We start from the raw sequence: 141648 nt of genomic DNA, 5'->3' as shown, positions 1-141648 counted from the left end.
GGGCTGCTTTTGCGACCTCCGACCCATTTGAAGTTCTTGCTGGCTGTCCTCGAAGTCTTTATTCTTGTCCTTGTTCTTTGATCTTGAAGCTTAACGCAGTTTCAATCGCATGTGGTCAGTTTCAGCATTGTTCCCATTTAGCTTACAGGGGAACATCTAGTCATAAGAGCAAAGAACTGCAAAACTTAGGAGTACCTACCTCTGCTAGTTAATTGCTCGGCTATACTTTTGTCTGTTGTTTCAGTTGTAGCGTTAGTATAAGATTTCTAACCATTATTTACCAAATCTCACTTTTACAGTCACCTAGCAGCAAACCACGGCTGGTACAAAGTATTAAAACCACCCAAATATTTCGACGTGCCATACAGAACGTATGGAAATGTGCTATCAGAGGTGTCCGAGGGGCAGGGGGAGCGCCGGGGGGCGCCCCGAGCCCCGGAGCAGACTCGCTGGCAGGACTCGATAGGCGCGCGACTGACTGAATAGACGCTGGCCGGCCGGCCCCTTTGCCCTCCGGGCTGCATTTGCGCTCCCTCTGCACGGGGCGAGGGGCTGTGAGGGAGCCCGGGGGAGGAGGAGGAGGTGAGGCGCTGGGGGGGGTCGGGCCGTGCCCCCCCTGTTCCTGCTGGGCTCCAGCTGTTGCAAATGTTCTGGTAAAGAAATCAACATTTAATCACATAGAAGAGTTAGGTTTGATTAAGAAGTAAAACTGTGAAGCGTAACGTATAGGATTGTTAAGTTTGAAACGTAGCCATAGAAACTTTAGGAGCTGTGTTATGCGTGACGCTAGGAACCGTAATATTGTTAAAGTCTGAAACAGCTAACCCTAGAAACCTCACCAGGAAGTTACTGGTTTTCCTACGTTCTGTTTCAGGAAACTAAGGAAACCGTCGTGGACACCAGTTTGCTGCTTGGAAACCCCCTTACCCTTCCCATCTCAATTTGAGTATCGACGATGCCAGTCAGCAGAGCCAAGCGTCACTGACCAATGATTGTTTTAAAATAAGAATATTGATAAGGTTATAGAATCACAGGACCGATCGTTACAACGGTTAAATTTAAGAACGAGCATAGTATGCGTTTTTACGGAAGGAGCTTAGGTAACAATGACCTGACGGGAAAAGCCTGTAAAAACTGATGGATTTTGATACTAAGTGGGACACGCCTTTGGAGGAGCGATCCCCCGTGTCCCCAGCGCTGTGATAAACAAAGCGCCTGCTTCTTAACTTCACGTTGGCGTTAAGGAGTTTTATTCTGGATTTCGGTAACGGTTTTGGCGACCCAGATGGGACCTTGCGAGTGAGACTGGACGGGATGGCGTGTCGATCGAGCTCCGGCCGGCACCGAGGTATTCTCGGGGAGAACCGTCACCCTCGACACGCAAAGCTCCTCGCAGCGTTCCCTGGAAAAAAGGTAAGGCGCTGCTTCTTTGGAATTTGTTTGGAAAGCCTGCCCGTGAGGCGCGGCGAAAGCTTCCCAGGGTTGGGGCTTGGAGGGTAGCCGTCTGCACTGGAAGCCTAGGCGTCTGCCCGTAAGTCATAAGCGAAAGCTATTGCTGGGTTGGACTTTGTGTATTATTTGGGACAGCTGTCGTTTGCATTTGTTTGGTATTTGGTATTTGAATGTATATAAGTATAATGGCATTAGCAAAATTGTTTAAGAATAAGAGTGCAGGAAATAGAACTGCTGATGAAAAGTTACCAGAAACGTCACCGCTGGGATGTTTATTGGCACGTTGGGGTGAACTGCAGGAAAAATGGTAAACAAACAGAACTTTGAGTTACAATACTATATTGCAATTCCTGTTGTTTTGTAGGAGAGAGAGTAAATGGAATAAAGTGCCATATGTAGATTTGTTCTTTTTAAGTGAACGTATCGGACGGGGACCGGAGGGGAGTCTCCCAGCAGAACCTCTGGTTACAGCTAAACTGGGAGAACAGAAAATTGAATTTGAGTTGACACTAGAGTCACCTTTTCAGTTTTAAATACCTCAGAGGGAGAGTTAAGTTTTGAAGAAATTGGTTGTGTTGGTGCAACAAGCGAACGAGAAACTAGACCCTTCTTTAAATCTTTAACAATGAAATTAGGAAAGCAATGGGTCACTCGGCAGTTTTTGTATGTGCCAAATTCTCCTAAACTCCTGTTAAGGAGAGGTCTATTTGAGAACTTAGAGGCAGAAATTAAATTTAAAAATGGAGAGCTTAAAATTTTAATTCCAGAAACTAAACGTATCGAAGCAGCGGCTTTGTTGTTAACAGGATGTTTACCGAAAGCAGAAGATTATACCGGTCCAAGTGTAATGCTGTCATTCCAGTCGTCTGGACTGGGAACTTCCCGGTAAATCCAAAAAGCAGAACCTGTGAGAGTTGATTTAAAGCCAGGATCGAATCCGGTAAGAATGAAACAATACCCCCTAAAACCGGAAAGTCGGAAAGAGTTAGTAATGGTAATACAAAAATTTTTAAGATACAAATTGTTAATAGAATGTGAATCCAGATATAACACCCCGATCTTGCCTGTTAAAAGGCTGATGAAAAAGATGATAGATTAGTTCAAGACCTCCTCAGAGCAATAAATCAAATAGTACAAGGTATTCATCCGGTCGTAGCAAATCCTTATACTTTGTTAACAGCCCTAACGGAGAAATGAGAATGGTTCACAGTGTTGGACCGAAAAGATGCCTTTTTCTGTATTCCCTTGGATCCCAATAGTCAAGAGGTTTTTGCTTTGGAATGGGAAAATCCTGAGACTGGGAGAAAAACACGATATACGTGGACAGTCTTGCCTCAAGGCTTTAAGAATAGTCTTACCATTTTTGGAAATCAGTTGGCACGAGAATTAGAGATTTGGAAGAAAGAAAATAATCAAGAAATCTTGCTGAAATATATGGACGATCTGTTAATGGTAGCTGAGACGGAAGAACAATGCACAAAGTTAACTCTTAACTTTTTGAACTTTTTGGGAATCAGTAGATATCGAGTGTCAAAAGAAAAAAACCCAAATAACCCAGAAAGAAGAAACTTAAAGTTGAGTTTTAAAATCCTAAAAGGACAGAGACAATTGGGAACTGAGAGAAAAGAGGCAATGTGTCGTCTCCCCGAACCTAAGACTAAAAAAAATGAATGACAAGCATTTCCGGGAATGGTCGAGTGGTGTCACCTGTAGATTATAAATTGTGGCTTGCTGGCCTGACCTTTATAGGAGCAGCTCAAAACCTCAAACGACGGATTGGACCGATGCCGAGAAAGCTACCTTCCACGAATTGAAACAGGCTGTAACAGGGGTGCCAGCCCTAGCGTCCGCCAGATCTCACAAGAGACACTTGAACTTTTTGCTCGTGAAAGAAGAGGTAGAGCTCTGGGTATCCTGGCCCAATATTTAGGGCCAAGTGGGCGAGCTGTGGCCTACTTCTCGAAGCGATTGGATAACGTGAGTCTGGGATGCTCTGGTCGTCCGAGAGCCGTCGCTGCAACTGTGCTACTGATCCAGGAAGCTCGTAAGTTCGCCTGAGCAGAAAGGATTACTGTACGTTTCCCATATGATAACTGTTGTGCTAAAACGGAAAGGGGGGCACTGGTTATCCCCTAGCAGAATGCTGAAATACCAAGTGGTGTTGTTGCTGGAACAAGATGATGTTTACCTAAAAACTACTACCGCCGTTAACCCCGTTGCGTTTTCAACAACTGACCGAGTTAAAGGAGAACTGGAACGTGACTGCTTGCAGGCAATCGAAAGAGTTTACTCCAGCTGACTGGATCTCTGAGATGTGCCACTAGAAGAAACAGATTGGGAACTATATGCCGACGGAAGCGGTTCCATCTGTGAAGGAAAACGTTTTATCGAGATAGACAATAACTACTGAGGAGGTACTTGCGTTGCCAACTTTGCCTTCGACGATCTCTGCCCAAAAGGCTGAATTGATAGCTCTTACTCGCTCTGGAACTAAGTCAAGGAAAGCGAGTCAACACTTGGACAGACTCAAAGTATGCTTTTGGAGTGGTACGTGCGCATGGAGCGACACGGGGAGAAAGAGGACTGTTATCTGCACCAGGCACCGCCGTTCAGCACGCACAACAAATACTGAAATTGTTAGAAAGCATTCAAAAACCAACAGCAGTCACGATGATGCACTGTAAAGCACATCCGTTAGGTAAGACCGGTCCTAACGCAGGTAACCGACTGGCTGATAAAGCTGCTGAAGAGGCTGCAGAAAAAGGCATCCTAGCACTAGTTCCAGAGAAAGGTATAAAATTGCCTAAAGAAACTCCAAATTATAATGAAAAAGATGAAGAATTAATTATTAGATTGCAGGCTAACAAAATGAAACAGGATAGGCTGTAACACCGACAGGTCGAATAATAGTCCCACCCACAATAATAAGAGAAATTGCCCCATTGAACATCACAGAGTATACTGGGAAACAGAAAGCGAAATATGACAAAGATTGTTTAAACAATTATAAGTGGACGTGAAATGTATATGTAAATTTATCCCCGAACCAGTAATAAGATCATCTTTGGGATTATTAAATAAGGAAATTTTTTAGAAGAAGAATATTAGCAAATTGATTTTATAGAATTGCCTTGAAAATAAGGATATGTCCTAGTTTTAGTTGATATCTTTACTGGGCGGCCCAAGGCTTTCCCTTGTCGCACCAACAAAGCAAGGGAAGTAGTCAAAGTCTTGCTCAAAGAGATAATACCAAAATATGGGGTGCCTGTAAGAATGTCATCTGACAATGGCCCTCATTTTATAGCAAAGATTATGAGACAAGTTGAGCCATGTATTATCTATGGATTGAGACTATCACACCCCACATAGACCACAAGCAAGTGTGTGGGCAGAGAGAGAGAATGAACTATATCCTTAAGCAACTGTCGAGTAAAATTTGTCAGGAAACCTCACTCCTCACATGGGTTAAAGCGTTACCCGTGGCTCTATTAAGAATCGAAGTATAGCCAGAAGAGAAAGAAAAGTCAAGTCTTTAGGAAATGTTGTACGAAAGACCATATCAAGAGTCCTGTGTTCTGAGTATCTCAAGTGCCTTTGGAGATATGTTTTTAAAAGGTGTTATGATTTCTTTAAGCAATTCTTTTCAAGAACTTTGTCAGTATGTCTCCACAGCTGGACCCTTAGAACTGGACGTAGCAGCGCATCCCTTCCGACCAGGAGACTGAATATATATAAAATCACCGAGAAGTGGAAAGGACCGTATCGAGTCATTTTAACAACACTTGTAGCAGTAAAGGTCTGGGAGAAGAACCTTGGCTTCATTATTCGAGAATAAAGAAAGCACCCAACAAGAAACTGGAAGTCTAAAGAAACTGTCCCTTTAAAACGGAAAATCTATAAGTAAGTTTCACGTTATCTATTTGGGAAAACAGTTGTGTAAAATTTATAATGTTGGGGTTGCTATTAGGAATATTGTCGAGGGCAATAATCTTTTTGTGTGTTTAGAGGGTGTATGTGGTTTTTTTTGAGGGGTTCTAAACATGAGATAAACAAAATGAAACAATTATTGTTTGAGCTATTCATCTTGGTATTAACCGGTTTTGTAATTTGAATTAAAAAAAATAATCTAGTTTTGTAACTGATTCAAAGTTTTGTAAAGACACAGAATTTAACCTCGGTAACAGCCTGCCTTTCCGATTCCAAAGTCAGATGAAAATCTAGTTCCGTGGAGAATACTGACATTGAATTTAACCAAAACTTGAGAAAAGAGGTAGAACAATGAGAATCATTTTAAATCAGATTAAATTGGATGGATTTAAAAGGCAATTATTTTTTTTAAATTTGAAAGAAGGAATTATAGCGTTGTGAATTATAACGTTACCAAACCATCCACCTCACGGACAAAAGAATTAATTTACTCGCCCTTCGGGAGAAACTTGTACAAGCACCCCTCGGGGCTGTCAGCTGCCAAAACCGTAGAGACAAGTGCAAAAAGGAACTTGGGATCATGTTTAAAATATAAAACGATGTTTAGAACTTACTGGAGTTCCAGGATCCTTGTTAGAGCCACCCAGAGTCAGGACCATCTGTGGAAATTCAGACCGGTTTAGACAACCAGAGAAGCATCACACATCCTAAACAGAGCTGTATGAAAGTTTGTACTTGCAGCTAGCTGCTCTGACCCCAAACTCCCAAGACCTTCTCTAGTAGCTAAAGCTCTAAGATGGGGGTGTATTTGTAGAAAGGATAATAATACTTCACATGATCTTTGGTCCCCTCTTAATAACGGGAAAAATTTAGCTTGGAGTTGACGGCATTAAAGGACAGGTGAAAAGTTCAGGCTTAACTGCTTGGGTGACTAGTGATGCTATATGATCCACTCACCTCTTCATGAAGGAGAAAAGCAAATCGTGGTCTTGAGACTTAATAACTCTATCCTCTCTCTGGAAGAAATCTCCCTTGTGGCCTCGCTCGCGGGTGGACCTGGGGAAATCGAAAAGATGATACCTGGCAATCGCCAAGTCTTAGAACTAAAATCAGACGGGTAATAAAATCTGTATTTTGACCCCAGTTAACACCTCTTCCACATCAGATGACTCTTGACATCTGTCACTCAGTCAAGGCAGTGCCTGCTGCTTCACTTCACCTTGGTGGTGAGGGGTTTGGTTGCGGGTTTCGGTACCACAGCTGCGGGCCGGGGCTGGAGGAGCCGCAGGTGCGGGCAGTGAGAGGCTGATGGCGACGCCCCCTCCCTGGCAAGGGGAGGGGCTGCCGGGGGAGGGGCCGCCGGGAGCCCAGGCAGGAGCGGAGCTGAGCAGTGACCGGGCTGCGGCTGCCCCGAGGGAGAAGGTGAGCGGGGCCGGTCACCCCTCGGTACCGGCGAACGTCGGAGGCGGGGGTGGCCCGGGGGAGGTGGGGGCCGCCTGTGCCGAGGCCGGGGGGGAGCCCTGGGGGCTCACAGGGCGGCTGAGAGAACGTGCGCGCGGGGGTGGGGGGGCGGGGCGCTGTCAGGGCGGCTGAGAGAACGTGCGCGCGGGGGTGGGGGGGGGGGGCGCTGACAGGGCGGCTGAGAGAACGGGCGCGCGGGGGTGGGGGGGGGCGCTGACAGGGCGGCTGAGAGAACGGGCGCGCGGGGGTGGGGGGGGGGGCTGACAGGGCGGCTGAGAGAACGGGCGCGCGGGGGGGCTCACCGGGCCCCGTGGCGGGGCTGCGCAGTCGGCCGGCGGGTCCCGGGGAAAGCCCCGAGGAGGACGGCGGGGTCCATGTTGCACGCACGGAGCGGCAGCGGGGCCGCGCCGTGCCGGAGCTACCCGGAGCGGCGCTGGGGGCTCGGCGGGAACTGCTGCTGCGCCGGCGTGGGGAGGTGGGGGGGAACGGAAGCGGCGTCCCCTCGGCGTCAGGCAGCGGGGCAGGCTGCCTCCCGGGGCATGCCGGGAGCTGTAGTTTTCGCGGACTCGGCAGCCGGGCAGCAGCGCGGCTCTCGGGGGCGGCGTAGTCCGACCAGGTCAGACTCAGGAGCGTCGCCGGTTTCGCGTGGTTTTCCGCGGGCTTCCCGCTGCGCCCGCTCCCCGACCAGCCGTGCGGATGCGCCTCCTGGGCGCATGCGCCGTGCTTCGCGTTGGGGCAGCCCGGCGTTCGCTCACCGGCGCAGGCGCCGTCCCCGTCCCCGTCCCCGTCCCCTGAGGTTTGTGATCTTGGGAAGCCCATGTCCTGGATAGCTGGGGTTGTGGCTTGCAAGCCTGTGACTCCCACCAAGTTCCCAACAAATTCAAACGTAGAAATTGTGCATCAGCCCTCCTCGCCCCCTCCGAGCCGGTCTGTTCTCTGTGGTCACCATTAGTAGCCTCGGTTTCCCACCTGTGGTTCTCCACAAACCCAGAGCCTCGCAGCTCCATGCTGAAGGGAGTGGGGAGCTACACACGGAGAAGGCAGAGGCCCGAGTTTGTCTTTTGGGGATGAGAAGTGGGGAGGAACTGCCATAAATGGGACGCATCCCTGCTTGAGGCATGGCTGTTTCAGCTGTGCACATGGAAAATCCTCAGATACGTTGCATCTAGCCCTCCTTTCCATTGACCCCGGGAGAACTGGCCTCCTGTGTCCCCCAAGTCCATTTACTTCCTGCTGCGGTGAAGTGGCTATTTTTCTTCTTTTCTCTGAGGATTTTGTGGATCTGGGCGTGGGAAGGAGTGCCTTAATGCTGGCTTTCTCAGCCTACTTCTGGGAAGCCAGGCATATCTGCAGATTAGAGCCGGGGGAGTGGCCCAGACGCCTTTTATTCCTCGGAGGGCAGTGGATTTGGGGAGTTAGAGCAAGGCATGCCTGGATGTTGGTCTCCCTGAGGGGGAGGGGGTTTACAGCCAGATGACTGAAAAGCCTCCCCCAGTCACTTCTGGGGAAAGAGTTGCGGGGTGGCTTTTAATGTACCCACGGTATCGATGTGGCAGGTGAGCATACACCCCCCTCTTGGCTGGGGGATCTTATGTGGACGCCTGCTGAGCCAGGGCTGGAAGCCCCTCTGCACACCCTGGAGGAGCTGGGTGCAGACTGGGGACGTGAGGGCAGTCGTGACATGGACACGGAGCGGCAGAGAGTCCTGCTCTTTCAGCAGTTAACGGTGCTACCGCGTGGTCAAAACCTCAAGTGCACCCGTCCAACCGTGCATTCTCTTTCCTGGGGTTTGTTTATGGGACAAATAAACTGCCCAGCACTAGATGAGAAGGTTGTCTGCGCTCCACCTCAAATCAGGTGCATCACCTCTCCGTCAGGAAAGAAGTATGGGGGTGGGCATAAAAGGAACAGTAACTCCAACGTCGGGACTCTTTTTGGCTCTGGGCACAGAGCAGGTAACCACAGCGATACAGAGAGGGAAGGAGGTGCCGATGGGTTTGTACCTTGGACTTAAACTGTAGAGGATGATCTGTTCAGGACATCCATGTCATAGAGTAGCTGTTGCATGATTTATACTTGTAATCCAGTTCCTACTTGATAGCCTTAACTTTGCGTGGATTGCGTACTGAACTTTGCAGTAGTTTGTTTGTTTTTACATTTCCTTAAGGTCTAGGCAAAGGTTTAGAAAGTTAGCAGACTTAAGGATAAGTATTTATTACTTTGTCCTGCCACGTTGCCATTTGAAACCTGTTCTGAGTGTTGGTGGTATTCAAGAAATTGGCCGAGATTTCGAGGGTGAATCTGTATCTTTAGGTGTACTGAGCAGAAAAGTACAATGGATCTTTTTAGTTGCCAGATAGCTTTTTTTATCCAGGCGGTCAATTTGTCAAGATCAGGCTGCAGTGTCCAGGGGGCCGGGGAGGGAAGGTTGGTGTTCAAGCTTCTCATTCCTATCAGCGGTGACTCCGCTTGCACCACTAAGTGGTGCTGTGTACATACGCTTAATTAAATTGGCAGCGGCCTGTGCCTGCCTGCTTGTGCAGTTCGGAGTGGTCATTTTAGAGAAAATGTTCTTTTGGCTGCATTTGTTCTCCTGTGATACAAAAACTTGACAGCGATTGGGGGCAACTACTACTTTAGGAGGATTTCTATAAAGTAAGAAATTGCTGGTTTTATTTTGTCATGATGGGCAAAACAATAACTGATTCAAAATCACGTCCACTGCAGCTTATGCTTCCGTAACACACCACTCAACTGATTTCTATGCGTAAATGTCTTCGGAGAGGAATCACAGGTGCCTGCTGTGACTATAGGGACAAGCAGTATGGGCTCACAGGAACAGAACATGCTTTGCCTTCCCATCACCAGAAGAAAGAAAGAAAGAAAGAGGTGAAGAAGGGTGCTCAGGAGCAAGAGGCTGCAAGGAAGTTGCTGTACATGATCCTTTTGCCTTGCTTTATCTGACAGAAAAGCTGCCTTCTGCTAGTTGGGTCTTGGCTTGAAAGACAAGGGGAGAGAGACTCCCCCCCCTCTCCCAGGGAGGGTGCTACTTTTGACTGGCTTGTTCTGACTATGTGATCTGCAATTACAATATTTAGATTGCGTGCTGACAGTCTATACCACTGACTCCCTGAATGGTTTTTCCTTTCTGTCCCCGCTTCCTTCTCCAGCTTTTTTCAATATATCAATTTAAAAAAAAAAAATTAATAAAAATTTATCCTTACATGACCATCATGCGTTGGCTTTGGCCCCAAACACTTTATTTCCTAGAAATAAGTTGAGTCTTTTCATCAGAATATGTAAAAGATTTCTGGCCACTGTAGTACTATTGTATTGTTTGTTTTTTTAAATAAGATTCTGTCCAGGTTCCAGCACGTGCACTAAATTTCTACTGCAGTAGAAGAGAGTCTTAAGCTGAAGAGAGATTTCATGCTTGGGAGAGAAAAAGAGCAGATCTTGACTCAAAGGTAACTTTTCCAAGGGAAAGGTAAACTGTTTTGATTCTTTGGGGATTTTTATTCTGATAGCACAAGCATCTTGTTCTCTCAGGATTTTGTTATCTCTGGGACAAAAAACCTTGGTGTTATGTCACTTCCTCCTTCCCTGGTTGTGTTTTTTTCACTCCTTTCAGAGGAAGTGCTAATACTGTTATAATTTAGGAAGACATTTTTAACTTATGACTCGGAGGTCTGCAGACATCACTGTAAAGACAGTTTCTGTGCATCCAAATGCTGTTAATCCCTTCAAATACGAAATGAAAGATGTGTAACTTGGAGCTGAGAGGTCAGATTATTCCAGATGGGTCTGGTTTACTTTGCATTCAGTGTTCCTGTAGCCTGTTGCTTTGGAAGGTGCAGGTAATAAGCTTTTCAATTGAATAAATGAGCGGTAGTGGTTTTTTGTTTTCCTCCCCTAGAAATGTAGTGCTTGATCAGACTGCACTGACCTGTAGAAGTTGTGGGCACTGTGGTGTTCTCCAGAATGCTACTTGGGCTGCCACTACAAGTAGGTCATTTAAAATAGTAACCTTAGACCTTAAAAACACATAAAAACTTAATGATGCTTAAAGTATAGAGCAGAGTAGTCACCAGGTTAAAATAACTTCATGCTTATGACATGCACAGCGATGGTTCCTTTCAGGTTTTTTGGTGTTGTTTTGTTTTTTTTTTTTTTTTTCTTCTTCTTTAAGATGGCACTGGTTGCAGTGATCTTCAGTTTTACGACACAGCTAACTGTCTTAGTATGGATATGGTTCCTTTCTGCCTACTATTTCCGTTTACTGGCAGACATAGGTAAGATAGCTCTTTGGAGTTGTGGAGTGCGCGTGTGTGTATAGATATATGTGTGTGTGTGTGTGTGTGTGTGTGAATGTGTATGAAAATAAGAAGACCTAAAGTCCCCTCCCCACATCATTAGTTTTTGCTGACCTGTATTTCAGTGTTACCAAGATTTTAAAGTGACCCAAGTATTGCTGTTGCAAATGTTTCCATGTTTGTCTAACTATTGTGATGACATAAATAAAAAGAAGAAAATCAAAACACTAAATGTTTTATTACTTGCCCTATAACTATATAGGTGTTCCCTGTCTAATATCGATTTCTTTTTTCAGGATTCACTGTATTTATTTTTTTTTTTACCCCATGAAACGGAAAGAGATTTCTGGCTTACTGTTGGCTTTTGATAGACGTTTTATCCTTGGGGAATTGCCCACCAATTAATTCATAGAGTTTGGAATTTAACTGAAGGACATTTTGCATGCCCGTGTTCAAATAGCGATGCTAACAAGCCACCGTACGGTTCATGTTGATAGCTTTATGGATACTTAAAGGTAGGCAATAGTCTTATTTTTTAATAATGCTTAACCTTTTTCTCTTTGGCAAGAACAAGCAAGTCTGCCTGGTTTTGTAGGACTTGCAGCTTTTCCTTAACATCAGACTTTAAAAAGGGGAGGACCAGTAGTATCAGGTACGCAGTTAGGATGGCGATTTTTAAAATACTAAGCTGCGTAACAGTCTCGGGAAGAACATGCGTGACTGGGCGTGAGAGTCTGTGCTACAGCATTACTAACCTTTGCTAAAAAAAGTTTTGAAGAATGAAGCATTTGCTTTATGAACGGTACTTGGGGACGAATTCTGATGCTGCTAAAGTTTATTGAAAAATAGGCACTGATTTCAGTGATGATGCAGGTGTGGTTTCTGTTCATGCCTTAAATCTGAAAAGAAGAGAAGAGAAACCTCCATTTGAAGGAGGATTTTGTATGAAGGGTAATCAAACCAGTAACCTGCTTTAAGAACGACTTTAACATAGTTGGAGCATCGGTTAAAGGCGAATAAGTCAAGTTTATCATATCCTCCTACATAAGCTGTGACTATTGAATACAGTCAGCAGTCCACCTCAGAACTTGTTGGTGTGCAGCTGAAACGTGTTAAGTTGTAAGACTTCACAGCCACGAGCTGATGGGCCACAGTTCTCTCCGAGCATGAAGCGCTGTAAGTTTTAGTTTCTTGCACAGCAGTGACTCTTTTCAACATTAGTAACTATACAACAGGGTAAAAGGCAAATTTAGTGAAGAATAATGTGTCGTTCTCAGAGTAGCTGTTTGTATTTCACCATGATGCTATAGCAGTTGTGTTGGCCCGTGTCTTAGAATTCGGTTAATCCTCTCCTGAACTCATGTAAACTTTTGGCTTCAACTGCATCACTGGCAATATGTTTCACAATAGAATAATTATTTCCTTTAAAAAAAAAACGGGGGTGGGGGGATAAGAAGAAGGGGTGGAGGAAGCGGCGATAAAAAAATCTGTTGTCTGCCAGTGCTGTGGGCTGCTCACTCATTTTTCTGTAGAACTTCTGGGCTTTGTTGTTGTTGTTGTTGTTGTTCTTCTACCTTAATGCTAATAGGCATTTCTACCTTTTCTACCTTGTTTTTCAACCTAATGCTAATAGGCATTAGCCTATCCTCTGCACCTTTGGTCATTTCCTGAAGTTTGTCTGTAGTTTCCAACATTAGTAGGTAAATGTATCTATTTTACTTTACAGAGTTTTGATAGTTTTTTAAATTATACAAGAAATTTAAGTCTTGGAACAAATGTCTTTGCTTATTGATTTTTTGTGAGTAGCTGCAAAAATCTTATGTATTAGTTGCCCCTTTTAAAATTAAAATAAAAATGAATGCTATGCAAGAAATAGGTTGCAAGTAACTGTTAGGGTCTTACTACTGCTCGCTGTTGAGAGATCGTGGGAAGTGCAGAGAATTTGTGTTAAAAGTGACGGGCATTTTTCAAGATAGTTTTCCAGGTCTGAGGCGTGCTGAAATATCTCTTTCCTGTGATAGTGTGTTTAGTTTCATTGACTTCAGCGGAACACACAGAATACATTGACTTAAACTAGCTGAGAATCTGATGATAAGGTTTTATACTCTACCTAACATAGTGTTGTGATGACCTGTTCTCTGAACTCAAAATTATGTTTGATGATCGTAACAGGAGGCCGGATCTTTGATCTGGAAATTATGCTGGTAGCGACGTTACAGAATCCAGGCTTGTGACTTCACTGGTTTCTTGCAGCCCCTCAAGTTCGTGAAGGACAATAAAGACCCATTCTCTTTTGTTCTTGTGCTATGATCAGGGATGGAAGTATGACATTGTCAGTTGTAAGAAGTGGCTTAACTGCTGTTGGAGTCTGCTTTTATGCCTGAAAAACCTGTTGATTTGCATGGGTTTGCACAGCTTATGCTAATGATGTGGCTGGAATGGATGTGTAGTCTGCAAGGGCTGTATATGGTCCTGGTTTATAGCTGGGTGGGAGGGATTGGTTCAAGTTACTTCTGATTTGCCCTATTTAATATCTTTGTTTCCTAATGGCAACTGGCAACACACAATGCGTATGGGTTTCAAGGCCCTGTGGAAGAGAGAAGGTAGTTTGCCAGTGTTCTTACTGCTGTTGCAGACGTCGTTTCAGTGGATTGAAAGTGGCACATTCCAAGTACCTTTTCCTACCATTGCTGCGTTTTGTTTTTTTTAATCCAGAAGAATGTTTCTGTACTTCCCTTCCCTTCCCTATAGGTGCATGTTGATTTACATTGCATGCTATTGCAGCGTTCTTAGTCTACCAGTTACAGATTACTCCTTTCAGTTCTTGTGCATTTCTGAATGTGTATCTACCTGTACACCTACTAAACTCACATTTCTTCAGACATGATATGCAACTGCTACGGAAGTCAGCTATTGTGCTAGTTATGGTGTTTGCCCCGTCAGTTGTTTTACTATCTAATAAGTACCTGATGACAGAGAAGGGGAGTGTCAGAAAATAGACCAGTCAGGTCAGGCTTTATGTTAGAAATGGTTTTCATAAGATTTAAGAGAACGCAGTTTTGGAATAAGGATTTACATACAGCTCCCGGTGTTCTGTTGGGGTGACGGTTTTGCAAGAAGCTGAGGTGTTTAGCTTTCAAAAGCTGTTTATGTAAATTGGCTTACCTATGAGTACTCTCCTTCACCTGTGTAACGAAGAAATAAATGTGCATCTCTAGACATGTGCATATGCAGATAGAATTGTAAGTGCAGAGCTGGGGATGATGCTTGTGTTTGAGGGTAGAAATACGGAGAGGGACAGCAGTGGGGAAAGAAGAACCTTTGAAGATAGCCTAGTGTTGCTCTCATTCTAGAGGTGAATGATCAACTTTCTGTACCATTCTTGACAAATGCTTGCCTAATTTATTCTTAAACATTTCCTGTAATTATTACTACTGTTGCAAAGATTGCCACATACCCTAAGTTTTTCAGGTTGTAATTTAAGCCCCATGATTCCGTGTAACTGTGTGCAGTGGATGCACACAAAAGTTCTTCCTTATAGCTACCTTTTAGAGTTTAAACATTGTTCTTTCTCTTCAGTATTGCCCTTTCCAGGTTAAGCGGCTGTTTTTCAATTTATGCTTTGAAGTCAGACTCCTGTACATCGTTGAGCACCCTCTTGGATTTGCTGTAGACCCTCGCCAGTTATACTACACCCTTCTTGAAAAGCAGTACATCATCTGGAGGGTTCAGCAGCTAATCCGTGCAAATGTAGCGCTGCAGAAATAATGCTTGGACGTACTAACTCCAGTGTGATGTGTGAGGAGGAATCACTGGGCCTTTTGATTAGCAAGAAACGGTACGTAAAAACTAGGTGACAGAAATAGGACACGAAGCTGGCATCCTGGTCTTCAAGCTTACAGTGCAGCTCCGTGGGCTTTGGCTGACTAAAGAAGAGCATGAGGCACGGGAGGGAACTGCTGCTGGATCTTAGTGAAAGGATGGTAAGTCATTTGGAGAGAGGTTTTCAAAGCCAGGAATTCAAGTCGGGTGCCCAATTCCAGATTGCCTGTGACCTCACTGTGTACTTCCCTCGCTTGTCTAACTTTGTGTTGTATATTGTCTAGCAGCTTTTCTTTCAAAGTTAACAAAGCTACACTTGTGTGATAGGTGATGTAATGATCTCATAATAATAGGCAAAATCCAAGTCACAGAAAATGCCAGCATTTGAAAGAGAGCCCTGATAAATTGCTAGTGCCTTATACCACTGCCACTTACCAGGCCTTCCATGTTAGAGCTGTCTTAATCATTGATGCTGTTTGCTCAGACTTGGAGCTGTAATATCTGCTTCTTGTTTCAGGGTTTATTATGAAGTTGCTGATGGCACTGCCTTAGCCCTTTGGCTAAGAAGAATAGCAAATAATTTGTGGATTATCCGTAGAAGCAGCAGCCAAACAGCATTCTCTTCCAATCAATAGGGAAGAAAGCTGCTGCACCGGTTTGTCTGGGTTCCCTCGTACCAAAGGTCTTTCTCGCATTTATTGATCCTTTTTGCAACTTGTTCAGGGTCAGCTGATGACCGGAGCGAACTGTCAGGTCTTTGAAAAGTGCTTGTAACTGTGAAAAGAGGTTTGTTGACTTCCTCACGTGATAAGTAGACATTGAAGAAATTGCATGTTCCTCATCTCTTAAGTCAGAGACCGGAATTGGATAGATGCTGTGTTACTAGAAAATAAAATACAACTGGGCCCCTTGAGACAGAAATGTCTTGATGAAATCGTGTTATATTATCACAGGGACATAGTGATTGTTTTCTCAACTAACAAACAGATCCTAGGCAAAAAGAATGTTTGTTCCAGGTAATTCTGGTCAGTCTCCCAAGGCAGTGGATCTGCTTTGCAAATGAGAAAAAGTGGACCTAAATACTATTTTTGTTCCCCAGTTGAAAATGGGCACAGCAGAGCCTCTATAGTTTTCAAATCGGTAGCAGCTCCTTCGCCTGCTTGTTAGCAGACAGAGCAGAATCTGTACTTTCTCCTGTATGGCTCTTGAAAGAAACTTGGTTGAACTCCTTTGCTTGGTGGAAAAAAAAGTGGGATGTTGGATCAAGTGCAACAGTAGCAAATACTGACCTTCCTGAAACTATTTAGAGTTTTCATGTGTTGATACTCTTAGAAAAAAACAAAACTTGAAAAAAAATCCTATAAGGATTAAGCTATAAGATAGTTTTCAGGGGAAGAAAAGAAAAAAAAAAGAAGAAAAAAAAAGGAAAACTAAATGGAAGATAGTTTTAGAGAAAGTAACTTTCATAGCACTTGGAGGTAACATAGCTGTCTGTAAACAGGATGTTTAAGGAAAAGATACTCGGTCTCTTTATGATTCTTTCTGTGGCCTTCTAACTGAAAAGTCTGACTGTGTGAACCCTGGTTATCTGTGTTACGGAAAACTGATGTGCTTTGCAAGCTGAGATTCTTCTGCAACAGAGCAAAGTAGGAGAGACATGGTCTTGTGGTTTGGGTTACTATCATGTAATTTAGACTGTGTAACAGCCAAATCTTTTTGTGATTTAAAAACTTCATTTAACTGCATAAAGGATGAATGTGCCCCGTGAAGAGTTTCTTGTGTTCGTGCACATTGCCAGTGATTTACCGCTGAGAGAAGTCCTAGCAATTGTAAACAACTAGATAATTCATCAGAACATCACACATAAATATATCTCCAGTAATTTTTATATCACAGCTAGTCTAATGCATTAACTTTTTATCTGTGGAGCTCTTCCGTAATAATCTACTTCTCATTTTATGGGATAGACAATGAAAGAATTTCTTGAAATATCTAGAAGACAACATTGGATGACAAAAGGGGAGAGACAGAATGGGTTTTGAGGTGTCGATGCAGTATTACAGATTGTGTTGCCATTCATAGAGGAGAAGACTACTTTGGTTATGATACCAAAAGATTTCTCTTCCACATCTGTAAGCTACACTCATTATTTTACGCTTAGAAGCTTAAAAGATCCCGAGAAGGTAATTTCAACCTCTTAATAAAGGCTACATGGCTAACATGATATTATTCACTTTGTGTGATTTAGGTTAACACATATCGTTCTCGGTGAAAACTGTTGAATTGAGAGTGTTATTTTCACATATCCTGGATATCAGAAATTAGAAGACTACGTAAATTGTCAGACGTTTCAGTTTGCAAGTCTACTGAAGCTTTTAAATGCCTGATTAATGTTTAAGCGCAGAAGAAACCCTACTACCGAATTCAGGTGGGACCGTATTTCTGTGAAGCAGCACGTCTGGTTTTAGTACCCCCCCGTGCACCTTTGTACCCTCACCTACCCTCCCCACTAGGTCCGTGTCTCCGCCATGCACACCCCCGCGAGTTGTTTCCCACTGCACCCCCTGCTCTCCTATCTCCTGCCCTGCCTCCCTCCTTTCCTTCCTCCATATTCCACACCACCACCCCCCCATCATCCATCAGGCTCCAGACCCCTGGTGTGCTGCCTGCACCCTGTTCTCTGTCATTTGTTCTTCTTCTTTTCCTTACAAGTTGTTGTTGTTTCTTTTTCATGATGATTAAACTGTTTTTGTTTCAAGCCACGAGTTTTCTCACTTTTGCCCTTCCGCTTGTCTCCCCGTCCCGCTGGGGGCGGGGGAGCGAGTGAGCGGTCGTGTGGGCCTTCGTTGCCGGCTGGCGTTAAACCAGGACACGAGGTGAGTTGCAAACCCTGCCTGGCTAATGCTGGAGGCTCTCTGTGTTCCTCCTGCCATCTCGACGGGCCGTCCTTGTTCTTCATCGCCGCTTTATAGCGAGCGCCTCTCGCTCTGTAAGCGGCAGTACTGGGGCCGTGTTGCAGGCGGCAAAGGGCAACTGTGACGCTTGCTGGCAGGAGCGGCAAGGAGTGCGGAGCCACGCTCCTGTAGGGAGCAAAGATGGAACCTCGAGGGCTCTGTGGTCCTCTGCTGAGGACATCTAATATCCCGACAGGCCTCTTTGCTTTCCCTGCTTCACGTCTGATTACGTTGAACGCCGGAGGGCAGGGCGGTAAGTAACACCGTGCAGCGTCTTTTCGATAAGAGATGAGCCCCGCGCAAGAAGCCTTGCGTGCGTGCAGGATTAGGAGAGCCGCGTTCTGATAGCACGGAGGTGCCCACCCCGACCGAGCCCCAGGGTCGCCGGGGTATCGCTCGCTTGCAGGTGGGCCGCTCGCATCTGGTGCGCTGGGTCGCGGCCTTTCCTGCCGAACAGAGCCGCCCCTCCGGCACGAAGCAGCTTTGGGTCTCCTGTGGCCTGCCTTCAGGCTGTCACCTGAACCAGGCGTTATTTTTTGTTGTAAATCTCTCGCCAGCGTCTGCTGCCCGGCTGCTGTCGCTCCTGCAACCCTGATGCCCCATGCAGAGGGATACAGCAGTCCCTGGGGCTTGCTCCAGGGGACACCCCCCCCCCCCATTTGCAGGTTCCCTGTGCTGCTTCTCCTCTCTAGCTAACGGGGTGGGGGGGCAGGGACAGAAGCGGCCGCCCGAATTGTCTGTTCCTTGCACTTGACTGCTGTAAACGCTCCAGCCGCTCGGGTGCTTTCTGGAAGGGAGGCGATGAAGAGGAGTGCCCGGGCTGCGAGTGGGGAGAGGGCAGGGCGACGTCAGCCCTGTGCCCCCAGCAAGGAGTTGCCGCCTGCGGCTGGTCTCTACTGGGCTGAGCTGTCAGTCGTCCCTCACGCAGCTGACGCTCAGAAGAGGATCGTTGCGGGGATGCGGATTCTGCTGCCCGGGGAGCGAAGGTGGGAACTGGCGTTGGGGAGGCGCGCATGCGCGGTGGCGTGAGTCGGTGGGCTCCTGCTGGTGCGCATGCGCATTGGCACATAGACGTTGCTAGCCGCTGTTGCCTGGCAACTGAAGCGCAGCTGGGCAGCCGCGCATGCGCGCTGCGCCCTGTGCGGCGCGCTTGCTGCTGCCTAGCAACCAGGACGCGTTACGGCCGCCTGGCATCCGCGCATGCGCCCAGTGTCGTTTACGGCGTCGCCGCTGTTGCCAGGCAACCAAATCGCGACACGACGCCTCGGCAAACGCGCATGCGCGGAGGCGCGGTTTACGGCTCTCTGCCTGTTGCCTGGCTACCAAACCACGGTACAGCAGCTTGGGAGCCGCGCATGCGCGGTGGCGGCCCCTTGCGCCAGCGCTCTTTCGCCACCTAAGGACCAAAGTCCGGTACTGCAGCTGGGGTGCCGCGCATGCGCGCTGCCGCGTTCTGCCAAGCCCTCGCCGCTGCCACCCCGCGGCCAATGTTCGGTACTGCAGCTCGGAGGCTGCGAGTGCGCGGGGCTGCCCCGGTCCTGCACGTGCCGTCCGACGGTACCGGCAGTGCGGCCCCGGGGGGAAGTGCCGCCGCGCTCGTTGCTTCCTCCCTCCCGGTAAGGAAACGCCGCTGCCGCCCCGCGGGCGAGCGCCGGGACCGCGGGTGAGGCGAGCGATCCCCTCCGGCGGGGGCGGCGGCGGCCGCGGCGGCGGGTGCCTCCTGCCCGCTGGCCGCCCGGGGCCGGCGGGACGGGAAGCTGCGAAGCGGCCGCCGCGGCAGGCTCCCGGTCCGCCGGAGGCGAGCCGGGCCAGGGCAGCGCCGGGCAGGTCCCCGAGAGCCGACAGAAGGGAAGAGGGGACGGAGGCGGGCACCCCCCAGGCGCGGCCAGCGGGCGCCTCCCCGAGTCGCCGGAGCTCCCCCGCCGCCTTTCCCCAGCCCCGCTCGGCCCCTGCGGCTGCCCCCAGCTGCAGCCCCTCCCCTGAAGCCTGTGCTGCAGCCGCAGGCAGCCCCCGAGCCCTGTCGTGAGGGCGGCAAGCTGGCCCTCCGGTGTTCTCGAGTCTCCCTTAACGCGGGTGCCGTTAGCAGCGGCGCGGGGAAGGAGCGGCGTCCGTCCGCGGAAGCCCCTGCGGACGGAGGGGCTCCGGCCAGGGTGGAGCTGCGGTAATAACGGTCGCTGCTGCCTCTTTCCCTCTGCCAGAGGCCACGCCGTGAGCGGGGTTGTCCGTTCGTCCCCGGGGATGCCGCTGACTGCAGCAGCCTCAGGCTCGCGTGGCCTGTCTCTGCCCGGCCTCCCTCTCCTCACGGCACGGGAGCGCAGAGGGACAGGCGGAGCACTTACTGGCTGTGGACGGGAGCTGCTGAAGCTGGAGAGGCCACAGAAAGGTAAAAAAGAAGAAACGGAAGGCCATCTGGCTGGCAGCTGCCTCCCGCTGCAGGCCAGAGGGACCCTGCCTCTGTGGGTGTGGGAGGATCCCTCCTCGTAGTCCACAGCAGGTCAGACCGCCAGGGTCTGTATGCGTGACCAGCAGCGCGGTACAGCCACGTAGTGAGCGAGCGAGCGAGCGAGGCTACGTGTCTAGGAGGCCTCATCTCGCAAGAGCTGCGAGGGGCTCGCGTGTTCCGTTATGCGGAGGACAGCCAAGCGACTGGAGTTACAGAAGAGGAAGGGAGGAGAGAAGGAGAAAGAAGCGGCTGAACTGGCAAAGTCTCTTGGCAGCGCCAAGAACGAGAGCTGTGGTGAGCCCCGGGCCCTCGGGGCCCCGTCTCCCCTCTTCGGTGTTGCGGTCCCTCCCTGCCCCCTCCGTCCCCTGGTCCCCTCTCTTTCCCACACCCCTGCTTTTTTTTTTTTTTTCCTTTTTTTTTTTTTTTTTTTCCTTTCCTCCCTTGTACCTCTGATACTGAAAAGCCGGTCGACGAAACTCCCTAAGACTCGTTTTGGAGTTTTAGAAAGCAGGCGTTCTTCACTGCAGCGCCGGATGCACGGGGGATAGTTCCACCTAGTGTGCGTGCCACAGCTTTAGCACAAACAGGTTATATAGAATAACTAATTGCTTATTAATCAGATGAGTATACATATACATAAAAACGACGGCAACCGATTATCATAGCGCTGCCTACATCCGATCACGTGCAAGGAAGGATCCATTTGAGACGAAGGGCTGCTTTTGCGACCTCCGACCCATTTGAAGTTCTTGCTGGCTGTCCTCGAAGTCTTTATTCTTGTCCTTGTTCTTTGATCTTGAAGCTTAACGCAGTTTCAATCGCATGTGGTCAGTTTCAGCATTGTTCCCATTTAGCTTACAGGGGAACATCTAGTCATAAGAGCAAAGAACTGCAAAACTTAGGAGTACCTACCTCTGCTAGTTAATTGCTCGGCTATACTTTTGTCTGTCGTTTCAGTTGTAGCGTTAGTATAAGATTTCTAACCATTATTTACCAAATCTCACTTTTACAGTCACCTAGCAGCAAACCACAGCTGGTACAAAGTATTAAAACCACCCAAATATTTCGACGTGCCATACAGAACGTATGGAAATGTGCTATCAGAGGTGTCCGAGGGGCAGGGGGAGCGCCGGGGGGCGCCCCGAGCCCCGGAGCAGACTCGCTGGCAGGACTCGATAGGCGCGCGACTGACTGAATAGACGCTGGCCGGCCGGCCCCTTTGCCCTCCGGGCTGCATTTGCGCTCCCTCTGCACGGGGCGAGGGGCTGTGAGGGAGCCCAGGGGAGGAGGAGGAGGTGCGGCGCTGGGGGGGGTCGGGCCGTGCCCCCCCTGTTCCTGCTGGGCTCCAGCTGTTGCAAATGTTCTGGTAAAGAAATCAACATTTAATCACATAGAAGAGTTAGGTTTGATTAAGAAGTAAAACTGTGAAGCGTAACGTATAGGATTGTTAAGTTTGAAACGTAGCCATAGAAACTTTAGGAGCTGTGTTATGCGTGACGCTAGGAACCGTAATATTGTTAAAGTCTGAAACAGCTAACCCTAGAAACCTCACCAGGAAGTTACTGGTTTTCCTACGTTCTGTTTCAGGAAACTAAGGAAACCGTCGTGGACACCAGTTTGCTGCTTGGAAACCCCCTTACCCTTCCCATCTCGATTTGAGTATCGACGATGCCAGTCAGCAGAGCCAAGCGTCACTGACCAATGATTGTTTTAAAATAAGAATATTGATAAGGTTATAGAATCACAGGACCGATCGTTACAACGGTTAAATTTAAGAACGAGCATAGTATGCGTTTTTACGGAAGGAGCTTAGGTAACAATGACCTGACGGGAAAAGCCTGTAAAAACTGATGGATTTTGATACTAAGTGGGACACGCCTTTGGAGGAGCGATCCCCCGTGTCCCCAGCGCTGTGATAAACAAAGCGCCTGCTTCTTAACTTCACGTTGGCGTTAAGGAGTTTTATTCTGGATTTCGGTAACGGTTTTGGCGACCCAGATGGGACCTTGCGAGTGAGACTGGACGGGATGGCGTGTCGATCGAGCTCCGGCCGGCACCGAGGTATTCTCGGGGAGAACCGTCACCCTCGACACGCAAAGCTCCTCGCAGCGTTCCCTGGAAAAAAGGTAAGGCGCTGCTTCTTTGGAATTTGTTTGGAAAGCCTGCCCGTGAGGCGCGGCGAAAGCTTCCCAGGGTTGGGGCTTGGAGGGTAGCCGTCTGCACTGGAAGCCTAGGCGTCTGCCCGTAAGTCATAAGCGAAAGCTATTGCTGGGTTGGACTTTGTGTATTATTTGGGACAGCTGTCGTTTGCATTTGTTTGGTATTTGGTATTTGAATGTATATAAGTATAATGGCATTAGCAAAATTGTTTAAGAATAAGAGTGCAGGAAATAGAACTGCTGATGAAAAGTTACCAGAAACGTCACCGCTGGGATGTTTATTGGCACGTTGGGGTGAACTGCAGGAAAAATGGTAAACAAACAGAACTTTGAGTTACAATACTATATTGCAATTCCTGTTGTTTTGTAGGAGAGAGAGTAAATGGAATAAAGTGCCATATGTAGATTTGTTCTTTTTAAGTGAACGTATCGGACGGGGACCGGAGGGGAGTCTCCCAGCAGAACCTCTGGTTACAGCTAAACTGGGAGAACAGAAAATTGAATTTGAGTTGACACTAGAGTCACCTTTTCAGTTTTAAATACCTCAGAGGGAGAGTTAAGTTTTGAAGAAATTGGTTGTGTTGGTGCAACAAGCGAACGAGAAACTAGACCCTTCTTTAAATCTTTAACAATGAAATTAGGAAAGCAATGGGTCACTCGGCAGTTTTTGTATGTGCCAAATTCTCCTAAACTCCTGTTAAGGAGAGGTCTATTTGAGAACTTAGAGGCAGAAATTAAATTTAAAAATGGAGAGCTTAAAATTTTAATTCCAGAAACTAAACGTATCGAAGCAGCGGCTTTGTTGTTAACAGGATGTTTACCGAAAGCAGAAGATTATACCGGTCCAAGTGTAATGCTGTCATTCCAGTCGTCTGGACTGGGAACTTCCCGGTAAATCCAAAAAGCAGAACCTGTGAGAGTTGATTTAAAGCCAGGATCGAATCCGGTAAGAATGAAACAATACCCCCTAAAACCGGAAAGTCGGAAAGAGTTAGTAATGGTAATACAAAAATTTTTAAGATACAAATTGTTAATAGAATGTGAATCCAGATATAACACCCCGATCTTGCCTGTTAAAAGGCTGATGAAAAAGATGATAGATTAGTTCAAGACCTCCTCAGAGCAATAAATCAAATAGTACAAGGTATTCATCCGGTCGTAGCAAATCCTTATACTTTGTTAACAGCCCTAACGGAGAAATGAGAATGGTTCACAGTGTTGGACCGAAAAGATGCCTTTTTCTGTATTCCCTTGGATCCCAATAGTCAAGAGGTTTTTGCTTTGGAATGGGAAAATCCTGAGACTGGGAGAAAAACACGATATACGTGGACAGTCTTGCCTCAAGGCTTTAAGAATAGTCTTACCATTTTTGGAAATCAGTTGGCACGAGAATTAGAGATTTGGAAGAAAGAAAATAATCAAGAAATCTTGCTGAAATATATGGACGATCTGTTAATGGTAGCTGAGACGGAAGAACAATGCACAAAGTTAACTCTTAACTTTTTGAACTTTTTGGGAATCAGTAGATATCGAGTGTCAAAAGAAAAAAACCCAAATAACCCAGAAAGAAGAAACTTAAAGTTGAGTTTTAAAATCCTAAAAGGACAGAGACAATTGGGAACTGAGAGAAAAGAGGCAATGTGTCGTCTCCCCGAACCTAAGACTAAAAAAAATGAATGACAAGCATTTCCGGGAATGGTCGAGTGGTGTCACCTGTAGATTATAAATTGTGGCTTGCTGGCCTGACCTTTACAGGAGCAGCTCAAAACCTCAAACGACGGATTGGACCGATGCCGAGAAAGCTACCTTCCACGAATTGAAACAGGCTGTAACAGGGGTGCCAGCCCTAGCGTCCGCCAGATCTCACAAGAGACACTTGAACTTTTTGCTCGTGAAAGAAGAGGTAGAGCTCTGGGTATCCTGGCCCAATATTTAGGGCCAAGTGGGCGAGCTGTGGCCTACTTCTCGAAGCGATTGGATAACGTGAGTCTGGGATGCTCTGGTCGTCTGAGAGCCGTCGCTGCAACTGTGCTACTGATCCAGGAAGCTCGTAAGTTCGCCTGAGCAGAAAGGATTACTGTACGTTTCCCATATGATAACTGTTGTGCTAAAACGGAAAGGGGGGCACTGGTTATCCCCTAGCAGAATGCTGAAATACCAAGTGGTGTTGTTGCTGGAACAAGATGATGTTTACCTAAAAACTACTACCGCCGTTAACCCCGTTGCGTTTTCAACAACTGACCGAGTTAAAGGAGAACTGGAACGTGACTGCTTGCAGGCAATCGAAAGAGTTTACTCCAGCTGACTGGATCTCTGAGATGTGCCACTAGAAGAAACAGATTGGGAACTATATGCCGACGGAAGCGGTTCCATCTGTGAAGGAAAACGTTTTATCGAGATAGACAATAACTACTGAGGAGGTACTTGCGTTGCCAACTTTGCCTTCGACGATCTCTGCCCAAAAGGCTGAATTGATAGCTCTTACTCGCTCTGGAACTAAGTCAAGGAAAGCGAGTCAACACTTGGACAGACTCAAAGTATGCTTTTGGAGTGGTACGTGCGCATGGAGCGACACGGGGAGAAAGAGGACTGTTATCTGCACCAGGCACCGCCGTTCAGCACGCACAACAAATACTGAAATTGTTAGAAAGCATTCAAAAACCAACAGCAGTCACGATGATGCACTGTAAAGCACATCCGTTAGGTAAGACCGGTCCTAACGCAGGTAACCGACTGGCTGATAAAGCTGCTGAAGAGGCTGCAGAAAAAGGCATCCTAGCACTAGTTCCAGAGAAAGGTATAAAATTGCCTAAAGAAACTCCAAATTATAATGAAAAAGATGAAGAATTAATTATTAGATTGCAGGCTAACAAAATGAAACAGGATAGGCTGTAACACCGACAGGTCGAATAATAGTCCCACCCACAATAATAAGAGAAATTGCCCCATTGAACATCACAGAGTATACTGGGAAACAGAAAGCGAAATATGACAAAGATTGTTTAAACAATTATAAGTGGACGTGAAATGTATATGTAAATTTATCCCCGAACCAGTAATAAGATCATCTTTGGGATTATTAAATAAGGAAATTTTTTAGAAGAAGAATATTAGCAAATTGATTTTATAGAATTGCCTTGAAAATAAGGATATGTCCTAGTTTTAGTTGATATCTTTACTGGGTGGCCCAAGGCTTTCCCTTGTCGCACCAACAAAGCAAGGGAAGTAGTCAAAGTCTTGCTCAAAGAGATAATACCAAAATATGGGGTGCCTGTAAGAATGTCATCTGACAATGGCCCTCATTTTATAGCAAAGATTATGAGACAAGTTGAGCCATGTATTATCTATGGATTGAGACTATCACACCCCACATAGACCACAAGCAAGTGTGTGGGCAGAGAGAGAGAATGAACTATATCCTTAAGCAACTGTCGAGTAAAATTTGTCAGGAAACCTCACTCCTCACATGGGTTAAAGCGTTACCCGTGGCTCTATTAAGAATCGAAGTATAGCCAGAAGAGAAAGAAAAGTCAAGTCTTTAGGAAATGTTGTACGAAAGACCATATCAAGAGTCCTGTGTTCTGAGTATCACGAGTGCCTTTGGAGATATGTTTTTAAAAGGTGTTATGATTTCTTTAAGCAATTCTTTTCAAGAACTTTGTCAGTATGTCTCCACAGCTGGACCCTTAGAACTGGACGTAGCAGCGCATCCCTTCCGACCAGGAGACTGAATATATATAAAATCACCGAGAAGTGGAAAGGACCGTATCGAGTCATTTTAACAACACTTGTAGCAGTAAAGGTCTGGGAGAAGAACCTTGGCTTCATTATTCGAGAATAAAGAAAGCACCCAACAAGAAACTGGAAGTCTAAAGAAACTGTCCCTTTAAAACGGAAAATCTATAAGTAAGTTTCACGTTATCTATTTGGGAAAACAGTTGTGTAAAATTTATAATGTTGGGGTTGCTATTAGGAATATTGTCGAGGGCAATAATCTTTTTGTGTGTTTAGAGGGTGTATGTGGTTTTTTTTGAGGGGTTCTAAACATGAGATAAACAAAATGAAACAATTATTGTTTGAGCTATTCATCTTGGTATTAACCGGTTTTGTAATTTGAATTAAAAAAAATAATCTAGTTTTGTAACTGATTCAAAGTTTTGTAAAGACACAGAATTTAACCTCGGTAACAGCCTGCCTTTCCGATTCCAAAGTCAGATGAAAATCTAGTTCCGTGGAGAATACTGACATTGAATTTAACCAAAACTTGAGAAAAGAGGTAGAACAATGAGAATCATTTTAAATCAGATTAAATTGGATGGATTTAAAAGGCAATTATTTTTTTTAAATTTGAAAGAAGGAATTATAGCGTTGTGAATTATAACGTTACCAAACCATCCACCTCACGGACAAAAGAATTAATTTACTCGCCCTTCGGGAGAAACTTGTACAAGCACCCCTCGGGGCTGTCAGCTGCCAAAACCGTAGAGACAAGTGCAAAAAGGAACTTGGGATCATGTTTAAAATATAAAACGATGTTTAGAACTTACTGGAGTTCCAGGATCCTTGTTAGAGCCACCCAGAGTCAGGACCATCTGTGGAAATTCAGACCGGTTTAGACAACCAGAGAAGCATCACACATCCTAAACAGAGCTGTATGAAAGTTTGTACTTGCAGCTAGCTCCTCTGACCCCAAACTCCCAAGACCTTCTCTAGTAGCTAAAGCTCTAAGATGGGGGTGTATTTGTAGAAAGGATAATAATACTTCACATGATCTTTGGTCCCCTCTTAATAACGGGAAAAATTTAGCTTGGAGTTGACGGCATTAAAGGACAGGTGAAAAGTTCAGGCTTAACTGCTTGGGTGACTAGTGATGCTATATGATCCACTCACCTCTTCATGAAGGAGAAAAGCAAATCGTGGTCTTGAGACTTAATAACTCTATCCTCTCTCTGGAAGAAATCTCCCTTGTGGCCTCGCTCGCGGGTGGACCTGGGGAAATCGAAAAGATGATACCTGGCAATCGCCAAGTCTTAGAACTAAAATCAGACGGGTAATAAAATCTGTATTTTGACCCCAGTTAACACCTCTTCCACATCAGATGACTCTTGACATCTGTCACTCAGTCAAGGCAGTGCCTGCTGCTTCACTTCACCTTGGTGGTGAGGGGTTTGGTTGCGGGTTTCGGTACCACAGCTGCGGGCCGGGGCTGGAGGAGCCGCAGGTGCGGGCAGTGAGAGGCTGATGGCGACGCCCCCTCCCTGGCAAGGGGAGGGGCCGCCGGGAGCCCAGGCAGGAGCGGAGCTGAGCAGTGACCGGGCTGCGGCTGCCCCGAGGGAGAAGGTGAGCGGGGCCGGTCACCCCTCGGTACCGGCGAACGTCGGAGGCGGGGGTGGCCCGGGGGAGGTGGGGGCCGCCTGTGCCGAGGCCGGGGGGGAGCCCTGGGGGCTCACAGGGCGGCTGAGAGAACGTGCGCGCGGGGGTGGGGGGCGGGGCGCTGTCAGGGCGGCTGAGAGAACGTGCGCGCGGGGGTGGGGGGTGGGGGCGCTGACAGGGCGGCTGAGAGAACGTGCGCGCGGGGGTGGGGGGTGGGGGCGCTGACAGGGCGGCTGAGAGAACGGGCGCGCGGGGTTGGTGGGGGGGGCGCTGACAGGGCGGCTGAGAGAACGGGGCGCGCGGGGGTGGGGGGGGCGCTGACAGGGCGGCTGAGAGAACGGGCGCGCGGGGGTGGGGGGGGTGCTGACAGGGCGGCTGAGAGAACGGGCGCGCGGGGGTGGGGGGGGGCGCTGACAGGGCGGCTGAGAGAACGGGCGCGCGGGGGGGCTCACCGGGCCCCGTGGCGGGGCTGCGCAGTCGGCCGGCGGGTCCCGGGGAAAGCCCCGAGGAGGACGGCGGGGTCCATGTTGCACGCACGGAGCGGCAGCGGGGCCGCGCCGTGCCGGAGCTACCCGGAGCGGCGCTGGGGGCTCGGCGGGAACTGCTGCTGCGCCGGCGTGGGGAGGTGGGGGGGAACGGAAGCGGCGTCCCCTCGGCGTCAGGCAGCGGGGCAGGCTGCCTCCCGGGGCATGCCGGGAGCTGTAGTTTTCGCGGACTCGGCAGCCGGGCAGCAGCGCGGCTCTCGGGGGCGGCGTAGTCGACCAGGTCAGACTCAGGAGCGTCGCCGGTTTCGCGTGGTTTTCCGCGGGCTTCCCGCTGCGCCCGCTCCCCGACCAGCCGTGCGGATGCGCCTCCTGGGCGCATGCGCCGTGCTTCGCGTTGGGGCAGCCCGGCGTTCGCTCACCGGCGCAGGCGCCGTCCCCGTCCCCGTCCCCGTCCCCTGAGGTTTGTGATCTTGGGAAGCCCATGTCCTGGATAGCTGGGGTTGTGGCTTGCAAGCCTGTGACTCCCACCAAGTTCCCAACAAATTCAAACGTAGAAATTGTGCATCAGCCCTCCTCGCCCCCTCCGAGCCGGTCTGTTCTCTGTGGTCACCATTAGTAGCCTCGGTTTCCCACCTGTGGTTCTCCACAAACCCAGAGCCTCGCAGCTCCATGCTGAAGGGAGTGGGGAGCTACACACGGAGAAGGCAGAGGCCCGAGTTTGTCTTTTGGGGATGAGAAGTGGGGAGGAACTGCCATAAATGGGACGCATCCCTGCTTGAGGCATGGCTGTTTCAGCTCTGCACATGGAAAATCCTCAGATACGTTGCATCTAGCCCTCCTTTCCATTGACCCCGGGAGAACTGGCCTCCTGTGTCCCCCAAGTCCATTTACTTCCTGCTGCGGTGAAGTGGCTATTTTTCTTCTTTTCTCTGAGGATTTTGTGGATCTGGGCGTGGGAAGGAGTGCCTTAATGCTGGCTTTCTCAGCCTACTTCTGGGAAGCCAGGCATATCTGCAGATTAGAGCCGGGGGAGTGGCCCAGACGCCTTTTATTCCTCGGAGGGCAGTGGATTTGGGGAGTTAGAGCAAGGCATGCCTGGATGTTGGTCTCCCTGAGGGGGAGGGGGTTTACAGCCAGATGACTGAAAAGCCTCCCCCAGTCACTTCTGGGGAAAGAGTTGCGGGGTGGCTTTTAATGTACCCACGGTATCGATGTGGCAGGTGAGCATACACCCCCCTCTTGGCTGGGGGATCTTATGTGGACGCCTGCTGAGCCAGGGCTGGAAGCCCCTCTGCACACCCTGGAGGAGCTGGGTGCAGACTGGGGACGTGAGGGCAGTCGTGACATGGACACGGAGCGGCAGAGAGTCCTGCTCTTTCAGCAGTTAACGGTGCTACCGCGTGGTCAAAACCTCAAGTGCACCCGTCCAACCGTGCATTCTCTTTCCTGGGGTTTGTTTATGGGACAAATAAACTGCCCAGCACTAGATGAGAAGGTTGTCTGCGCTCCACCTCAAATCAGGTGCATCACCTCTCCGTCAGGAAAGAAGTATGGGGGTGGGCATAAAAGGAACAGTAACTCCAACGTCGGGACTCTTTTTGGCTCTGGGCACAGAGCAGGTAACCACAGCGATACAGAGAGGGAAGGAGGTGCCGATGGGTTTGTACCTTGGACTTAAACTGTAGAGGATGATCTGTTCAGGACATCCATGTCATAGAGTAGCTGTTGCATGATTTATACTTGTAATCCAGTTCCTACTTGATAGCCTTAACTTTGCGTGGATTGCGTACTGAACTTTGCAGTAGTTTGTTTGTTTTTACATTTCCTTAAGGTCTAGGCAAAGGTTTAGAAAGTTAGCAGACTTAAGGATAAGTATTTATTACTTTGTCCTGCCACGTTGCCATTTGAAACCTGTTCTGAGTGTTGGTGGTATTCAAGAAATTGGCCGAGATTTCGAGGGTGAATCTGTATCTTTAGGTGTACTGAGCAGAAAAGTACAATGGATCTTTTTAGTTGCCAGATAGCTTTTTTTATCCAGGCGGTCAATTTGTCAAGATCAGGCTGCAGTGTCCAGGGGGCCGGGGAGGGAAGGTTGGTGTTCAAGCTTCTCATTCCTATCAGCGGTGACTCCGCTTGCACCACTAAGTGGTGCTGTGTACATACGCTTAATTAAATTGGCAGCGGCCTGTGCCTGCCTGCTTGTGCAGTTCGGAGTGGTCATTTTAGAGAAAATGTTCTTTTGGCTGCATTTGTTCTCCTGTGATACAAAAACTTGACAGCGACTGGGGGCAACTACTACTTTAGGAGGATTTCTATAAAGTAAGAAATTGCTGGTTTTATTTTGTCATGATGGGCAAAACAATAACTGATTCAAAATCACGTCCACTGCAGCTTATGCTTCCGTAACACACCACTCAACTGATTTCTATGCGTAAATGTCTTCGGAGAGGAATCACAGGTGCCTGCTGTGACTATAGGGACAAGCAGTATGGGCTCACAGGAACAGAACATGCTTTGCCTTCCCATCACCAGAAGAAAGAAAGAAAGAAAGAGGTGAAGAAGGGTGCTCAGGAGCAAGAGGCTGCAAGGAAGTTGCTGTACATGATCCTTTTGCCTTGCTTTATCTGACAGAAAAGCTGCCTTCTGCTAGTTGGGTCTTGGCTTGAAAGACAAGGGGAGAGAGACTCCCACCCCTCTCCCAGGGAGGGTGCTACTTTTGACTGGCTTGTTCTGACTATGTGATCTGCAATTACAATATTTAGATTGCGTGCTGACAGTCTATACCACTGACTCCCTGAATGGTTTTTCCTTTCTGTCCCCGCTTCCTTCTCCAGCTTTTTTCAATATATCAATTTAAAAAAAAAAAAAAATTAATAAAAATTTAACCTTACATGACCATCATGCGTTGGCTTTGGCCCCAAACACTTTATTTCCTAGAAATAAGTTGAGTCTTTTCATCAGAATATGTAAAAGATTTCTGGCCACTGTAGTACTATTGTATTGTTTGTTTTTTTAAATAAGATTCTGTCCAGGTTCCAGCACGTGCACTAAATTTCTACTGCAGTAGAAGAGAGTCTTAAGCTGAAGAGAGATTTCATGCTTGGGAGAGAAAAAGAGCAGATCTTGACTCAAAGGTAACTTTTCCAAGGGAAAGGTAAACTGTTTTGATTCTTTGGGGATTTTTATTCTGATAGCACAAGCATCTTGTTCTCTCAGGATTTTGTTATCTCTGGGACAAAAAACCTTGGTGTTGTGTCACTTCCTCCTTCCCTGGTTGTGTTTTTTTCACTCCTTTCAGAGGAAGTGCTAATACTGTTATAATTTAGGAAGACATTTTTAACTTATGACTCGGAGGTCTGCAGACATCACTGTAAAGACAGTTTCTGTGCATCCAAATGCTGTTAATCCCTTCAAATACAAAATGAAAGATGTGTAACTTGGAGCTGAGAGGTCAGATTATTCCAGATGGGTCTGGTTTACTTTGCATTCAGTGTTCCTGTAGCCTGTTGCTTTGGAAGGTGCAGGTAATAAGCTTTCCAATTGAATAAATGAGCGGTAGTGGTTTTTTGTTTTCCTCCCCTAGAAATGTAGTGCTTGATCAGACTGCACTGACCTGTAGAAGTTGTGGGCACTGTGGTGTTCTCCAGAATGCTACTTGGGCTGCCACTACAAGTAGGTCATTTAAAATAGTAACCTTAGACCTTAAAAACACATAAAAACTTAATGATGCTTAAAGTATAGGGCAGAGTAGTCACCAGGTTAAAATAACTTCATGCTTATGACATGCACAGCGATGGTTCCTTTCAGGTTTTTTGGTGTTGGTTTTTTTTTTTTTTTTTTTTTTCTTCTTCTTTAAGATGGCACTGGTTGCAGTGATCTTCAGTTTTACGACACAGCTAACTGTCTTAGTATGGATATGGTTCCTTTCTGCCTACTATTTCCGTTTACTGGCAGACATAGTTAAGATAGCTCTTTGGAGTTGTGGAGTGCGCGTGTGTGTATAGATATATGTGTGTGTGTGTGTGTGAATGTGTATGAAAATAAGAAGACCTAAAGTCCCCTCCCCACATCATTAGCTTTTGCTGACCTGTATTTCAGTGTTACCAAGATTCTAAAGTGACCCAAGTATTGCTGTTGCAAATGTTTCCATGTTTGTCTAACTATTGTGGTGACATAAATAAAAAGAAGAAAATCAAAACACTAAATGTTTTATTACTTGCCCTATAACTATATAGGCGTTCCCTGTCTAATATCGATTTCTTTTTTCAGGATTCACTGTATTTATTTTTTTTTTTTTACCCTATGAAACGGAAAGAGATTTCTGGCTTACTGTTGGCTTTTGATAGACGTTTTATCCTTGGGGAATTGCCCACCAATTAATTCATAGAGTTTGGAATTTAAGTGAAGGACATTTTGCATGCCCGTGTACAAGTATTGGTGCTAACAAGCCACCATACGGTTCATGTTGATAGCTTTATGGATACTTAAAGGTAGGCAATAGTCTTATTTTTTAATAATGCTTAACCTTTTTCTCTTTGGCAAGAACAAGCAAGTCTGCCTGGTTTTGTAGGACTTGCAGCTTTTCCTTAACATCAGACTTTAAAAAGGGGAGAACCAGTAGTATCAGGTATGCAGTTAGGATGGTGATTTTTAAAATACTAAGCTGCGTAACAGTCTCGGGAAGAACATGTGTGAATGGGCGTGAGAGTCTGTGGTACAGCGTTACTAACCTTTGCTGAAAAAAGTTTTGAAGAATGAAGCATTTGCTTTATGAACGGTACTTGAGGACGAATTCTGATGCTGCTAAAGTTTATTGAAAAATAGGCACTGATTTCAGTGATGATGCAGGTGTGGTTTCTGTTCATGCCTTAAATCTGAAAAGAAGAGAAGAGAAACCTCCATTTGAAGGAGGATTTTGTATGAAGGGTAATCAAACCAGTAACCTGCTTTAAGAACGACTTTAACATAGTTGGAGCATCGGTTAAAGGCGAATAAGTAAGGTTTATCATATCCTCCTACCTAAGCTGTGACTATTGAATACAGTCAGCAGTCCACCTCAGAACTTGTTGGTGTGCAGCTGCAACGTGTTAAGTTGTAAGGCTTCACAGCCGCGAGCTGATGGGCCACAGTTCTCTCCCAGCATGAAGCGCTGTAAGTTTTAGTTTCTTGCACAGCAGTGACTCTTTTCAACATTAGTAACTATACAACAGGGTAAAAGGCAAAGGCAAATTTAGTGAATAATAATGTGTCGTTCTCAGAGTAGCTGTTTGCATTTCACCGTGATGCAGATGCTTTTTATAGCAGTTGTGTTGGCACATGTCTTAGAATTCGGTTAATCCTCTCCTGAACTCATGTAAACTTTTGGCTTCAACTGCATCACTGACAATATGTTTCACAATAGAATAATTATTTCCCTTAAAAAAAAAAAAAGGGGGGGGGGGGGGGGGAATAGGAAGAAGGGGTGGAGGAAGTGGGTATAAAAAAAATCTGTTGTCTGCCAGTGCTGTGGGCTGCTCACTCATTTTTCTGTAGAACTCCTGGGTTGTTTTTTTTTGTTGTTGTTATTTTTCTACCTTAGCCTATTAGCCTATCCTCTGCACCTTTGGTCATTTCCTGAAGTTTGTCTGTAGTTTCCTACATGAGTAGGTAAATGTATCTATTTTACTTTACAGAGCTTTGATAGTTTTTTTTAAATTGTACAAGTAATTTAAATCTTGGAACAAATGTCTTTGCTTATTGATTTTTGTGAGTAGCTGCAAAAATCTTATGTATTAGTTGCCCCTTTTAAAATTAAAATAAAAATGAATGCTATGCAAGAAATAGGTTGCAAGTAACTGTTAGGGTCTTACTACTGCTCGCTGTTGAGAGATCGTGGGAAGTGCAGAGAATTTGTGTTAAAAGTTACGGGCATTTTTCAAGATAGTTTTCCAGGTCTGAGGCGTGCTGAAATACCTCTTTCCTGTGATAGTGTGTTTAGTTTCATTGACTTCAGCAGAACACACAGAATACATTGACTTAAACTAGCTGAGAATCTGATGATAAGGTTTTATACTCTACCTAACATAGTGTTGTGATGACCTGTCCTCCGAACTCAAAATTATGTTTGATGATCTTAACAGGAGGCCGGATCTTTGATCTGGAAATTATGCTGGTAGCGACGTTACAGAATCCAGGCTTGTGACTTCACTGGTTTCTTGCAGCCCCTCAAGTTCATGAAGGACAATAAAGACCCATTCTCTTTTGTTCTTGTGCTATGATCAGGGATGGAAGTATGACATTGTCAGTTGTAAGAAGTGGCTTAACTGCTGTTGGAGTCTGCTTTTATGCCTGAAAAACCTGTTGATTTGCATGGGTTTGCACAGCTTATGCTAATGATGTGGCTGGAATGGGACAGGGTCTTGTGTAGTCTGCAAGGGGCTGTATATGGTCCTGGTTTATAGCTGGGTGGGAGGGATTGGTTCAAGTTACTTCTGATTTGCCCTATTTAATATCTTAAACAGGAGTGAACAGGGTGATTGGAACGGTTTCATTTTTACAAGAGGACATTTATAAATCAGTTTTTATCCTGTGTTAGAATTAAGATGTGTATTTACTGGAGACAAGGAGTCTAGCCTGAACACTGAAACACCTCCGTTTTGGGCACACTATTGGAACTTTTTTAAAATTTTCAAATCATAACAGTCTGTCAGTTTATGCTTGTTGAGTCTGAGACATTACATGATGCCCTTTGAACAGGTAAATATTGCTAGTACTTGATACTTGGTTTGTAGACTATACCTTTTGTATGCTCTGAAATCACATGTAAATAACTTCTGTTGTTTCCCTTTCATTTATAGAAGCTCTGTTCATCAAACCATATAAGCACATACCTAAATTCAGTGTTAAACTTCCTGAATTGCTCTAAACTATTGTGTTGCTGTAAACTGTTTTGGCTGATAAACCTAAGCGGTCAGCTTGGTATTCCTACGTGTATATGTGATTAAGATGCAATAGCTCGGAACAAGTTACCAGGCAACTGCATGCTCCAGCTGCATAGGAGGCACAAAGCAGCTGGCCCGTTCCTTGTAATCAGTGGGAAAGTACAGATTCTCCTGTGACCTCGGTCACTCTTGTCTAACATATTAGATAAGAGTATTTTGATACTCCTCTCGCAGTGGGAGAAACACTGCTTGTGTCTGTGCAGTGTGTGAAAATCACTTTACCAAGATGCTTTTATTTTTAAGCCCTTGGGGGGGGAAAAACCTCAAAACAAAGCGGAATTTAAAAACTTTTTTAATCCAAGGCAAACGTCAGGATTCTCATTCTTACAAAGTATTTTACAATTGTGTAACCTTGTAGACTGTACGGAGAATGAGGATCTTGCATGTGACATACTCAAAAGTTTCATTTTTGGTGTTCTACACGCTTCTACTGATCACAGTGCCTTTGTTTCCTAACAGCAACTGGCAACAGACAATGCGTATGGGTTTCAAGGCCCTGTGGAACAGAGAAGGTAGTTTGCCAGTGTTCTTACTGCTGTTGCAGACATTGTTTCAGTGGACTGAAAGTGGCACGTTCCAAGTACCTTTTCCTACCATTGCTGCGGGGTTTTTTTGGTTTTTTTTTTAAATCCAGAAGAATGTTTCTGTACTTCCCTTCCCTTCCCTATAGGTGCATGTTGATTTACATTGCGTGCTATTGCAGCGTTCTTAGTCTACCGGTTACAGATTACTCCTTTCAGTTCTTGTGCATTTCTGAATGTGTATCTACCTGTACACCTACTAAACTCACATTTCTTCAGACATGATACGCAACTGCTACGGAAGTCAGCTATTGTGCTAGTTATGGTGTTTGCCCCGTCAGTTGTTTTACTGTCTAATGAGTACCTGATGACAGAGAAGGGGAGTGTCAGAAAATAGACCAGTCAGGTCAGGCTTTATGTTAGAAATGGTTTTCATAAGATTTAAGAGAACGCAGTTTTGGCATAAGGATTTACATACCGCTCCCGGTGTTCTGTTGGGCTGACGTTTTGCAAGAAGCTGAGGTGTTTAACTTTCAGAAGCTGTTTATGTAAATTGCCTTACCTATGAGTACTCTCCTTCACCTGTGTAACGAAGAAATAAATGTGCATCTCTAGACATGTGCATATGCAGATATAATTGTAAGTGCAGAGCTGAGGATGATGCTTGTGTTTGAGGGTAGAAATACGGAGAGGGACAGCAGTGGGGAAAGAAGAACTTTTAAAGATAGTCTAGTGTTGCTCTCATTCTAGAGGTGAATGATCAACTTTCTGTACCATTCTTGACAAATGCTTGCCTAATTTATTCTTAAACATTTCCTGTAATTGTTACTACTGTTGCAAAGATTGCCACATACCCTAAGTTTTTCAGGTTGTAATTTAAGCCCCATGATTCCGTGTAACTGTGTGCAGTGGATGCACACAAAAGTTCTTCCTTACAGCTACCTTTTAGAGTTTAAACATTGTTATTTCTCTTCAGTATTGCCCTTTCTAGGTTAAGCGGCTGTTTTTCAATTTATGCTTTGAAGTCAGACTCCTGTACATCGTTGAGCACCCTCTTGGACTTACTGTAGACCCTCGCCAGTTATACTACACCCTTCTTGAAAAGCAGTACATCATCTGGAGGGTTCAGCAGCTAATCCGTGCAAATGTAGCGCGGCAGAAATAATGCTTGGACGTACTAACTCCAGTGTGATGTGTGAGGAGGAATCACTGGGCCTTTTGATTAGCAAGAAACGGTACGTAAAAACTAGGTGACAGAAATAGGACACGAAGCTGGCATCCTCGTCTTCAAGCTTACAGTGCAGCTCCGTGGGCTTTGGCTGACTAAAGAGGAGCATGAGGCACAGGAGGGAACTGCTGCTGGATCTTAGTGAAAGGATGGTAAGTCATTTGGAGAGAGGTTTTCAAAGCCGGGAATTCAAGTCGGGTGCCCGATTCCAGATTGCCTGTGAAATCCCTGTGTACTTCCCTCGCTTGTCTAACTTTGTGTTGTATATTGTCTAGCAGCTTTTCTTTGAAAGTTAACAAAGCTACACTTGTGTGATAGGTGATGTAATGATCTCATACCAATAGGCAAAATCCAAGTCACAGAAAATGCCAGCATTTGAAAGAGAGCCCTGATAAATTGCTAGTGCCTTATACCACTGCCACTTACCAGGCCTTCCATGTTAGAGCTGTCTTGATCATTGATGCTGTTTCCTCAGACTTGGAGCTGTAATATCTGCTTCTTGTTTCAGGGTTTATTATGAAGTTGCTGATGGCACTGCCTTAGCCCTTTGGCTAAGAAGAATAGCAAATAATTTGTGGATTATCCGTAGAAGCAGCAGCCAAACAGCATTCTCTTCCAATCAATAGGGAAGAAAGCTGCTGCACCGGGTTTGTCTGGGTTCCCTCATACCAAAGGTCTTTCTCGCATTTATTGATCCTTTTTGCAACTTGTTCAGGGTCAGTTGATGACCTGAGGGAACTGTCAGGTCTTTGAAAAGTGCTTGTAACTGTGAAAAGAGGTTTGTTGACTTCCTCACCGTGATAAGTAGACATTGAAGAAATTGCATGTTGCTCACCTCTTAAGTCAGGGACCGGAATTGGATAGATGCTGTGTTACTAGAAAATAAAATACAACTGGGCCCCTTGAGACAGAAATGTCTTGATGAAATCGTGTCATATTATCACAGAGACATAGTGATTGTTTTCTCAACTAACAAACAGATCCTAGGCAAAAAGAATGTTTGTTCCAGGTAATTCTGGTCAGACTCCCAAGGCAGTGGATCTGCTTTGCAAATGAGAAAAAGTGGACCTAAATACTATTTTTGTTCCCCAGTTCAAAATGGGCACAGCAGAGCCTCTACAGTTTTCAAATCGGCAGCAGCTCCTTCGCCTGCTTGTTAGCAGACAGAGCAGAATCTGTACTTTCTCCTGTATGGCTCTTGAAAGAAACTTGGTTGAACTCCTTTGCTTGGTGGAAAAAAAAGTGGGATGTTGGATCAAGTGCAACTGTAGCAAATACTGACCTTCCTGAAACTATTTAGAGTGTTCATGTGTTGATACTCGTTAGAAAAAAACAAAACTTGAAAAAAATCCTATAAGGATTAAGCTATAAGATTGTTTTCAGGGGAAGAAAAGGGGAAAAAAAAAAAAAAAAAAAAAAAAAAGGAAAACTAAATGGAAGATAGTTTTAGAGAAAGTAACTTTCATAGCACTTGGAGGTAACATAGCTGTCTGTAAACAGGATGTTTAAGGAAAAGATACTCGGTCTCTTTATGATTCTTTCTGTGGCCTTCTGACTGAAAAGTCTGACTGTGTGAACCCTGGTTATCTGTGTTACAGAAAACTGATGTGCTTTGCAAGCTGAGATTCTTCTGCAACAGAGCAAAGTAGGAGAGACATGGTCTTGTGGTTTGGGTTACTATCACGTAATTTACACAGACTGTGTAACAGCCAAATCTTTTTGTGATTTAAAAACTTCATTTAACTGCATAAAGGATGAATGTGCCCCGTGAAGAGTTTCTTGTGTTCGTGCACATTGCCAGTGATTTACCGCTGAGAGAAGTCCTAGCAATTGTAAACAACTAGATAATTCATCAGAACATCACACATAAATATATCTCCAGTAATTTTTATATCACAGCTAGTCTAATGCATTAACTTTTTTATCTGTGGAGCTCTTCCGTAATAATCTACTTCTCATTTTATGGGATAGACAATGAAAGAATTTCTTGAAATATCTAAAAGACAACATTGGATGACAAAAGGGGAGAGACAGAATGGGTTTTGAAGTGTCGATGCAGTATTACAGATTGTGTTGCCATTCATAGAGGAGAAGACTACTTTGGTTATGATACCAAAAGATTTCTCTTCCACATCTGTAAGCTACACTCATTATTTTACGCTTAGAAGCTTAAAAGATCCCGAGAAGGTAATTTCAACCTCTTAATAAAGGCTACATGGCTAACATGATATTATTCACTTTGTGTGATTTAGGTTAACACATATCATTCTCGGTGAAAACTGTTGAATTGAGAGTGTTATTTTCACATATCCTGGATATCAGAAATTAGAAGACTACGTAAATTGTCAGAGGTTTCAGTTTGCAAGTCTACTGAAGCTTTTAAATGCCTGATTAATGTTTAAGCGCAGAAGAAACCTTACTACTGAATTCAGGTGGGACCGTATTTCTGTGAAGCAGCACGTCTGGTTTTAGTACCCCCCCGTGCACCTTTGTACCCTCACCTACCCTCCCCACTAGGTCCGTGTCTCCCCCATGCACACCCCCGCGAGTTGTTTCCCACTGCACCCCCTGCTCTCCTATCTCCTGCCCTGCCTCCCTCCTTTCCCTCCTCCATATTCCACACCACCACCCCCCCATCATCCATCAGGCTCCAGACCCCTGGTGTGCTGCCTGCACCCTGTTCTCTGTCATTTGTTCTTCTTCTTTTCCTTACAAGTTGTTGTTGTTTCTTTTTCATGATGATTAAACTGTTTTTGTTTCAAGCCACAAGTTTTCTCACTTTTGCCCTTCCGCTTGTCTCCCCGTCCCGCTGGGGGCGGGGGAGCGAGTGAGCGGTCGTGTGGGCCTTCGTTGCCGGCTGGCGTTAAACCAGGACACGAGGTGAGTTGCAAGCCCTGCCTGGCTAATGCTGGAGGCTCTCTGTGTTCCTCCTGCCATCTCGACGGGCCGTCCTTGTTCTTCATCGCCGCTTTATAGCGAGCGCCTCTCGCTCTGTAAGCGGCAGTACTGGGGCCGTGTTGCAGGCGGCAAAGGGCAACTGTGACGCTTGCTGGCAGGAGCGGCAAGGAGTGCGGAGCCACGCTCCCGTAGGGAGCAAAGATGGAACCTCGAGGGCTCTGTGGTCCTCTGCTGAGGACATCTAATATCCCGACAGGCCTCTCTGCTTTCCCTGCCTCAACGTCTGATTACTTTGAACGCCGGAGGGCAGGGCGGTACGTAACACCGTGCAGCGTCTCTTCGATAAGAGACAAGCCCCCCGCAAGGAGCCTTGCGTGCGTGCAGGATTAGGAGAGCCGCGTTCTGATAGCACAGAGGTGCCCACCCCGACTGAGCCCCAGGGTCGCCGGGGTATCGCTAGCTTGCAGGTGGGCCGCTCGCATCTGGTGCGCTGGGCCGCGGCCTTTCCTGCCGAACAGAGCCGCCCCTCCGGCACGAAGCAGCTTTGGGTCTCTTGTGGCCTGCCTTCAGGCTGTCACCTGAACCAGGCGTTATTTTTTGTTGTAAATCTCTCGCCAGCGTCTGCTGCCCGGCTGCTGTCGCTCCCGCAACCCTGATGCCCCATGCAGAGGGATACAGCAGTCCCTGGGGCTTGCTCCAGGGGACACCCCCCTTGCCCCCCCCCCCCATTTGCAGGTTCCCTGTGCTGCTTCTCCTCTCTAGATAACGGGGTGGGGGGGCAGGGACAGAAGCGGCCGCCCGAATTGTCTGTTCCTTGCACTTGACTGCTGTAAACGCTCCAGCCGCTCGGGTGCTTTTTGGAAGGGAGGCGATGAAGAGGAGTGCCCGGGCTGCGAGTGGGGAGAGGGCAGGGCGACGTCAGCCCTGTGCCCCCAGCAAGGAGTTGCCGCCTGCGGCTGGTCTCTACTGGGCTGAGCTGTCAGTCGTCCCTCACGCAGCTGACGCTCAGAAGAGGATCGTTGCGGGGATGCGGATTCTGCTGCCCGGGGAGCGAAGGTGGGAACTGGCGTTGGGGAGGCGCGCATGCGCGGTGGCGTGAGTCGGTGGGCTCCTGCTGGTGCGCATGCGCACTGGCACATAGACGTTGCTAGCCGCTGTTGCCTGGCAACTGAAGCGCAGCTGGGCAGCCGCGCATGCGCGCTGCGCCCTGTACGGCGCGCTTGCTGCTGCCTAGCAACCAGGACGCGTTACGGCCGCCTGGCATCCGCGCATGCGCCCAGCGTCGTTTACGGCGCTCGCCGCTGTTGCCAGGCAACCACATCGCGACACGACGCCTCGGCAAACGCGCATGCGCGGAGGCGCGGTTTACGGCTCTCTGCCTGTTGCCTGGCTACCAAACCACGGTACAGCAGCTTGGGAGCCGCGCATGCGCGGTGGCGGCCCCTTGCGCCAGCGCTCTCTTTCGCCACCTAAGGACCAAAGTCCGGTACTGCAGCTGGGGTGCCGCGCATGCGCGCTGCCGCGTTCTGCCAAGCCCTCGCCGCTGCCACCCCGCGGCCCAATGTTCGGTACTGCAGCTCGGAGGCTGCGAGTGCGCGGGGCTGCCCCGGTCCTGCACGTGCCGTCCGACGGTACCGGCAGTGCGGCCCCGGGGGAAAGTGCCGCCGCGCTCGTTGCTTCCTTCCTCCCGGTAAGGAAACGCCACTGCCGCCCCGCGGGCGAGCGCCGGGACCGCGGGTGAGGCGAGCGATCCCCTCCGGCGGGGGCGGCGGCGGCCGCGGCGGCGGGTGCCTCCTGCCCGCTGGCCGCCCGGGGCCGGCGGGACGGGAAGCTGCGAAGCGGCCGCCGCGGCAGGCTCCCGGTCCGCCGGAGGCGAGCCGGGCCAGGGCAGCGCCGGGCAGGTCCCCGAGAGCCGACAGAAGGGAAGAGGGGTCGGAGGCGGGCACCCCCAGGCGCGGCCAGCGGGCGCCTCCCCGAGTCGCCGGAGCTCCCCCGCCGCCTTTCCCCAGCCCCGCTCGGCCCCTGCGGCTGCCCCCAGCTGCAGCCCCTCCCCTGAAGCCTGTGCTGCAGCCGCAGGCAGCCCCCGAGCCCTGTCGTGAGGGCGGCAAGCTGGCCCTCCGGTGTTCTCGAGTCTCCCTTAACGCGGGTGCCGTTAGCAGCGGCGCGGGGAAGGAGCGGCGTCCGTCCGCGGAAGCCCCTGCGGACGGAGGGGCTCCGGCCAGGGTGGAGCTGCGGTAATAACGGTCGCTGCTGCCTCTTTCCCTCTGCCAGAGGCCACGCCGTGAGCGGGGTTGTCCGTTCGTCCCCGGGGATGCCGCTGACTGCAGCAGCCTCAGGCTCGCGTGGCCTGTCTCCGCCCGGCCTCCCTCTCCTCACGGCACGGGAGCGCAGAGGGACAGGCGGAGCGCTTACTGGCTGTGGACGGGAGCTGCTGAAGCTGGAGAGGCCACAGAAAGGTAAAGAAGAAGAAACGGAAGGCCATCTGGCTGGCAGCTGCCTCCCGCTGCAGGCCAGAGGGACCCTGCCTCTGTGGGTGTGGGAGGATCCCTCCTCGTAGTCCACAGCAGGTCAGACCGCCAGGGTCTGTATGCGTGACCAGCAGCGCGGTACAGCCACGTAGTGAGCGAGCGAGCGAGGCTACGTGTCTAGGAGGCCTCATCTCGCAAGAGCTGCGAGGGGCTCGCGTGTTCCGTTATGCGGAGGACAGCCAAGCGACTGGAGTTACAGAAGAGGAAGGGAGGAGAGAAGGAGAAAGAAGCGGCTGAACTGGCAAAGTCTCTTGGCAGCGCCAAGAACAAGAGCTGCGGTGAGCCCCGGGCCCTCGGGGCCCCATCTCCCCTCTTCGGTGTTGCGGTCCCTCCCTGCCCCCTCCGTCCCCTGGTCCCCTCTCTTTCCCACACCCCTGCTTTTTTTTTTTTTTCCTTTTTTTTTTTTTTTTTCCCTTTCCTCCCTTGTACCTCTGATACTGAAAAGCCGGTCGACGAAACTCCCTAAGACTCGTTTTGGAGTTTTAGAAAGCAGGCGTTCTTCACTGCAGCGCCGGATGCACGGGGGATAGTTCCACCTAGTGTGCGTGCCACAGCTTTAGCACAAACAGGTTATATAGAATAACTAATTGCTTATTAATCAGATGAGTATACATATACATAAAAACGACAGCAACCGATTATCATAGCACTGCCTACATCCGATCACGTGCAATGAAGGATCCATTTGAGACGAAGGGCTGCTTTTGCGACCACCGACCCATTTGAAGTTCTTGCTGGCTGTCCTCGAAGTCTTTATTCTTGTCCTTGTTCTTTGATCTTGAAGCTTAACGCAGTTTCAATCGCATGTGGTCAGTTTCAGCATTGTTCCCATTTAGCTTACAGGGGAACATCTAGTCATAAGAGCAAAGAACTGCAAAACTTAGGAGTACCTACCTCTGCTAGTTAATTGCTCGGCTATACTTTTGTCTGTTGTTTCAGTTGTAGCGTTAGTATAAGATTTCTAACCATTATTTACCAAATCTCACTTTTACAGTCACCTAGCAGCAAACCACGGCTGGTACAAAGTATTAAAACCACCCAAATATTTCGAAGTGCCATACAGAACGTATGGAAATGTGCTATCAGAGGTGTCCGAGGGGCAGGGGGAGCGCCGGGGGGCGCCCCGAGCCCCGGAGCAGACTCGCTGGCAGGACTCGATAGGCGCGCGACTGACTGAATAGACGCTGGCCGGCCGGCCCCTTTGCCCTCCGGGCTGCGTTTGCGCTCCCTCTGCACGGGGCGAGGGGCTGTGAGGGAGCCCAGGGGAGGAGGAGGAGGTGAGGCGCTGGGGGGGGGGGTCGGGCCGTGCCCCCCCTGTTCCTGCTGGGCTCCAGCTGTTGCAAATGTTCTGGTAAAGAAATCAACATTTAATCACATAGAAGAGTTAGGTTTGATTAAGAAGTAAAACTGTGAAGCGTAACGTATAGGATTGTTAAGTTTGAAACGTAGCCATAGAAACTTTAGGAGCTGTGTTATGCGTGACGCTAGGAACCGTAATATTGTTAAAGTCTGAAACAGCTAACCCTAGAAACCTCACCAGGAAGTTACTGGTTTTCCTACGTTCTGTTTCAGGAAACTAAGGAAACCGTCGTGGACACCAGTTTGCTGCTTGGAAACCCCCTTACCCTTCCCATCTCGATTTGAGTATCGACGATGCCAGTCAGCAGAGCCAAGCGTCACTGACCAATGATTGTTTTAAAATAAGAATATTGATAAGGTTATAGAATCACAGGACCGATCGTTACAACGGTTAAATTTAAGAACGAGCATAGTATGCGTTTTTACGGAAGGAGCTTAGGTAACAATGACCTGACGGGAAAAGCCTGTAAAAACTGATGGATTTTGATACTAAGTGGGACACGCCTTTGGAGGAGCGATCCCCCGTGTCCCCAGCGCTGCGATAAACAAAGCGCCTGCTTCTTAACTTCACGTTGGCGTTAAGGAGTTTTATTCTGGATTTCGGTAACGGTTTTGGCGACCCAGATGGGACCTTGCGAGTGAGACTGGACGAGATGGCGTGTCGATCGAGCTCCGGCCGGCACCGAGGTATTCTCGGGGAGAACCGTCACCCTCGACACGCAAAGCTCCTCGCAGCGTTCCCTGGAAAAAAGGTAAGGCGCTGCTTCTTTGGAATTTGTTTGGAAAGCCTGCCCGTGAGGCGCGGCGAAAGCTTCCCAGGGTTGGGGCTTGGAGGGTAGCCGTCTGCACTGGAAGCCTAGGCGTCTGCCCGTAAGTCATAAGCGAAAGCTATTGCTGGGTTGGACTTTGTGTATTATTTGGGACAGCTGTCGTTTGCATTTGTTTGGTATTTGGTATTTGAATGTATATAAGTATAATGGCATTAGCAAAATTGTTTAAGAATAAGAGTGCAGGAAATAGAACTGCTGATGAAAAGTTACCAGAAACGTCACCGCTGGGATGTTTATTGGCACGTTGGGGTGAACTGCAGGAAAAATGGTAAACAAACAGAACTTTGAGTTACAATACTATATTGCAATTCCTGTTGTTTTGTAGGAGAGAGAGTAAATGGAATAAAGTGCCATATGTAGATTTGTTCTTTTTAAGTGAACGTATCGGGCGGGGACCGGAGGGGAGTCTCCCAGCAGAACCTCTGGTTACAGCTAAACTGGGAGAACAGAAAATTGAATGTGAGTTGACACTAGAGTCACCTTTTCAGTTTTAAATACCTCAGAGGGAGAGTTAAGTTTTGAAGAAATTGGTGGTGTTGGTGCAACAAGCGAACGAGAAACTAGACCCTTCTTTAAATCTTTAACAATGAAATTAGGAAAGCAGTGGGTCACTCGGCAGTTTTTGTATGTGCCAAATTCTCCTAAACTCCTGTTAAGGAGAGGTCTATTTGAGAACTTAGAGGCAGAAATTAAATTTAAAAACGGAGAGCTTAAAATTTTAATTCCAGAAACTAAACGTATCGAAGCAGCGGCTTTGTTGTTAACAGGATGTTTACCGAAAGCAGAAGATTATACCGGTCCAAGTGTAATGCTGTCATTCCAGTCGTCTGGACTGGGAAGTTCCCGGTAAATCCAAAAAGCAGAACCTGTGAGAGTTGATTTAAAGCCAGGATCGAATCCGGTAAGAATGAAACAATACCCCCTAAAACCGGAAAGTCGGAAAGAGTTAGTAATGGTAATACAAAAATTTTTAAGATACAAATTGTTAATAGAATGTGAATCCAGATATAATACCCCGATCTTGCCTGTTAAAAGGCTGATGAAAAAGATGATAGATTAGTTCAAGACCTCCTCAGAGCAATAAATCAAATAGTACAAGGTATTCATCCGGTCGTAGCAAATCCTTATACTTTGTTAACAGCCCTAACGGAGAAATGAGAATGGTTCACAGTGTTGGACCGAAAAGATGCCTTTTTCTGTATTCCCTTGGATCCCAATAGTCAAGAGGTTTTTGCTTTGGAATGGGAAAATCCTGAGACTGGGAGAAAAACACAATATACGTGGACAGTCTTGCCTCAAGGCTTTAAGAATAGTCTTACCATTTTTGGAAATCAGTTGGCACGAGAATTAGAGATTTGGAAGAAAGAAAATAATCAAGAAATCTTGCTGAAATATATGGACGATCTGTTAATGGTAGCTGAGACGGAAGAACAATGCACAAAGTTAACTCTTAACTTTTTGAACTTTTTGGGAATCAGTAGATATCGAGTGTCAAAAGAAAAAAACCCAAATAACCCAGAAAGAAGAAACTTAAATTTGAGTTTTAAAATCCTAAAAGGACAGAGACAATTGGGAACTGAGAGAAAAGAGGCAATGTGTCGTCTCCCCGAACCTAAGACTAAAAAAAATGAATGACAAGCATTTCCGGGAATGGTCGAGTGGTGTCACCTGTAGATTATAAATTGTGGCTTGCTGGCCTGACCTTTACAGGAGCAGCTCAAAACCTCAAACGACGGATTGGACCGATGCCGAGAAAGCTACCTTCCAAGAATTGAAACAGGCTGTAACAGGGGTGCCAGCCCTAGCGTCTGCCAGATCTCACGAGAGACACTTGAACTTTTTGCTCGTGAAAGATGAGGTAGAGCTCTGGGTATCCTGGCCCAATATTTAGGGCCAAGTGGGCGAGCTGTGGCCTACTTCTCGAAGCGATTGGATAACGTGAGTCTGGGATGCTCTGGTCGTCCGAGAGCCGTCGCTGCAACTGTGCTACTGATCCAGGAAGCTCGTAAGTTCGCCTGAGCAGAAAGGATTACTGTACGTTTCCCATATGATAACTGTTGTGCTAAAACGGAAAGGGGGGCACTGGTTATCCCCTAGCAGAATGCTGAAATACCAAGTGGTGTTGTTGCTGGAACAAGATGATGTTTACCTAAAAACTACTACCGCCGTTAACCCCGTTGCGTTTTCAACAACTGACCGAGTTAAAGGAGAACTGGAACGTGACTGCTTGCAGGCAATCGAAAGAGTTTACTCCAGCTGACTGGATCTCTGAGGTGTGCCACTAGAAGAAACAGATTGGGAACTATATGCCGACGGAAGCGGTTCCATCTGTGAAGGACAACGTTTTATCGAGATAGACAATAACTACTGAGGAGGTACTTGCGTTGCCAACTTTGCCTTCGACGATCTCTGCCCAAAAGGCTGAATTGATAGCTCTTACTCGCTCTGGAACTAAGTCAAGGAAAGCGAGTCAACACTTGGACAGACTCAAAGTATGCTTTTGGAGTGGTACGTGCGCATGGAGCGACACGGGGAGAAAGAGGACTGTTATCTGCACCAGGCACCGCCGTTCAGCACGCACAACAAATACTGAAATTGTTAGAAAGCATTCAAAAACCAACAGCAGTCACGATGATGCACTGTAAAGCACATCCGTTAGGTAAGACCGGTCCTAACGCAGGTAACCGACTGGCTGATAAAGCTGCTGAAGAGGCTGCAGAAAAAGGCATCCTAGCACTAGTTCCAGAGAAAGGTATAAAATTGCCTAAAGAAACTCCAAATTATAATGAAAAAGATGAAGAATTAATTATTAGATTGCAGGCTAACAAAATGAAACAGGATAGGCTGTAACACCGACAGGTCGAATAATAGTCCCACCCACAATAATAAGAGAAATTGCCCCATTGAACATCACAGAGTATACTGGGAAACAGAAAGCGAAATATGACAAAGATTGTTTAAACAATTATAAGTGGACGTGAAATGTATATGTAAATTTATCCCCGAACCAGTAATAAGATCATCTTTGGGATTATTAAATAAGGAAATTTTTTAGAAGAAGAATATTAGCAAATTGATTTTATAGAATTGCCTTGAAAATAAGGATATGTCCTAGTTTTAGTTGATATCTTTACTGGGCGGCCCAAGGCTTTCCCTTGTCGCACCAACAAAGCAAGGGAAGTAGTCAAAGTCTTGCTCAAAGAGATAATACCAAAATATGGGGTGCCTGTAAGAATGTCATCTGACAATGGCCCTCATTTTATAGCAAAGATTATGAGACAAGTTGAGCCATGTATTATCTATGGATTGAGACTATCACACCCCACATAGACCACAAGCAAGTGTGTGGGCAGAGAGAGAGAATGAACTATATCCTTAAGCAACTGTCGAGTAAAATTTGTCAGGAAACCTCACTCCTCACATGGGTTAAAGCGTTACCCGTGGCTCTATTAAGAATCGGAGTATAGCCAGAAGAGAAAGAAAAGTCAAGTCTTTAGGAAATGTTGTACGAAAGACCATATCAAGAGTCCTGTGTTCTGAGTATCTCGAGTGCCTTTGGAGATATGTTTTTAAAAGGTGTTATGATTTCTTTAAGCAATTCTTTTCAAGAACTTTGTCAGTATGTCTCCACAGCTGGACCCTTAGAACTGGACGTAGCAGCGCATCCCTTCCGACCAGGAGACTGAATATATATAAAATCACCGAGAAGTGGAAAGGACCGTATCGAGTCATTTTAACAACACTTGTAGCAGTAAAGGTCTGGGAGAAGAACCTTGGCTTCATTATTCGAGAATAAAGAAAGCACCCAACAAGAAACTGGAAGTCTAAAGAAACTGTCCCTTTAAAACGGAAAATCTATAAGTAAGTTTCACGTTATCTATTTGGGAAAACAGTTGTGTAAAATTTATAATGTTGGGGTTGCTATTAGGAATATTGTCGAGGGCAATAATCTTTTTGTGTGTTTAGAGGGTGTATGTGGTTTTTTTTGAGGGGTTCTAAACATGAGATAAACAAAATGAAACAATTATTGTTTGAGCTATTCATCTTGGTATTAACCGGTTTTGTAATTTGAATTAAAAAAAATAATCTAGTTTTGTAACTGATTCAAAGTTTTGTAAAGACACAGAATTTAACCTCGGTAACAGCCTGCCTTTCCGATTCCAAAGTCAGATGAAAATCTAGTTCCGTGGAGAATACTGACATTGAATTTAACCAAAACTTGAGAAAAGAGGTAGAACAATGAGAATCATTTTAAATCAGATTAAATTGGATGGATTTAAAAGGCAATTATTTTTTTTAAATTTGAAAGAAGGAATTATAGCGTTGTGAATTATAACGTTACCAAACCATCCACCTCACGGACAAAAGAATTAATTTACTCGCCCTTCGGGAGAAACTTGTACAAGCACCCCTCGGGGCTGTCAGCTGCCAAAACCGTAGAGACAAGTGCAAAAAGGAACTTGGGATCATGTTTAAAATATAAAACGATGTTTAGAACTTACTGGAGTTCCAGGATCCTTGTTAGAGCCACCCAGAGTCAGGACCATCTGTGGAAATTCAGACCGGTTTAGACAACCAGAGAAGCATCACACATCCTAAACAGAGCTGTATGAAAGTTTGTACTTGCAGCTAGCTGCTCTGACCCCAAACTCCCAAGACCTTCTCTAGTAGCTAAAGCTCTAAGATGGGGGTGTATTTGTAGAAAGGATAATAATACTTCACATGATCTTTGGTCCCCTCTTAATAACGGGAAAAATTTAGCTTGGAGTTGACGGCATTAAAGGACAGGTGAAAAGTTCAGGCTTAACTGCTTGGGTGACTAGTGATGCTATATGATCCACTCACCTCTTCATGAAGGAGAAAAGCAAATCGTGGTCTTGAGACTTAATAACTCTATCCTCTCTCTGGAAGAAATCTCCCTTGTGGCCTCGCTCGCGGGTGGACCTGGGGAAATCGAAAAGATGATACCTGGCAATCGCCAAGTCTTAGAACTAAAATCAGACGGGTAATAAAATCTGTATTTTGACCCCAGTTAACACCTCTTCCACATCAGATGACTCTTGACATCTGTCACTCAGTCAAGGCAGTGCCTGCTGCTTCACTTCACCTTGGTGGTGAGGGGTTTGGTTGCGGGTTTCGGTACCACAGCTGCGGGCCGGGGCTGGAGGAGCCGCAGGTGCGGGCAGTGAGAGGCTGATGGCGACGCCCCCTCCCTGGCAAGGGGAGGGGCTGCCGGGGGAGGGGCCGCCGGGAGCCCAGGCAGGAGCGGAGCTGAGCAGTGACCGGGCTGCGGCTGCCCCGAGGGAGAAGGTGAGCGGGGCCGGTCACCCCTCGGTACCGGCGAACGTCGGAGGCGGGGGTGGCCCGGGGGAGGTGGGGGCCGCCTGTGCCGAGGCCGGGGGGGAGCCCTGGGGGCTCACAGGGCGGCTGAGAGAACGTGCGCGCGGGGGTGGGGGGGAGGGGCGCTGTCAGGGCGGCTGAGAGAACGTGCGCGCGGGGGTGGGGGGTGGGGGCGCTGACAGGGCGGCTGAGAGAACGGGCGCGCGGGGGGTGGGGGGGGGGGGGGCGCTGACAGGGCGGCTGAGAGAACGGGCGCGCGGGGGTGGGGGGGGGCGCTGACAGGGCGGCTGAGAGAACGGGCGCGCGGGGGGGCTCACCGGGCCCCGTGGCGGGGCTGCGCAGTCGGCCGGCGGGTCCCGGGGAAAGCCCCGAGGAGGACGGCGGGGTCCATGTTGCACGCACGGAGCGGCAGCGGGGCCGCGCCGTGCCGGAGCTACCCGGAGCGGCGCTGGGGGCTCGGCGGGAACTGCTGCTGCGCCGGCGTGGGGAGGTGGGGGGGAACGGAAGCGGCGTCCCCTCGGCGTCAGGCAGCGGGGCAGGCTGCCTCCCGGGGCATGCCGGGAGCTGTAGTTTTCGCGGACTCGGCAGCCGGGCAGCAGCGCGGCTCTCGGGGGCGGCGTAGTCCGACCAGGTCAGACTCAGGAGCGTCGCCGGTTTCGCGTGGTTTTCCGCGGGCTTCCCGCTGCGCCCGCTCCCCGACCAGCCGTGCGGATGCGCCTCCTGGGCGCATGCGCCGTGCTTCGCGTTGGGGCAGCCCGGCGTTCGCTCACCGGCGCAGGCGCCGTCCCCGTCCCCGTCCCCGTCCCCTGAGGTTTGTGATCTTGGGAAGCCCATGTCCTGGATAGCTGGGGTTGTGGCTTGCAAGCCTGTGACTCCCACCAAGTTCCCAACAAATTCAAACGTAGAAATTGTGCATCAGCCCTCCTCGCCCCCTCCGAGCCGGTCTGTTCTCTGTGGTCACCATTAGTAGCCTCGGTTTCCCACCTGTGGTTCTCCACAAACCCAGAGCCTCGCAGCTCCATGCTGAAGGGAGTGGGGAGCTACACACGGAGAAGGCAGAGGCCCGAGTTTGTCTTTTGGGGATGAGAAGTGGGGAGGAACTGCCATAAATGGGACGCATCCCTGCTTGAGGCATGGCTGTTTCAGCTGTGCACATGGAAAATCCTCAGATACGTTGCATCTAGCCCTCCTTTCCATTGACCCCGGGAGAACTGGCCTCCTGTGTCCCCCAAGTCCATTTACTTCCTGCTGCGGTGAAGTGGCTATTTTTCTTCTTTTCTCTGAGGATTTTGTGGATCTGGGCGTGGGAAGGAGTGCCTTAATGCTGGCTTTCTCAGCCTACTTCTGGGAAGCCAGGCATATCTGCAGATTAGAGCCGGGGGAGTGGCCCAGACGCCTTTTATTCCTCGGAGGGCAGTGGATTTGGGGAGTTAGAGCAAGGCATGCCTGGATGTTGGTCTCCCTGAGGGGGAGGGGGTTTACAGCCAGATGACTGAAAAGCCTCCCCCAGTCACTTCTGGGGAAAGAGTTGCGGGGTGGCTTTTAATGTACCCACGGTATCGATGTGGCAGGTGAGCATACACCCCCCTCTTGGCTGGGGGATCTTATGTGGACGCCTGCTGAGCCAGGGCTGGAAGCCCCTCTGCACACCCTGGAGGAGCTGGGTGCAGACTGGGGACGTGAGGGCAGTCGTGACATGGACACGGAGCGGCAGAGAGTCCTGCTCTTTCAGCAGTTAACGGTGCTACCGCGTGGTCAAAACCTCAAGTGCACCCGTCCAACCGTGCATTCTCTTTCCTGGGGTTTGTTTATGGGACAAATAAACTGCCCAGCACTAGATGAGAAGGTTGTCTGCGCTCCACCTCAAATCAGGTGCATCACCTCTCCGTCAGGAAAGAAGTATGGGGGTGGGCATAAAAGGAACAGTAACTCCAACGTCGGGACTCTTTTTGGCTCTGGGCACAGAGCAGGTAACCACAGCGATACAGAGAGGGAAGGAGGTGCCGATGGGTTTGTACCTTGGACTTAAACTGTAGAGGATGATCTGTTCAGGACATCCATGTCATAGAGTAGCTGTTGCATGATTTATACTTGTAATCCAGTTCCTACTTGATAGCCTTAACTTTGCGTGGATTGCGTACTGAACTTTGCAGTAGTTTGTTTGTTTTTACATTTCCTTAAGGTCTAGGCAAAGGTTTAGAAAGTTAGCAGACTTAAGGATAAGTATTTATTACTTTGTCCTGCCACGTTGCCATTTGAAACCTGTTCTGAGTGTTGGTGGTATTCAAGAAATTGGCCGAGATTTCGAGGGTGAATCTGTATCTTTAGGTGTACTGAGCAGAAAAGTACAATGGATCTTTTTAGTTGCCAGATAGCTTTTTTTATCCAGGCGGTCAATTTGTCAAGATCAGGCTGCAGTGTCCAGGGGGCCGGGGAGGGAAGGTTGGTGTTCAAGCTTCTCATTCCTATCAGCGGTGACTCCGCTTGCACCACTAAGTGGTGCTGTGTACATACGCTTAATTAAATTGGCAGCGGCCTGTGCCTGCCTGCTTGTGCAGTTCGGAGTGGTCATTTTAGAGAAAATGTTCTTTTGGCTGCATTTGTTCTCCTGTGATACAAAAACTTGACAGCGATTGGGGGCAACTACTACTTTAGGAGGATTTCTATAAAGTAAGAAATTGCTGGTTTTATTTTGTCATGATGGGCAAAACAATAACTGATTCAAAATCACGTCCACTGCAGCTTATGCTTCTGTAACACACCACTCAACTGATTTCTATGCGTAAATGTCTTCGGAGAGGAATCACAGGTGCCTGCTGTGACTATAGGGACAAGCAGTATGGGCTCACAGGAACAGAACATGCTTTGCCTTCCCATCACCAGAAGAAAGAAAGAAAGAAAGAGGTGAAGAAGGGTGCTCAGGAGCAAGAGGCTGCAAGGAAGTTGCTGTACATGATCCTTTTGCCTTGCTTTATCTGACAGAAAAGCTGCCTTCTGCTAGTTGGGTCTTGGCTTGAAAGACAAGGGGAGAGAGACTCCCCCCCCTCTCCCAGGGAGGGTGCTACTTTTGACTGGCTTGTTCTGACTATGTGATCTGCAATTACAATATTTAGATTGCGTGCTGACAGTCTATACCACTGACTCCCTGAATGGTTTTTCCTTTCTGTCCCCGCTTCCTTCTCCAGCTTTTTTCAATATATCAATTTAAAAAAAAAAAATTAATAAAAATTTATCCTTACATGACCATCATGCGTTGGCTTTGGCCCCAAACACTTTATTTCCTAGAAATAAGTTGAGTCTTTTCATCAGAATATGTAAAAGATTTCTGGCCACTGTAGTACTATTGTATTGTTTGTTTTTTTAAATAAGATTCTGTCCAGGTTCCAGCACGTGCACTAAATTTCTACTGCAGTAGAAGAGAGTCTTAAGCTGAAGAGAGATTTCATGCTTGGGAGAGAAAAAGAGCAGATCTTGACTCAAAGGTAACTTTTCCAAGGGAAAGGTAAACTGTTTTGATTCTTTGGGGATTTTTATTCTGATAGCACAAGCATCTTGTTCTCTCAGGATTTTGTTATCTCTGGGACAAAAAACCTTGGTGTTATGTCACTTCCTCCTTCCCTGGTTGTGTTTTTTTCACTCCTTTCAGAGGAAGTGCTAATACTGTTATAATTTAGGAAGACATTTTTAACTTATGACTCGGAGGTCTGCAGACATCACTGTAAAGACAGTTTCTGTGCATCCAAATGCTGTTAATCCCTTCAAATACAAAATGAAAGATGTGTAACTTGGAGCTGAGAGGTCAGATTATTCCAGATGGGTCTGGTTTACTTTGCATTCAGTGTTCCTGTAGCCTGTTGCTTTGGAAGGTGCAGGTAATAAGCTTTTCAATTGAATAAATGAGCGGTAGTGGTTTTTTTTTTTCCTCCCCTAGAAATGTAGTGCTTGATCAGACTGCACTGACCTGTAGAAGTTGTGGGCACTGTGGTGTTCTCCAGAATGCTACTTGGGCTGCCACTACAAGTAGGTCATTTAAAATAGTAACCTTAGACCTTAAAAACACATAAAAACTTAATGATGCTTAAAGTATAGAGCAGAGTAGTCACCAGGTTAAAATAACTTCATGCTTATGACATGCACAGCGATGGTTCCTTTCAGGTTTTTTGGTGTTGTTTTGTTTTTTTTTTTTTTTTTATTCTTCTTTAAGATGGCACTGGTTGCAGTGATCTTCAGTTTTACGACACAGCTAACTGTCTTAGTATGGATATGGTTCCTTTCTGCCTACTATTTCCGTTTACTGGCAGACATAGGTAAGATAGCTCTTTGGAGTTGTGGAGTGCGCGTGTGTGTATAGATATATGTGTGTGTGTGTGTGTGTGTGTGTGTGAATGTGTATGAAAATAAGAAGACCTAAAGTCCCCTCCCCACATCATTAGTTTTTGCTGACCTGTATTTCAGTGTTACCAAGATTTTAAAGTGACCCAAGTATTGCTGTTGCAAATGTTTCCATGTTTGTCTAACTATTGTGATGACATAAATAAAAAGAAAAAAATCAAAACACTAAATGTTTTATTACTTGCCCTATAACTATATAGGCGTTCCCTGTCTAATATCGATTTCTTTTTTCAGGATTCACTGTATTTATTTTTTTTTTTACCCCATGAAACGGAAAGAGATTTCTGGCTTACTGTTGGCTTTTGATAGACGTTTTATCCTTGGGGAATTGCCCACCAATTAATTCATAGAGTTTGGAATTTAACTGAAGGACATTTTGCATGCCCGTGTTCAAATAGCGATGCTAACAAGCCACCGTACGGTTCATGTTGATAGCTTTATGGATACTTAAAGGTAGGCAATAGTCTTATTTTTTAATAATGCTTAACCTTTTTCTCTTTGGCAAGAACAAGCAAGTCTGCCTGGTTTTGTAGGACTTGCAGCTTTTCCTTAACATCAGACTTTAAAAAGGGGAGGACCAGTAGTATCAGGTACGCAGTTAGGATGGCGATTTTTAAAATACTAAGCTGCGTAACAGTCTCGGGAAGAACATGCGTGACTGGGCGTGAGAGTCTGTGCTACAGCATTACTAACCTTTGCTAAAAAAAGTTTTGAAGAATGAAGCATTTGCTTTATGAACGGTACTTGGGGACGAATTCTGATGCTGCTAAAGTTTATTGAAAAATAGGCACTGATTTCAGTGATGATGCAGGTGTGGTTTCTGTTCATGCCTTAAATCTGAAAAGAAGAGAAGAGAAACCTCCATTTGAAGGAGGATTTTGTATGAAGGGTAATCAAACCAGTAACCTGCTTTAAGAACGACTTTAACATAGTTGGAGCATCGGTTAAAGGCGAATAAGTCAAGTTTATCATATCCTCCTACATAAGCTGTGACTATTGAATACAGTCAGCAGTCCACCTCAGAACTTGTTGGTGTGCAGCTGAAACGTGTTAAGTTGTAAGACTTCACAGCCACGAGCTGATGGGCCACAGTTCTCTCCGAGCATGAAGCGCTGTAAGTTTTAGTTTCTTGCACAGCAGTGACTCTTTTCAACATTAGTAACTATACAACAGGGTAAAAGGCAAATTTAGTGAAGAATAATGTGTCGTTCTCAGAGTAGCTGTTTGTATTTCACCATGATGCTATAGCAGTTGTGTTGGCCCGTGTCTTAGAATTCGGTTAATCCTCTCCTGAACTCATGTAAACTTTTGGCTTCAACTGCATCACTGGCAATATGTTTCACAATAGAATAATTATTTCCTTTAAAAAAAAAACGGGGGTGGGGGGATAAGAAGAAGGGGTGGAGGAAGCGGCGATAAAAAAATCTGTTGTCTGCCAGTGCTGTGGGCTGCTCACTCATTTTTCTGTAGAACTTCTGGGCTTTGTTGTTGTTGTTGTTGTTGTTCTTCTACCTTAATGCTAATAGGCATTTCTACCTTTTCTACCTTGTTTTTCAACCTAATGCTAATAGGCATTAGCCTATCCTCTGCACCTTTGGTCATTTCCTGAAGTTTGTCTGTAGTTTCCAACATTAGTAGGTAAATGTATCTATTTTACTTTACAGAGTTTTGATAGTTTTTTAAATTATACAAGAAATTTAAGTCTTGGAACAAATGTCTTTGCTTATTGATTTTTTGTGAGTAGCTGCAAAAATCTTATGTATTAGTTGCCCCTTTTAAAATTAAAATAAAAATGAATGCTATGCAAGAAATAGGTTGCAAGTAACTGTTAGGGTCTTACTACTGCTCGCTGTTGAGAGATCGTGGGAAGTGCAGAGAATTTGTGTTAAAAGTGACGGGCATTTTTCAAGATAGTTTTCCAGGTCTGAGGCGTGCTGAAATATCTCTTTCCTGTGATAGTGTGTTTAGTTTCATTGACTTCAGCGGAACACACAGAATACATTGACTTAAACTAGCTGAGAATCTGATGATAAGGTTTTATACTCTACCTAACATAGTGTTGTGATGACCTGTTCTCTGAACTCAAAATTATGTTTGATGATCGTAACAGGAGGCCGGATCTTTGATCTGGAAATTATGCTGGTAGCGACGTTACAGAATCCAGGCTTGTAACTTCACTGGTTTCTTGCAGCCCCTCAAGTTCGTGAAGGACAATAAAGACCCATTCTCTTTTGTTCTTGTGCTATGATCAGGGATGGAAGTATGACATTGTCAGTTGTAAGAAGTGGCTTAACTGCTGTTGGAGTCTGCTTTTATGCCTGAAAAACCTGTTGATTTGCATGGGTTTGCACAGCTTATGCTAATGATGTGGCTGGAATGGATGTGTAGTCTGCAAGGGCTGTATATGGTCCTGGTTTATAGCTGGGTGGGAGGGATTGGTTCAAGTTACTTCTGATTTGCCCTATTTAATATCTTTGTTTCCTAATGGCAACTGGCAACACACAATGCGTATGGGTTTCAAGGCCCTGTGGAACAGAGAAGGTAGTTTGCCAGTGTTCTTACTGCTGTTGCAGACGTCGTTTCAGTGGATTGAAAGTGGCACATTCCAAGTACCTTTTCCTACCATTGCTGCGTTTTGGTTTTTTTTAATCCAGAAGAATGTTTCTGTACTTCCCTTCCCTTCCCTATAGGTGCATGTTGATTTACATTGCATGCTATTGCAGCGTTCTTAGTCTACCAGTTACAGATTACTCCTTTCAGTTCTTGTGCATTTCTGAATGTGTATCTACCTGTACACCTACTAAACTCACATTTCTTCAGACATGATATGCAACTGCTACGGAAGTCAGCTATTGTGCTAGTTATGGTGTTTGCCCCGTCAGTTGTTTTACTGTCTAATGAGTACCTGATGACAGAGAAGGGGAGTGTCAGAAAATAGACCAGTCAGGTCAGGCTTTATGTTAGAAATGGTTTTCATAAGATTTAAGAGAACGCAGTTTTGGAATAAGGATTTACATACAGCTCCCGGTGTTCTGTTGGGGTGACGGTTTTGCAAGAAGCTGAGGTGTTTAGCTTTCAAAAGCTGTTTATGTAAATTGGCTTACCTATGAGTACTCTCCTTCACCTGTGTAACGAAGAAATAAATGTGCATCTCTAGACATGTGCATATGCAGATAGAATTGTAAGTGCAGAGCTGGGGATGATGCTTGTGTTTGAGGGTAGAAATACGGAGAGGGACAGCAGTGGGGAAAGAAGAACTTTTAAAGATAGTCTAGTGTTGCTCTCATTCTAGAGGTGAATGATCAACTTTCTGTACCATTCTTGACAAATGCTTGCCTAATTTATTCTTAAACATTTCCTGTAATTATTACTACTGTTGCAAAGATTGCCACATACCCTAAGTTTTTCAGGTTGTAATTTAAGCCCCATGATTCCGTGTAACTGTGTGCAGTGGATGCACACAAAAGTTCTTCCTTATAGCTACCTTTTAGAGTTTAAACATTGTTCTTTCTCTTCAGTATTGCCCTTTCCAGGTTAAGCAGCTGTTTTTCAATTTATGCTTTGAAGTCAGACTTCTGTACATCGTTGAGCACCCTCTTGGATTTGCTGTAGACCCTCGCCAGTTATACTACACCCTTCTTGAAAAGCAGTACATCATCTGGAGGGTTCAGCAGCTAATCCGTGCAAATGTAGCGCTGCAGAAATAATGCTTGGACGTACTAACTCCAGTGTGATGTGTGAGGAGGAATCACTGGGCCTTTTGATTAGCAAGAAACGGTACGTAAAAACTAGGTGACAGAAATAGGACACGAAGCTGGCATCCTGGTCTTCAAGCTTACAGTGCAGCTCCGTGGGCTTTGGCTGACTAAAGAAGAGCATGAGGCACGGGAGGGAACTGCTGCTGGATCTTAGTGAAAGGATGGTAAGTCATTTGGAGAGAGGTTTTCAAAGCCAGGAATTCAAGTCGGGTGCCCAATTCCAGATTGCCTGTGACCTCACTGTGTACTTCCCTCGCTTGTCTAACTTTGTGTTGTATATTGTCTAGCAGCTTTTCTTTCAAAGTTAACAAAGCTACACTTGTGTGATAGGTGATGTAATGATCTCATAATAATAGGCAAAATCCAAGTCACAGAAAATGCCAGCATTTGAAAGAGAGCCCTGATAAATTGCTAGTGCCTTATACCACTGCCACTTACCAGGCCTTCCATGTTAGAGCTGTCTTGATCATTGATGCTGTTTGCTCAGACTTGGAGCTGTAATATCTGCTTCTTGTTTTAGGGTTTATTATGAAGTTGCTGATGGCACTGCCTTAGCCCTTTGGCTAAGAAGAATAGCAAATAATTTGTGGATTATCCGTAGAAGCAGCAGCCAAACAGCATTCTCTTCCAATCAATAGGGAAGAAAGCTGCTGCACCGGTTTGTCTGGGTTCCCTCATACCAAAGGTCTTTCTCGCATTTATTGATCCTTTTTGCAACTTGTTCAGGGTCAGCTGATGACCGGAGCGAACTGTCAGGTCTTTGAAAAGTGCTTGTAACTGTGAAAAGAGGTTTGTTGACTTCCTCACGTGATAAGTAGACATTGAAGAAATTGCATGTTCCTCATCTCTTAAGTCAGAGACCGGAATTGGATAGATGCTGTGTTACTAGAAAATAAAATACAACTGGGCCCCTTGAGACAGAAATGTCTTGATGAAATCGTGTTATATTATCACAGGGACATAGTGATTGTTTTCTCAACTAACAAACAGATCCTAGGCAAAAAGAATGTTTGTTCCAGGTAATTCTGGTCAGTCTCCCAAGGCAGTGGATCTGCTTTGCAAATGAGAAAAAGTGGACCTAAATACTATTTTTGTTCCCCAGTTGAAAATGGGCACAGCAGAGCCTCTATAGTTTTCAAATCGGTAGCAGCTCCTTCGCCTGCTTGTTAGCAGACAGAGCAGAATCTGTACTTTCTCCTGTATGGCTCTTGAAAGAAACTTGGTTGAACTCCTTTGCTTGGTGGAAAAAAAAGTGGGATGTTGGATCAAGTGCAACAGTAGCAAATACTGACCTTCCTGAAACTATTTAGAGTTTTCATGTGTTGATACTCTTAGAAAAAAACAAAACTTGAAAAAAAATCCTATAAGGATTAAGCTATAAGATAGTTTTCAGGGGAAGAAAAGAAAAAAAAAAGAAGAAAAAAAAAGGAAAACTAAATGGAAGATAGTTTTAGAGAAAGTAACTTTCATAGCACTTGGAGGTAACATAGCTGTCTGTAAACAGGATGTTTAAGGAAAAGATACTCGGTCTCTTTATGATTCTTTCTGTGGCCTTCTAACTGAAAAGTCTGACTGTGTGAACCCTGGTTATCTGTGTTACGGAAAACTGATGTGCTTTGCAAGCTGAGATTCTTCTGCAACAGAGCAAAGTAGGAGAGACATGGTCTTGTGGTTTGGGTTACTATCATGTAATTTAGACTGTGTAACAGCCAAATCTTTTTGTGATTTAAAAACTTCATTTAACTGCATAAAGGATGAATGTGCCCCGTGAAGAGTTTCTTGTGTTCGTGCACATTGCCAGTGATTTACCGCTGAGAGAAGTCCTAGCAATTGTAAACAACTAGATAATTCATCAGAACATCACACATAAATATATCTCCAGTAATTTTTATATCACAGCTAGTCTAATGCATTAACTTTTTATCTGTGGAGCTCTTCCGTAATAATCTACTTCTCATTTTATGGGATAGACAATGAAAGAATTTCTTGAAATATCTAGAAGACAACATTGGATGACAAAAGGGGAGAGACAGAATGGGTTTTGAGGTGTCGATGCAGTATTACAGATTGTGTTGCCATTCATAGAGGAGAAGACTACTTTGGTTATGATACCAAAAGATTTCTCTTCCACATCTGTAAGCTACACTCATTATTTTACGCTTAGAAGCTTAAAAGATCCCGAGAAGGTAATTTCAACCTCTTAATAAAGGCTACATGGCTAACATGATATTATTCACTTTGTGTGATTTAGGTTAACACATATCGTTCTCGGTGAAAACTGTTGAATTGAGAGTGTTATTTTCACATATCCTGGATATCAGAAATTAGAAGACTACGTAAATTGTCAGACGTTTCAGTTTGCAAGTCTACTGAAGCTTTTAAATGCCTGATTAATGTTTAAGCGCAGAAGAAACCCTACTACCGAATTCAGGTGGGACCGTATTTCTGTGAAGCAGCACGTCTGGTTTTAGTACCCCCCCGTGCACCTTTGTACCCTCACCTACCCTCCCCACTAGGTCCGTGTCTCCGCCATGCACACCCCCGCGAGTTGTTTCCCACTGCACCCCCTGCTCTCCTATCTCCTGCCCTGCCTCCCTCCTTTCCTTCCTCCATATTCCACACCACCACCCCCCCATCATCCATCAGGCTCCAGACCCCTGGTGTGCTGCCTGCACCCTGTTCTCTGTCATTTGTTCTTCTTCTTTTCCTTACAAGTTGTTGTTGTTTCTTTTTCATGATGATTAAACTGTTTTTGTTTCAAGCCACGAGTTTTCTCACTTTTGCCCTTCCGCTTGTCTCCCCGTCCCGCTGGGGGCGGGGGAGCGAGTGAGCGGTCGCGTGGGCCTTCGTTGCCGGCTGGCGTTAAACCAGGACACGAGGTGAGTTGCAAACCCTGCCTGGCTAATGCTGGAGGCTCTCTGTGTTCCTCCTGCCATCTCGACGGGCCGTCCTTGTTCTTCATCGCCGCTTTATAGCGAGCGCCTGTCGCTCTGTAAGCGGCAGTACTGGGGCCGTGTTGCAGGCGGCAAAGGGCAACTGTGACGCTTGCTGGCAGGAGCGGCAAGGAGTGCGGAGCCACGCTCCTGTAGGGAGCAAAGATGGAACCTCGAGGGCTCTGTGGTCCTCTGCTGAGGACATCTAATATCCCGACAGGCCTCTTTGCTTTCCCTGCTTCACGTCTGATTACGTTGAACGCCGGAGGGCAGGGCGGTAAGTAACACCGTGCAGCGTCTTTTCGATAAGAGATGAGCCCCGCGCGAGAAGCCTTGCGTGCGTGCAGGATTAGGAGAGCCGCGTTCTGATAGCACGGAGGTGCCCACCCCGACCGAGCCCCAGGGTCGCCGGGGTATCGCTCGCTTGCAGGTGGGCCGCTCGCATCTGGTGCGCTGGGTCGCGGCCTTTCCTGCCGAACAGAGCCGCCCCTCCGGCACGAAGCAGCTTTGGGTCTCCTGTGGCCTGCCTTCAGGCTGTCACCTGAACCAGGCGTTATTTTTTGTTGTAAATCTCTCGCCAGCGTCTGCTGCCCGGCTGCTGTCGCTCCTGCAACCCTGATGCCCCATGCAGAGGGATACAGCAGTCCCTGGGGCTTGCTCCAGGGGACACCCCCCTTGCCCCCCCCCCCCCATTTGCAGGTTCCCTGTGCTGCTTCTCCTCTCTAGATAACGGGGTGGGGGGGCAGGGACAGAAGCGGCCGCCCGAATTGTCTGTTCCTTGCACTTGACTGCTGTAAACGCTCCAGCCGCTCGGGTGCTTTCTGGAAGGGAGGCGATGAAGAGGAGTGCCCGGGCTGCGAGTGGGGAGAGGGCAGGGCGACGTCAGCCCTGTGCCCCCAGCAAGGAGTTGCCGCCTGCGGCTGGTCTCTACTGGGCTGAGCTGTCAGTCGTCCCTCACGCAGCTGACGCTCAGAAGAGGATCGTTGCGGGGATGCGGATTCTGCTGCCCGGGGAGCGAAGGTGGGAACTGGCGTTGGGGAGGCGCGCATGCGCGGTGGCGTGAGTCGGTGGGCTCCTGCTGGTGCGCATGCGCATTGGCACATAGACGTTGCTAGCCGCTGTTGCCTGGCAACTGAAGCGCAGCTGGGCAGCCGCGCATGCGCGCTGCGCCCTGTGCGGCGCGCTTGCTGCTGCCTAGCAACCAGGACGCGTTACGGCCGCCTGGCATCCGCGCATGCGCCCAGTGTCGTTTACGGCGTCGCCGCTGTTGCCAGGCAACCAAATCGGGACACGACGCCTCGGCAAACGCGCATGCGCGGAGGCGCGGTTTACGGCTCTCTGCCTGTTGCCTGGCTACCAAACCACGGTACAGCAGCTTGGGAGCCGCGCATGCGCGGTGGCGGCCCCTTGCGCCAGCGCTCTTTCGCCACCTAAGGACCAAAGTCCGGTACTGCAGCTGGGGTGCCGCGCATGCGCGCTGCCGCGTTCTGCCAAGCCCTCGCCGCTGCCACCCCGCGGCCAATGTTCGGTACTGCAGCTCGGAGGCTGCGAGTGCGCGGGGCTGCCCCGGTCCTGCACGTGCCGTCCGACGGTACCGGCAGTGCGGCCCCGGGGGGAAGTGCCGCCGCGCTCGTTGCTTCCTCCCTCCCGGTAAGGAAACGCCGCTGCCGCCCCGCGGGCGAGCGCCGGGACCGCGGGTGAGGCGAGCGATCCCCTCCGGCGGGGGCGGCGGCGGCCGCGGCGGCGGGTGCCTCCTGCCCGCTGGCCGCCCGGGGCCGGCGGGACGGGAAGCTGCGAAGCGGCCGCCGCGGCAGGCTCCCGGTCCGCCGGAGGCGAGCCGGGCCAGGGCAGCGCCGGGCAGGTCCCCGAGAGCCGACAGAAGGGAAGAGGGGACGGAGGCGGGCACCCCCCAGGCGCGGCCAGCGGGCGCCTCCCCGAGTCGCCGGAGCTCCCCCGCCGCCTTTCCCCAGCCCCGCTCGGCCCCTGCGGCTGCCCCCAGCTGCAGCCCCTCCCCTGAAGCCTGTGCTGCAGCCGCAGGCAGCCCCCGAGCCCTGTCGTGAGGGCGGCAAGCTGGCCCTCCGGTGTTCTCGAGTCTCCCTTAACGCGGGTGCCGTTAGCAGCGGCGCGGGGAAGGAGCGGCGTCCGTCCGCGGAAGCCCCTGCGGACGGAGGGGCTCCGGCCAGGGTGGAGCTGCGGTAATAACGGTCGCTGCTGCCTCTTTCCCTCTGCCAGAGGCCACGCCGTGAGCGGGGTTGTCCGTTCGTCCCCGGGGATGCCGCTGACTGCAGCAGCCTCAGGCTCGCGTGGCCTGTCTCTGCCCGGCCTCCCTCTCCTCACGGCACGGGAGCGCAGAGGGACAGGCGGAGCACTTACTGGCTGTGGACGGGAGCTGCTGAAGCTGGAGAGGCCACAGAAAGGTAAAAAAGAAGAAACGGAAGGCCATCTGGCTGGCAGCTGCCTCCCGCTGCAGGCCAGAGGGACCCTGCCTCTGTGGGTGTGGGAGGATCCCTCCTCGTAGTCCACAGCAGGTCAGACCGCCAGGGTCTGTATGCGTGACCAGCAGCGCGGTACAGCCACGTAGTGAGCGAGCGAGCGAGCGAGGCTACGTGTCTAGGAGGCCTCATCTCGCAAGAGCTGCGAGGGGCTCGCGTGTTCCGTTATGCGGAGGACAGCCAAGCGACTGGAGTTACAGAAGAGGAAGGGAGGAGAGAAGGAGAAAGAAGCGGCTGAACTGGCAAAGTCTCTTGGCAGCGCCAAGAACGAGAGCTGTGGTGAGCCCCGGGCCCTCGGGGCCCCGTCTCCCCTCTTCGGTGTTGCGGTCCCTCCCTGCCCCCTCCGTCCCCTGGTCCCCTCTCTTTCCCACACCCCTGCTTTTTTTTTTTTTTTCCTTTTTTTTTTTTTTTTTTTCCTTTCCTCCCTTGTACCTCTGATACTGAAAAGCCGGTCGACGAAACTCCCTAAGACTCGTTTTGGAGTTTTAGAAAGCAGGCGTTCTTCACTGCAGCGCCGGATGCACGGGGGATAGTTCCACCTAGTGTGCGTGCCACAGCTTTAGCACAAACAGGTTATATAGAATAACTAATTGCTTATTAATCAGATGAGTATACATATACATAAAAACGACGGCAACCGATTATCATAGCGCTGCCTACATCCGATCACGTGCAAGGAAGGATCCATTTGAGACGAAGGGCTGCTTTTGCGACCTCCGACCCATTTGAAGTTCTTGCTGGCTGTCCTCGAAGTCTTTATTCTTGTCCTTGTTCTTTGATCTTGAAGCTTAACGCAGTTTCAATCGCATGTGGTCAGTTTCAGCATTGTTCCCATTTAGCTTACAGGGGAACATCTAGTCATAAGAGCAAAGAACTGCAAAACTTAGGAGTACCTACCTCTGCTAGTTAATTGCTCGGCTATACTTTTGTCTGTCGTTTCAGTTGTAGCGTTAGTATAAGATTTCTAACCATTATTTACCAAATCTCACTTTTACAGTCACCTAGCAGCAAACCACAGCTGGTACAAAGTATTAAAACCACCCAAATATTTCGACGTGCCATACAGAACGTATGGAAATGTGCTATCAGAGGTGTCCGAGGGGCAGGGGGAGCGCCGGGGGGCGCCCCGAGCCCCGGAGCAGACTCGCTGGCAGGACTCGATAGGCGCGCGACTGACTGAATAGACGCTGGCCGGCCGGCCCCTTTGCCCTCCGGGCTGCGTTTGCGCTCCCTCTGCACGGGGCGAGGGGCTGTGAGGGAGCCCAGGGGAGGAGGAGGAGGTGAGGCGCTGGGGGGGGTCGGGCCGTGCCCCCCCTGTTCCTGCTGGGCTCCAGCTGTTGCAAATGTTCTGGTAAAGAAATCAACATTTAATCACATAGAAGAGTTAGGTTTGATTAAGAAGTAAAACTGTGAAGCGTAACGTATAGGATTGTTAAGTTTGAAACGTAGCCATAGAAACTTTAGGAGCTGTGTTATGCGTGACGCTAGGAACCGTAATATTGTTAAAGTCTGAAACAGCTAACCCTAGAAACCTCACCAGGAAGTTACTGGTTTTCCTACGTTCTGTTTCAGGAAACTAAGGAAACCGTCGTGGACACCAGTTTGCTGCTTGGAAACCCCCTTACCCTTCCCATCTCGATTTGAGTATCGACGATGCCAGTCAGCAGAGCCAAGCGTCACTGACCAATGATTGTTTTAAAATAAGAATATTGATAAGGTTATAGAATCACAGGACCGATCGTTACAACGGTTAAATTTAAGAACGAGCATAGTATGCGTTTTTACGGAAGGAGCTTAGGTAACAATGACCTGACGGGAAAAGCCTGTAAAAACTGATGGATTTTGATACTAAGTGGGACACGCCTTTGGAGGAGCGATCCCCCGTGTCCCCAGCGCTGCGATAAACAAAGCGCCTGCTTCTTAACTTCACGTTGGCGTTAAGGAGTTTTATTCTGGATTTCGGTAACGGTTTTGGCGACCCAGATGGGACCTTGCGAGTGAGACTGGACGGGATGGCGTGTCGATCGAGCTCCGGCCGGCACCGAGGTATTCTCGGGGAGAACCGTCACCCTCGACACGCAAAGCTCCTCGCAGCGTTCCCTGGAAAAAAGGTAAGGCGCTGCTTCTTTGGAATTTGTTTGGAAAGCCTGCCCGTGAGGCGCGGCGAAAGCTTCCCAGGGTTGGGGCTTGGAGGGTAGCCGTCTGCACTGGAAGCTAGGCGTCTGCCCGTAAGTCATAAGCGAAAGCTATTGCTGGGTTGGACTTTGTGTATTATTTGGGACAGCTGTCGTTTGCATTTGTTTGGTATTTGGTATTTGAATGTATATAAGTATAATGGCATTAGCAAAATTGTTTAAGAATAAGAGTGCAGGAAATAGAACTGCTGATGAAAAGTTACCAGAAACGTCACCGCTGGGATGTTTATTGGCACGTTGGGGTGAACTGCAGGAAAAATGGTAAACAAACAGAACTTTGAGTTACAATACTATATTGCAATTCCTGTTGTTTTGTAGGAGAGAGAGTAAATGGAATAAAGTGCCATATGTAGATTTGTTCTTTTTAAGTGAACGTATCGGGCGGGGACCGGAGGGGAGTCTCCCAGCAGAACCTCTGGTTACAGCTAAACTGGGAGAACAGAAAATTGAATGTGAGTTGACACTAGAGTCACCTTTTCAGTTTTAAATACCTCAGAGGGAGAGTTAAGTTTTGAAGAAATTGGTGGTGTTGGTGCAACAAGCGAACGAGAAACTAGACCCTTCTTTAAATCTTTAACAATGAAATTAGGAAAGCAACGGGTCACTCGGCAGTTTTTGTATGTGCCAAATTCTCCTAAACTCCTGTTAAGGAGAGGTCTATTTGAGAACTTAGAGGCAGAAATTAAATTTAAAAACGGAGAGCTTAAAATTTTAATTCCAGAAACTAAACGTATCGAAGCAGCGGCTTTGTTGTTAACAGGATGTTTACCGAAAGCAGAAGATTATACCGGTCCAAGTGTAATGCTGTCATTCCAGTCGTCTGGACTGGGAAGTTCCCGGTAAATCCAAAAAGCAGAACCTGTGAGAGTTGATTTAAAGCCAGGATCGAATCCGGTAAGAATGAAACAATACCCCCTAAAACCGGAAAGTCGGAAAGAGTTAGTAATGGTAATACAAAAATTTTTAAGATACAAATTGTTAATAGAATGTGAATCCAGATATAACACCCCGATCTTGCCTGTTAAAAGGCTGATGAAAAAGATGATAGATTAGTTCAAGACCTCCTCAGAGCAATAAATCAAATAGTACAAGGTATTCATCCGGTCGTAGCAAATCCTTATACTTTGTTAACAGCCCTAACGGAGAAATGAGAATGGTTCACAGTGTTGGACCGAAAAGATGCCTTTTTCTGTATTCCCTTGGATCCCAATAGTCAAGAGGTTTTTGCTTTGGAATGGGAAAATCCTGAGACTGGGAGAAAAACACGATATACGTGGACAGTCTTGCCTCAAGGCTTTAAGAATAGTCTTACCATTTTTGGAAATCAGTTGGCACGAGAATTAGAGATTTGGAAGAAAGAAAATAATCAAGAAATCTTGCTGAAATATATGGACGATCTGTTAATGGTAGCTGAGACGGAAGAACAATGCACAAAGTTAACTCTTAACTTTTTGAACTTTTTGGGAATCAGTAGATATCGAGTGTCAAAAGAAAAAAACCCAAATAACCCAGAAAGAAGAAACTTAAAGTTGAGTTTTAAAATCCTAAAAGGACAGAGACAATTGGGAACTGAGAGAAAAGAGGCAATGTGTCGTCTCCCCGAACCTAAGACTAAAAAAAATGAATGACAAGCATTTCCGGGAATGGTCGAGTGGTGTCACCTGTAGATTATAAATTGTGGCTTGCTGGCCTGACCTTTACAGGAGCAGCTCAAAACCTCAAACGACGGATTGGACCGATGCCGAGAAAGCTACCTTCCACGAATTGAAACAGGCTGTAACAGGGGTGCCAGCCCTAGCGTCTGCCAGATCTCACGAGAGACACTTGAACTTTTTGCTCGTGAAAGACGAGGTAGAGCTCTGGGTATCCTGGCCCAATATTTAGGGCCAAGTGGGCGAGCTGTGGCCTACTTCTCGAAGCGATTGGATAACGTGAGTCTGGGATGCTCTGGTCGTCCGAGAGCCGTCGCTGCAACTGTGCTACTGATCCAGGAAGCTCGTAAGTTCGCCTGAGGAGAAAGGATTACTGTACGTTTCCCATATGATAACTGTTGTGCTAAAACGGAAAGGGGGGCACTGGTTATCCCCTAGCAGAATGCTGAAATACCAAGTGGTGTTGTTGCTGGAACAAGATGATGTTTACCTAAAAACTACTACCGCCGTTAACCCCGTTGCGTTTTCAACAACTGACCGAGTTAAAGGAGAACTGGAACGTGACTGCTTGCAGGCAATCGAAAGAGTTTACTCCAGCTGACTGGATCTCTGAGATGTGCCACTAGAAGAAACAGATTGGGAACTATATGCCGACGGAAGCGGTTCCATCTGTGAAGGACAACGTTTTATCGAGATAGACAATAACTACTGAGGAGGTACTTGCGTTGCCAACTTTGCCTTCGATGATCTCTGCCCAAAAGGCTGAATTGATAGCTCTTACTCGAGCTCTGGAACTAAGTCAAGGAAAGTGAGTCAACACTTGGACAGACTCAAAGTATGCTTTTGGAGTGGTACGTGCGCATGGAGCGACACGGGGAGAAAGAGGACTGTTATCTGCACCAGGCACCGCCGTTCAGCACGCACAACAAATACTGAAATTGTTAGAAAGCATTCAAAAACCAACAGCAGTCACGATGATGCACTGTAAAGCACATCCGTTAGGTAAGACCGGTCCTAACGCAGGTAACCGACTGGCTGATAAAGCTGCTGAAGAGGCTGCAGAAAAAGGCATCCTAGCACTAGTTCCAGAGAAAGGTATAAAATTGACTAAAGAAACTCCAAATTATAATGAAAAAGATGAAGAATTAATTATTAGATTGCAGGCTAACAAAATGAAACAGGATAGGCTGTAACACCGACAGGTCGAATAATAGTCCCACCCACAATAATAAGAGAAATTGCCCCATTGAACATCACAGAGTATACTGGGAAACAGAAAGCGAAATATGACAAAGATTGTTTAAACAATTATAAGTGGACGTGAAATGTATATGTAAATTTATCCCCGAACCAGTAATAAGATCATCTTTGGGATTATTAAATAAGGAAATTTTTTAGAAGAAGAATATTAGCAAATTGATTTTATAGAATTGCCTTGAAAATAAGGATATGTCCTAGTTTTAGTTGATATCTTTACTGGGCGGCCCAAGGCTTTCCCTTGTCGCACCAACAAAGCAAGGGAAGTAGTCAAAGTCTTGCTCAAAGAGATAATACCAAAATATGGGGTGCCTGTAAGAATGTCATCTGACAATGGCCCTCATTTTATAGCAAAGATTATGAGACAAGTTGAGCCGTGTATTATCTATGGATTGAGACTATCACACCCCACATAGACCACAAGCAAGTGTGTGGGCAGAGAGAGAGAAAGAGAGAATGAACTATATCCTTAAGCAACTGTCGAGTAAAATTTGTCAGGAAACCTCACTCCTCACATGGGTTAAAGCGTTACCCGTGGCTCTATTAAGAATCGGAGTATAGCCAGAAGAGAAAGAAAAGTCAAGCCTTTAGGAAATGTTGTACGAAAGACCATATCAAGAGTCCTGTGTTCTGAGTATCTTGAGTGCCTTTGGAGATATGTTTTTAAAAGGTGTTATGATTTCTTTAAGCAATTCTTTTCAAGAACTTTGTCAGTATGTCTCCACAGCTGGACCCTTAGAACTGGACGTAGCAGCGCATCCCTTCCGACCAGGAGACTGAATATATATAAAATCACCGAGAAGTGGAAAGGACCGTATCGAGTCATTTTAACAACACTTGTAGCAGTAAAGGTCTGGGAGAAGAACCTTGGCTTCATTATTCGAGAATAAAGAAAGCACCCAACAAGAAACTGGAAGTCTAAAGAAACTGTCCCTTTAAAACGGAAAATCTATAAGTAAGTTTCACGTTATCTATTTGGGAAAACAGTTGTGTAAAATTTATAATGTTGGGGTTGCTATTAGGAATATTGTCGAGGGCAATAATCTTTTTGTGTGTTTAGAGGGTGTATGTGGTTTTTTTTGAGGGGTTCTAAACATGAGATAAACAAAATGAAACAATTATTGTTTGAGCTATTCATCTTGATATTAACCGGTTTTGTAATTTGAATTAAAAAAAATAATCTAGTTTTGTAACTGATTCAAAGTTTTGTAAAGACACAGAATTTAACCTCGGTAACAGCCTGCCTTTCCGATTCCAAAGTCAGATGAAAATCTAGTTCCGTGGAGAATACTGACATTGAATTTAACCAAAACTTGAGAAAAGAGGTAGAACAATGAGAATCATTTTAAATCAGATTAAATTGGATGGATTTAAAAGGCAATTATTTTTTTTAAATTTGAAAGAAGGAATTATAGCGTTGTGAATTATAACGTTACCAAACCATCCACCTCACGGACAAAAGAATTAATTTACTCGCCCTTCGGGAGAAACTTGTACAAGCACCCCTCGGGGCTGTCAGCTGCCAAAACCGTAGAGACAAGTGCAAAAAGGAACTTGGGATCATGTTTAAAATATAAAACGATGTTTAGAACTTACTGGAGTTCCAGGATCCTTGTTAGAGCCACCCAGAGTCAGGACCATCTGTGGAAATTCAGACCGGTTTAGACAACCAGAGAAGCATCACACATCCTAAACAGAGCTGTATGAAAGTTTGTACTTGCAGCTAGCTGCTCTGACCCCAAACTCCCAAGACCTTCTCTAGTAGCTAAAGCTCTAAGATGGGGGTGTATTTGTAGAAAGGATAATAATACTTCACATGATCTTTGGTCCCCTCTTAATAACGGGAAAAATTTAGCTTGGAGTTGACGGCATTAAAGGACAGGTGAAAAGTTCAGGCTTAACTGCTTGGGTGACTAGTGATGCTATATGATCCACTCACCTCTTCATGAAGGAGAAAAGCAAATCGTGGTCTTGAGACTTAATAACTCTATCCTCTCTCTGGAAGAAATCTCCCTTGTGGCCTCGCTCGCGGGTGGACCTGGGGAAATCGAAAAGATGATACCTGGCAATCGCCAAGTCTTAGAACTAAAATCAGACGGGTAATAAAATCTGTATTTTGACCCCAGTTAACACCTCTTCCACATCAGATGACTCTTGACATCTGTCACTCAGTCAAGGCAGTGCCTGCTGCTTCACTTCACCTTGGTGGTGAGGGGTTTGGTTGCGGGTTTCGGTACCACAGCTGCGGGCCGGGGCTGGAGGAGCCGCAGGTGCGGGCAGTGAGAGGCTGATGGCGACGCCCCCTCCCTGGCAAGGGGAGGGGCTGCCGGGGGAGGGGCCGCCGGGAGCCCAGGCAGGAGCGGAGCTGAGCAGTGACCGGGCTGCGGCTGCCCCGAGGGAGAAGGTGAGCGGGGCCGGTCACCCCTCGGTACCGGCGAACGTCGGAGGCGGGGGTGGCCCGGGGGAGGTGGGGGCCGCCTGTGCCGAGGCCGGGGGAGAGCCCTGGGGGCTCACAGGGCGGCTGAGAGAACGTGCGAGCGGGGGTGGGGGGGGGGGGGCGCTGACAGGGCGGCTGAGAGAACGGGCGCGCGGGGGTGGGGGTGGGGCGCTGACAGGGCGGCTGAGAGAACGGGCGCGCGGGGGTGGGGGGGGCGCTGACAGGGCGGCTGAGAGAACGGGCGCGCGGGGGGTGGGGGGGGCGCTGACAGGGCGGCTGAGAGAACGTGCGCGCGGGGGTGGGGGGGGCGCTGACAGGGCGGCTGAGAGAACGGGCGCGCGGGGGTGGGGGGGGCGCTGACAGGGCGGCTGAGAGAACGGGCGCGCGGGGGTGGGGGGGGGGGCGCTGACAGGGCGGCTGAGAGAACGGGCGCGCGGGGGTGGGGGGGGGCGCTGACAGGGCGGCTGAGAGAACGGGGCGCGCGGGGTTGGGGGGGGCGCTGACAGGGCGGCTGAGAGAACGGGCGCGCGGGGGGGCTCACCGGGCCCCGTGGCGGGGCTGCGCAGTCGGCCGGCGGGTCCCGGGGAAAGCCCCGAGGAGGACGGCGGGGTCCATGTTGCACGCACGGAGCGGCAGCGGGGCCGCGCCGTGCCGGAGCTACCCGGAGCGGCGCTGGGGGCTCGGCGGGAACTGCTGCTGCGCCGGCGTGGGGAGGTGGGGGGGAACGGAAGCGGCGTCCCCTCGGCGTCAGGCAGCGGGGCAGGCTGCCTCCCGGGGCATGCCGGGAGCTGTAGTTTTCGCGGACTCGGCAGCCGGGCAGCAGCGCGGCTCTCGGGCGCGGCGTAGTCCGACCAGGTCAGACTCAGGAGCGTTGCCGGTTTCGCGTGGTTTTCCGCGGGCTTCCCGCTGCGCCCGCTCCCCGACCAGCCGTGCGGATGCGCCTCCTGGGCGCATGCGCCGTGCTTCGCGTTGGGGCAGCCCGGCGTTCGCTCGCCGGCGCAGGCGCCGTCCCCGTCCCCGTCCCCTGAGGTTTGTGATCTTGGGAAGCCCATGTCCTGGATAGCTGGGGTTGTGGCTTGCAAGCCTGTGACTCCCACCAAGTTCCCAACAAATTCAAACGTAGAAATTGTGCATCAGCCCTCCTCGCCCCCTCCGAGCCGGTCTGTTCTCTGTGGTCACCATTAGTAGCCTCGGTTTCCCACCTGTGGTTCTCCACAAACCCAGAGCCTCGCAGCTCCATGCTGAAGGGAGTGGGGAGCTACACACGGAGAAGGCAGAGGCCCGAGTTTGTCTTTTGGGGATGAGAAGTGGGGAGGAACTGCCATAAATGGGACGCATCCCTGCTTGAGGCATGGCTGTTTCAGCTGTGCACATGGAAAATCCTCAGATACGTTGCATCTAGCCCTCCTTTCCATTGACCCCGGGAGAACTGGCCTCCTGTGTCCCCCAAGTCCATTTACTTCCTGCTGCGGTGAAGTGGCTATTTTTCTTCTTTTCTCTGAGGATTTTGTGGATCTGGGCGTGGGAAGGAGTGCCTTAATGCTGGCTTTCTCAGCCTACTTCTGGGAAGCCAGGCATATCTGCAGATTAGAGCCGGGGGAGTGGCCCAGACGCCTTTTATTCCTCGGAGGGCAGTGGATTTGGGGAGTTAGAGCAAGGCATGCCTGGATGTTGGTCTCCCTGAGGGGGAGGGGGTTTACAGCCAGATGACTGAAAAGCCTCCCCCAGTCACTTCTGGGGAAAGAGTTGCGGGGTGGCTTTTAATGTACCCACGGTATCGATGTGGCAGGTGAGCATACACCCCCCTCTTGGCTGGGGGATCTTATGTGGACGCCTGCTGAGCCAGGGCTGGAAGCCCCTCTGCACACCCTGGAGGAGCTGGGTGCAGACTGGGGACGTGAGGGCAGTCGTGACATGGACACGGAGCGGCAGAGAGTCCTGCTCTTTCAGCAGTTAACGGTGCTACCGCGTGGTCAAAACCTCAAGTGCACCCGTCCAACCGTGCATTCTCTTTCCTGGGGTTTGTTTATGGGACAAATAAACTGCCCAGCACTAGATGAGAAGGTTGTCTGCGCTCCACCTCAAATCAGGTGCATCACCTCTCCGTCGGGAAAGAAGTATGGGGGTGGGCATAAAAGGAACAGTAACTCCAACGTCGGGACTCTTTTTGGCTCTGGGCACAGAGCAGGTAACCACAGCGATACAGAGAGGGAAGGAGGTGCCGATGGGTTTGTACCTTGGACTTAAACTGTAGAGGATGATCTGTTCAGGACATCCATGTCATAGAGTAGCTGTTGCATGATTTATACTTGTAATCCAGTTCCTACTTGATAGCCTTAACTTTGCGTGGATTGCGTACTGAACTTTGCAGTAGTTTGTTTGTTTTTACATTTCCTTAAGGTCTAGGCAAAGGTTTAGAAAGTTAGCAGACTTAAGGATAAGTATTTATTACTTTGTCCTGCCACGTTGCCATTTGAAACCTGTTCTGAGTGTTGGTGGTATTCAAGAAATTGGCCGAGATTTCGAGGGTGAATCTGTATCTTTAGGTGTACTGAGCAGAAAAGTACAATGGATCTTTTTAGTTGCCAGATAGCTTTTTTTATCCAGGCGGTCAATTTGTCAAGATCAGGCTGCAGTGTCCAGGGGGCCGGGGAGGGAAGGTTGGTGTTCAAGCTTCTCATTCCTATCAGCGGTGACTCCGCTTGCACCACTAAGTGGTGCTGTGTACATACGCTTAATTAAATTGGCAGCGGCCTGTGCCTGCCTGCTTGTGCAGTTCGGAGTGGTCATTTTAGAGAAAATGTTCTTTTGGCTGCATTTGTTCTCCTGTGATACAAAAACTTGACAGCGATTGGGGGCAACTACTACTTTAGGAGGATTTCTATAAAGTAAGAAATTGCTGGTTTTATTTTGTCATGATGGGCAAAACAATAACTGATTCAAAATCACGTCCACTGCAGCTTATGCTTCTGTAACACACCACTCAACTGATTTCTATGCGTAAATGTCTTCGGAGAGGAATCACAGGTGCCTGCTGTGACTATAGGGACAAGCAGTATGGGCTCACAGGAACAGAACATGCTTTGCCTTCCCATCACCAGAAGAAAGAAAGAAAGAAAGAGGTGAAGAAGGGTGCTCAGGAGCAAGAGGCTGCAAGGAAGTTGCTGTACATGATCCTTTTGCCTTGCTTTATCTGACAGAAAAGCTGCCTTCTGCTAGTTGGGTCTTGGCTTGAAAGACAAGGGGAGAGAGACTCCCCCCCCTCTCCCAGGGAGGGTGCTACTTTTGACTGGCTTGTTCTGACTATGTGATCTGCAATTACAATATTTAGATTGCGTGCTGACAGTCTATACCACTGACTCCCTGAATGGTTTTTCCTTTCTGTCCCCGCTTCCTTCTCCAGCTTTTTTCAATATATCAATTTAAAAAAAAAAAATTAATAAAAATTTATCCTTACATGACCATCATGCGTTGGCTTTGGCCCCAAACACTTTATTTCCTAGAAATAAGTTGAGTCTTTTCATCAGAATATGTAAAAGATTTCTGGCCACTGTAGTACTATTGTATTGTTTGTTTTTTTAAATAAGATTCTGTCCAGGTTCCAGCACGTGCACTAAATTTCTACTGCAGTAGAAGAGAGTCTTAAGCTGAAGAGAGATTTCATGCTTGGGAGAGAAAAAGAGCAGATCTTGACTCAAAGGTAACTTTTCCAAGGGAAAGGTAAACTCTTTTGATTCTTTGGGGATTTTTATTCTGATAGCACAAGCATCTTGTTCTCTCAGGATTTTGTTATCTCTGGGACAAAAAACCTTGGTGTTGTGTCACTTCCTCCTTCCCTGGTTGTGTTTTTTTCACTCCTTTCAGAGGAAGTGCTAATACTGTTATAATTTAGGAAGACATTTTTAACTTATGACTCGGAGGTCTGCAGACATCACTGTAAAGACAGTTTCTGTGCATCCAAATGCTGTTAATCCCTTCAAATACGAAATGAAAGATGTGTAACTTGGAGCTGAGAGGTCAGATTATTCCAGATGGGTCTGGTTTACTTTGCATTCAGTGTTCCTGTAGCCTGTTGCTTTGGAAGGTGCAGGTAATAAGCTTTTCAATTGAATAAATGAGCGGTAGTGGTTTTTTTTTTTCCTCCCCTAGAAATGTAGTGCTTGATCAGACTGCACTGACCTGTAGAAGTTGTGGGCACTGTGGTGTTCTCCAGAATGCTACTTGGGCTGCCACTACAAGTAGGTCATTTAAAATAGTAACCTTAGACCTTAAAAACACATAAAAACTTAATGATGCTTAAAGTATAGAGCAGAGTAGTCACCAGGTTAAAATAACTTCATGCTTATGACATGCACAGCGATGGTTCCTTTCAGGTTTTTTGGTGTTGTTTTTTTTTTTTTTTTTTTTTTCTTCTTCTTTAAGATGGCACTGGTTGCAGTGATCTTCAGTTTTACGACACAGCTAACTGTCTTAGTATGGATATGGTTTCTTTCTGCCTACTATTTCCGTTTACTGGCAGACATAGGTAAGATAGCTCTTTGGAGTTGTGGAGTGCGCGTGTGTGTATAGATATATGTGTGTGTGTGTGTGTGTGTGTGTGAATGTGTATGAAAATAAGAAGACCTAAAGTCCCCTCCCCACATCATTAGTTTTTGCTGACCTGTATTTCAGTGTTACCAAGATTTTAAAGTGACCCAAGTATTGCTGTTGCAAATGTTTCCATGTTTGTCTAACTATTGTGATGACATAAATAAAAAGAAAAAAATCAAAACACTAAATGTTTTATTACTTGCCCTATAACTATATAGGCGTTCCCTGTCTAATATCGATTTCTTTTTTCAGGATTCACTGTATTTATTTTTTTTTTTACCCCATGAAACGGAAAGAGATTTCTGGCTTACTGTTGGCTTTTGATAGACGTTTTATCCTTGGGGAATTGCCCACCAATTAATTCATAGAGTTTGGAATTTAACTGAAGGACATTTTGCATGCCCGTGTTCAAATAGCGATGCTAACAAGCCACCGTACGGTTCATGTTGATAGCTTTATGGATACTTAAAGGTAGGCAATAGTCTTATTTTTTAATAATGCTTAACCTTTTTCTCTTTGGCAAGAACAAGCAAGTCTGCCTGGTTTTGTAGGACTTGCAGCTTTTCCTTAACATCAGACTTTAAAAAGGGGAGGACCAGTAGTATCAGGTACGCAGTTAGGATGGCGATTTTTAAAATACTAAGCTGCGTAACAGTCTCGGGAAGAACATGCGTGACTGGGCGTGAGAGTCTGTGCTACAGCATTACTAACCTTTGCTAAAAAAAGTTTTGAAGAATGAAGCATTTGCTTTATGAACGGTACTTGGGGACGAATTCTGATGCTGCTAAAGTTTATTGAAAAATAGGCACTGATTTCAGTGATGATGCAGGTGTGGTTTCTGTTCATGCCTTAAATCTGAAAAGAAGAGAAGAGAAACCTCCATTTGAAGGAGGATTTTGTATGAAGGGTAATCAAACCAGTAACCTGCTTTAAGAACGACTTTAACATAGTTGGAGCATCGGTTAAAGGCGAATAAGTCAAGTTTATCATATCCTCCTACATAAGCTGTGACTATTGAATACAGTCAGCAGTCCACCTCAGAACTTGTTGGTGTGCAGCTGAAACGTGTTAAGTTGTAAGACTTCACAGCCACGAGCTGATGGGCCACAGTTCTCTCCGAGCATGAAGCGCTGTAAGTTTTAGTTTCTTGCACAGCAGTGACTCTTTTCAACATTAGTAACTATACAACAGGGTAAAAGGCAAATTTAGTGAAGAATAATGTGTCGTTCTCAGAGTAGCTGTTTGTATTTCACCATGATGCTATAGCAGTTGTGTTGGCCCGTGTCTTAGAATTCGGTTAATCCTCTCCTGAACTCATGTAAACTTTTGGCTTCAACTGCATCACTGGCAATATGTTTCACAATAGAATAATTATTTCCTTTAAAAAAAAAACGGGGGTGGGGGGATAAGAAGAAGGGGTGGAGGAAGCGGCGATAAAAAAATCTGTTGTCTGCCAGTGCTGTGGGCTGCTCACTCATTTTTCTGTAGAACTTCTGGGCTTTGTTGTTGTTGTTGTTGTTGTTCTTCTACCTTAATGCTAATAGGCATTTCTACCTTTTCTACCTTGTTTTTCAACCTAATGCTAATAGGCATTAGCCTATCCTCTGCACCTTTGGTCATTTCCTGAAGTTTGTCTGTAGTTTCCAACATTAGTAGGTAAATGTATCTATTTTACTTTACAGAGTTTTGATAGTTTTTTAAATTATACAAGAAATTTAAGTCTTGGAACAAATGTCTTTGCTTATTGATTTTTTGTGAGTAGCTGCAAAAATCTTATGTATTAGTTGCCCCTTTTAAAATTAAAATAAAAATGAATGCTATGCAAGAAATAGGTTGCAAGTAACTGTTAGGGTCTTACTACTGCTCGCTGTTGAGAGATCGTGGGAAGTGCAGAGAATTTGTGTTAAAAGTGACGGGCATTTTTCAAGATAGTTTTCCAGGTCTGAGGCGTGCTGAAATATCTCTTTCCTGTGATAGTGTGTTTAGTTTCATTGACTTCAGCGGAACACACAGAATACATTGACTTAAACTAGCTGAGAATCTGATGATAAGGTTTTATACTCTACCTAACATAGTGTTGTGATGACCTGTTCTCTGAACTCAAAATTATGTTTGATGATCGTAACAGGAGGCCGGATCTTTGATCTGGAAATTATGCTGGTAGCGACGTTACAGAATCCAGGCTTGTGACTTCACTGGTTTCTTGCAGCCCCTCAAGTTCGTGAAGGACAATAAAGACCCATTCTCTTTTGTTCTTGTGCTATGATCAGGGATGGAAGTATGACATTGTCAGTTGTAAGAAGTGGCTTAACTGCTGTTGGAGTCTGCTTTTATGCCTGAAAAACCTGTTGATTTGCATGGGTTTGCACAGCTTATGCTAATGATGTGGCTGGAATGGATGTGTAGTCTGCAAGGGCTGTATATGGTCCTGGTTTATAGCTGGGTGGGAGGGATTGGTTCAAGTTACTTCTGATTTGCCCTATTTAATATCTTTGTTTCCTAATGGCAACTGGCAACACACAATGCGTATGGGTTTCAAGGCCCTGTGGAAGAGAGAAGGTAGTTTGCCAGTGTTCTTACTGCTGTTGCAGACGTCGTTTCAGTGGATTGAAAGTGGCACATTCCAAGTACCTTTTCCTACCATTGCTGCGTTTTGTTTTTTTTAATCCAGAAGAATGTTTCTGTACTTCCCTTCCCTTCCCTATAGGTGCATGTTGATTTACATTGCGTGCTATTGCAGCGTTCTTAGTCTACCAGTTACAGATTACTCCTTTCAGTTCTTGTGCATTTCTGAATGTGTATCTACCTGTACACCTACTAAACTCACATTTCTTCAGACATGATATGCAACTGCTACGGAAGTCAGCTATTGTGCTAGTTATGGTGTTTGCCCCGTCAGTTGTTTTACTATCTAATGAGTACCTGATGACAGAGAAGGGGAGTGTCAGAAAATAGACCAGTCAGGTCAGGCTTTATGTTAGAAATGGTTTTCATAAGATTTAAGAGAACGCAGTTTTGGAATAAGGATTTACATACAGCTCCCGGTGTTCTGTTGGGGTGACGGTTTTGCAAGAAGCTGAGGTGTTTAGCTTTCAAAAGCTGTTTATGTAAATTGGCTTACCTATGAGTACTCTCCTTCACCTGTGTAACGAAGAAATAAATGTGCATCTCTAGACATGTGCATATGCAGATAGAATTGTAAGTGCAGAGCTGGGGATGATGCTTGTGTTTGAGGGTAGAAATACGGAGAGGGACAGCAGTGGGGAAAGAAGAACCTTTGAAGATAGCCTAGTGTTGCTCTCATTCTAGAGGTGAATGATCAACTTTCTGTACCATTCTTGACAAATGCTTGCCTAATTTATTCTTAAACATTTCCTGTAATTATTACTACTGTTGCAAAGATTGCCACATACCCTAAGTTTTTCAGGTTGTAATTTAAGCCCCATGATTCCGTGTAACTGTGTGCAGTGGATGCACACAAAAGTTCTTCCTTATAGCTACCTTTTAGAGTTTAAACATTGTTCTTTCTCTTCAGTATTGCCCTTTCCAGGTTAAGCGGCTGTTTTTCAATTTATGCTTTGAAGTCAGACTCCTGTACATCGTTGAGCACCCTCTTGGATTTGCTGTAGACCCTCGCCAGTTATACTACACCCTTCTTGAAAAGCAGTACATCATCTGGAGGGTTCAGCAGCTAATCCGTGCAAATGTAGCGCTGCAGAAATAATGCTTGGACGTACTAACTCCAGTGTGATGTGTGAGGAGGAATCACTGGGCCTTTTGATTAGCAAGAAACGGTACGTAAAAACTAGGTGACAGAAATAGGACACGAAGCTGGCATCCTGGTCTTCAAGCTTACAGTGCAGCTCCGTGGGCTTTGGCTGACTAAAGAGGAGCATGAGGCACGGGAGGGAACTGCTGCTGGATCTTAGTGAAAGGATGGTAAGTCATTTGGAGAGAGGTTTTCAAAGCCAGGAATTCAAGTCGGGTGCCCAATTCCAGATTGCCTGTGACCTCACTGTGTACTTCCCTCGCTTGTCTAACTTTGTGTTGTATATTGTCTAGCAGCTTTTCTTTCAAAGTTAACAAAGCTACACTTGTGTGATAGGTGATGTAATGATCTCATAATAATAGGCAAAATCCAAGTCACAGAAAATGCCAGCATTTGAAAGAGAGCCCTGATAAATTGCTAGTGCCTTATACCACTGCCACTTACCAGGCCTTCCATGTTAGAGCTGTCTTAATCATTGATGCTGTTTGCTCAGACTTGGAGCTGTAATATCTGCTTCTTGTTTCAGGGTTTATTATGAAGTTGCTGATGGCACTGCCTTAGCCCTTTGGCTAAGAAGAATAGCAAATAATTTGTGGATTATCCGTAGAAGCAGCAGCCAAACAGCATTCTTTTCCAATCAATAGGGAAGAAAGCTGCTGCACCGGTTTGTCTGGGTTCCCTCGTACCAAAGGTCTTTCTCGCATTTATTGATCCTTTTTGCAACTTGTTCAGGGTCAGCTGATGACCGGAGCGAACTGTCAGGTCTTTGAAAAGTGCTTGTAACTGTGAAAAGAGGTTTGTTGACTTCCTCACGTGATAAGTAGACATTGAAGAAATTGCATGTTCCTCATCTCTTAAGTCAGAGACCGGAATTGGATAGATGCTGTGTTACTAGAAAATAAAATACAACTGGGCCCCTTGAGACAGAAATGTCTTGATGAAATCGTGTTATATTATCACAGGGACATAGTGATTGTTTTCTCAACTAACAAACAGATCCTAGGCAAAAAGAATGTTTGTTCCAGGTAATTCTGGTCAGTCTCCCAAGGCAGTGGATCTGCTTTGCAAATGAGAAAAAGTGGACCTAAATACTATTTTTGTTCCCCAGTTGAAAATGGGCACAGCAGAGCCTCTATAGTTTTCAAATCGGTAGCAGCTCCTTCGCCTGCTTGTTAGCAGACAGAGCAGAATCTGTACTTTCTCCTGTATGGCTCTTGAAAGAAACTTGGTTGAACTCCTTTGCTTGGTGGAAAAAAAAGTGGGATGTTGGATCAAGTGCAACAGTAGCAAATACTGACCTTCCTGAAACTATTTAGAGTTTTCATGTGTTGATACTCTTAGAAAAAAACAAAACTTGAAAAAAAATCCTATAAGGATTAAGCTATAAGATAGTTTTCAGGGGAAGAAAAGAAAAAAAAAAGAAGAAAAAAAAAGGAAAACTAAATGGAAGATAGTTTTAGAGAAAGTAACTTTCATAGCACTTGGAGGTAACATAGCTGTCTGTAAACAGGATGTTTAAGGAAAAGATACTCGGTCTCTTTATGATTCTTTCTGTGGCCTTCTAACTGAAAAGTCTGACTGTGTGAACCCTGGTTATCTGTGTTACGGAAAACTGATGTGCTTTGCAAGCTGAGATTCTTCTGCAACAGAGCAAAGTAGGAGAGACATGGTCTTGTGGTTCGGGTTACTATCATGTAATTTAGACTGTGTAACAGCCAAATCTTTTTGTGATTTAAAAACTTCATTTAACTGCATAAAGGATGAATGTGCCCCGTGAAGAGTTTCTTGTGTTCGTGCACATTGCCAGTGATTTACCGCTGAGAGAAGTCCTAGCAATTGTAAACAACTAGATAATTCATCAGAACATCACACATAAATATATCTCCAGTAATTTTTATATCACAGCTAGTCTAATGCATTAACTTTTTATCTGTGGAGCTCTTCCGTAATAATCTACTTCTCATTTTATGGGATAGACAATGAAAGAATTTCTTGAAATATCTAGAAGACAACATTGGATGACAAAAGGGGAGAGACAGAATGGGTTTTGAGGTGTCGATGCAGTATTACAGATTGTGTTGCCATTCATAGAGGAGAAGACTACTTTGGTTATGATACCAAAAGATTTCTCTTCCACATCTGTAAGCTACACTCATTATTTTACGCTTAGAAGCTTAAAAGATCCCGAGAAGGTAATTTCAACCTCTTAATAAAGGCTACATGGCTAACATGATATTATTCACTTTGTGTGATTTAGGTTAACACATATCGTTCTCGGTGAAAACTGTTGAATTGAGAGTGTTATTTTCACATATCCTGGATATCAGAAATTAGAAGACTACGTAAATTGTCAGAGGTTTCAGTTTGCAAGTCTACTGAAGCTTTTAAATGCCTGATTAATGTTTAAGCGCAGAAGAAACCCTACTACCGAATTCAGGTGGGACCGTATTTCTGTGAAGCAGCACGTCTGGTTTTAGTACCCCCCCGTGCACCTTTGTACCCTCACCTACCCTCCCCACTAGGTCCGTGTCTCCGCCATGCACACCCCCGCGAGTTGTTTCCCACTGCACCCCCTGCTCTCCTATCTCCTGCCCTGCCTCCCTCCTTTCCCTCCTCCATATTCCACACCACCACCCCCCCATCATCCATCAGGCTCCAGACCCCTGGTGTGCTGCCTGCACCCTGTTCTCTGTCATTTGTTCTTCTTCTTTTCCTTACAAGTTGTTGTTGTTTCTTTTTCATGATGATTAAACTGTTTTTGTTTCAAGCCACGAGTTTTCTCACTTTTGCCCTTCCGCTTGTCTCCCCGTCCCGCTGGGGGCGGGGGAGCGAGTGAGCGGTCGTGTGGGCCTTCGTTGCAGGCTGGCGTTAAACCAGGACACGAGGTGAGTTGCAAACCCTGCCTGGCTAATGCTGGAGGCTCTCTGTGTTCCTCCTGCCATCTCGACGGGCCGTCCTTGTTCTTCATCGCCGCTTTATAGCGAGCGCCTGTCGCTCTGTAAGCGGCAGTACTGGGGCCGTGTTGCAGGCGGCAAAGGGCAACTGTGACGCTTGCTGGCAGGAGCGGCAAGGAGTGCGGAGCCACGCTCCTGTAGGGAGCAAAGATGGAACCTCGAGGGCTCTGTGGTCCTCTGCTGAGGACATCTAATATCCCGACAGGCCTCTTTGCTTTCCCTGCTTCACGTCTGATTACGTTGAACGCCGGAGGGCAGGGCGGTAAGTAACACCGTGCAGCGTCTTTTCGATAAGAGATGAGCCCCGCGCAAGAAGCCTTGCGTGCGTGCAGGATTAGGAGAGCCGCGTTCTGATAGCACGGAGGTGCCCACCCCGACCGAGCCCCAGGGTCGCCGGGGTATCGCTCGCTTGCAGGTGGGCCGCTCGCATCTGGTGCGCTGGGTCGCGGCCTTTCCTGCCGAACAGAGCTGCCCCTCCGGCACGAAGCAGCTTTGGGTCTCCTGTGGCCTGCCTTCAGGCTGTCACCTGAACCAGGCGTTATTTTTTGTTGTAAATCTCTCGCCAGCGTCTGCTGCCCGGCTGCTGTCGCTCCTGCAACCCTGATGCCCCATGCAGAGGGATACAGCAGTCCCTGGGGCTTGCTCCAGGGGACACCCCCCCCCCCCCCATTTGCAGGTTCCCTGTGCTGCTTCTCCTCTCTAGATAACGGGGTGGGGGGGCAGGGACAGAAGCGGCCGCCCGAATTGTCTGTTCCTTGCACTTGACTGCTGTAAACGCTCCAGCCGCTCGGGTGCTTTCTGGAAGGGAGGCGATGAAGAGGAGTGCCCGGGCTGCGAGTGGGGAGAGGGCAGGGCGACGTCAGCCCTGTGCCCCCAGCAAGGAGTTGCCGCCTGCGGCTGGTCTCTGCTGGGCTGAGCTGTCAGTCGTCCCTCACGCAGCTGACGCTCAGAAGAGGATCGTTGCGGGGATGCGGATTCTGCTGCCCGGGGAGCGAAGGTGGGAACTGGCGTTGGGGAGGCGCGCATGCGCGGTGGCGTGAGTCGGTGGGCTCCTGCTGGTGCGCATGCGCATTGGCACATAGACGTTGCTAGCCGCTGTTGCCTGGCAACTGAAGCGCAGCTGGGCAGCCGCGCATGCGCGCTGCGCCCTGTGCGGCGCGCTTGCTGCTGCCTAGCAACCAGGACGCGTTACGGCCGCCTGGCATCCGCGCATGCGCCCAGTGTCGTTTACGGCGTCGCCGCTGTTGCCAGGCAACCAAATCGCGACACGACGCCTCGGCAAACGCGCATGCGCGGAGGCGCGGTTTACGGCTCTCTGCCTGTTGCCTGGCTACCAAACCACGGTACAGCAGCTTGGGAGCCGCGCATGCGCGGTGGCGGCCCCTTGCGCCAGCGCTCTTTCGCCACCTAAGGACCAAAGTCCGGTACTGCAGCTGGGGTGCCGCGCATGCGCGCTGCCGCGTTCTGCCAAGCCCTCGCCGCTGCCACCCCGCGGCCAATGTTCGGTACTGCAGCTCGGAGGCTGCGAGTGCGCGGGGCTGCCCCGGTCCTGCACGTGCCGTCCGACGGTACCGGCAGTGCGGCCCCGGGGGGAAGTGCCGCCGCGCTCGTTGCTTCCTCCCTCCCGGTAAGGAAACGCCACTGCCGCCCCGCGGGCGAGCGCCGGGACCGCGGGTGAGGCGAGCGATCCCCTCCGGCGGGGGCGGCGGCGGCCGCGGCGGCGGGTGCCTCCTGCCCGCTGGCCGCCCGGGGCCGGCGGGACGGGAAGCTGCGAAGCGGCCGCCGCGGCAGGCTCCCGGTCCGCCGGAGGCGAGCCGGGCCAGGGCAGCGCCGGGCAGGTCCCCGAGAGCCGACAGAAGGGAAGAGGGGACGGAGGCGGGCACCCCCCAGGCGCGGCCAGCGGGCGCCTCCCCGAGTCGCCGGAGCTCCCCCGCCGCCTTTCCCCAGCCCCGCTCGGCCCCTGCGGCTGCCCCCAGCTGCAGCCCCTCCCCTGAAGCCTGTGCTGCAGCCGCAGGCAGCCCCCGAGCCCTGTCGTGAGAGCGGCAAGCTGGCCCTCCGGTGTTCTCGAGTCTCCCTTAAGGCGGGTGCCGTTAGCAGCGGCGCGGGGAAGGAGCGGTGTCCGTCCGCGGAAGCCCCTGCGGACGGAGGGGCTCCGGCCAGGGTGGAGCTGCGGTAATAACGGTCGCTGCTGCCTCTTTCCCTCTGCCAGAGGCCACGCCGTGAGCGGGGTTGTCCGTTCGTCCCCGGGGATGCCGCTGACTGCAGCAGCCTCAGGCTCGCGTGGCCTGTCTCTGCCCGGCCTCCCTCTCCTCACGGCACGGGAGCGCAGAGGGACAGGCGGAGCACTTACTGGCTGTGGACGGGAGCTGCTGAAGCTGGAGAGGCCACAGAAAGGTAAAAAAGAAGAAACGGAAGGCCATCTGGCTGGCAGCTGCCTCCCGCTGCAGGCCAGAGGGACCCTGCCTCTGTGGGTGTGGGAGGATCCCTCCTCGTAGTCCACAGCAGGTCAGACCGCCAGGGTCTGTATGCGTGACCAGCAGCGCGGTACAGCCACGTAGTGAGCGAGCGAGCGAGCGAGGCTACGTGTCTAGGAGGCCTCATCTCGCAAGAGCTGCGAGGGGCTCGCGTGTTCCGTTATGCGGAGGACAGCCAAGCGACTGGAGTTACAGAAGAGGAAGGGAGGAGAGAAGGAGAAAGAAGCGGCTGAACTGGCAAAGTCTCTTGGCAGCGCCAAGAACGAGAGCTGCGGTGAGCCCCGGGCCCTCGGGGCCCCGTCTCCCCTCTTCGGTGTTGCGGTCCCTCCCTGCCCCCTCCGTCCCCTGGTCCCCTCTCTTTCCCACACCCCTGCTTTTTTTTTTTTTTTCCTTTTTTTTTTTTTTTTTTTCCTTTCCTCCCTTGTACCTCTGATACTGAAAAGCCGGTCGACGAAACTCCCTAAGACTCGTTTTGGAGTTTTAGAAAGCAGGCGTTCTTCACTGCAGCGCCGGATGCACGGGGGATAGTTCCACCTAGTGTGCGTGCCACAGCTTTAGCACAAACAGGTTATATAGAATAACTAATTGCTTATTAATCAGATGAGTATACATATACATAAAAACGACGGCAACCGATTATCATAGCGCTGCCTACATCCGATCACGTGCAAGGAAGGATCCATTTGAGACGAAGGGCTGCTTTTGCGACCTCCGACCCATTTGAAGTTCTTGCTGGCTGTCCTCGAAGTCTTTATTCTTGTCCTTGTTCTTTGATCTTGAAGCTTAACGCAGTTTCAATCGCATGTGGTCAGTTTCAGCATTGTTCCCATTTAGCTTACAGGGGAACATCTAGTCATAAGAGCAAAGAACTGCAAAACTTAGGAGTACCTACCTCTGCTAGTTAATTGCTCGGCTATACTTTTGTCTGTTGTTTCAGTTGTAGCGTTAGTATAAGATTTCTAACCATTATTTACCAAATCTCACTTTTACAGTCACCTAGCAGCAAACCACAGCTGGTACAAAGTATTAAAACCACCCAAATATTTCGACGTGCCATACAGAACATATGGAAATGTGCTATCAGAGGTGTCCGAGGGGCAGGGGGAGCGCCGGGGGGCGCCCCGAGCCCCGGAGCAGACTCGCTGGCAGGACTCGATAGGCGCGCGACTGACTGAATAGACGCTGGCCGGCCGGCCCCTTTGCCCTCCGGGCTGCATTTGCGCTCCCTCTGCACGGGGCGAGGGGCTGTGAGGGAGCCCAGGGGAGGAGGAGGAGGTGAGGCGCTGGGGGGGGTCGGGCCGTGCCCCCCCTGTTCCTGCTGGGCTCCAGCTGTTGCAAATGTTCTGGTAAAGAAATCAACATTTAATCACATAGAAGAGTTAGGTTTGATTAAGAAGTAAAACTGTGAAGCGTAACGTATAGGATTGTTAAGTTTGAAACGTAGCCATAGAAACTTTAGGAGCTGTGTTATGCGTGACGCTAGGAACCGTAATATTGTTAAAGTCTGAAACAGCTAACCCTAGAAACCTCACCAGGAAGTTACTGGTTTTCCTACGTTCTGTTTCAGGAAACTAAGGAAACCGTCGTGGACACCAGTTTGCTGCTTGGAAACCCCCTTACCCTTCCCATCTCGATTTGAGTATCGACGATGCCAGTCAGCAGAGCCAAGCGTCACTGACCAATGATTGTTTTAAAATAAGAATATTGATAAGGTTATAGAATCACAGGACCGATCGTTACAACGGTTAAATTTAAGAACGAGCATAGTATGCGTTTTTACGGAAGGAGCTTAGGTAACAATGACCTGACGGGAAAAGCCTGTAAAAACTGATGGATTTTGATACTAAGTGGGACACGCCTTTGGAGGAGCGATCCCCCGTGTCCCCAGCGCTGTGATAAACAAAGCGCCTGCTTCTTAACTTCACGTTGGCGTTAAGGAGTTTTATTCTGGATTTCGGTAACGGTTTTGGCGACCCAGATGGGACCTTGCGAGTGAGACTGGACGGGATGGCGTGTCGATCGAGCTCCGGCCGGCACCGAGGTATTCTCGGGGAGAACCGTCACCCTCGACACGCAAAGCTCCTCGCAGCGTTCCCTGGAAAAAAGGTAAGGCGCTGCTTCTTTGGAATTTGTTTGGAAAGCCTGCCCGTGAGGCGCGGCGAAAGCTTCCCAGGGTTGGGGCTTGGAGGGTAGCCGTCTGCACTGGAAGCCTAGGCGTCTGCCCGTAAGTCATAAGCGAAAGCTATTGCTGGGTTGGACTTTGTGTATTATTTGGGACAGCTGTCGTTTGCATTTGTTTGGTATTTGGTATTTGAATGTATATAAGTATAATGGCATTAGCAAAATTGTTTAAGAATAAGAGTGCAGGAAATAGAACTGCTGATGAAAAGTTACCAGAAACGTCACCGCTGGGATGTTTATTGGCACGTTGGGGTGAACTGCAGGAAAAATGGTAAACAAACAGAACTTTGAGTTACAATACTATATTGCAATTCCTGTTGTTTTGTAGGAGAGAGAGTAAATGGAATAAAGTGCCATATGTAGATTTGTTCTTTTTAAGTGAACGTATCGGACGGGGACCGGAGGGGAGTCTCCCAGCAGAACCTCTGGTTACAGCTAAACTGGGAGAACAGAAAATTGAATTTGAGTTGACACTAGAGTCACCTTTTCAGTTTTAAATACCTCAGAGGGAGAGTTAAGTTTTGAAGAAATTGGTTGTGTTGGTGCAACAAGCGAACGAGAAACTAGACCCTTCTTTAAATCTTTAACAATGAAATTAGGAAAGCAATGGGTCACTCGGCAGTTTTTGTATGTGCCAAATTCTCCTAAACTCCTGTTAAGGAGAGGTCTATTTGAGAACTTAGAGGCAGAAATTAAATTTAAAAATGGAGAGCTTAAAATTTTAATTCCAGAAACTAAACGTATCGAAGCAGCGGCTTTGTTGTTAACAGGATGTTTACCGAAAGCAGAAGATTATACCGGTCCAAGTGTAATGCTGTCATTCCAGTCGTCTGGACTGGGAACTTCCCGGTAAATCCAAAAAGCAGAACCTGTGAGAGTTGATTTAAAGCCAGGATCGAATCCGGTAAGAATGAAACAATACCCCCTAAAACCGGAAAGTCGGAAAGAGTTAGTAATGGTAATACAAAAATTTTTAAGATACAAATTGTTAATAGAATGTGAATCCAGATATAACACCCCGATCTTGCCTGTTAAAAGGCTGATGAAAAAGATGATAGATTAGTTCAAGACCTCCTCAGAGCAATAAATCAAATAGTACAAGGTATTCATCCGGTCGTAGCAAATCCTTATACTTTGTTAACAGCCCTAACGGAGAAATGAGAATGGTTCACAGTGTTGGACCGAAAAGATGCCTTTTTCTGTATTCCCTTGGATCCCAATAGTCAAGAGGTTTTTGCTTTGGAATGGGAAAATCCTGAGACTGGGAGAAAAACACGATATACGTGGACAGTCTTGCCTCAAGGCTTTAAGAATAGTCTTACCATTTTTGGAAATCAGTTGGCACGAGAATTAGAGATTTGGAAGAAAGAAAATAATCAAGAAATCTTGCTGAAATATATGGACGATCTGTTAATGGTAGCTGAGACGGAAGAACAATGCACAAAGTTAACTCTTAACTTTTTGAACTTTTTGGGAATCAGTAGATATCGAGTGTCAAAAGAAAAAAACCCAAATAACCCAGAAAGAAGAAACTTAAAGTTGAGTTTTAAAATCCTAAAAGGACAGAGACAATTGGGAACTGAGAGAAAAGAGGCAATGTGTCGTCTCCCCGAACCTAAGACTAAAAAAAATGAATGACAAGCATTTCCGGGAATGGTCGAGTGGTGTCACCTGTAGATTATAAATTGTGGCTTGCTGGCCTGACCTTTACAGGAGCAGCTCAAAACCTCAAACGACGGATTGGACCGATGCCGAGAAAGCTACCTTCCACGAATTGAAACAGGCTGTAACAGGGGTGCCAGCCCTAGCGTCTGCCAGATCTCACAAGAGACACTTGAACTTTTTGCTCGTGAAAGACGAGGTAGAGCTCTGGGTATCCTGGCCCAATATTTAGGGCCAAGTGGGCGAGCTGTGGCCTACTTCTCGAAGCGATTGGATAACGTGAGTCTGGGATGCTCTGGTCGTCTGAGAGCCGTCGCTGCAACTGTGCTACTGATCCAGGAAGCTCGTAAGTTCGCCTGAGCAGAAAGGATTACTGTACGTTTCCCATATGATAACTGTTGTGCTAAAACGGAAAGGGGGGCACTGGTTATCCCCTAGCAGAATGCTGAAATACCAAGTGGTGTTGTTGCTGGAACAAGATGATGTTTACCTAAAAACTACTACCGCCGTTAACCCCGTTGCGTTTTCAACAACTGACCGAGTTAAAGGAGAACTGGAACGTGACTGCTTGCAGGCAATCGAAAGAGTTTACTCCAGCTGACTGGATCTCTGAGATGTGCCACTAGAAGAAACAGATTGGGAACTATATGCCGACGGAAGCGGTTCCATCTGTGAAGGAAAACGTTTTATCGAGATAGACAATAACTACTGAGGAGGTACTTGCGTTGCCAACTTTGCCTTCGACGATCTCTGCCCAAAAGGCTGAATTGATAGCTCTTACTCGCTCTGGAACTAAGTCAAGGAAAGCGAGTCAACACTTGGACAGACTCAAAGTATGCTTTTGGAGTGGTACGTGCGCATGGAGCGACACGGGGAGAAAGAGGACTGTTATCTGCACCAGGCACCGCCGTTCAGCACGCACAACAAATACTGAAATTGTTAGAAAGCATTCAAAAACCAACAGCAGTCACGATGATGCACTGTAAAGCACATCCGTTAGGTAAGACCGGTCCTAACGCAGGTAACCGACTGGCTGATAAAGCTGCTGAAGAGGCTGCAGAAAAAGGCATCCTAGCACTAGTTCCAGAGAAAGGTATAAAATTGCCTAAAGAAACTCCAAATTATAATGAAAAAGATGAAGAATTAATTATTAGATTGCAGGCTAACAAAATGAAACAGGATAGGCTGTAACACCGACAGGTCGAATAATAGTCCCACCCACAATAATAAGAGAAATTGCCCCATTGAACATCACAGAGTATACTGGGAAACAGAAAGCGAAATATGACAAAGATTGTTTAAACAATTATAAGTGGACGTGAAATGTATATGTAAATTTATCCCCGAACCAGTAATAAGATCATCTTTGGGATTATTAAATAAGGAAATTTTTTAGAAGAAGAATATTAGCAAATTGATTTTATAGAATTGCCTTGAAAATAAGGATATGTCCTAGTTTTAGTTGATATCTTTACTGGGTGGCCCAAGGCTTTCCCTTGTCGCACCAACAAAGCAAGGGAAGTAGTCAAAGTCTTGCTCAAAGAGATAATACCAAAATATGGGGTGCCTGTAAGAATGTCATCTGACAATGGCCCTCATTTTATAGCAAAGATTATGAGACAAGTTGAGCCATGTATTATCTATGGATTGAGACTATCACACCCCACATAGACCACAAGCAAGTGTGTGGGCAGAGAGAGAGAATGAACTATATCCTTAAGCAACTGTCGAGTAAAATTTGTCAGGAAACCTCACTCCTCACATGGGTTAAAGCGTTACCCGTGGCTCTATTAAGAATCGGAGTATAGCCAGAAGAGAAAGAAAAGTCAAGTCTTTAGGAAATGTTGTACGAAAGACCATATCAAGAGTCCTGTGTTCTGAGTATCTCGAGTGCCTTTGGAGATATGTTTTTAAAAGGTGTTATGATTTCTTTAAGCAATTCTTTTCAAGAACTTTGTCAGTATGTCTCCACAGCTGGACCCTTAGAACTGGACGTAGCAGCGCATCCCTTCCGACCAGGAGACTGAATATATATAAAATCACCGAGAAGTGGAAAGGACCGTATCGAGTCATTTTAACAACACTTGTAGCAGTAAAGGTCTGGGAGAAGAACCTTGGCTTCATTATTCGAGAATAAAGAAAGCACCCAACAAGAAACTGGAAGTCTAAAGAAACTGTCCCTTTAAAACGGAAAATCTATAAGTAAGTTTCACGTTATCTATTTGGGAAAACAGTTGTGTAAAATTTATAATGTTGGGGTTGCTATTAGGAATATTGTCGAGGGCAATAATCTTTTTGTGTGTTTAGAGGGTGTATGTGGTTTTTTTTGAGGGGTTCTAAACATGAGATAAACAAAATGAAACAATTATTGTTTGAGCTATTCATCTTGGTATTAACCGGTTTTGTAATTTGAATTAAAAAAAATAATCTAGTTTTGTAACTGATTCAAAGTTTTGTAAAGACACAGAATTTAACCTCGGTAACAGCCTGCCTTTCCGATTCCAAAGTCAGATGAAAATCTAGTTCCGTGGAGAATACTGACATTGAATTTAACCAAAACTTGAGAAAAGAGGTAGAACAATGAGAATCATTTTAAATCAGATTAAATTGGATGGATTTAAAAGGCAATTATTTTTTTTAAATTTGAAAGAAGGAATTATAGCGTTGTGAATTATAACGTTACCAAACCATCCACCTCACGGACAAAAGAATTAATTTACTCGCCCTTCGGGAGAAACTTGTACAAGCACCCCTCGGGGCTGTCAGCTGCCAAAACCGTAGAGACAAGTGCAAAAAGGAACTTGGGATCATGTTTAAAATATAAAACGATGTTTAGAACTTACTGGAGTTCCAGGATCCTTGTTAGAGCCACCCAGAGTCAGGACCATCTGTGGAAATTCAGACCGGTTTAGACAACCAGAGAAGCATCACACATCCTAAACAGAGCTGTATGAAAGTTTGTACTTGCAGCTAGCTCCTCTGACCCCAAACTCCCAAGACCTTCTCTAGTAGCTAAAGCTCTAAGATGGGGGTGTATTTGTAGAAAGGATAATAATACTTCACATGATCTTTGGTCCCCTCTTAATAACGGGAAAAATTTAGCTTGGAGTTGACGGCATTAAAGGACAGGTGAAAAGTTCAGGCTTAACTGCTTGGGTGACTAGTGATGCTATATGATCCACTCACCTCTTCATGAAGGAGAAAAGCAAATCGTGGTCTTGAGACTTAATAACTCTATCCTCTCTCTGGAAGAAATCTCCCTTGTGGCCTCGCTCGCGGGTGGACCTGGGGAAATCGAAAAGATGATACCTGGCAATCGCCAAGTCTTAGAACTAAAATCAGACGGGTAATAAAATCTGTATTTTGACCCCAGTTAACACCTCTTCCACATCAGATGACTCTTGACATCTGTCACTCAGTCAAGGCAGTGCCTGCTGCTTCACTTCACCTTGGTGGTGAGGGGTTTGGTTGCGGGTTTCGGTACCACAGCTGCGGGCCGGGGCTGGAGGAGCCGCAGGTGCGGGCAGTGAGAGGCTGATGGCGACGCCCCCTCCCTGGCAAGGGGAGGGGCCGCCGGGAGCCCAGGCAGGAGCGGAGCTGAGCAGTGACCGGGCTGCGGCTGCCCCGAGGGAGAAGGTGAGCGGGGCCGGTCACCCCTCGGTACCGGCGAACGTCGGAGGCGGGGGTGGCCCGGGGGAGGTGGGGGCCGCCTGTGCCGAGGCCGGGGGGGAGCCCTGGGGGCTCACAGGGCGGCTGAGAGAACGTGCGCGCGGGGGTGGGGGGGGGGGGCGCGGTCAGGGCGGCTGAGAGAACGTGCGCGCGGGGGTGGGGGGTGGGGGCGCTGACAGGGCGGCTGAGAGAACGGGCGCGCGGGGGTGGGGGGTGGGGGCGCTGACAGGGCGGCTGAGAGAACGGGCGCGCGGGGTTGGTGGGGGGGGCGCTGACAGGGCGGCTGAGAGAACGGGCGCGCGGGGGTGGGGGGGGCGCTGACAGGGCGGCTGAGAGAACGGGCGCGCGGGGGTGGGGGGGGTGCTGACAGGGCGGCTGAGAGAACGGGCGCGCGGGGGTGGGGGGGGCGCTGACAGGGCGGCTGAGAGAACGGGCGCGCGGGGGGGCTCACCGGGCCCCGTGGCGGGGCTGCGCAGTCGGCCGGCGGGTCCCGGGGAAAGCCCCGAGGAGGACGGCGGGGTCCATGTTGCACGCACGGAGCGGCAGCGGGGCCGCGCCGTGCCGGAGCTACCCGGAGCGGCGCTGGGGGCTCGGCGGGAACTGCTGCTGCGCCGGCGTGGGGAGGTGGGGGGGAACGGAAGCGGCGTCCCCTCGGCGTCAGGCAGCGGGGCAGGCTGCCTCCCGGGGCATGCCGGGAGCTGTAGTTTTCGCGGACTCGGCAGCCGGGCAGCAGCGCGGCTCTCGGGGGCGGCGTAGTCGACCAGGTCAGACTCAGGAGCGTCGCCGGTTTCGCGTGGTTTTCCGCGGGCTTCCCGCTGCGCCCGCTCCCCGACCAGCCGTGCGGATGCGCCTCCTGGGCGCATGCGCCGTGCTTCGCGTTGGGGCAGCCCGGCGTTCGCTCACCGGCGCAGGCGCCGTCCCCGTCCCCGTCCCCGTCCCCTGAGGTTTGTGATCTTGGGAAGCCCATGTCCTGGATAGCTGGGGTTGTGGCTTGCAAGCCTGTGACTCCCACCAAGTTCCCAACAAATTCAAACGTAGAAATTGTGCATCAGCCCTCCTCGCCCCCTCCGAGCCGGTCTGTTCTCTGTGGTCACCATTAGTAGCCTCGGTTTCCCACCTGTGGTTCTCCACAAACCCAGAGCCTCGCAGCTCCATGCTGAAGGGAGTGGGGAGCTACACACGGAGAAGGCAGAGGCCCGAGTTTGTCTTTTGGGGATGAGAAGTGGGGAGGAACTGCCATAAATGGGACGCATCCCTGCTTGAGGCATGGCTGTTTCAGCTGTGCACATGGAAAATCCTCAGATACGTTGCATCTAGCCCTCCTTTCCATTGACCCCGGGAGAACTGGCCTCCTGTGTCCCCCAAGTCCATTTACTTCCTGCTGCGGTGAAGTGGCTATTTTTCTTCTTTTCTCTGAGGATTTTGTGGATCTGGGCGTGGGAAGGAGTGCCTTAATGCTGGCTTTCTCAGCCTACTTCTGGGAAGCCAGGCATATCTGCAGATTAGAGCCGGGGGAGTGGCCCAGACGCCTTTTATTCCTCGGAGGGCAGTGGATTTGGGGAGTTAGAGCAAGGCATGCCTGGATGTTGGTCTCCCTGAGGGGGAGGGGGTTTACAGCCAGATGACTGAAAAGCCTCCCCCAGTCACTTCTGGGGAAAGAGTTGCGGGGTGGCTTTTAATGTACCCACGGTATCGATGTGGCAGGTGAGCATACACCCCCCTCTTGGCTGGGGGATCTTATGTGGACGCCTGCTGAGCCAGGGCTGGAAGCCCCTCTGCACACCCTGGAGGAGCTGGGTGCAGACTGGGGACGTGAGGGCAGTCGTGACATGGACACGGAGCGGCAGAGAGTCCTGCTCTTTCAGCAGTTAACGGTGCTACCGCGTGGTCAAAACCTCAAGTGCACCCGTCCAACCGTGCATTCTCTTTCCTGGGGTTTGTTTATGGGACAAATAAACTGCCCAGCACTAGATGAGAAGGTTGTCTGCGCTCCACCTCAAATCAGGTGCATCACCTCTCCGTCAGGAAAGAAGTATGGGGGTGGGCATAAAAGGAACAGTAACTCCAACGTCGGGACTCTTTTTGGCTCTGGGCACAGAGCAGGTAACCACAGCGATACAGAGAGGGAAGGAGGTGCCGATGGGTTTGTACCTTGGACTTAAACTGTAGAGGATGATCTGTTCAGGACATCCATGTCATAGAGTAGCTGTTGCATGATTTATACTTGTAATCCAGTTCCTACTTGATAGCCTTAACTTTGCGTGGATTGCGTACTGAACTTTGCAGTAGTTTGTTTGTTTTTACATTTCCTTAAGGTCTAGGCAAAGGTTTAGAAAGTTAGCAGACTTAAGGATAAGTATTTATTACTTTGTCCTGCCACGTTGCCATTTGAAACCTGTTCTGAGTGTTGGTGGTATTCAAGAAATTGGCCGAGATTTCGAGGGTGAATCTGTATCTTTAGGTGTACTGAGCAGAAAAGTACAATGGATCTTTTTAGTTGCCAGATAGCTTTTTTTATCCAGGCGGTCAATTTGTCAAGATCAGGCTGCAGTGTCCAGGGGGCCGGGGAGGGAAGGTTGGTGTTCAAGCTTCTCATTCCTATCAGCGGTGACTCCGCTTGCACCACTAAGTGGTGCTGTGTACATACGCTTAATTAAATTGGCAGCGGCCTGTGCCTGCCTGCTTGTGCAGTTCGGAGTGGTCATTTTAGAGAAAATGTTCTTTTGGCTGCATTTGTTCTCCTGTGATACAAAAACTTGACAGCGACTGGGGGCAACTACTACTTTAGGAGGATTTCTATAAAGTAAGAAATTGCTGGTTTTATTTTGTCATGATGGGCAAAACAATAACTGATTCAAAATCACGTCCACTGCAGCTTATGCTTCCGTAACACACCACTCAACTGATTTCTATGCGTAAATGTCTTCGGAGAGGAATCACAGGTGCCTGCTGTGACTATAGGGACAAGCAGTATGGGCTCACAGGAACAGAACATGCTTTGCCTTCCCATCACCAGAAGAAAGAAAGAAAGAAAGAGGTGAAGAAGGGTGCTCAGGAGCAAGAGGCTGCAAGGAAGTTGCTGTACATGATCCTTTTGCCTTGCTTTATCTGACAGAAAAGCTGCCTTCTGCTAGTTGGGTCTTGGCTTGAAAGACAAGGGGAGAGAGACTCCCACCCCTCTCCCAGGGAGGGTGCTACTTTTGACTGGCTTGTTCTGACTATGTGATCTGCAATTACAATATTTAGATTGCGTGCTGACAGTCTATACCACTGACTCCCTGAATGGTTTTTCCTTTCTGTCCCCGCTTCCTTCTCCAGCTTTTTTCAATATATCAATTTAAAAAAAAAAAAAAATTAATAAAAATTTAACCTTACATGACCATCATGCGTTGGCTTTGGCCCCAAACACTTTATTTCCTAGAAATAAGTTGAGTCTTTTCATCAGAATATGTAAAAGATTTCTGGCCACTGTAGTACTATTGTATTGTTTGTTTTTTTAAATAAGATTCTGTCCAGGTTCCAGCACGTGCACTAAATTTCTACTGCAGTAGAAGAGAGTCTTAAGCTGAAGAGAGATTTCATGCTTGGGAGAGAAAAAGAGCAGATCTTGACTCAAAGGTAACTTTTCCAAGGGAAAGGTAAACTGTTTTGATTCTTTGGGGATTTTTATTCTGATAGCACAAGCATCTTGTTCTCTCAGGATTTTGTTATCTCTGGGACAAAAAACCTTGGTGTTATGTCACTTCCTCCTTCCCTGGTTGTGTTTTTTTCACTCCTTTCAGAGGAAGTGCTAATACTGTTATAATTTAGGAAGACATTTTTAACTTATGACTCGGAGGTCTGCAGACATCACTGTAAAGACAGTTTCTGTGCATCCAAATGCTGTTAATCCCTTCAAATACAAAATGAAAGATGTGTAACTTGGAGCTGAGAGGTCAGATTATTCCAGATGGGTCTGGTTTACTTTGCATTCAGTGTTCCTGTAGCCTGTTGCTTTGGAAGGTGCAGGTAATAAGCTTTCCAATTGAATAAATGAGCGGTAGTGGTTTTTTGTTTTCCTCCCCTAGAAATGTAGTGCTTGATCAGACTGCACTGACCTGTAGAAGTTGTGGGCACTGTGGTGTTCTCCAGAATGCTACTTGGGCTGCCACTACAAGTAGGTCATTTAAAATAGTAACCTTAGACCTTAAAAACACATAAAAACTTAATGATGCTTAAAGTATAGGGCAGAGTAGTCACCAGGTTAAAATAACTTCATGCTTATGACATGCACAGCGATGGTTCCTTTCAGGTTTTTTGGTGTTGGTTTTTTTTTTTTTTTTTTTTTTCTTCTTCTTTAAGATGGCACTGGTTGCAGTGATCTTCAGTTTTACGACACAGCTAACTGTCTTAGTATGGATATGGTTTCTTTCTGCCTACTATTTCCGTTTACTGGCAGACATAGTTAAGATAGCTCTTTGGAGTTGTGGAGTGCGCGTGTGTGTATAGATATATGTGTGTGTGTGTGTGTGAATGTGTATGAAAATAAGAAGACCTAAAGTCCCCTCCCCACATCATTAGTTTTTGCTGACCTGTATTTCAGTGTTACCAAGATTCTAAAGTGACCCAAGTATTGCTGTTGCAAATGTTTCCATGTTTGTCTAACTATTGTGGTGACATAAATAAAAAGAAGAAAATCAAAACACTAAATGTTTTATTACTTGCCCTATAACTATATAGGCGTTCCCTGTCTAATATCGATTTCTTTTTTCAGGATTCACTGTATTTATTTTTTTTTTTTTACCCTATGAAACGGAAAGAGATTTCTGGCTTACTGTTGGCTTTTGATAGACGTTTTATCCTTGGGGAATTGCCCACCAATTAATTCATAGAGTTTGGAATTTAAGTGAAGGACATTTTGCATGCCCGTGTACAAGTATTGGTGCTAACAAGCCACCATACGGTTCATGTTGATAGCTTTATGGATACTTAAAGGTAGGCAATAGTCTTATTTTTTAATAATGCTTAACCTTTTTCTCTTTGGCAAGAACAAGCAAGTCTGCCTGGTTTTGTAGGACTTGCAGCTTTTCCTTAACATCAGACTTTAAAAAGGGGAGAACCAGTAGTATCAGGTATGCAGTTAGGATGGTGATTTTTAAAATACTAAGCTGCGTAACAGTCTCGGGAAGAACATGTGTGAATGGGCGTGAGAGTCTGTGGTACAGCGTTACTAACCTTTGCTGAAAAAAGTTTTGAAGAATGAAGCATTTGCTTTATGAACGGTACTTGAGGACGAATTCTGATGCTGCTAAAGTTTATTGAAAAATAGGCACTGATTTCAGTGATGATGCAGGTGTGGTTTCTGTTCATGCCTTAAATCTGAAAAGAAGAGAAGAGAAACCTCCATTTGAAGGAGGATTTTGTATGAAGGGTAATCAAACCAGTAACCTGCTTTAAGAACGACTTTAACATAGTTGGAGCATCGGTTAAAGGCGAATAAGTAAGGTTTATCATATCCTCCTACCTAAGCTGTGACTATTGAATACAGTCAGCAGTCCACCTCAGAACTTGTTGGTGTGCAGCTGCAACGTGTTAAGTTGTAAGGCTTCACAGCCGCGAGCTGATGGGCCACAGTTCTCTCCCAGCATGAAGCGCTGTAAGTTTTAGTTTCTTGCACAGCAGTGACTCTTTTCAACATTAGTAACTATACAACAGGGTAAAAGGCAAAGGCAAATTTAGTGAATAATAATGTGTCGTTCTCAGAGTAGCTGTTTGCATTTCACCGTGATGCAGATGCTTTTTATAGCAGTTGTGTTGGCACATGTCTTAGAATTCGGTTAATCCTCTCCTGAACTCATGTAAACTTTTGGCTTCAACTGCATCACTGACAATATGTTTCACAATAGAATAATTATTTCCCTTAAAAAAAAAAAAAGGGGGGGGGGGGGAGGGAATAGGAAGAAGGGGTGGAGGAAGTGGGTATAAAAAAAATCTGTTGTCTGCCAGTGCTGTGGGCTGCTCACTCATTTTTCTGTAGAACTCCTGGGTTGTTTTTTTTTTGTTGTTGTTATTTTTCTACCTTAGCCTATTAGCCTATCCTCTGCACCTTTGGTCATTTCCTGAAGTTTGTCTGTAGTTTCCTACATGAGTAGGTAAATGTATCTATTTTACTTTACAGAGCTTTGATAGTTTTTTTTAAATTGTACAAGTAATTTAAATCTTGGAACAAATGTCTTTGCTTATTGATTTTTGTGAGTAGCTGCAAAAATCTTATGTATTAGTTGCCCCTTTTAAAATTAAAATAAAAATGAATGCTATGCAAGAAATAGGTTGCAAGTAACTGTTAGGGTCTTACTACTGCTCGCTGTTGAGAGATCGTGGGAAGTGCAGAGAATTTGTGTTAAAAGTTACGGGCATTTTTCAAGATAGTTTTCCAGGTCTGAGGCGTGCTGAAATACCTCTTTCCTGTGATAGTGTGTTTAGTTTCATTGACTTCAGCAGAACACACAGAATACATTGACTTAAACTAGCTGAGAATCTGATGATAAGGTTTTATACTCTACCTAACATAGTGTTGTGATGACCTGTCCTCCGAACTCAAAATTATGTTTGATGATCTTAACAGGAGGCCGGATCTTTGATCTGGAAATTATGCTGGTAGCGACGTTACAGAATCCAGGCTTGTGACTTCACTGGTTTCTTGCAGCCCCTCAAGTTCATGAAGGACAATAAAGACCCATTCTCTTTTGTTCTTGTGCTATGATCAGGGATGGAAGTATGACATTGTCAGTTGTAAGAAGTGGCTTAACTGCTGTTGGAGTCTGCTTTTATGCCTGAAAAACCTGTTGATTTGCATGGGTTTGCACAGCTTATGCTAATGATGTGGCTGGAATGGGACAGGGTCTTGTGTAGTCTGCAAGGGGCTGTATATGGTCCTGGTTTATAGCTGGGTGGGAGGGATTGGTTCAAGTTACTTCTGATTTGCCCTATTTAATATCTTAAACAGGAGTGAACAGGGTGATTGGAACGGTTTCATTTTTACAAGAGGACATTTATAAATCAGTTTTTATCCTGTGTTAGAATTAAGATGTGTATTTACTGGAGACAAGGAGTCTAGCCTGAACACTGAAACACCTCCGTTTTGGGCACACTATTGGAACTTTTTTAAAATTTTCAAATCATAACAGTCTGTCAGTTTATGCTTGTTGAGTCTGAGACATTACATGATGCCCTTTGAACAGGTAAATATTGCTAGTACTTGATACTTGGTTTGTAGACTATACCTTTTGTATGCTCTGAAATCACATGTAAATAACTTCTGTTGTTTCCCTTTCATTTATAGAAGCTCTGTTCATCAAACCATATAAGCACATACCTAAATTCAGTGTTAAACTTCCTGAATTGCTCTAAACTATTGTGTTGCTGTAAACTGTTTTGGCTGATAAACCTAAGCGGTCAGCTTGGTATTCCTACGTGTATATGTGATTAAGATGCAATAGCTCGGAACAAGTTACCAGGCAACTGCATGCTCCAGCTGCATAGGAGGCACAAAGCAGCTGGCCCGTTCCTTGTAATCAGTGGGAAAGTACAGATTCTCCTGTGACCTCGGTCACTCTTGTCTAACATATTAGATAAGAGTATTTTGATACTCCTCTCGCAGTGGGAGAAACACTGCTTGTGTCTGTGCAGTGTGTGAAAATCACTTTACCAAGATGCTTTTATTTTTAAGCCCTTGGGGGGGGAAAAACCTCAAAACAAAGCGGAATTTAAAAACTTTTTTAATCCAAGGCAAACGTCAGGATTCTCATTCTTACAAAGTATTTTACAATTGTGTAACCTTGTAGACTGTACGGAGAATGAGGATCTTGCATGTGACATACTCAAAAGTTTCATTTTTGGTGTTCTACACGCTTCTACTGATCACAGTGCCTTTGTTTCCTAACAGCAACTGGCAACAGACAATGCGTATGGGTTTCAAGGCCCTGTGGAACAGAGAAGGTAGTTTGCCAGTGTTCTTACTGCTGTTGCAGACATTGTTTCAGTGGACTGAAAGTGGCACGTTCCAAGTACCTTTTCCTACCATTGCTGCGGGGATTTTTTGGTTTTTTTTTTAAATCCAGAAGAATGTTTCTGTACTTCCCTTCCCTTCCCTATAGGTGCATGTTGATTTACATTGCGTGCTATTGCAGCGTTCTTAGTCTACCGGTTACAGATTACTCCTTTCAGTTCTTGTGCATTTCTGAATGTGTATCTACCTGTACACCTACTAAACTCACATTTCTTCAGACATGATACGCAACTGCTACGGAAGTCAGCTATTGTGCTAGTTATGGTGTTTGCCCCGTCAGTTGTTTTACTGTCTAATGAGTACCTGATGACAGAGAAGGGGAGTGTCAGAAAATAGACCAGTCAGGTCAGGCTTTATGTTAGAAATGGTTTTCATAAGATTTAAGAGAACGCAGTTTTGGCATAAGGATTTACATACCGCTCCCGGTGTTCTGTTGGGCTGACGTTTTGCAAGAAGCTGAGGTGTTTAACTTTCAGAAGCTGTTTATGTAAATTGCCTTACCTATGAGTACTCTCCTTCACCTGTGTAACGAAGAAATAAATGTGCATCTCTAGACATGTGCATATGCAGATATAATTGTAAGTGCAGAGCTGAGGATGATGCTTGTGTTTGAGGGTAGAAATACGGAGAGGGACAGCAGTGGGGAAAGAAGAACTTTTAAAGATAGTCTAGTGTTGCTCACATTCTAGAGGTGAATGATCAACTTTCTGTACCATTCTTGACAAATGCTTGCCTAATTTATTCTTAAACATTTCCTGTAATTGTTACTACTGTTGCAAAGATTGCCACATACCCTAAGTTTTTCAGGTTGTAATTTAAGCCCCATGATTCCGTGTAACTGTGTGCAGTGGATGCACACAAAAGTTCTTCCTTACAGCTACCTTTTAGAGTTTAAACATTGTTATTTCTCTTCAGTATTGCCCTTTCTAGGTTAAGCGGCTGTTTTTCAATTTATGCTTTGAAGTCAGACTCCTGTACATCGTTGAGCACCCTCTTGGACTTACTGTAGACCCTCGCCAGTTATACTACACCCTTCTTGAAAAGCAGTACATCATCTGGAGGGTTCAGCAGCTAATCCGTGCAAATGTAGCGCGGCAGAAATAATGCTTGGACGTACTAACTCCAGTGTGATGTGTGAGGAGGAATCACTGGGCCTTTTGATTAGCAAGAAACGGTACGTAAAAACTAGGTGACAGAAATAGGACACGCAGCTGGCATCCTCGTCTTCAAGCTTACAGTGCAGCTCCGTGGGCTTTGGCTGACTAAAGAGGAGCATGAGGCACAGGAGGGAACTGCTGCTGGATCTTAGTGAAAGGATGGTAAGTCATTTGGAGAGAGGTTTTCAAAGCCGGGAATTCAAGTCGGGTGCCCGATTCCAGATTGCCTGTGAAATCCCTGTGTACTTCCCTCGCTTGTCTAACTTTGTGTTGTATATTGTCTAGCAGCTTTTCTTTGAAAGTTAACAAAGCTACACTTGTGTGATAGGTGATGTAATGATCTCATACCAATAGGCAAAATCCAAGTCACAGAAAATGCCAGCATTTGAAAGAGAGCCCTGATAAATTGCTAGTGCCTTATACCACTGCCACTTACCAGGCCTTCCATGTTAGAGCTGTCTTGATCATTGATGCTGTTTCCTCAGACTTGGAGCTGTAATATCTGCTTCTTGTTTCAGGGTTTATTATGAAGTTGCTGATGGCACTGCCTTAGCCCTTTGGCTAAGAAGAATAGCAAATAATTTGTGGATTATCCGTAGAAGCAGCAGCCAAACAGCATTCTCTTCCAATCAATAGGGAAGAAAGCTGCTGCACCGGGTTTGTCTGGGTTCCCTCATACCAAAGGTCTTTCTCGCATTTATTGATCCTTTTTGCAACTTGTTCAGGGTCAGTTGATGACCTGAGGGAACTGTCAGGTCTTTGAAAAGTGCTTGTAACTGTGAAAAGAGGTTTGTTGACTTCCTCACCGTGATAAGTAGACATTGAAGAAATTGCATGTTGCTCACCTCTTAAGTCAGGGACCGGAATTGGATAGATGCTGTGTTACTAGAAAATAAAATACAACTGGGCCCCTTGAGACAGAAATGTCTTGATGAAATCGTGTCATATTATCACAGAGACATAGTGATTGTTTTCTCAACTAACAAACAGATCCTAGGCAAAAAGAATGTTTGTTCCAGGTAATTCTGGTCAGACTCCCAAGGCAGTGGATCTGCTTTGCAAATGAGAAAAAGTGGACCTAAATACTATTTTTGTTCCCCAGTTCAAAATGGGCACAGCAGAGCCTCTACAGTTTTCAAATCGGCAGCAGCTCCTTCGCCTGCTTGTTAGCAGACAGAGCAGAATCTGTACTTTCTCCTGTATGGCTCTTGAAAGAAACTTGGTTGAACTCCTTTGCTTGGTGGAAAAAAAAGTGGGATGTTGGATCAAGTGCAACTGTAGCAAATACTGACCTTCCTGAAACTATTTAGAGTGTTCATGTGTTGATACTCGTTAGAAAAAAACAAAACTTGAAAAAAATCCTATAAGGATTAAGCTATAAGATTGTTTTCAGGGGAAGAAAAGGGGAAAAAAAAAAAAAAAAAAAAAAAAAGGAAAACTAAATGGAAGATAGTTTTAGAGAAAGTAACTTTCATAGCACTTGGAGGTAACATAGCTGTCTGTAAACAGGATGTTTAAGGAAAAGATACTCGGTCTCTTTATGATTCTTTCTGTGGCCTTCTGACTGAAAAGTCTGACTGTGTGAACCCTGGTTATCTGTGTTACAGAAAACTGATGTGCTTTGCAAGCTGAGATTCTTCTGCAACAGAGCAAAGTAGGAGAGACATGGTCTTGTGGTTTGGGTTACTATCACGTAATTTACACAGACTGTGTAACAGCCAAATCTTTTTGTGATTTAAAAACTTCATTTAACTGCATAAAGGATGAATGTGCCCCGTGAAGAGTTTCTTGTGTTCGTGCACATTGCCAGTGATTTACCGCTGAGAGAAGTCCTAGCAATTGTAAACAACTAGATAATTCATCAGAACATCACACATAAATATATCTCCAGTAATTTTTATATCACAGCTAGTCTAATGCATTAACTTTTTTATCTGTGGAGCTCTTCCGTAATAATCTACTTCTCATTTTATGGGATAGACAATGAAAGAATTTCTTGAAATATCTAAAAGACAACATTGGATGACAAAAGGGGAGAGACAGAATGGGTTTTGAAGTGTCGATGCAGTATTACAGATTGTGTTGCCATTCATAGAGGAGAAGACTACTTTGGTTATGATACCAAAAGATTTCTCTTCCACATCTGTAAGCTACACTCATTATTTTACGCTTAGAAGCTTAAAAGATCCCGAGAAGGTAATTTCAACCTCTTAATAAAGGCTACATGGCTAACATGATATTATTCACTTTGTGTGATTTAGGTTAACACATATCATTCTCGGTGAAAACTGTTGAATTGAGAGTGTTATTTTCACATATCCTGGATATCAGAAATTAGAAGACTACGTAAATTGTCAGAGGTTTCAGTTTGCAAGTCTACTGAAGCTTTTAAATGCCTGATTAATGTTTAAGCGCAGAAGAAACCTTACTACTGAATTCAGGTGGGACCGTATTTCTGTGAAGCAGCACGTCTGGTTTTAGTACCCCCCCGTGCACCTTTGTACCCTCACCTACCCTCCCCACTAGGTCCGTGTCTCCCCCATGCACACCCCCGCGAGTTGTTTCCCACTGCACCCCCTGCTCTCCTATCTCCTGCCCTGCCTCCCTCCTTTCCTTCCTCCATATTCCACACCACCACCCCCCCATCATCCATCAGGCTCCAGACCCCTGGTGTGCTGCCTGCACCCTGTTCTCTGTCATTTGTTCTTCTTCTTTTCCTTACAAGTTGTTGTTGTTTCTTTTTCATGATGATTAAACTGTTTTTGTTTCAAGCCACAAGTTTTCTCACTTTTGCCCTTCCGCTTGTCTCCCCGTCCCGCTGGGGGCGGGGGAGCGAGTGAGCGGTCGTGTGGGCCTTCGTTGCCGGCTGGCGTTAAACCAGGACACGAGGTGAGTTGCAAGCCCTGCCTGGCTAATGCTGGAGGCTCTCTGTGTTCCTCCTGCCATCTCGACGGGCCGTCCTTGTTCTTCATCGCCGCTTTATAGCGAGCGCCTCTCGCTCTGTAAGCGGCAGTACTGGGGCCGTGTTGCAGGCGGCAAAGGGCAACTGTGACGCTTGCTGGCAGGAGCGGCAAGGAGTGCGGAGCCACGCTCCCGTAGGGAGCAAAGATGGAACCTCGAGGGCTCTGTGGTCCTCTGCTGAGGACATCTAATATCCCGACAGGCCTCTCTGCTTTCCCTGCCTCAACGTCTGATTACTTTGAACGCCGGAGGGCAGGGCGGTACGTAACACCGTGCAGCGTCTCTTCGATAAGAGACAAGCCCCCCGCAAGGAGCCTTGCGTGCGTGCAGGATTAGGAGAGCCGCGTTCTGATAGCACAGAGGTGCCCACCCCGACTGAGCCCCAGGGTCGCCGGGGTATCGCTAGCTTGCAGGTGGGCCGCTCGCATCTGGTGCGCTGGGCCGCGGCCTTTCCTGCCGAACAGAGCCGCCCCTCCGGCACGAAGCAGCTTTGGGTCTCTTGTGGCCTGCCTTCAGGCTGTCACCTGAACCAGGCGTTATTTTTTGTTGTAAATCTCTCGCCAGCGTCTGCTGCCCGGCTGCTGTCGCTCCCGCAACCCTGATGCCCCATGCAGAGGGATACAGCAGTCCCTGGGGCTTGCTCCAGGGGACACCCCCCTTGCCCCCCCCCCCCCATTTGCAGGTTCCCTGTGCTGCTTCTCCTCTCTAGATAACGGGGTGGGGGGGCAGGGACAGAAGCGGCCGCCCGAATTGTCTGTTCCTTGCACTTGACTGCTGTAAACGCTCCAGCCGCTCGGGTGCTTTTTGGAAGGGAGGCGATGAAGAGGAGTGCCCGGGCTGCGAGTGGGGAGAGGGCAGGGCGACGTCAGCCCTGTGCCCCCAGCAAGGAGTTGCCGCCTGCGGCTGGTCTCTACTGGGCTGAGCTGTCAGTCGTCCCTCACGCAGCTGACGCTCAGAAGAGGATCGTTGCGGGGATGCGGATTCTGCTGCCCGGGGAGCGAAGGTGGGAACTGGCGTTGGGGAGGCGCGCATGCGCGGTGGCGTGAGTCGGTGGGCTCCTGCTGGTGCGCATGCGCACTGGCACATAGACGTTGCTAGCCGCTGTTGCCTGGCAACTGAAGCGCAGCTGGGCAGCCGCGCATGCGCGCTGCGCCCTGTACGGCGCGCTTGCTGCTGCCTAGCAACCAGGACGCGTTACGGCCGCCTGGCATCCGCGCATGCGCCCAGCGTCGTTTACGGCGCTCGCCGCTGTTGCCAGGCAACCAAATCGCGACACGACGCCTCGGCAAACGCGCATGCGCGGAGGCGCGGTTTACGGCTCTCTGCCTGTTGCCTGGCTACCAAACCACGGTACAGCAGCTTGGGAGCCGCGCATGCGCGGTGGCGGCCCCTTGCGCCAGCGCTCTCTTTCGCCACCTAAGGACCAAAGTCCGGTACTGCAGCTGGGGTGCCGCGCATGCGCGCTGCCGCGTTCTGCCAAGCCCTCGCCGCTGCCACCCCGCGGCCCAATGTTCGGTACTGCAGCTCGGAGGCTGCGAGTGCGCGGGGCTGCCCCGGTCCTGCACGTGCCGTCCGACGGTACCGGCAGTGCGGCCCCGGGGGAAAGTGCCGCCGCGCTCGTTGCTTCCTTCCTCCCGGTAAGGAAACGCCACTGCCGCCCCGCGGGCGAGCGCCGGGACCGCGGGTGAGGCGAGCGATCCCCTCCGGCGGGGGCGGCGGCGGCCGCGGCGGCGGGTGCCTCCTGCCCGCTGGCCGCCCGGGGCCGGCGGGACGGGAAGCTGCGAAGCGGCCGCCGCGGCAGGCTCCCGGTCCGCCGGAGGCGAGCCGGGCCAGGGCAGCGCCGGGCAGGTCCCCGAGAGCCGACAGAAGGGAAGAGGGGTCGGAGGCGGGCACCCCCAGGCGCGGCCAGCGGGCGCCTCCCCGAGTCGCCGGAGCTCCCCCGCCGCCTTTCCCCAGCCCCGCTCGGCCCCTGCGGCTGCCCCCAGCTGCAGCCCCTCCCCTGAAGCCTGTGCTGCAGCCGCAGGCAGCCCCCGAGCCCTGTCGTGAGGGCGGCAAGCTGGCCCTCCGGTGTTCTCGAGTCTCCCTTAACGCGGGTGCCGTTAGCAGCGGCGCGGGGAAGGAGTGGCGTCCGTCCGCGGAAGCCCCTGCGGACGGAGGGGCTCCGGCCAGGGTGGAGCTGCGGTAATAACGGTCGCTGCTGCCTCTTTCCCTCTGCCAGAGGCCACGCCGTGAGCGGGGTTGTCCGTTCGTCCCCGGGGATGCCGCTGACTGCAGCAGCCTCAGGCTCGCGTGGCCTGTCTCCGCCCGGCCTCCCTCTCCTCACGGCACGGGAGCGCAGAGGGACAGGCGGAGCGCTTACTGGCTGTGGACGGGAGCTGCTGAAGCTGGAGAGGCCACAGAAAGGTAAAGAAGAAGAAACGGAAGGCCATCTGGCTGGCAGCTGCCTCCCGCTGCAGGCCAGAGGGACCCTGCCTCTGTGGGTGTGGGAGGATCCCTCCTCGTAGTCCACAGCAGGTCAGACCGCCAGGGTCTGTATGCGTGACCAGCAGCGCGGTACAGCCACGTAGTGAGCGAGCGAGCGAGCGAGGCTACGTGTCTAGGAGGCCTCATCTCGCAAGAGCTGCGAGGGGCTCGCGTGTTCCGTTATGCGGAGGACAGCCAAGCGACTGGAGTTACAGAAGAGGAAGGGAGGAGAGAAGGAGAAAGAAGCGGCTGAACTGGCAAAGTCTCTTGGCAGCGCCAAGAACAAGAGCTGCGGTGAGCCCCGGGCCCTCGGGGCCCCATCTCCCCTCTTCGGTGTTGCGGTCCCTCCCTGCCCCCTCCGTCCCCTGGTCCCCTCTCTTTCCCACACCCCTGCTTTTTTTTTTTTTTCCTTTTTTTTTTTTTTTTTCCCTTTCCTCCCTTGTACCTCTGATACTGAAAAGCCGGTCGACGAAACTCCCTAAGACTCGTTTTGGAGTTTTAGAAAGCAGGCGTTCTTCACTGCAGCGCCGGATGCACGGGGGATAGTTCCACCTAGTGTGCGTGCCACAGCTTTAGCACAAACAGGTTATATAGAATAACTAATTGCTTATTAATCAGATGAGTATACATATACATAAAAACGACAGCAACCGATTATCATAGCACTGCCTACATCCGATCACGTGCAATGAAGGATCCATTTGAGACGAAGGGCTGCTTTTGCGACCACCGACCCATTTGAAGTTCTTGCTGGCTGTCCTCGAAGTCTTTATTCTTGTCCTTGTTCTTTGATCTTGAAGCTTAACGCAGTTTCAATCGCATGTGGTCAGTTTCAGCATTGTTCCCATTTAGCTTACAGGGGAACATCTAGTCATAAGAGCAAAGAACTGCAAAACTTAGGAGTACCTACCTCTGCTAGTTAATTGCTCGGCTATACTTTTGTCTGTTGTTTCAGTTGTAGCGTTAGTATAAGATTTCTAACCATTATTTACCAAATCTCACTTTTACAGTCACCTAGCAGCAAACCACGGCTGGTACAAAGTATTAAAACCACCCAAATATTTCGAAGTGCCATACAGAACGTATGGAAATGTGCTATCAGAGGTGTCCGAGGGGCAGGGGGAGCGCCGGGGGGCGCCCCGAGCCCCGGAGCAGACTCGCTGGCAGGACTCGATAGGCGCGCGACTGACTGAATAGACGCTGGCCGGCCGGCCCCTTTGCCCTCCGGGCTGCGTTTGCGCTCCCTCTGCACGGGGCGAGGGGCTGTGAGGGAGCCCAGGGGAGGAGGAGGAGGTGAGGCGCTGGGGGGGGGGTCGGGCCGTGCCCCCCCTGTTCCTGCTGGGCTCCAGCTGTTGCAAATGTTCTGGTAAAGAAATCAACATTTAATCACATAGAAGAGTTAGGTTTGATTAAGAAGTAAAACTGTGAAGCGTAACGTATAGGATTGTTAAGTTTGAAACGTAGCCATAGAAACTTTAGGAGCTGTGTTATGCGTGACGCTAGGAACCGTAATATTGTTAAAGTCTGAAACAGCTAACCCTAGAAACCTCACCAGGAAGTTACTGGTTTTCCTACGTTCTGTTTCAGGAAACTAAGGAAACCGTCGTGGACACCAGTTTGCTGCTTGGAAACCCCCTTACCCTTCCCATCTCGATTTGAGTATCGACGATGCCAGTCAGCAGAGCCAAGCGTCACTGACCAATGATTGTTTTAAAATAAGAATATTGATAAGGTTATAGAATCACAGGACCGATCGTTACAACGGTTAAATTTAAGAACGAGCATAGTATGCGTTTTTACGGAAGGAGCTTAGGTAACAATGACCTGACGGGAAAAGCCTGTAAAAACTGATGGATTTTGATACTAAGTGGGACACGCCTTTGGAGGAGCGATCCCCCGTGTCCCCAGCGCTGCGATAAACAAAGCGCCTGCTTCTTAACTTCACGTTGGCGTTAAGGAGTTTTATTCTGGATTTCGGTAACGGTTTTGGCGACCCAGATGGGACCTTGCGAGTGAGACTGGACGAGATGGCGTGTCGATCGAGCTCCGGCCGGCACCGAGGTATTCTCGGGGAGAACCGTCCCCCTCGACACGCAAAGCTCCTCGCAGCGTTCCCTGGAAAAAAGGTAAGGCGCTGCTTCTTTGGAATTTGTTTGGAAAGCCTGCCCGTGAGGCGCGGCGAAAGCTTCCCAGGGTTGGGGCTTGGAGGGTAGCCGTCTGCACTGGAAGCCTAGGCGTCTGCCCGTAAGTCATAAGCGAAAGCTATTGCTGGGTTGGACTTTGTGTATTATTTGGGACAGCTGTCGTTTGCATTTGTTTGGTATTTGGTATTTGAATGTATATAAGTATAATGGCATTAGCAAAATTGTTTAAGAATAAGAGTGCAGGAAATAGAACTGCTGATGAAAAGTTACCAGAAACGTCACCGCTGGGATGTTTATTGGCACGTTGGGGTGAACTGCAGGAAAAATGGTAAACAAACAGAACTTTGAGTTACAATACTATATTGCAATTCCTGTTGTTTTGTAGGAGAGAGAGTAAATGGAATAAAGTGCCATATGTAGATTTGTTCTTTTTAAGTGAACGTATCGGGCGGGGACCGGAGGGGAGTCTCCCAGCAGAACCTCTGGTTACAGCTAAACTGGGAGAACAGAAAATTGAATGTGAGTTGACACTAGAGTCACCTTTTCAGTTTTAAATACCTCAGAGGGAGAGTTAAGTTTTGAAGAAATTGGTGGTGTTGGTGCAACAAGCGAACGAGAAACTAGACCCTTCTTTAAATCTTTAACAATGAAATTAGGAAAGCAGTGGGTCACTCGGCAGTTTTTGTATGTGCCAAATTCTCCTAAACTCCTGTTAAGGAGAGGTCTATTTGAGAACTTAGAGGCAGAAATTAAATTTAAAAACGGAGAGCTTAAAATTTTAATTCCAGAAACTAAACGTATCGAAGCAGCGGCTTTGTTGTTAACAGGATGTTTACCGAAAGCAGAAGATTATACCGGTCCAAGTGTAATGCTGTCATTCCAGTCGTCTGGACTGGGAAGTTCCCGGTAAATCCAAAAGGCAGAACCTGTGAGAGTTGATTTAAAGCCAGGATCGAATCCGGTAAGAATGAAACAATACCCCCTAAAACCGGAAAGTCGGAAAGAGTTAGTAATGGTAATACAAAAATTTTTAAGATACAAATTGTTAATAGAATGTGAATCCAGATATAATACCCCGATCTTGCCTGTTAAAAGGCTGATGAAAAAGATGATAGATTAGTTCAAGACCTCCTCAGAGCAATAAATCAAATAGTACAAGGTATTCATCCGGTCGTAGCAAATCCTTATACTTTGTTAACAGCCCTAACGGAGAAATGAGAATGGTTCACAGTGTTGGACCGAAAAGATGCCTTTTTCTGTATTCCCTTGGATCCCAATAGTCAAGAGGTTTTTGCTTTGGAATGGGAAAATCCTGAGACTGGGAGAAAAACACAATATACGTGGACAGTCTTGCCTCAAGGCTTTAAGAATAGTCTTACCATTTTTGGAAATCAGTTGGCACGAGAATTAGAGATTTGGAAGAAAGAAAATAATCAAGAAATCTTGCTGAAATATATGGACGATCTGTTAATGGTAGCTGAGACGGAAGAACAATGCACAAAGTTAACTCTTAACTTTTTGAACTTTTTGGGAATCAGTAGATATCGAGTGTCAAAAGAAAAAAACCCAAATAACCCAGAAAGAAGAAACTTAAATTTGAGTTTTAAAATCCTAAAAGGACAGAGACAATTGGGAACTGAGAGAAAAGAGGCAATGTGTCGTCTCCCCGAACCTAAGACTAAAAAAAATGAATGACAAGCATTTCCGGGAATGGTCGAGTGGTGTCACCTGTAGATTATAAATTGTGGCTTGCTGGCCTGACCTTTACAGGAGCAGCTCAAAACCTCAAACGACGGATTGGACCGATGCCGAGAAAGCTACCTTCCAAGAATTGAAACAGGCTGTAACAGGGGTGCCAGCCCTAGCGTCTGCCAGATCTCACGAGAGACACTTGAACTTTTTGCTCGTGAAAGACGAGGTAGAGCTCTGGGTATCCTGGCCCAATATTTAGGGCCAAGTGGGCGAGCTGTGGCCTACTTCTCGAAGCGATTGGATAACGTGAGTCTGGGATGCTCTGGTCGTCCGAGAGCCGTCGCTGCAACTGTGCTACTGATCCAGGAAGCTCGTAAGTTCGCCTGAGCAGAAAGGATTACTGTACGTTTCCCATATGATAACTGTTGTGCTAAAACGGAAAGGGGGGCACTGGTTATCCCCTAGCAGAATGCTGAAATACCAAGTGGTGTTGTTGCTGGAACAAGATGATGTTTACCTAAAAACTACTACCGCCGTTAACCCCGTTGCGTTTTCAACAACTGACCGAGTTAAAGGAGAACTGGAACGTGACTGCTTGCAGGCAATCGAAAGAGTTTACTCCAGCTGACTGGATCTCTGAGGTGTGCCACTAGAAGAAACAGATTGGGAACTATATGCCGACGGAAGCGGTTCCATCTGTGAAGGACAACGTTTTATCGAGATAGACAATAACTACTGAGGAGGTACTTGCGTTGCCAACTTTGCCTTCGACGATCTCTGCCCAAAAGGCTGAATTGATAGCTCTTACTCGAGCTCTGGAACTAAGTCAAGGAAAGCGAGTCAACACTTGGACAGACTCAAAGTATGCTTTTGGAGTGGTACGTGCGCATGGAGCGATACGGGGAGAAAGAGGACTGTTACCTGCACCAGGCACCGCCGTTCAGCACGCACAACAAATACTGAAATTGTTAGAAAGCATTCAAAAACCAACAGCAGTCACGATGATGCACTGTAAAGCACATCCGTTAGGTAAGACCGGTCCTAACGCAGGTAACCGACTGGCTGATAAAGCTGCTGAAGAGGCTGCAGAAAAAGGCATCCTAGCACTAGTTCCAGAGAAAGGTATAAAATTGCCTAAAGAAACTCCAAATTATAATGAAAAAGATGAAGAATTAATTATTAGATTGCAGGCTAACAAAATGAAACAGGATAGGCTGTAACACCGACAGGTCGAATAATAGTCCCACCCACCCACAATAATAAGAGAAATTGCCCCATTGAACATCACAGAGTATACTGGGAAACAGAAAGCGAAATATGACAAAGATTGTTTAAACAATTATAAGTGGACGTGAAATGTGTATGTAAATTTATCCCCGAACCAGTAATAAGATCATCTTTGGGATTATTAAATAAGGAAATTTTTTAGAAGAAGAATATTAGCAAATTGATTTTATAGAATTGCCTTGAAAATAAGGATATGTCCTAGTTTTAGTTGATATCTTTACTGGGCGGCCCAAGGCTTTCCCTTGTCGCACCAACAAAGCAAGGGAAGTAGTCAAAGTCTTGCTCAAAGAGATAATACCAAAATATGGGGTGCCTGTAAGAATGTCATCTGACAATGGCCCTCATTTTATAGCAAAGATTATGAGACAAGTTGAGCCATGTATTATCTATGGATTGAGACTATCACACCCTACATAGACCACAAGCAAGTGTGTGGGCAGAGAGAGAGAAAGAGAGAATGAACTATATCCTTAAGCAACTGTCGAGTAAAATTTGTCAGGAAACCTCACTCCTCACGTGGGTTAAAGCGTTACCCGTGGCTCTATTAAGAATCGAAGTATAGCCAGAAGAGAAAGAAAAGTCAAGTCTTTAGGAAATGTTGTACGAAAGACCATATCAAGAGTCCTGTGTTCTGAGTATCTTGAGTGCCTTTGGAGATATGTTTTTAAAAGGTGTTATGATTTCTTTAAGCAATTCTTTTCAAGAACTTTGTCAGTATGTCTCCACAGCTGGACCCTTAGAACTGGACGTAGCAGCGCATCCCTTCCGACCAGGAGACTGAATATATATAAAATCACCGAGAAGTGGAAAGGACCGTATCGAGTCATTTTAACAACACTTGTAGCAGTAAAGGTCTGGGAGAAGAACCTTGGCTTCATTATTCGAGAATAAAGAAAGCACCCAACAAGAAACTGGAAGTCTAAAGAAACTGTCCCTTTAAAACGGAAAATCTATAAGTAAGTTTCACGTTATCTATTTGGGAAAACAGTTGTGTAAAATTTATAATGTTGGGGTTGCTATTAGGAATATTGTCGAGGGCAATAATCTTTTTGTGTGTTTAGAGGGTGTATGTGGGGTTTTTTTGAGGGGTTCTAAACATGAGATAAACAAAATGAAACAATTATTGTTTGAGCTATTCATCTTGATATTAACCGGTTTTGTAATTTGAATTAAAAAAAAAATCTAGTTTTGTAACTGATTCAAAGTTTTGTAAAGACACAGAATTTAACCTCGGTAACAGCCTGCCTTTCCGATTCCAAAGTCAGATGAAAATCTAGTTCCGTGGAGAATACTGACATTGAATTTAACCAAAACTTGAGAAAAGAGGTAGAACAATGAGAATCATTTTAGCAGATTAAATTGGATGGATTTAAAAGGCAATTATTTTTTTTAAATTTGAAAGAAGGAATTATAGCGTTGTGAATTATAACGTTACCAAACCATCCACCTCACGGACAAAAGAATTAATTTACTCGCCCTTCGGGAGAAACTTGTACAAGCACCCCTCGGGGCTGTCAGCTGCCAAAACCGTAGAGACAAGTGCAAAAAGGAACTTGGGATCATGTTTAAAATATAAAACGATGTTTAGAACTTACTGGAGTTCCAGGATCCTTGTTAGAGCCACCCAGAGTCGGGACCATCTGTGGAAATTTAGACCGGTTTAGACAACCAGAGAAGCATCACACATCCTAAACAGAGCTGTATGAAAGTTTGTACTTGCAGCTAGCTCCTCTGACCCCAAACTCCCAAGACCTTCTCTAGTAGCTAAAGCTCTAAGATGGGGGTGTATTTGTAGAAAGGATAATAATACTTCACATGATCTTTGGTCCCCTCTTAATAACGGGAAAAATTTAGCTTGGAGTTGACGGCATTAAAGGACAGGTGAAAAGTTCAGGCTTAACTGCTTGGGTGACTAGTGATGCTATATGATCCACTCACCTCTTCATGAAGGAGAAAAGCAAATCGTGGTCTTGAGACTTAATAACTCTATCCTCTCTCTGGAAGAAATCTCCCTTGTGGCCTCGCTCGCGGGTGGACCTGGGGAAATCGAAAAGATGATACCTGGCAATCGCCAAGTCTTAGAACTAAAATCAGACGGGTAATAAAATCTTGTATTTTGACCCCAGTTAACACCTCTTCCACATCAGATGACTCTTGACATCTGTCACTCAGTCAAGGCAGTGCCTGCTGCTTCACTTCACCTTGGTGGTGAGGGGTTTGGTTGCGGGTTTCGGTACCACAGCTGCGGGCCGGGGCTGGAGGAGCCGCAGGTGCGGGCAGTGAGAGGCTGATGGCGACGCCCCCTCCCTGGCAAGGGGAGGGGCCGCCGGGAGCCCAGGCAGGAGCGGAGCTGAGCAGTGACCGGGCTGCGGCTGCCCCGAGGGAGAAGGTGAGCGGGGCCGGTCACCCCTCGGTACCGGCGAACGTCGGAGGCGGGGGTGGCCCGGGGGAGGTGGGGGCCGCCTGTGCCGAGGCCGGGGGGGAGCCCTGGGGGCTCACAGGGCGGCTGAGAGAACGTGCGCGCGGGGGTGGGGGGCGGGGCGCTGTCAGGGCGGCTGAGAGAACGTGCGCGCGGGGGTGGGGGGGGGGCGCTGACAGGGCGGCTGAGAGAACGTGCGCGCGGGGGTGGGGGTGGGGGCGCTGACAGGGCGGCTGAGAGAACGGGCGCGCGGGGGTGGGGGGCGGGGCGCTGTCAGGGCGGCTGAGAGAACGTGCGCGCGGGGGTGGGGGTGGGGCGCTGACAGGGCGGCTGAGAGAACGGGCGCGCGGGGGTGGGGGGTGGGGCGCTGACAGGGCGGCTGAGAGAACGTGCGCGCGGCGGTGGGGGTGGCGGTGGGGCGCTGACAGGGCGGCTGAGAGAACGGGCGCGCGGGGGTGGGGGGGGCGCTGACAGGGCGGCTGAGAGAACGGGCGCGCGGGGGTGGGGGGGGCGCTGACAGGGCGGCTGAGAGAACGGGCGCGCGGGGGTGGGGGGGGCGCGGGGCGCTGACAGGGCGGCTGAGAGAACGGGCGCGCGGGGGTGGGGGGGGGCGCTGACAGGGCGGCTGAGAGAACGGGCGCGCGGGGGTGGGGGGGGCGCTGACAGGGCGGCTGAGAGAACGGGCGCGCGGGGGTGGGGGGGGGCGCTGACAGGGCGGCTGAGAGAACGGGCGCGCGGGGGTGGGGGGGGGCGCGGGGCGCTGACAGGGCGGCTGAGAGAACGGGCGCGCGGGGGTGGGGGGGGTGCTGACAGGGCGGCTGAGAGAACGGGCGCGCGGGGGGTGGGGGGGGGCGCTGACAGGGCGGCTGAGAGAACGGGCGTGCGGGGGGGCTCACCGGGCCCCGTGGCGGGGCTGCGCAGTCGGCCGGCGGGTCCCGGGGAAAGCCCCGAGGAGGACGGCGGGGTCCATGTTGCACGCACGGAGCGGCAGCGGGGCCGCGCCGTGCCGGAGCTACCCGGAGCGGCGCTGGGGGCTCGGCGGGAACTGCTGCTGCGCCGGCGTGGGGAGGTGGGGGGGAACGGAAGCGGCGTCCCCTCGGCGTCAGGCAGCGGGGCAGGCTGCCTCCCGGGGCATGCCGGGAGCTGTAGTTTTCGCGGACTCGGCAGCCGGGCAGCAGCGCGGCTCTCGGGCGCGGCGTAGTCCGACCAGGTCAGACTCAGGAGCGTTGCCGGTTTCGCGTGGTTTTCCGCGGGCTTCCCGCTGCGCCCGCTCCCCGACCAGCTGTGCGGATGCGCCTCCTGGGCGCATGCGCCGTGCTTCGCGTTGGGGCAGCCCGGCGTTCGCTCACCGGCGCAGGCGCCGTCCCCGTCCCCGTCCCCGTCCCCTGAGGTTTGTGATCTTGGGAAGCCCATGTCCTGGATAGCTGGGGTTGTGGCTTGCAAGCCTGTGACTCCCACCAAGTTCCCAACAAATTCAAACGTAGAAATTGTGCATCAGCCCTCCTCGCCCCCTCCGAGCCGGTCTGTTCTCTGTGGTCACCATTAGTAGCCTCGGTTTCCCACCTGTGGTTCTCCACAAACCCAGAGCCTCGCAGCTCCATGCTGAAGGGAGTGGGGAGCTACACACAGAGAAGGCAGAGGCCCGAGTTTGTCTTTTGGGGATGAGAAGTGGGGAGGAACTGCCATAAATGGGACGCATCCCTGCTTGAGGCATGGCTGTTTCAGCTGTGCACATGGAAAATCCTCAGATACGTTGCATCTAGCCCTCCTTTCCATTGACCCCGGGAGAACTGGCCTCCTGTGTCCCCCAAGTCCATTTACTTCCTGCTGCGGTGAAGTGGCTATTTTTCTTCTTTTCTCTGAGGATTTTGTGGATCTGGGCGTGGGAAGGAGTGCCTTAATGCTGGCTTTCTCAGCCTACTTCTGGGAAGCCAGGCATATCTGCAGATTAGAGCCGGGGGAGTGGCCCAGACGCCTTTTATTCCTCGGAGGGCAGTGGATTTGGGGAGTTAGAGCAAGGCATGCCTGGATGTTGGTCTCCCTGAGGGGGAGGGGGTTTACAGCCAGATGACTGAAAAGCCTCCCCCAGTCACTTCTGGGGAAAGAGTTGCGGGGTGGCTTTTAATGTACCCACGGTATCGATGTGGCAGGTGAGCATACACCCCCCTCTTGGCTGGGGGATCTTATGTGGACGCCTGCTGAGCCAGGGCTGGAAACCCCTCTGCACACCCTGGAGGAGCTGGGTGCAGACTGGGGACGTGAGGGCAGTCGTGACATGGACACGGAGCGGCAGAGAGTCCTGCTCTTTCAGCAGTTAACGGTGCTACCGCGTGGTCAAAACCTCAAGTGCACCCGTCCAACCGTGCATTCTCTTTCCTGGGGTTTGTTTATGGGACAAATAAACTGCCCAGCACTAGATGAGAAGGTTGTCTGCACTCCACCTCAAATCAGGTGCATCACCTCTCCGTCGGGAAAGAAGTATGGGGGTGGGCATAAAAGGAACAGTAACTCCAACGTCGGGACTCTTTTTGGCTCTGGGCGCAGAGCAGGTAACCACAGCGATACAGAGAGGGAAGGAGGTGCTGATGGGTTTGTACCTTGGACTTAAACTGTAGAGGATGATCTGTTCAGGACATCCATGTCATAGAGTAGCTGTTGCATGATTTATACTCGTAATCCAGTTCCTACTTGATAGCCTTAACTTTGCGTGGATTGCGTATTGAACTTTGCAGTAGTTTGTTTGTTTTTACATTTCCTTAAGGTCTAGGCAAAGGTTTAGAAAGTTAGCAGACTTAAGGATAAGTATTTATTACTTTGTCCTGCCACGTTGCCATTTGAAACCTGTTCTGAGTGTTGGTGGTATTCAAGAAATTGGCCGAGATTTCGAGGGTGAATCTGTATCTTTAGGTGTACTGAGCAGAAAAGTACAATGGATCTTTTTAGTTGCCAGATAGCTTTCTTTATCCAGGCGGTCAATTTGTCAAGATCAGGCTGCAGTGTCCAGGGGGCCGGGGAGGGAAGGTTGGTGTTCAAGCTTCTCATTCCTATCAGCGGTGACTCCGCTTGCACCACTAAGTGGTGCTGTGTACATACGCTTAATTAAATTGGCAGCGGCCTGTGCCTGCCTGCTTGTGCAGTTCGGAGTGGTCATTTTAGAGAAAATGTTCTTTTGGCTGCATTTGTTCTCCTGTGATACAAAAACTTGACAGCGACTGGGGGCAACTACTACTTTAGGAGGATTTCTATAAAGTAAGAAATTGCTGGTTTTATTTTGTCATGATGGGCAAAACAATAACTGATTCAAAATCACGTCCACTGCAGCTTATGCTTCCGTAACACACCACTCAACTGATTTCTATGCGTAAATGTCTTCGGAGAGGAATCACAGGTGCCTGCTGTGACTATAGGGACAAGCAGTATGGGCTCACAGGAACCAGAACATGCTTTACCTCCCCATCACCAGAAGAAAGAAAGAAAGAAAGAGGTGAAGAAGGGTGCTCAGGAGCAAGAGGCTGCAAGGAAGTTGCTGTACATGATCCTTTTGCCTTGCTTTATCTGACAGAAAAGCTGCCTTCTGCTAGTTGGGTCTTGGCTTGAAAGACAAGGGGAGAGAGACTCCCACCCCTCTCCCAGGGAGGGTGCTACTTTTGACTGGCTTGTTCTGACTATGTGACCTGCAGTTACAATATTTAGATTGCGTGCTGACAGTCTATACCACTGACTCCCTGAATGGTTTTTCCTTTCTGTCCCCGCTTCCTTCTCCAGCTTTTTTCAATATATCAATTTAAAAAAAAAAAAAAAATTAATAAAAATTTAACCTTACATGACCATCATGCGTTGGCTTTGGCCCCAAACACTTTATTTCCTAGAAATAAGTTGAGTCTTTTCATCAGAATATGTAAAAGATTTCTGGCCACTGTAGTACTATTGTATTGTTTGTTTTTTTAAATAAGATTCTGTCCAGGTTCCAGCACGTGCACTAAATTTCTACTGCAGTAGAAGAGAGTCTTAAGCTGAAGAGAGATTTCATGCTTGGGAGAGAAAAAGAGCAGATCTTGACTCAAAGGTAACTTTTCCAAGGGAAAGGTAAACTGTTTTGATTCTTTGGGGATTTTTATTCTGATAGCACAAGCATCTTGTTCTCTCAGGATTTTGTTATCTCTGGGACAAAAAACCTTGGTGTTGTGTCACTTCCTCCTTCCCTGGTTGTGTTTTTTTCACTCCTTTCAGAGGAAGTGCTAATACTGTTATAATTTAGGAAGACATTTTTAACTTATGACTCGGAGGTCTGCAGACATCACTGTAAAGACAGTTTCTGTGCATCCAAATGCTGTTAATCCCTTCAAATACAAAATGAAAGATGTGTAACTTGGAGCTGAGAGGTCAGATTATTCCAGATGGGTCTGGTTTACTTTGCATTCAGTGTTCCTGTAGCCTGTTGCTTTGGAAGGTGCAGGTAATAAGCTTTCCAATTGAATAGATGAGCGGTAGTGGTTTTTTGTTTTCCTCCCCTAGAAATGTAGTGCTTGATCAGACTGCACTGACCTGTAGAAGTTGTGGGCACTGTGGTGTTCTCCAGAATGCTACTTGGGCTGCCACTACAAGTAGGTCATTTAAAATAGTAACCTTAGACCTTAAAAACACATAAAAACTTCACGATGCTTAAAGTATAGAGCAGAGTAGTCACCAGGTTAAAATAACTTCATGCTTATGACATGCACAGCGATGGTTCCTTTCAGGTTTTTTGGTGTTGGTTTTTTTTTTTTTTTTTTTTTCTTCTTCTTTAAGATGGCACTGGTTGCAGTGATCTTCAGTTTTACGACACAGCTAACTGTCTTAGTATGGATATGGTTCCTTTCTGCCTACTATTTCCGTTTACTGGCAGACATAGGTAAGATAGCTCTTTGGAGTTGTGGAGTGCGCGTGTGTGTATAGATATATGTGTGTGTGTGTGTGTGAATGTGTATGAAAATAAGAAGACCTAAAGTCCCCTCCCCACATCATTAGCTTTTGCTGACCTGTATTTCAGTGTTACCAAGATTCTAAAGTGACCCAAGTATTGCTGTTGCAAATGTTTCCATGTTTGTCTAACTATTGTGGTGACATAAATAAAAAGAAGAAAATCAAAACACTAAATGTTTTATTACTTGCCCTATAACTATATAGGCGTTCCCTGTCTAATATCGATTTCTTTTTTCAGGATTCACTGTATTTATTTTTTTTTTTTTACCCTATGAAACGGAAAGAGATTTCTGGCTTACTGTTGGCTTTTGATAGACGTTTTATCCTTGGGGAATTGCCCACCAATTAATTCATAGAGTTTGGAATTTAAGTGAAGGACATTTTGCATGCCCGTGTACAAGTATTGGTGCTAACAAGCCACCATACGGTTCATGTTGATAGCTTTATGGATACTTAAAGGTAGGCAATAGTCTTATTTTTTAATAATGCTTAACCTTTTTCTCTTTGGCAAGAACAAGCAAGTCTGCCTGGTTTTGTAGGACTTGCAGCTTTTCCTTAACATCAGACTTTAAAAAGGGGAGAACCAGTAGTATCAGGTATGCAGTTAGGATGGTGATTTTTAAAATACTAAGCTGCGTAACAGTCTCGGGAAGAACATGTGTGAATGGGTGTGAGAGTCTGTGGTACAGCGTTACTAACCTTTGCTGAAAAAAGTTTTGAAGAATGAAGCATTTGCTTTATGAACGGTACTTGAGGACGAATTCTGATGCTGCTAAAGTTTATTGAAAAATAGGCACTGATTTCAGTGATGATGCAGGTGTGGTTTCTGTTCATGCCTTAAATCTGAAAAGAAGAGAAGAGAAACCTCCATTTGAAGGAGGATTTTGTATGAAGGGTAATCAAACCAGTAACCTGCTTTAAGAACGACTTTAACATAGTTGGAGCATCGGTTAAAGGCGAATAAGTAAGGTTTATCATATCCTCCTACCTAAGCTGTGACTATTGAATACAGTCAGCAGTCCACCTCAGAACTTGTTGGTGTGCAGCTGCAACGTGTTAAGTTGTAAGGCTTCACAGCCGCGAGCTGATGGGCCACAGTTCTCTCCCAGCATGAAGCGCTGTAAGTTTTAGTTTCTTGCACAGCAGTGACTCTTTTCAACATTAGTAACTATACAACAGGGTAAAAGGCAAAGGCAAATTTAGTGAATAATAATGTGTCGTTCTCAGAGTAGCTGTTTGCATTTCACCGTGATGCAGATGCTTTTTATAGCAGTTGTGTTGGCACATGTCTTAGAATTCGGTTAATCCTCTCCTGAACTCATGTAAACTTTTGGCTTCAACTGCATCACTGACAATATGTTTCACAATAGAATAATTATTTCCCTTAAAAAAAAAAAAAGGGGGGGGGGGGGAGGGAATAGGAAGAAGGGGTGGAGGAAGTGGGTATAAAAAAAATCTGTTGTCTGCCAGTGCTGTGGGCTGCTCACTCATTTTTCTGTAGAACTCCTGGGTTGTTTTTTTTTGTTGTTGTTATTTTTCTACCTTAGCCTATTAGCCTATCCTCTGCACCTTTGGTCATTTCCTGAAGTTTGTCTGTAGTTTCCTACATGAGTAGGTAAATGTATCTATTTTACTTTACAGAGCTTTGATAGTTTTTTTTAAATTGTACAAGTAATTTAAATCTTGGAACAAATGTCTTTGCTTATTGATTTTTGTGAGTAGCTGCAAAAATCTTATGTATTAGTTGCCCCTTTTAAAATTAAAATAAAAATGAATGCTATGCAAGAAATAGGTTGCAAGTAACTGTTAGGGTCTTACTACTGCTCGCTGTTGAGAGATCGTGGGAAGTGCAGAGAATTTGTGTTAAAAGTTACGGGCATTTTTCAAGATAGTTTTCCAGGTCTGAGGCGTGCTGAAATACCTCTTTCCTGTGATAGTGTGTTTAGTTTCATTGACTTCAGCAGAACACACAGAATACATTGACTTAAACTAGCTGAGAATCTGATGATAAGGTTTTATACTCTACCTAACATAGTGTTGTGATGACCTGTCCTCCGAACTCAAAATTATGTTTGATGATCTTAACAGGAGGCCGGATCTTTGATCTGGAAATTATGCTGGTAGCGACGTTACAGAATCCAGGCTTGTGACTTCACTGGTTTCTTGCAGCCCCTCAAGTTCATGAAGGACAATAAAGACCCATTCTCTTTTGTTCTTGTGCTATGATCAGGGATGGAAGTATGACATTGTCAGTTGTAAGAAGTGGCTTAACTGCTGTTGGAGTCTGCTTTTATGCCTGAAAAACCTGTTGATTTGCATGGGTTTGCACAGCTTATGCTAATGATGTGGCTGGAATGGGACAGGGTCTTGTGTAGTCTGCAAGGGGCTGTATATGGTCCTGGTTTATAGCTGGGTGGGAGGGATTGGTTCAAGTTACTTCTGATTTGCCCTATTTAATATCTTAAACAGGAGTGAACAGGGTGATTGGAACGGTTTCATTTTTACAAGAGGACATTTATAAATCAGTTTTTATCCTGTGTTAGAATTAAGATGTGTATTTACTGGAGACAAGGAGTCTAGCCTGAACGCTGAAACACCTCCGTTTTGGGCACACTATTGGAACTTTTTTAAAATTTTCAAATCATAACAGTCTGTCAGTTTATGCTTGTTGAGTCTGAGACATTACATGATGCCCTTTGAACAGGTAAATATTGCTAGTACTTGATACTTGGTTTGTAGACTATACCTTTTGTATGCTCTGAAATCACATGTAAATAACTTCTGTTGTTTCCCTTTCATTTATAGAAGCTCTGTTCATCAAACCATATAAGCACATACCTAAATTCAGTGTTAAACTTCCTGAATTGCTCTAAACTATTGTGTTGCTGTAAACTGTTTTGGCTGATAAACCTAAGCGGTCAGCTTGGTATTCCTACGTGTATATGTGATTAAGATGCAATAGCTCGGAACAAGTTACCAGGCAACTGCATGCTCCAGCTGCATAGGAGGCACAAAGCAGCTGGCCCGTTCCTTGTAATCAGTGGGAAAGTACAGATTCTCCTGTGACCTCGGTCACTCTTGTCTAACATATTAGATAAGAGTATTTTGATACTCCTCTCGCAGTGGGAGAAACACTGCTTGTGTCTGTGCAGTGTGTGAAAATCACTTTACCAAGATGCTTTTATTTTTAAGCCCTTGGGGGGGGAAAAACCTCAAAACAAAGCGGAATTTAAAAACTTTTTTAATCCAAGGCAAACGTCAGGATTCTCATTCTTACAAAGTATTTTACAATTGTGTAACCTTGTAGACTGTACGGAGAATGAGGATCTTGCATGTGACATACTCAAAAGTTTCATTTTTGGTGTTCTACACGCTTCTACTGATCACAGTGCCTTTGTTTCCTAACAGCAACTGGCAACAGACAATGCGTATGGGTTTCAAGGCCCTGTGGAACAGAGAAGGTAGTTTGCCAGTGTTCTTACTGCTGTTGCAGACATTGTTTCAGTGGACTGAAAGTGGCACGTTCCAAGTACCTTTTCCTACCATTGCTGCGGGGTTTTTTTGTTTTTTTTTTTAAATCCAGAAGAATGTTTCTGTACTTCCCTTCCCTTCCCTATAGGTGCATGTTGATTTACATTGCGTGCTATTGCAGCGTTCTTAGTCTACCGGTTACAGATTACTCCTTTCAGTTCTTGTGCATTTCTGAATGTGTATCTACCTGTACACCTACTAAACTCACATTTCTTCAGACATGATACGCAACTGCTACGGAAGTCAGCTATTGTGCTAGTTATGGTGTTTGCCCCGTCAGTTGTTTTACTGTCTAATGAGTACCTGATGACAGAGAAGGGGAGTGTCAGAAAATAGACCAGTCAGGTCAGGCTTTATGTTAGAAATGGTTTTCATAAGATTTAAGAGAACGCAGTTTTGGCATAAGGATTTACATACCGCTCCCGGTGTTCTGTTGGGCTGACGTTTTGCAAGAAGCTGAGGTGTTTAACTTTCAGAAGCTGTTTATGTAAATTGCCTTACCTATGAGTACTCTCCTTCACCTGTGTAACGAAGAAATAAATGTGCATCTCTAGACATGTGCATATGCAGATATAATTGTAAGTGCAGAGCTGAGGATGATGCTTGTGTTTGAGGGTAGAAATACGGAGAGGGACAGCAGTGGGGAAAGAAGAACTTTTAAAGATAGTCTAGTGTTGCTCTCATTCTAGAGGTGAATGATCAACTTTCTGTACCATTCTTGACAAATGCTTGCCTAATTTATTCTTAAACATTTCCTGTAATTGTTACTACTGTTGCAAAGATTGCCACATACCCTAAGTTTTTCAGGTTGTAATTTAAGCCCCATGATTCCGTGTAACTGTGTGCAGTGGATGCACACAAAAGTTCTTCCTTACAGCTACCTTTTAGAGTTTAAACATTGTTATTTCTCTTCAGTATTGCCCTTTCTAGGTTAAGCGGCTGTTTTTCAATTTATGCTTTGAAGTCAGACTCCTGTACATCGTTGAGCACCCTCTTGGACTTACTGTAGACCCTCGCCAGTTATACTACACCCTTCTTGAAAAGCAGTACATCATCTGGAGGGTTCAGCAGCTAATCCGTGCAAATGTAGCGCGGCAGAAATAATGCTTGGACGTACTAACTCCAGTGTGATGTGTGAGGAGGAATCACTGGGCCTTTTGATTAGCAAGAAACGGTACGTAAAAACTAGGTGACAGAAATAGGACACGCAGCTGGCATCCTCGTCTTCAAGCTTACAGTGCAGCTCCGTGGGCTTTGGCTGACTAAAGAGGAGCATGAGGCACAGGAGGGAACTGCTGCTGGATCTTAGTGAAAGGATGGTAAGTCATTTGGAGAGAGGTTTTCAAAGCCGGGAATTCAAGTCGGGTGCCCGATTCCAGATTGCCTGTGAAATCCCTGTGTACTTCCCTCGCTTGTCTAACTTTGTGTTGTATATTGTCTAGCAGCTTTTCTTTGAAAGTTAACAAAGCTACACTTGTGTGATAGGTGATGTAATGATCTCATACCAATAGGCAAAATCCAAGTCACAGAAAATGCCAGCATTTGAAAGAGAGCCCTGATAAATTGCTAGTGCCTTATACCACTGCCACTTACCAGGCCTTCCATGTTAGAGCTGTCTTGATCATTGATGCTGTTTCCTCAGACTTGGAGCTGTAATATCTGCTTCTTGTTTCAGGGTTTATTATGAAGTTGCTGATGGCACTGCCTTAGCCCTTTGGCTAAGAAGAATAGCAAATAATTTGTGGATTATCCGTAGAAGCAGCAGCCAAACAGCATTCTCTTCCAATCAATAGGGAAGAAAGCTGCTGCACCGGGTTTGTCTGGGTTCCCTCATACCAAAGGTCTTTCTCGCATTTATTGATCCTTTTTGCAACTTGTTCAGGGTCAGTTGATGACCTGAGGGAACTGTCAGGTCTTTGAAAAGTGCTTGTAACTGTGAAAAGAGGTTTGTTGACTTCCTCACCGTGATAAGTAGACATTGAAGAAATTGCATGTTGCTCACCTCTTAAGTCAGGGACCGGAATTGGATAGATGCTGTGTTACTAGAAAATAAAATACAACTGGGCCCCTTGAGACAGAAATGTCTTGATGAAATCGTGTCATATTATCACAGAGACATAGTGATTGTTTTCTCAACTAACAAACAGATCCTAGGCAAAAAGAATGTTTGTTCCAGGTAATTCTGGTCAGACTCCCAAGGCAGTGGATCTGCTTTGCAAATGAGAAAAAGTGGACCTAAATACTATTTTTGTTCCCCAGTTCAAAATGGGCACAGCAGAGCCTCTACAGTTTTCAAATCGGCAGCAGCTCCTTCGCCTGCTTGTTAGCAGACAGAGCAGAATCTGTACTTTCTCCTGTATGGCTCTTGAAAGAAACTTGGTTGAACTCCTTTGCTTGGTGGAAAAAAAAGTGGGATGTTGGATCAAGTGCAACTGTAGCAAATACTGACCTTCCTGAAACTATTTAGAGTGTTCATGTGTTGATACTCGTTAGAAAAAAACAAAACTTGAAAAAAATCCTATAAGGATTAAGCTATAAGATTGTTTTCAGGGGAAGAAAAGGGGAAAAAAAAAAAAAAAAAAAAAAAAAAAGGAAAACTAAATGGAAGATAGTTTTAGAGAAAGTAACTTTCATAGCACTTGGAGGTAGCATAGCTGTCTGTAAACAGGATGTTTAAGGAAAAGATACTCGGTCTCTTTATGATTCTTTCTGTGGCCTTCTGACTGAAAAGTCTGACTGTGTGAACCCTGGTTATCTGTGTTACAGAAAACTGATGTGCTTTGCAAGCTGAGATTCTTCTGCAACAGAGCAAAGTAGGAGAGACATGGTCTTGTGGTTTGGGTTACTATCACGTAATTTACACAGACTGTGTAACAGCCAAATCTTTTTGTGATTTAAAAACTTCATTTAACTGCATAAAGGATGAATGTGCCCCGTGAAGAGTTTCTTGTGTTCGTGCACATTGCCAGTGATTTACCGCTGAGAGAAGTCCTAGCAATTGTAAACAACTAGATAATTCATCAGAACATCACACATAAATATATCTCCAGTAATTTTTATATCACAGCTAGTCTAATGCATTAACTTTTTTATCTGTGGAGCTCTTCCGTAATAATCTACTTCTCATTTTATGGGATAGACAATGAAAGAATTTCTTGAAATATCTAAAAGACAACATTGGATGACAAAAGGGGAGAGACAGAATGGGTTTTGAAGTGTCGATGCAGTATTACAGATTGTGTTGCCATTCATAGAGGAGAAGACTACTTTGGTTATGATACCAAAAGATTTCTCTTCCACATCTGTAAGCTACACTCATTATTTTACGCTTAGAAGCTTAAAAGATCCCGAGAAGGTAATTTCAACCTCTTAATAAAGGCTACATGGCTAACATGATATTATTCACTTTGTGTGATTTAGGTTAACACATATCATTCTCGGTGAAAACTGTTGAATTGAGAGTGTTATTTTCACATATCCTGGATATCAGAAATTAGAAGACTACGTAAATTGTCAGAGGTTTCAGTTTGCAAGTCTACTGAAGCTTTTAAATGCCTGATTAATGTTTAAGCGCAGAAGAAACCTTACTACTGAATTCAGGTGGGACCGTATTTCTGTGAAGCAGCACGTCTGGTTTTAGTACCCCCCCGTGCACCTTTGTACCCTCACCTACCCTCCCCACTAGGTCCGTGTCTCCCCCATGCACACCCCCGCGAGTTGTTTCCCACTGCACCCCCTGCTCTCCTATCTCCTGCCCTGCCTCCCTCCTTTCCTTCCTCCATATTCCACACCACCACCCCCCCATCATCCATCAGGCTCCAGACCCCTGGTGTGCTGCCTGCACCCTGTTCTCTGTCATTTGTTCTTCTTCTTTTCCTTACAAGTTGTTGTTGTTTCTTTTTCATGATGATTAAACTGTTTTTGTTTCAAGCCACAAGTTTTCTCACTTTTGCCCTTCCGCTTGTCTCCCCGTCCCGCTGGGGGCGGGGGAGCGAGTGAGCGGTCGTGTGGGCCTTCGTTGCCGGCTGGCGTTAAACCAGGACACGAGGTGAGTTGCAAGCCCTGCCTGGCTAATGCTGGAGGCTCTCTGTGTTCCTCCTGCCATCTCGACGGGCCGTCCTTGTTCTTCATCGCCGCTTTATAGCGAGCGCCTCTCGCTCTGTAAGCGGCAGTACTGGGGCCGTGTTGCAGGCGGCAAAGGGCAACTGTGACGCTTGCTGGCAGGAGCGGCAAGGAGTGCGGAGCCACGCTCCTGTAGGGAGCAAAGATGGAACCTCGAGGGCTCTGTGGTCCTCTGCTGAGGACATCTAATATCCCGACAGGCCTCTCTGCTTTCCCTGCCTCAACGTCTGATTACTTTGAACGCCGGAGGGCAGGGCGGTACGTAACACCGTGCAGCGTCTCTTCGATAAGAGACAAGCCCCCCGCAAGGAGCCTTGCGTGCGTGCAGGATTAGGAGAGCCGCGTTCTGATAGCACAGAGGTGCCCACCCCGACCGAGCCCCAGGGTCGCCGGGGTATCGCTAGCTTGCAGGTGGGCCGCTCGCATCTGGTGCGCTGGGCCGCGGCCTTTCCTGCCGAACAGAGCCGCCCCTCCGGCACGAAGCAGCTTTGGGTCTCTTGTGGCCTGCCTTCAGGCTGTCACCTGAACCAGGCGTTATTTTTTGTTGTAAATCTCTCGCCAGCGTCTGCTGCCCGGCTGCTGTCGCTCCCGCAACCCTGATGCCCCATGCAGAGGGATACAGCAGTCCCTGGGGCTTGCTCCAGGGGACACCCCCCTTGCCCCCCCCCCCCCATTTGCAGGTTCCCTGTGCTGCTTCTCCTCTCTAGATAACGGGGTGGGGGGGCAGGGACAGAAGCGGCCGCCCGAATTGTCTGTTCCTTGCACTTGACTGCTGTAAACGCTCCAGCCGCTCGGGTGCTTTTTGGAAGGGAGGCGATGAAGAGGAGTGCCCGGGCTGCGAGTGGGGAGAGGGCAGGGCGACGTCAGCCCTGTGCCCCCAGCAAGGAGTTGCCGCCTGCGGCTGGTCTCTACTGGGCTGAGCTGTCAGTCGTCCCTCACGCAGCTGACGCTCAGAAGAGGATCGTTGCGGGGATGCGGATTCTGCTGCCCGGGGAGCGAAGGTGGGAACTGGCGTTGGGGAGGCGCGCATGCGCGGTGGCGTGAGTCGGTGGGCTCCTGCTGGTGCGCATGCGCACTGGCACATAGACGTTGCTAGCCGCTGTTGCCTGGCAACTGAAGCGCAGCTGGGCAGCCGCGCATGCGCGCTGCGCCCTGTACGGCGCGCTTGCTGCTGCCTAGCAACCAGGACGCGTTACGGCCGCCTGGCATCCGCGCATGCGCCCAGCGTCGTTTACGGCGCTCGCCGCTGTTGCCAGGCAACCAAATCGCGACACGACGCCTCGGCAAACGCGCATGCGCGGAGGCGCGGTTTACGGCTCTCTGCCTGTTGCCTGGCTACCAAACCACGGTACAGCAGCTTGGGAGCCGCGCATGCGCGGTGGCGGCCCCTTGCGCCAGCGCTCTCTTTCGCCACCTAAGGACCAAAGTCCGGTACTGCAGCTGGGGTGCCGCGCATGCGCGCTGCCGCGTTCTGCCAAGCCCTCGCCGCTGCCACCCCGCGGCCCAATGTTCGGTACTGCAGCTCGGAGGCTGCGAGTGCGCGGGGCTGCCCCGGTCCTGCACGTGCCGTCCGACGGTACCGGCAGTGCGGCCCCGGGGGAAAGTGCCGCCGCGCTCGTTGCTTCCTTCCTCCCGGTAAGGAAACGCCACTGCCGCCCCGCGGGCGAGCGCCGGGACCGCGGGTGAGGCGAGCGATCCCCTCCGGCGGGTGCGGCGGCGGCCGCGGCGGCGGGTGCCTCCTGCCCGCTGGCCGCCCGGGGCCGGCGGGACGGGAAGCTGCGAAGCGGCCGCCGCGGCAGGCTCCCGGTCCGCCGGAGGCGAGCCGGGCCAGGGCAGCGCCGGGCAGGTCCCCGAGAGCCGACAGAAGGGAAGAGGGGTCGGAGGCGGGCACCCCCAGGCGCGGCCAGCGGGCGCCTCCCCGAGTCGCCGGAGCTCCCCCGCCGCCTTTCCCCAGCCCCGCTCGGCCCCTGCGGCTGCCCCCAGCTGCAGCCCCTCCCCTGAAGCCTGTGCTGCAGCCGCAGGCAGCCCCCGAGCCCTGTCGTGAGGGCGGCAAGCTGGCCCTCCGGTGTTCTCGAGTCTCCCTTAACGCGGGTGCCGTTAGCAGCGGCGCGGGGAAGGAGTGGCGTCCGTCCGCGGAAGCCCCTGCGGACGGAGGGGCTCCGGCCAGGGTGGAGCTGCGGTAATAACGGTCGCTGCTGCCTCTTTCCCTCTGCCAGAGGCCACGCCGTGAGCGGGGTTGTCCGTTCGTCCCCGGGGATGCCGCTGACTGCAGCAGCCTCAGGCTCGCGTGGCCTGTCTCCGCCCGGCCTCCCTCTCCTCACGGCACGGGAGCGCAGAGGGACAGGCGGAGCGCTTACTGGCTGTGGACGGGAGCTGCTGAAGCTGGAGAGGCCACAGAAAGGTAAAGAAGAAGAAACGGAAGGCCATCTGGCTGGCAGCTGCCTCCCGCTGCAGGCCAGAGGGACCCTGCCTCTGTGGGTGTGGGAGGATCCCTCCTCGTAGTCCACAGCAGGTCAGACCGCCAGGGTCTGTATGCGTGACCAGCAGCGCGGTACAGCCACGTAGTGAGCGAGCGAGCGAGCGAGCGAGGCTACGTGTCTAGGAGGCCTCATCTCGCAAGAGCTGCGAGGGGCTCGCGTGTTCCGTTATGCGGAGGACAGCCAAGCGACTGGAGTTACAGAAGAGGAAGGGAGGAGAGAAGGAGAAAGAAGCGGCTGAACTGGCAAAGTCTCTTGGCAGCGCCAAGAACAAGAGCTGCGGTGAGCCCCGGGCCCTCGGGGCCCCATCTCCCCTCTTCGGTGTTGCGGTCCCTCCCTGCCCCCTCCGTCCCCTGGTCCCCTCTCTTTCCCACACCCCTGCTTTTTTTTTTTTTTCCTTTTTTTTTTTTTTTTTCCCTTTCCTCCCTTGTACCTCTGATACTGAAAAGCCGGTCGACGAAACTCCCTAAGACTCGTTTTGGAGTTTTAGAAAGCAGGCGTTCTTCACTGCAGCGCCGGATGCACGGGGGATAGTTCCACCTAGTGTGCGTGCCACAGCTTTAGCACAAACAGGTTATATAGAATAACTAATTGCTTATTAATCAGATGAGTATACATATACATAAAAACGACGGCAACCGATTATCATAGCACTGCCTACATCCGATCACGTGCAATGAAGGATCCATTTGAGACGAAGGGCTGCTTTTGCGACCACCGACCCATTTGAAGTTCTTGCTGGCTGTCCTCGAAGTCTTTATTCTTGTCCTTGTTCTTTGATCTTGAAGCTTAACGCAGTTTCAATCGCATGTGGTCAGTTTCAGCATTGTTCCCATTTAGCTTACAGGGGAACATCTAGTCATAAGAGCAAAGAACTGCAAAACTTAGGAGTACCTACCTCTGCTAGTTAATTGCTCGGCTATACTTTTGTCTGTTGTTTCAGTTGTAGCGTTAGTATAAGATTTCTAACCATTATTTACCAAATCTCACTTTTACAGTCACCTAGCAGCAAACCACGGCTGGTACAAAGTATTAAAACCACCCAAATATTTCGAAGTGCCATACAGAACGTATGGAAATGTGCTATCAGAGGTGTCCGAGGGGCAGGGGGAGCGCCGGGGGGCGCCCCGAGCCCCGGAGCAGACTCGCTGGCAGGACTCGATAGGCGCGCGACTGACTGAATAGACGCTGGCCGGCCGGCCCCTTTGCCCTCCGGGCTGCGTTTGCGCTCCCTCTGCACGGGGCGAGGGGCTGTGAGGGAGCCCAGGGGAGGAGGAGGAGGTGAGGCGCTGGGGGGGGGGTCGGGCCGTGCCCCCCCTGTTCCTGCTGGGCTCCAGCTGTTGCAAATGTTCTGGTAAAGAAATCAACATTTAATCACATAGAAGAGTTAGGTTTGATTAAGAAGTAAAACTGTGAAGCGTAACGTATAGGATTGTTAAGTTTGAAACGTAGCCATAGAAACTTTAGGAGCTGTGTTATGCGTGACGCTAGGAACCGTAATATTGTTAAAGTCTGAAACAGCTAACCCTAGAAACCTCACCAGGAAGTTACTGGTTTTCCTACGTTCTGTTTCAGGAAACTAAGGAAACCGTCGTGGACACCAGTTTGCTGCTTGGAAACCCCCTTACCCTTCCCATCTCGATTTGAGTATCGACGATGCCAGTCAGCAGAGCCAAGTGTCACTGACCAATGATTGTTTTAAAATAAGAATATTGATAAGGTTATAGAATCACAGGACCGATCGTTACAACGGTTAAATTTAAGAACGAGCATAGTATGCGTTTTTACGGAAGGAGCTTAGGTAACAATGACCTGACGGGAAAAGCCTGTAAAAACTGATGGATTTTGATACTAAGTGGGACACGCCTTTGGAGGAGCGATCCCCCGTGTCCCCAGCGCTGCGATAAACAAAGCGCCTGCTTCTTAACTTCACGTTGGCGTTAAGGAGTTTTATTCTGGATTTCGGTAACGGTTTTGGCGACCCAGATGGGACCTTGCGAGTGAGACTGGACGAGATGGCGTGTCGATCGAGCTCCGGCCGGCACCGAGGTATTCTCGGGGAGAACCGTCACCCTCGACACGCAAAGCTCCTCGCAGCGTTCCCTGGAAAAAAGGTAAGGCGCTGCTTCTTTGGAATTTGTTTGGAAAGCCTGCCCGTGAGGCGCGGCGAAAGCTTCCCAGGGTTGGGGCTTGGAGGGTAGCCGTCTGCACTGGAAGCCTAGGCGTCTGCCCGTAAGTCATAAGCGAAAGCTATTGCTGGGTTGGACTTTGTGTATTATTTGGGACAGCTGTCGTTTGCATTTGTTTGGTATTTGGTATTTGAATGTATATAAGTATAATGGCATTAGCAAAATTGTTTAAGAATAAGAGTGCAGGAAATAGAACTGCTGATGAAAAGTTACCAGAAACGTCACCGCTGGGATGTTTATTGGCACGTTGGGGTGAACTGCAGGAAAAATGGTAAACAAACAGAACTTTGAGTTACAATACTATATTGCAATTCCTGTTGTTTTGTAGGAGAGAGAGTAAATGGAATAAAGTGCCATATGTAGATTTGTTCTTTTTAAGTGAACGTATCGGGCGGGGACCGGAGGGGAGTCTCCCAGCAGAACCTCTGGTTACAGCTAAACTGGGAGAACAGAAAATTGAATGTGAGTTGACACTAGAGTCACCTTTTCAGTTTTAAATACCTCAGAGGGAGAGTTAAGTTTTGAAGAAATTGGTGGTGTTGGTGCAACAAGCGAACGAGAAACTAGACCCTTCTTTAAATCTTTAACAATGAAATTAGGAAAGCAGTGGGTCACTCGGCAGTTTTTGTATGTGCCAAATTCTCCTAAACTCCTGTTAAGGAGAGGTCTATTTGAGAACTTAGAGGCAGAAATTAAATTTAAAAACGGAGAGCTTAAAATTTTAATTCCAGAAACTAAACGTATCGAAGCAGCGGCTTTGTTGTTAACAGGATGTTTACCGAAAGCAGAAGATTATACCGGTCCAAGTGTAATGCTGTCATTCCAGTCGTCTGGACTGGGAAGTTCCCGGTAAATCCAAAAAGCAGAACCTGTGAGAGTTGATTTAAAGCCAGGATCGAATCCGGTAAGAATGAAACAATACCCCCTAAAACCGGAAAGTCGGAAAGAGTTAGTAATGGTAATACAAAAATTTTTAAGATACAAATTGTTAATAGAATGTGAATCCAGATATAATACCCCGATCTTGCCTGTTAAAAGGCTGATGAAAAAGATGATAGATTAGTTCAAGACCTCCTCAGAGCAATAAATCAAATAGTACAAGGTATTCATCCGGTCGTAGCAAATCCTTATACTTTGTTAACAGCCCTAACGGAGAAATGAGAATGGTTCACAGTGTTGGACCGAAAAGATGCCTTTTTCTGTATTCCCTTGGATCCCAATAGTCAAGAGGTTTTTGCTTTGGAATGGGAAAATCCTGAGACTGGGAGAAAAACACAATATACGTGGACAGTCTTGCCTCAAGGCTTTAAGAATAGTCTTACCATTTTTGGAAATCAGTTGGCACGAGAATTAGAGATTTGGAAGAAAGAAAATAATCAAGAAATCTTGCTGAAATATATGGACGATCTGTTAATGGTAGCTGAGACGGAAGAACAATGCACAAAGTTAACTCTTAACTTTTTGAACTTTTTGGGAATCAGTAGATATCGAGTGTCAAAAGAAAAAAACCCAAATAACCCAGAAAGAAGAAACTTAAAGTTGAGTTTTAAAATCCTAAAAGGACAGAGACAATTGGGAACTGAGAGAAAAGAGGCAATGTGTCGTCTCCCCGAACCTAAGACTAAAAAAAATGAATGACAAGCATTTCCGGGAATGGTCGAGTGGTGTCACCTGTAGATTATAAATTGTGGCTTGCTGGCCTGACCTTTACAGGAGCAGCTCAAAACCTCAAACGACGGATTGGACCGATGCCGAGAAAGCTACCTTCCAAGAATTGAAACAGGCTGTAACAGGGGTGCCAGCCCTAGCGTCTGCCAGATCTCACGAGAGACACTTGAACTTTTTGCTCGTGAAAGACGAGGTAGAGCTCTGGGTATCCTGGCCCAATATTTAGGGCCAAGTGGGCGAGCTGTGGCCTACTTCTCGAAGCGATTGGATAACGTGAGTCTGGGATGCTCTGGTCGTCCGAGAGCCGTCGCTGCAACTGTGCTACTGATCCAGGAAGCTCGTAAGTTCGCCTGAGCAGAAAGGATTACTGTACGTTTCCCATATGATAACTGTTGTGCTAAAACGGAAAGGGGGGCACTGGTTATCCCCTAGCAGAATGCTGAAATACCAAGTGGTGTTGTTGCTGGAACAAGATGATGTTTACCTAAAAACTACTACCGCCGTTAACCCCGTTGCGTTTTCAACAACTGACCGAGTTAAAGGAGAACTGGAACGTGACTGCTTGCAGGCAATCGAAAGAGTTTACTCCAGCTGACTGGATCTCTGAGGTGTGCCACTAGAAGAAACAGATTGGGAACTATATGCCGACGGAAGCGGTTCCATCTGTGAAGGACAACGTTTTATCGAGATAGACAATAACTACTGAGGAGGTACTTGCGTTGCCAACTTTGCCTTCGATGATCTCTGCCCAAAAGGCTGAATTGATAGCTCTTACTCGAGCTCTGGAACTAAGTCAAGGAAAGCGAGTCAACACTTGGACAGACTCAAAGTATGCTTTTGGAGTGGTACGTGCGCATGGAGCGATACGGGGAGAAAGAGGACTGTTACCTGCACCAGGCACCGCCGTTCAGCACGCACAACAAATACTGAAATTGTTAGAAAGCATTCAAAAACCAACAGCAGTCACGATGATGCACTGTAAAGCACATCCGTTAGGTAAGACCGGTCCTAACGCAGGTAACCGACTGGCTGATAAAGCTGCTGAAGAGGCTGCAGAAAAAGGCATCCTAGCACTAGTTCCAGAGAAAGGTATAAAATTGCCTAAAGAAACTCCAAATTATAATGAAAAAGATGAAGAATTAATTATTAGATTGCAGGCTAACAAAATGAAACAGGATAGGCTGTAACACCGACAGGTCGAATAATAGTCCCACCCACCCACAATAATAAGAGAAATTGCCCCATTGAACATCACAGAGTATACTGGGAAACAGAAAGCGAAATATGACAAAGATTGTTTAAACAATTATAAGTGGACGTGAAATGTGTATGTAAATTTATCCCCGAACCAGTAATAAGATCATCTTTGGGATTATTAAATAAGGAAATTTTTTAGAAGAAGAATATTAGCAAATTGATTTTATAGAATTGCCTTGAAAATAAGGATATGTCCTAGTTTTAGTTGATATCTTTACTGGGCGGCCCAAGGCTTTCCCTTGTCGCACCAACAAAGCAAGGGAAGTAGTCAAAGTCTTGCTCAAAGAGATAATACCAAAATATGGGGTGCCTGTAAGAATGTCATCTGACAATGGCCCTCATTTTATAGCAAAGATTATGAGACAAGTTGAGCCATGTATTATCTATGGATTGAGACTATCACACCCTACATAGACCACAAGCAAGTGTGTGGGCAGAGAGAGAGAAAGAGAGAATGAACTATATCCTTAAGCAACTGTCGAGTAAAATTTGTCAGGAAACCTCACTCCTCACGTGGGTTAAAGCGTTACCCGTGGCTCTATTAAGAATCGAAGTATAGCCAGAAGAGAAAGAAAAGTCAAGTCTTTAGGAAATGTTGTACGAAAGACCATATCAAGAGTCCTGTGTTCTGAGTATCTTGAGTGCCTTTGGAGATATGTTTTTAAAAGGTGTTATGATTTCTTTAAGCAATTCTTTTCAAGAACTTTGTCAGTATGTCTCCACAGCTGGACCCTTAGAACTGGACGTAGCAGCGCATCCCTTCCGACCAGGAGACTGAATATATATAAAATCACCGAGAAGTGGAAAGGACCGTATCGAGTCATTTTAACAACACTTGTAGCAGTAAAGGTCTGGGAGAAGAACCTTGGCTTCATTATTCGAGAATAAAGAAAGCACCCAACAAGAAACTGGAAGTCTAAAGAAACTGTCCCTTTAAAACGGAAAATCTATAAGTAAGTTTCACGTTATCTATTTGGGAAAACAGTTGTGTAAAATTTATAATGTTGGGGTTGCTATTAGGAATATTGTCGAGGGCAATAATCTTTTTGTGTGTTTAGAGGGTGTATGTGGGTTTTTTTTGAGGGGTTCTAAACATGAGATAAACAAAATGAAACAATTATTGTTTGAGCTATTCATCTTGATATTAACCGGTTTTGTAATTTGAATTAAAAAAAAAATCTAGTTTTGTAACTGATTCAAAGTTTTGTAAAGACACAGAATTTAACCTCGGTAACAGCCTGCCTTTCCGATTCCAAAGTCAGATGAAAATCTAGTTCCGTGGAGAATACTGACATTGAATTTAACCAAAACTTGAGAAAAGAGGTAGAACAATGAGAATCATTTTAGCAGATTAAATTGGATGGATTTAAAAGGCAATTATTTTTTTTAAATTTGAAAGAAGGAATTATAGCGTTGTGAATTATAACGTTACCAAACCATCCACCTCACGGACAAAAGAATTAATTTACTCGCCCTTCGGGAGAAACTTGTACAAGCACCCCTCGGGGCTGTCAGCTGCCAAAACCGTAGAGACAAGTGCAAAAAGGAACTTGGGATCATGTTTAAAATATAAAACGATGTTTAGAACTTACTGGAGTTCCAGGATCCTTGTTAGAGCCACCCAGAGTCGGGACCATCTGTGGAAATTTAGACCGGTTTAGACAACCAGAGAAGCATCACACATCCTAAACAGAGCTGTATGAAAGTTTGTACTTGCAGCTAGCTCCTCTGACCCCAAACTCCCAAGACCTTCTCTAGTAGCTAAAGCTCTAAGATGGGGGTGTATTTGTAGAAAGGATAATAATACTTCACATGATCTTTGGTCCCCTCTTAATAACGGGAAAAATTTAGCTTGGAGTTGACGGCATTAAAGGACAGGTGAAAAGTTCAGGCTTAACTGCTTGGGTGACTAGTGATGCTATATGATCCACTCACCTCTTCATGAAGGAGAAAAGCAAATCGTGGTCTTGAGACTTAATAACTCTATCCTCTCTCTGGAAGAAATCTCCCTTGTGGCCTCGCTCGCGGGTGGACCTGGGGAAATCGAAAAGATGATACCTGGCAATCGCCAAGTCTTAGAACTAAAATCAGACGGGTAATAAAATCTGTATTTTGACCCCAGTTAACACCTCTTCCACATCAGATGACTCTTGACATCTGTCACTCAGTCAAGGCAGTGCCTGCTGCTTCACTTCACCTTGGTGGTGAGGGGTTTGGTTGCGGGTTTCGGTACCACAGCTGCGGGCCGGGGCTGGAGGAGCCGCAGGTGCGGGCAGTGAGAGGCTGATGGCGACGCCCCCTCCCTGGCAAGGGGAGGGGCCGCCGGGAGCCCAGGCAGGAGCGGAGCTGAGCAGTGACCGGGCTGCGGCTGCCCCGAGGGAGAAGGTGAGCGGGGCCGGTCACCCCTCGGTACCGGCGAACGTCGGAGGCGGGGGTGGCCCGGGGGAGGTGGGGGCCGCCTGTGCCGAGGCCGGGGGGGAGCCCTGGGGGCTCACAGGGCGGCTGAGAGAACGTGCGCGCGGGGGGTGGGGGGCGGGGCGCTGTCAGGGCGGCTGAGAGAACGTGCGCGCGGGGGTGGGGGGGGGGGCGCTGACAGGGCGGCTGAGAGAACGTGCGCGCGGGGGTGGGGGGTGGGGGCGCTGACAGGGCGGCTGAGAGAACGGGCGCGCGGGGGGGGGGGGGGCGGGGCGCTGTCAGGGCGGCTGAGAGAACGTGCGCGCGGGGGTGGGGGGGGGGGCGCTGACAGGGCGGCTGAGAGAACGGGCGCGCGGGGGTGGGGGGTGGGGCGCTGACAGGGCGGCTGAGAGAACGTGCGCGCGGGGGGTGGGGGTGGCGGTGGGGCGCTGACAGGGCGGCTGAGAGAACGGGCGCGCGGGGGTGGGGGGGGCGCTGACAGGGCGGCTGAGAGAACGGGGCGCGCGGGGGTGGGGGGGGGCGCTGACAGGGCGGCTGAGAGAACGGGCGCGCGGGGGTGGGGGGGGGCGCGGGGCGCTGACAGGGCGGCTGAGAGAACGGGCGCGCGGGGGTGGGGGGGGTGCTGACAGGGCGGCTGAGAGAACGGGCGCGCGGGGGTGGGGGGGGGGCGCTGACAGGGCGGCTGAGAGAACGGGCGCGCGGGGGTGGGGGGGGGCGCTGACAGGGCGGCTGAGAGAACGGGCGTGCGGGGGGGCTCACCGGGCCCCGTGGCGGGGCTGCGCAGTCGGCCGGCGGGTCCCGGGGAAAGCCCCGAGGAGGACGGCGGGGTCCATGTTGCACGCACGGAGCGGCAGCGGGGCCGCGCCGTGCCGGAGCTACCCGGAGCGGCGCTGGGGGCTCGGCGGGAACTGCTGCTGCGCCGGCGTGGGGAGGTGGGGGGGAACGGAAGCGGCGTCCCCTCGGCGTCAGGCAGCGGGGCAGGCTGCCTCCCGGGGCATGCCGGGAGCTGTAGTTTTCGCGGACTCGGCAGCCGGGCAGCAGCGCGGCTCTCGGGCGCGGCGTAGTCCGACCAGGTCAGACTCAGGAGCGTTGCCGGTTTCGCGTGGTTTTCCGCGGGCTTCCCGCTGCGCCCGCTCCCCGACCAGCCGTGCGGATGCGCCTCCTGGGCGCATGCGCCGTGCTTCGCGTTGGGGCAGCCCGGCGTTCGCTCGCCGGCGCAGGCGCCGTCCCCGTCCCCGTCCCCTGAGGTTTGTGATCTTGGGAAGCCCATGTCCTGGATAGCTGGGGTTGTGGCTTGCAAGCCTGTGACTCCCACCAAGTTCCCAACAAATTCAAACGTAGAAATTGTGCATCAGCCCTCCTCGCCCCCTCCGAGCCGGTCTGTTCTCTGTGGTCACCATTAGTAGCCTCGGTTTCCCACCTGTGGTTCTCCACAAACCCAGAGCCTCGCAGCTCCATGCTGAAGGGAGTGGGGAGCTACACACGGAGAAGGCAGAGGCCCGAGTTTGTCTTTTGGGGATGAGAAGTGGGGAGGAACTGCCATAAATGGGACGCATCCCTGCTTGAGGCATGGCTGTTTCAGCTGTGCACATGGAAAATCCTCAGATACGTTGCATCTAGCCCTCCTTTCCATTGACCCCGGGAGAACTGGCCTCCTGTGTCCCCCAAGTCCATTTACTTCCTGCTGCGGTGAAGTGGCTATTTTTCTTCTTTTCTCTGAGGATTTTGTGGATCTGGGCGTGGGAAGGAGTGCCTTAATGCTGGCTTTCTCAGCCTACTTCTGGGAAGCCAGGCATATCTGCAGATTAGAGCCGGGGGAGTGGCCCAGACGCCTTTTATTCCTCGGAGGGCAGTGGATTTGGGGAGTTAGAGCAAGGCATGCCTGGATGTTGGTCTCCCTGAGGGGGAGGGGGTTTACAGCCAGATGACTGAAAAGCCTCCCCCAGTCACTTCTGGGGAAAGAGTTGCGGGGTGGCTTTTAATGTACCCACGGTATCGATGTGGCAGGTGAGCATACACCCCCCTCTTGGCTGGGGGATCTTATGTGGACGCCTGCTGAGCCAGGGCTGGAAACCCCTCTGCACACCCTGGAGGAGCTGGGTGCAGACTGGGGACGTGAGGGCAGTCGTGACATGGACACGGAGCGGCAGAGAGTCCTGCTCTTTCAGCAGTTAACGGTGCTACCGCGTGGTCAAAACCTCAAGTGCACCCGTCCAACCGTGCATTCTCTTTCCTGGGGTTTGTTTATGGGACAAATAAACTGCCCAGCACTAGATGAGAAGGTTGTCTGCACTCCACCTCAAATCAGGTGCATCACCTCTCCGTCGGGAAAGAAGTATGGGGGGTGGGCATAAAAGGAACAGTAACTCCAACGTCGGGACTCTTTTTGGCTCTGGGCGCAGAGCAGGTAACCACAGCGATACAGAGAGGGAAGGAGGTGCTGATGGGTTTGTACCTTGGACTTAAACTGTAGAGGATGATCTGTTCAGGACATCCATGTCATAGAGTAGCTGTTGCATGATTTATACTCGTAATCCAGTTCCTACTTGATAGCCTTAACTTTGCGTGGATTGCGTATTGAACTTTGCAGTAGTTTGTTTGTTTTTACATTTCCTTAAGGTCTAGGCAAAGGTTTAGAAAGTTAGCAGACTTAAGGATAAGTATTTATTACTTTGTCCTGCCACGTTGCCATTTGAAACCTGTTCTGAGTGTTGGTGGTATTCAAGAAATTGGCCGAGATTTCGAGGGTGAATCTGTATCTTTAGGTGTACTGAGCAGAAAAGTACAATGGATCTTTTTAGTTGCCAGATAGCTTTTTTTATCCAGGCGGTCAATTTGTCAAGATCAGGCTGCAGTGTCCAGGGGGCCGGGGAGGGAAGGTTGGTGTTCAAGCTTCTCATTCCTATCAGCGGTGACTCCGCTTGCACCACTAAGTGGTGCTGTGTACATACGCTTAATTAAATTGGCAGCGGCCTGTGCCTGCCTGCTTGTGCAGTTCGGAGTGGTCATTTTAGAGAAAATGTTCTTTTGGCTGCATTTGTTCTCCTGTGATACAAAAACTTGACAGCGACTGGGGGCAACTACTACTTTAGGAGGATTTCTATAAAGTAAGAAATTGCTGGTTTTATTTTGTCATGATGGGCAAAACAATAACTGATTCAAAATCACGTCCACTGCAGCTTATGCTTCCGTAACACACCACTCAACTGATTTCTATGCGTAAATGTCTTCGGAGAGGAATCACAGGTGCCTGCTGTGACTATAGGGACAAGCAGTATGGGCTCACAGGAACCAGAACATGCTTTACCTCCCCATCACCAGAAGAAAGAAAGAAAGAAAGAGGTGAAGAAGGGTGCTCAGGAGCAAGAGGCTGCAAGGAAGTTGCTGTACATGATCCTTTTGCCTTGCTTTATCTGACAGAAAAGCTGCCTTCTGCTAGTTGGGTCTTGGCTTGAAAGACAAGGGGAGAGAGACTCCCACCCCTCTCCCAGGGAGGGTGCTACTTTTGACTGGCTTGTTCTGACTATGTGATCTGCAGTTACAATATTTAGATTGCGTGCTGACAGTCTATACCACTGACTCCCTGAATGGTTTTTCCTTTCTGTCCCCGCTTCCTTCTCCAGCTTTTTTCAATATATCAATTTAAAAAAAAAAAAAAAAATTAATAAAAATTTAACCTTACATGACCATCATGCGTTGGCTTTGGCCCCAAACACTTTATTTCCTAGAAATAAGTTGAGTCTTTTCATCAGAATATGTAAAAGATTTCTGGCCACTGTAGTACTATTGTATTGTTTGTTTTTTTAAATAAGATTCTGTCCAGGTTCCAGCACGTGCACTAAATTTCTACTGCAGTAGAAGAGAGTCTTAAGCTGAAGAGAGATTTCATGCTTGGGAGAGAAAAAGAGCAGATCTTGACTCAAAGGTAACTTTTCCAAGGGAAAGGTAAACTGTTTTGATTCTTTGGGGATTTTTATTCTGATAGCACAAGCATCTTGTTCTCTCAGGATTTTGTTATCTCTGGGACAAAAAACCTTGGTGTTGTGTCACTTCCTCCTTCCCTGGTTGTGTTTTTTTCACTCCTTTCAGAGGAAGTGCTAATACTGTTATAATTTAGGAAGACATTTTTAACTTATGACTCGGAGGTCTGCAGACATCACTGTAAAGACAGTTTCTGTGCATCCAAATGCTGTTAATCCCTTCAAATACAAAATGAAAGATGTGTAACTTGGAGCTGAGAGGTCAGATTATTCCAGATGGGTCTGGTTTACTTTGCATTCAGTGTTCCTGTAGCCTGTTGCTTTGGAAGGTGCAGGTAATAAGCTTTCCAATTGAATAGATGAGCGGTAGTGGTTTTTTGTTTTCCTCC

General features: G+C 47.8%; 2 protein-coding genes across 10 annotated transcripts; both read right to left on the bottom strand.

Moving 5' to 3' along the window:
* Positions 1 to 43048: 43048 nt before the first annotated feature.
* Positions 43049 to 138406, bottom strand: LOC126048508 (uncharacterized). 8 transcript variants are annotated; one of them, XM_049823651.1, is made up of 5 exons: positions 138039 to 138406; positions 136800 to 136898; positions 136457 to 136501; positions 132153 to 132196; positions 43049 to 43892 (listed from the first exon to the last, which is right to left on the bottom strand). In XM_049823651.1, exons 1-5 carry the CDS (start codon positions 138110 to 138112, stop codon positions 43627 to 43629), a joined length of 528 nt encoding a protein of 175 aa, XP_049679608.1. In that variant the 5' UTR covers positions 138113 to 138406; the 3' UTR covers positions 43049 to 43626. The 8 variants fall into 8 exon arrangements, 6 of the variants coding, with proteins under 6 accessions (XP_049679608.1, XP_049679610.1, XP_049679609.1 ...); XM_049823653.1 differs by lacking the exon at positions 132153 to 132196 and adding an exon at positions 87371 to 87414; XM_049823652.1 differs by lacking the exon at positions 132153 to 132196 and adding an exon at positions 66047 to 66090.
* Positions 107637 to 115914, bottom strand: LOC126048509 (uncharacterized). 2 transcript variants are annotated; one of them, XM_049823657.1, is made up of 5 exons: positions 115555 to 115914; positions 114178 to 114276; positions 113835 to 113879; positions 109531 to 109574; positions 107637 to 108479 (listed from the first exon to the last, which is right to left on the bottom strand). In XM_049823657.1, the coding sequence occupies exons 1-5, from the start codon at positions 115626 to 115628 to the stop codon at positions 108127 to 108129; spliced, it is 615 nt and encodes a 204-aa protein (XP_049679614.1). In that variant the 5' UTR covers positions 115629 to 115914; the 3' UTR covers positions 107637 to 108126. The 2 variants fall into 2 exon arrangements, with proteins under 2 accessions (XP_049679614.1, XP_049679615.1); XM_049823658.1 differs by lacking the exon at positions 115555 to 115914 and adding an exon at positions 114373 to 114738.
* Positions 138407 to 141648: the final 3242 nt, after the last annotated feature.

The sequence above is a fragment of the Accipiter gentilis genome, chromosome 19 (assembly GCF_929443795.1).
Source record: "Accipiter gentilis chromosome 19, bAccGen1.1, whole genome shotgun sequence".
Classification (NCBI taxonomy): Eukaryota; Metazoa; Chordata; class Aves; order Accipitriformes; family Accipitridae; genus Astur; species Astur gentilis.
Note: the sequence above shows the minus strand (reverse complement) of the source record. Positions and strands in the feature narration are given on the sequence as shown.

Bases quoted from the DNA above. Each gene is read 5' to 3' on its own strand.
- LOC126048508 (XM_049823650.1), bottom strand. From the start codon at position 138,112: ATGGACCCCGCCGTCCTCCTCGGGGCTTTCCCCGGGACCCGCCGGCCG. The intron at 136,899-138,038 runs GTGAGCCCCCCC...CGATTTCCCCAG, and splicing joins CAGCCCCGCCACGGGGCCCG to GTCCACCCGCGAGCGAGGCC. The intron at 136,502-136,799 runs GTGAGTGGATCA...AAATTTCCACAG, and splicing joins CTTTTCTCCTTCATGAAGAG to ATGGTCCCGACTCTGGGTGG.
- LOC126048509 (XM_049823657.1), bottom strand. From the start codon at position 115,628: ATGGACCCCGCCGTCCTCCTCGGGGCTTTCCCCGGGACCCGCCGGCCG. The intron at 114,277-115,554 runs GTGAGCCCCCCC...CGATTTCCCCAG, and splicing joins CAGCCCCGCCACGGGGCCCG to GTCCACCCGCGAGCGAGGCC. The intron at 113,880-114,177 runs GTGAGTGGATCA...AAATTTCCACAG, and splicing joins CTTTTCTCCTTCATGAAGAG to ATGGTCCCGACTCTGGGTGG.